Here is a 144179-nt window from a genome sequence, read left to right as displayed (position 1 = left end):
CAGGGACGGCTTGCCTGCTGAAATTAAAGCGGCTGGGCACGTTGTATTGTGGGACTACCAATGCCAATGAAGTTACGGAAGGTGTCAGTCTCCACCAGCCTGAAAGAGAGCATTTCAAGGGACAGTAGTTTTGCAATGCCAGCATTCAGAGCCTGTGCTCGGGGGTGGTTTGCCGAGTATGAGCTCCTTTTCTCCCATGCCTGTGCTACTGATGGCTGTATGCTGGCCTGGGAGTGTGAGGATGACAGGGAACGTGGTGCTGTGGGTGGAATGACACTGTGTCTCTGTACAACAGTGCTAGAGGTTCTTCCATGGCGATCCTGTGAGGAAGCCGAACCAGCTGTGTGTGAGCTGGAGGAAGAGGCTACAACACGAGCTGAAGAGGTGGTAGGTGGCGCTGTAGGTTGGCCTAGGTCTTCAGTGTGTCTTTGTAACTCCACCATGTGCTTGGTCCGCACATGTTTCCACATATTTGAGGTATTGAGGTTGCTGATACTTTTCCCTCTTTTCACTTTCTGATTACACAGCTTGCATTTGACAAAGCAAATGTCATCTGCAACTGTGTCAAAAAAGGACCAGGCACTGCAAGTCTTGGGAGCACCCAGTTTGGGTTTTGGAAGAGGCATGCTCCTAATGGGTGCCGAAGAGGAGGCTACAGGCAACCGAGTCTGCCCCCTCCCTCTCCCTCCTTTTTTGGCCGTTCGGGTAATCTCTTCCTCAGAGCTGCTCCCACCACAGTCCTGTACCTCACGCCATGATGGGTCAAGGGCCTCATCATCTACACTACCATCTTCAAATGACTGCTTCTCCTGGGTAGTCTCGACAGCACAGTACGCCCCAGAAAGTGGCACCTGAGTCTCATCATCAGATGCGTACTGAGGTGTACTGACCATAGGCACTGGTCCACCCGCCTCTTCAGATTCAGAGAGACAAAGCTGTTGCGCATCACTGCATACTACCTGTTCTTCAAATTCTCGAATGCTGCTTGGCTGGCCCCCTCTTTCCAAGCCAATAGATTCAGAGAACAGAAGTAGAGATGGCTCCTGTCCAGGGCTCTCTGACTGCCTGGGTAATTTGGCAGGTGGCGAAGACACAGATGGGTGCTCTTCAGTGCTCTGGACCTGAGAGGATCTGGAACTAATTGAAGTCGATGCGTTAGCTGCCATCCATCTGACAACAGCTTCAATTTGTTCGTCCCGCTGTAGTGGGGTACGGCGAGCTCCTACAAAGCTGCGCATAAAGGACTGTTCCCTGGGAAAACTAGGGGATGATGAGTCACTGGTGCCCGCAGCAGGCACAGAATCCCCACATCCTCTCCCTGCAGAAACTCCTCGCCCACGACCACGTGCCTTACTCCCAGCCTTCTTCATCTTGGTAGAATGATAAAGATAGGCAGAAAAGTACTAAGGGCTTAGTGTGCTTATTCCTGAACAGCTGCTAACAGGTATAAGAAACACTAATTTTATAAAGTGTGGACTAGACTTTAATATGAGCTAATGTGGCCTACACAACTGTAAAGTAGAGTGTTTGGTGAACTTTATTAACTTTTTTTTTCTTTCACAAAAAGACACTGAATGTGCCCAAAGATGTAAAACTGATAGTATCACAAACTTTTTGTAGCTATTACAATGCAGGAAGGTAACCTACAATGCAATAGATGAGGCTCCAAAAAATAGGCTAATACTAATCTGGCTGGGGCTGCAGGGCACAAGCCAGCAGAAAGGCTCCTCTATCTACTCCTATATAGTGTTTGCAAATATTCTAGCTGGATATGGATGGAACCACACTAATAGGAGAAATCTGGAAAAATGAGCAGCACTAATGCAAAAAAGGACAATGTATGAGGCAGTGACGCACGCTGAGTGGACTACAACCAGAGGTGGCTGGCTGCAGAACACACTGCAGCGTGAGCTGCACTCACACACAGAGACCTCGCAGACAGCCGTGAACAGCGCTGCAAGGCAAAAGAAAGCTACAGTGGTTGATAAAGTAGCCTGGGTAAAGCACAATACAGCAAATCGCTATCTCTAACTGTCCCTTAGAACAGCAGCGTCCTATCCCTAACTGAATTCACAGCAGAGTGAACCCAAAATGGCGGCGGCGGCTTTTATAGTGCATCATGACATCATTTCAGCAGCCAATCACAGCCAAGCCAGTAGTTACATGCCTAACATGCTCTAACAGGATGTGCCCACACTTCTTAGGATCCTCATTGGCTGAATCAAATCAAACTGTCTCATTGCATTATGGGAACTTCCGATTCCGGTATTCGATATACTAAAAGTATCGGAACTCCGTATCGGAATTCCGATACCGCGAATATCGGCCGATACCCGATATTGCAGTATCGGAATGCTCAACACTATTAGTGAATCTATTTTGAGACACAACAAGAAAACACAGAATGACAGATTTGCAAAAATACTCTGCAATAAAAAATGGCAGTAATCAGCAAGTGCTGGATAACAAATACAGGGTATTTAGCCGATAAGTTTTTTTGCGCAAAAAAATGTACACCAAGCTGCTCCACCACGTCAAGGTAACCCCTATTGAAGCAGTCCCTATCTAATGTATTAAAAACCTGAACATGTGAACAGTGTCTAATATGAACAAGATTCAGACAGGCCGCTCCCTAGTATGGGCTTGTGGTCTGAGACAGCTCTTATGTGCACATCACACAAGAGAGGGGTGGGGTCTCCCAAACCATGCTAAGCAAGGAAAAAAACAGATTAAAAACACACGTGACATGCACACATGTGGACACGTCGATCAGACAATGCTCACACCACCCACTAACTGAGAGACAACAAGAAAACACAGAATGACAGATTTGCAAAAATACTCTGCAATAAAAATGGCAGCAATCAGCAAGTGCTGGATAACAAATACAGGGTATTTAGTCGATACGTTTTTTTGCGCAAAAAAATGTACACCAAGCTGCTCCACCGCGTCAAGGTAACGTATCGACTAAATACCCTGTATTTGTTATCCAGCACTTGCTGATTACTGCCATTTTTTATTGCAAATCTGTTATTCTGTGCTTTCTTGTTGTGTCTCAGTTAGTGGGTGGTGTGAGCATTGACTGATCGACGTGTTTACATGTGTGCATGTCACATGTGTGTTTTTAATCCGTTTTTTTCCTTGCTTAGCATGGTTTGGGAGACCCCACCCCTCTCTTGTGTGACGTGCACATAAGAGCTGTCTCAGACCACAAGCCCATACTAGGGGGCGGCCTGTCTGAATCCTGTTCATATTAGACACTGTTCACATGTTCAGGTTTTTAATACATTAGATAGGGACTGCTTTGATAGTGGTTACCTTGATGTGGTGGAGCAGCTTGGTGTACATTTTTTTGCGCAAAAAAACCTATCGACTAAATACCCTGTATTTGTTATCCAGCACTTGCTGATTACTGTCATTTTTTATTGCAGAGTATTTTTGAAAATCTGTCATTCTCTGTTTTCTTGTTGTGTCTCAGTTAGTGGGTGGTGTGAGCATTGTCTGATCGACATGTTCACATGTGTGCATGTCACATGTGTGTTTTTAGTGAATCTATTTTATTGGCCCTGATTATGCAGTTGGAATATTCTTGTATTCTCCATGGAAAGACAAGTATAATTATAGTTGACAATTAGCGCTCAGATGCTTGAGCATTTGCTACTTCCATGTGTTTGTGCCTCATACAACAGAGACATGGAATGCCCCGTTGACAAGATATGTCTTAATACCATAAACACATAAACAATGACAGATTCTCTAGCTTCAATAAAATGCATGAATGTTATTGATAATGTCATGGAAACAATAAATACAAGTAGAAAAAATATCAAAAGATATTGAAGGCAATTTAGGTTTTGTAATTTTTGATATTGCCAGGGCTCTTCTGATGATTACTGAACTTCATAAGAAATTATATTAAGCAATACAATAAACAGATGAATGGTATGGAGTAATCCAAGTGTAGGAGCATCCATACAAAGATTTTTCTCCCAAGACAGTCAGTTTTTGCCGTGAAAATCATTATGTCAATTTGTGAATTTTTTTGCGTTGTTGTTTTGTGTTGCCTGGAGCCCCGATGCCGGGAGGAAATCAACTATTCTTCCTGGCAGCCTCAGACTTTCAGTCATAGGGGGTGTGACTGACGTGGCTTCAGTCATCTCTCAGTATGTAGTGAGCGGCGGCTGTAAACGCACCCGGCACTGACTGACAGCCAGCTCAGCATATGCTCTGAGAAGTAACTGAAGTCACACAGGCTGCACCCCTACAACTGAAATCTGGAGCCTGCCGGGAGGAATAATGTTAATTACCTCCCAGCAGCGGGGCTCACAGTGCATGCGCCGGGCAACTTCAAAAAGCTATAACCTGCAGATTAACTCATTATCTGCAGGTTCAAAACATATTTTTACATGACAGGTTCCCTTTAACTTCTTTATTCTGAGCTTTAAAGCTATTTTGTGAATAACTGCTGAGCTCCAATATATAGCGTATGTGGAATGTATGATTATTGATGGGTCAACAGTAATTTAGAAAGGATAAACAATCTCTGTTACTTTGAATGTTATCCTTATTTTCTGAGTTGTGTAAAGCAAGTCAAGTGATAAGACAGAATAGCTTCACCAGTAATGCCTGGCAGTTAAATGCATGTTATCGAGTAAACCTCCCACACCAACGCACACGTCTGTTCTCTTGCAAGAGGGAGTTATACAGGCAGTGTTTAGAGTGCCATCTGTTTCAATGACAGGGAAATAAACTACCCATATCTTATGCAATATGTTGTTTTTTGACCGAAAAGCAATTGTTTCTATTTTGCTGTTATGTTCTTTTTTAAGAGTAATTAAAACTGCTTTTTTGGCAAAACAAGTAATTTTTGTCAAGTGATATTAACCTCCAAACAAATGCGTTCCACAAGTCTGAGGAAATGCTCTCTGGTTTCTTAAAGGGTTTTTCCAAATGTAAACATTTATCAAAATCCAAAATGTCATATGTCAAGTTGGTGGTATTAAGTAGTAGCAGAGAACCTTATTGAAAACATCAGGGTCTTGATGGGAATTTTTACTGGTATATTGACATGCATGATTAAGTAGGAAACCACGAACCTGTCGTTCTTGAGATTGGTGGTCTTCGCTTAATTGCAGAAATTACAAAATGTCAACATACCCTAACACTCTGTCAATAATTGAGAGGAATCAGATTCATAAGCTCAGTAGGAAACTACTAAACAATATGAAATTATTTTAACCCCTTCCTGATATGGCCATTTTCAGTTTTTGCATTTTTTGTCTTTTCCTCGAGCCATGACGATTTTATTTTTCGGTCCACATAACCATATGAGGGCTTATTTTTTGCACTATGAGTCACACTTTTGAATGACTATTCATTATATCAAATTATCATGTGATATACAGGAAAGTGGGGAAAAAATTCCAAGTGCCACGAAATTGGGTTTTTGTTTTTTTTTTACTATGTTTAATATATAGTAAAAATGAGCTAGCAATATAATTCTCCAGGATAGTACAATTAATGAGATACCAAACTTGCATCAACTTTTCTGAAGTGGCAAATAAAAATACGTAAATTTGCAAAAATTAAAAATAAAGGTTGCTCTGTCAAGGGGCAATGTGAGGGCTTGGTGCTTTTACACACTGAGCTGATCTTTTTATTAAGACCTTTATGAAGTAAATCTGATGTATTGATTGCCTCTTATTTCAATCTTTTGCAGTGTTGTGGCGGCAAAAAAACCTTAATTCTGGTATTTAGATTTTTTTCTTCATTACACCAATTACTAATCGAGTTGGTTCATATTATATTTTGACTTTTACGGATGTAACGATACAACCTATGTGTATTTATTATTTTTTTAAATGGTAGGAAAAGGTAGGAGAGGTGATGTGAACTTTAGATTTTTTTATATTTTTTAAAACATTTTTTCCACTTTTCACTGTACTTGTTCACTGGACTAATGTATTGTTGTATATAGCAAAAATCACAGTGTCTTATGAACAACAGCCAGAAGCTGGCATTCACAGGGGAATCGTCATGTTAGGCACTTCAGCAGAGATTGACAGCAATATTTAACAGGTGAATTGCCAAGGGTGGAGCTCTGCTCCACTTTAAGCTGTTAGAGGCAGATGATGGCTGAATATCACAGTCATCATCTGCTGGGAAAAATTTTGGCTTATTTCCTGAGTATGCATCAAAGTCAGGGAGCCGGCATATTATGTAAATATACCTCATATGTTTGTAAGGGGTTAAGGTGACAATAGGGCTTCTCAGATATTAGTGTAATCCCAAAAAATACCTATAATTGTATTACACATGACATTAGCTAAACATAATGAAAAAATGATAGCTATCTAGGAGAAGGCAGAATAAATTTCTTGCAAAATAATTTCAACCTACTGTATATCTGCAGTTTGGGCATGGCGATATGTAATGATCTCTTTATTTTTGAAAAACGACATAATGGGTCATTTATCTTGTCTGATACTTGTTACAGTGTAAATATGTATACGAATAGAAGGAGTGAATGGAGAAAAAAGTTGTGCTCCAGAAATAGTTTTTAGTGAGGGACCAGAGGAGCTCCTGTGGCCCAGGTTGGTGTGCTTTTCACGGCAGTGTAATGTGGCGCTGGGCGGTAGCCAAGGTACTCATCTCTTACACCCTGGCACATTACATGAAGGTGGAGGTCTTAGCTGGACTTGTGTTATGTGGGCTCTACGCCCTTGTAGGCTGCAGGTAACCAATGACTTTGCATAGCCAGGACCAGGCATTTGACAGTTCAGTGAGGGAGACTACCAGTCAAAAATAAACTTTTTACTTAATGATAACTTGGGGGATGGGAATTATATACAATAGATAGCAGGCAGACAAATTGATGAACGTTTCCTTCACCATACAGATCATTTTGCCCCACATTTTCAATTCCTTCCTCTTTACTCAGTTGCCCTCTACCTTCCACCATACTTTCATACTTCACCACAGCCCAGCCTGGTACGACATTCCAGTTAGCAAAAGTCCTATTCTCAACCTGCGGTTCCGCAGGTTCTTTCCCCTCTGGGGAACTGTATGGCCAGTACTTATTTTTTTTGCCTCTGATGCTCTGGAATTCCAGCCCATGCACTCTCTTCGTCTTTCGTACTCTGTCCCGTCTAGGCCCGTTACCTCTATGAGTTTTAAACTTTAGGCATCCTGTCCCAGGACCCATCTCTGATTGATCACTTTATTCCTTTGGTCGCTTCTCATTCTCTTTCCTCTAGGATCTCGCTATCTCTTTCTTTTGGTCTCCTCTCACAATAGGGACACCCATGTCATGTGGCACGTCTTACTCATCAGACCTTAGTCTGCTTTCTGTGCAAACCGGGCGCTTTTTGTAATGTTCTGACAGGAAACTGTCTCTATCTCTTCAGCTTAGCCCCTCCCACTCTGGGCTAGTCACAAATGTAACTCTAACTGTCCCTGTTAATTACCTGTTGCTGGCCAGATTACAACACCAACACCATAATGCACAGTTTACATTACACATCATGATAACATACCTGTTCTTCAAGGGTGAAACATGGGCAATATGCCATCTCCTTACACCAATGTGGAAGAGGTTTCCTTTCTAAAACTGTCTGACTTATTCTCCAAGGATGTAAAGGGTCCCCAGCTCCACCATGACACTTCAGAGTCCCCTTTGAGAGTGGCATTCGAGGTTAAGAACGTTAGTGCACCTGGACCCACTTGGTGTTTAGGGCTTCCGGAGTAATCCTTGGCAATGGAAGTTCCATACAAGGGTAGTTGTGTGGCACCACTGAGGGTCCAGTCGCCACAGAGGTTCTCCACTTTATCCAGAGGAGTGGTATCCCACTCTCAGGTAAGGAGGGAGCTCTACCCAGGACTCTAACATTCGCACCCAACAAACACCAGTTCAGTCAGGGCATCTGGGTGTACCCTTAGGGAGGATGGCCTCATCTCAGGCTGGCTAGGAAAGGGTTTTGGGGAGTGAGTGGGGAAGGTAGAGAAGGGGAGGGGCTTAAGGGAGTGACAGTTGGTGGGAGAAGATAGTGTTGAGGTAAGAAGATTGTTCTGGAAAGAGTCAGTCAGTCAGTCAGTCAGAGAGGAGTGAGAGAAGGAGTGAGGGCTGACCGAGTCTGAGGAGAATTAGAGAGAACGTGAGGAGACAGAGAAGGAGAAGGAGTGCAGTAGGAAGAGCTGGAGAGAGAGTTGTGAGCGGAGCCTGAAGGAAGCTCCCGGGAGGATAGAAGGGGTCCTTGGGGCACGGGAAGTGATGAGGCCGCCCGTGGGGCCCATATCCAGAAGTGGAAGGACCAGGTCGCAGTGGGGGAGCTCGCCCTTAAGACTAGTGGAGGACTACAAGACTCAGCTAGCAAGCTAGCCATGTTCTCTTTCCATTCAGGACCCGGATTCGGGGGATTTGCCCTTTTACATGTTGCTGATTTGGTAATCTAACCTCCCGCTTCCTTGGGCTTCCATGGGTTACTTACCTCATTGTGTGTGGGTGCCTGTTGGGTTTCTCTATAATCACCAGTTATTGGGCTGGTATACTTCGGGCTTTGTTTATCATGTGGGGACGCATCAAGGTTTATGTGGGGCAGCCTTTTTCCTACTCATGACCCCTTGCTTAGGGTCTTGATACCATAATTGGGCATATTGTTGTAAATATATGTTTTTTGCCTCATGAGCCAGAAGGTTTGGGATAAGGATGCTTTATAAATTTTTTTTTTTCTCTGTACTGGGCATTATGTCATCTATTCTGAGTGGATATGGTTCTATTTTTGGTTTTAATTCTGTTTTAATATGCTTTTTGCATGCTAGTAAAACCTGTTCATTATTGTTTAGTATATTTCTTGTGGTGTGCATATTTTGCAGTGGTGTCTTTTTTCTCAGTATCATATAGGAGCACAGAGGACGTCGCCCGACAAGGTCTGCGGCTGCAGGCTTGGTAAACTGTTTGTGAAGATGCTGGGCTTGAGGGCGGAAACCAGCACAATGAGATGGCCAGGAGGGAAACACACATAAGGGAGTCCTGGAAAGGTGTATCCCAATCTATCTGGGAGTTTGCTGTACACAATTGGTACACACAAGGACACTGGACTGAGGTTGAGTCAACTTTAATCCATATCAACTGGCTGCAAGTGTGATTTAGTTATTGCCAACACCTGTTAGGTGCCACAGGTAAGTTACAGGTGCTGTTAATTACACAAATTAGAGAAGCATCACATGATTTTTCGAACAGTGCCAATACTTTTGTCCACCCTCTTTTTTTTGTTTGGTGTGGAATTATATCCAATTTGGCTTTAGGACAATTCTTTTTGTGTTTTTACATTTAAGACAAATTAAATTAAGATAATAATACCAAAGAATTTGTTTGCAATCATTTTCAGGAAGAAACTGAGTATTATCTGACAGAACTGAAGGGGTGTCAAAACTTTTGGCCACAACTGTATCACATCTAATTTTTTTTCCAAGAAATCCATTTGTATTGAAGTTTGGAAATCTTTCAGTAGTCCTGTTAAAATGGGCAAGGCAAGGGACAAGGAAGTGGACATGATGCTGATGGTGTATGCAGAGGACGAGGCCGTGGTCAAGCAGAAAGTGGGCCACAGCAAAGACCCACATCTTTGCGCTCGACCTTCCTGTCACAGTTTCTAGGTAACCGCACCACACCACTATTGAATCTAGAGCAGTGTGAAATGGTTATTGGTTGGATTGCGGATAATGCTTCCAGCCAGTTAGCCACCACCATGTCTTCCACACGGTCAAGTCTGAGTAGCCATGACTGTGGATGTGATATTACTCACCTTTATCCTCCTTGCTCCCATCATGCCCAGTGCCCTGAGACAACTGATACCACACTTGTACACTCCGAAGAGCTATTCAGGTATCCATTTGTAGATTTGTGCCTCTCGCCCGCTCCACTTGAAGCGGGGTAAGATGATATTCCATGTAGCAATGCACAAATCTTTGAGCAGCCACAGTCACCTGAGGTAGATGATGATGAGACACGATTGCCAGAAAGTCAGGAGGAGAAGCAGGGTGCAGATGTGGAAGATGAGGTGGTGGATGACATAGTGACTGACCCAACCTGGCAGGAGGACATGCAGAGCGAGGAAAGTAGCACATGTGGGAGGAACGGCCCCCGTCGAGTGTCCGGGCCAGAACCAGAGGAGCCGTCTTCTGGGTTCCGGGGGAAACTGTTCCCGGGGGACAGGATTCGAGGATGGACCGTTGTGACAGACAGGTGGGCTGGGGGAGGGACCAGTATAAAGGAGACGGGGAGTCCCCCAGACGATGAGTCAGCAGACCGAGACAGGGAGAGCAGGAGAGCGTGGGAGCATCTGCCAGCTAGAGCGACTGACCAGCGCCAGGGAGGACACCGACTGAAGACTCCAGGGGGATGGTATCCAGAGAGCCATCCGAGACTTCTTGCCCCTGTCCAGACCGTGGCCACTGCGGCCCCAGCACAGCTCGCGGCCGCTTTTGCCACCCCTCTGCCCGCGGCCTACCCCTGAGCCTGTGACCGCAGCCTGTTCCCTGTCACCCGAGGCCGCCCTGCTTTCACCAGTGGCCACGGCCAGCACCGCGGCCACCCTGTTTTCACCAGTGGCCGCGGCCAGCACCACACGACTGTCACGCTCCAGTCCGCAGCAGGAGAGGGGCCCCTCTTGATCGCGGACTCCCCGTCGCAGCCATTAGCTGCGCAGGTGGCCTGTCACACGCCACTATACACCGCTGCCGCCTGCCCAGGTCTGGGCGTGGCGGCCCATCCGTCCAAGGACTCCGCCGGGGTCTGTGGGGCTCCCGTGTCCTCAGCGCGCCGGAGAGCGCGAAGACTGCGTCACCACCTCAGCAACTGGGCGCAGCAACTATTTCGCCGAAAGACCACCAGCCCGAACGGCGAGGGACATCTGGACGGCTAAGTAGACTCTAGACTTAAGGACCCGTAGTCGGCCAAATCGCGGCCCTATAGTGACCGGCCATTGCCGGGAGTAGTCGTGCGCTGCGTTATTGTGTTTGCTTGTTTAGAGCCTCTGCGTGGGAAACCTGTGTTACCCCTGTTTCAGTGATCAGGCTGTGACTGTGGAAAGTCCCCTCAAGTCCCATAAACGTATTCTTAAAAAGGCACCGTAGTTGTCTCGTGACTCGACACTGCATCTTGCGCACCTGCTGGTACTACACACACATGGGGAAGGAGGCATATTACGTCAACAGGCAGGAAGAAGCAGTGTGGCGGCCAAAGACAGAGGGCGTGCATCCGTTCCCCGTAACACCAACAGGACAGAAATGGCATTCCTTCGGTTAGATCTTCCCGAGTCTGGTTATTTTTTAAAGACTCTGCTGTTAACCCCAAACAGGCCATTTGCAGCACTTGCCATGCCCGCATCAGCAGGGGTAGCAAAACTACCAGCCTGACCACCACCAGCATGATTAGACACATGGCAGCAATGCACCCGACTCTGTGGGCCAAACCCCCAGGCTCCAGGAACACTGTCTGCAGGTGACAACACTGCTTCTTCCACTGTTTTGCATCCAAGCCAATCCCCAGTTCACCATGCCTGTGAAAATGCCTCGGGCCCTGCACCTGTTGTTGCCCACAGTCAACCAGCACCATCATCAAACCTGTTCACGTCCTTGTCCCAGCCCAGCCTTCAGTTGTCTATACCCCAGTCATTGGAACGCAAGCGGAAATAAGCAACCAATGTGTCACGATACTAGTGGATACAACTGGGCACCAGTGGCTAGGTCAAAGAGACTGCAGACACAATGGGTAGCGCAAGCAATATTGTATTTGTCATCTGAATGCAATATAGCATATAAGTCCAGATAAATGTTCAGTCAATCTGATAAACGGTAATAGCAGAGCTGATACTCTGCGACACAGCATGCAAAGTCACTGAGCAATGAGGGCACAAGACACAGACTCTTGCAGGGCGGAGGAACACACTAGCTGGCTGGAGTTCTTACTTCACCGCAGGTGTAGTCAGGCAGAGGTTCCTGAACTCAAGTGTTCAGCAATCACTCGGTCAGCAGGCAGGGATCCAGACGTGCAGGTTGGCAGAGGACTCCGCCGTTAAGAGAGGACCAACAGGGATAGTAAGTCCAGGCTTGGGACTGCAGAGGCACAAAGTCCAATACATAATACACAAGCAATGAATCAGAGCAGGTGCAGGCTTTATATACAGCTTTGGCAGGAAGCAAGATGGCCGACGTGGAAACATCAAGATCCATGTTAACTAAGGGCAAGTCTAAGGGCAAGAGAAACAGATTCCAGGACTAGATACTGACATTACTCCCACCTCAAGAACGGCCTCCGGACGACCCTAGACCAGGCTTGCCAGGGTACCTTTGATGGAACTGCTCAATCAGTCGGGAGGCGTTAATATTATCCACGGGTTCCCAGGACTTCTCCTCTGAGGAATAGCCTTGCCATTTAATCAAATACTGCAGTCGATTTCTGTAGATTCTTGAATCCACAATCCTCTCAACGATGAACTGCTCTTGACCATCCACAAGAACGGGATCAGGAGGAGGAGATGAACGTCCTGGAAAAGGATTTGGTACTACAGTCTTTAGTAGAGAAGTATGAAAGACAGGATGTATCTTCAGTGTTCTTGGGAGTTTTAAGCGACATGCAACAGCACCTACCAGACCACTGATCCTATAAGGACCAATGTACTTCTGTCCCAACTTAGGGGAAGGGATCTTCATCTTTAAATTCTTCGTAGATAACCAGACTAAATCTCCTACCTTAAATGTTGGTGTTGGTTTGCGAAATCTGTCAGCTGCATTCTTGTACCTCTCTTGTGCGGAACCCAAAGTCTCTTTCAGAAGTTCAAGGTTCTGTTGAAGTGAAGAGATCCTGTCGGCAACTGCTGGTAAAGATGTATCTACCGGTAATCTGGGAAGAATGCTAGGGAGATATCCCACGTTAGCGTAGAATGGAGACTGTTTGGTGGAGGCACTCTGGGAGTTGTTATAAGAGAATTTGGCCAAGGGGAGTAGCCTTACCCAATCATCTTGCAAATGGCAAACGTAGCAGCGAAGGTATTGCTCTAGTGTTTGGTTGGTACGTTCTGTCTTCCCGTTGGTCTGTGGGTGGAAAGCAGAAGATAAGTTAACTTCTATGCCTAATGCTGAACAAAAGCTTCGCCAAAACTTTGAAGTAAATTGAACTCCACGGTCAGAAACAACTTCATCCGGAACCCCATGCAGGCGAAAGATGTTCTGGATAATTAGGTCAGCAGTGTCCTTCGCAGAGGGTAAACCGGAACAAGGGATAAAATGGGCCGCCTTGGTCAGGCGATCGACCACCACCAAAATCGTACTCTTTCCCTCAGAAAGGGGCAGTTCTACAATAAAGTCCATAGAAATGGATCCCCACGGGCGAGACGGCACCGGCAAAGGCTGTAACAGACCAGTAGGGGAGGCACGTGGAACCTTGAATTTGGCACATACCTCACAAGATGAAACGTACTTCTGGACATCCTTCTGAAAACCTGGCCACCAGAAGAAGCGAGATAAGAATTCTTGAGTCTTCTGAATTCCTCTGTGCCCTGCAACCTTGGAATCATGAACCAATCTCAACACTCTTAACCTCACGGCTTCAGGAATGTAGAGGCGCCGTTCCCGGGTCCAAACTCCATTCCTAAAAAGAAGGCTTACCTCATCAGATGGCTGAGACAGGAAAAGATCAGAGTTGTAAGCTTCTTTGATGACCTGCAGCAAATCTTGATTCTGAATGACTCCTACAAAATTGCAATCAGAAAGTATGGTCTTAGGTGGAGCATCTGGAACAGCGTCAGTGGAGAACATCCGGGATAGAGCATCTGCTTTTCCATTGCGAGAACCTGGTCTATAAGAGATTGTAAAATTGAATTGATTAAGGAAAAGACTCCAGCGGGCCTGCCGTGGGGTCAGGCATCTTGCTGACCTGATGAACTCAAGGTTGCGGTGATCCGTGAGGACCACGATCGGCTGTGAGGCTCCTTGCAGAAGATGTCTCCACTCCTTGAAGGCGGCGATGATAGCCAGTAATTCTTTATTTCCTACATCGTAGTTCTTTTCGGCAGGAGACAGTCGCTTGGAAAGAAAAGCACAAGGATGAAGTAAATTCTTCTCACCTGTTCTTTGGGACAGTATAGCCCCGGTGGCACAGTTTGAGGCATCCACTTCAATAATGAAGGCGAGTTCCGGGTCAGGGTGGATCAGTACTGGTGCTGACGTGAACTCGGTCTTGAGCCGAGAGAATGCTTCTTGGGCTTGAAGGGACCAAATAAATGCTGTCTTCTTCTGTGTCAACCGGGTGATGGGCGAGACGATGTCAGAGAAGTTCTTGATGAAACGTCTGTAGAAGTTAGCAAACCCGATGAAACGTTGGACCTCTTTGACGTTCTTGGGGATTGGCCACTCCTGAATCGCCTTGATCTTGCTGTTATCCATACTCAGACCCTGTGGAGAAATTACATAACCTAAGAATTGGATCTCCGACTTGTGAAATTCGCATTTCCCCAGCTTGATGTACAGCTGGTGTTCCCTCAACCGCTGCAAGACAGTCTTGACGTGTTGCTGATGTTCCTCCATGGAGCTAGAAAAAAATCAGAATGTCATCCAAATAGATTACGACAAAAATATCAAGAATGTCTCTGAAAATATCATTTACGAGATGTTGGAACGTTGCTGGGGCATTGCAAAGTCCAAATGGCATGACCAAATAGTCAAAGTGTCCATATCGAGACCTAAATGCTGTTTTCCATTCGTCTCCAGGTCGTATACGGACTAGATTGTATGCCCCGTGTAGGTCCAATTTTGAAAAGACCTTGGCCTGACGAACTCTCTCGAGAAGCTCCAGAATTAATGGCAGGGGGTAGCGGTTCTTGATGGTTACCTTGTTAATTTCCCGGTAATCAACACAGGGTCTGAGGGATCCATCCTTCTTTTTAACGAAAAAGATGGGTGCACCGGCTGGAGAGGATGAGGGGCATATAAACCCCTTGGACAGGTTCTCGTCGATATATTCTTTGAGAGTCTTGAACTCAGGACCGGACAATGGATAAATATTACCAAAAGGAATGGTAGCAGCAGGCAGAAGCTCGATTGGGCAGTCATAAGAGCGGTGTGGTGGTAATTTATCTGCATTCTTTTTATCGCACACGTCCGAAAATTCTTTATAAACTGCCGGTAACGCTAGGTCCGATGGTGGGTTGGCCGGAGATGAATCAGTCAATTTCTCAGAAGTTACCTCTTTAGCTGGGAAGCGCAATCTCTTAGTCTCCCAGTCAATGATGGGATTTTGAGCCTGCAACCAGGGTAAACCCAAGATAATAGGGAAATGTGGAGAGGAAATCAGAAGGAAGGGCAATTTCTCCTGGTGATCATCTCCCATGAGGACCTTCAGTGGTTCAGTCTGCTGGTCTACGGGCCCCGAGGTCAAAGGGGACCCATCCACAGTCTCCATCAGAATTGAAGACACTCTTCTCTGTGATCGGATTCCATATTCCTTAGCAAAAGAAGTGTCCATGAAGTTACCGCTAGCCCCAGAGTCTATCATGGCAGAACTGTTCACCCAACGGGAGTCAATCCAGATCTTGATAGGAAGGTAACAATGTGAATCTTTTTTCTTATTGCAAGGGTAAGAAACTGCAGAAGATAGAATAACAGCATTAATGGGTAGTATCATTTCGGATGTAACAGAGTTCATATCTGAAAAGTCATAATCAGGAGCGGTTGCTGCAATTTCGGGTGGCCCTGATTCGGAAGTCATGGAGTATGATTCAGAGAAGTCACGTTCTACCACGGCTGCGGTTGTTCTGCGAGAACGATTGGGGCAGTTGATAATAAAATGTCCTGACTTCCCACAGTAAAAACATAAATTCTCCTTGAAGCGAAATTCCTTCCGTTCGTCACTTACTCGACTTCGTAGGGAATTTACCTGCATCGGCTCAGGTGCGGACTCCTGAGGACTTGGGTCCGGAATCTCCTTAGGAAGGAAAGGAAGAAGCGATTTATTGCTGCGGTTCATCTCAGACCACCTTTCTAGTTTTCGTTCGGAGATGCGAGCGTCTAGGCGAATACAGTGATTGATGAAATCACCTAGAGCAGTGGGAGCCTCCGCACGTGCAAGCTCGTCCTTGATAGAACTGGACAACCCCTTCTTAAATATAGAGTACTTCGCTGCACTATTCCAGGTGGTGTCCTGAGCCCACCTTCTAAAATCCATAGCATACTCAGTCACTGGGCGTTTACCTCGACGCAAATTCAACAGGGCCGTCTCAGCTGTAAGGCCACGGTTCGGATCGTCAAACATCTGCCCCATGGCGGCGATAAACATATTGAAGTCATTCAGACATGCATCCTGTGATTCTATCAGAGGGTTTGCCCAGGCAAGGGCCTTATTAGTCAGCAACATGATGATAGTCAATACTTTGGATCGGTCTGTAGGAAACTGTGTGACATGTGCAGCAAAGTATAAGCGACACTGGTTCAGAAACCCACGGTACTTGTCTCGGTCGCCACCAAACCTAAATGGTGGTAGTTTCGGGATGGTAGGAACAGAAGCCTGAGATTGTGCCTCCAGAGCCGCAACTCGGCCACGCAATTCCTGAAGGGTCTGACTGAGCACTTGCATATCATATTTAGTCTGCCCCTCTAGGCCTTCTATTCTGCTCTTCCATGTCTGCACTTCAGCGTGTACAGTGGCAGTGATATTATTTAGCTTCTTAACACGCACTTCTAAAGTCTCTGACCCAGCGGCATCCATTTTTTAGGGCTTGTGTATCCTGTCACGCTACTAGTGGATACAACTGGACACCAGTGGCTAGGTCAAAGAGACTGCAGACACAATGGGTAGCGCAACCAATATTGTATTTGTGATCTGAATGCAATATAGCATATAAGTCCAGATAAATGTTCAGTCAATCTGATAAACGGTAATAGCAGAGCTGATACTCTGAGACACAGCATGCAAAGTCACTGAGCAATGAGGGCACAAGACACAGACTCTTGCAGGGCGGAGGAACACACTAGCTAGCTGGAGTTCTTACTTCACCGCAGGTGTAGTCAGGCAGAGGTTCCTGAACTCAAGTGTTCAGCAATCACTCGGTCAGCAGGCAGGGATCCAGACGTGCAGGTTGGCAGAGGACTCCGCCGTTAAGAGAGGACCAACAGGGATAGTAAGTCCAGGCTTGGGACTGCAGAGGCACAAAGTCCAATACATAATACACAAGCAATGAATCAGAGCAGGTGCTAGCTTTATATACAGCTTTGGCAGGAAGCAAGATGGCCGACGTGGAAACATCAAGATCCATGTTAACTAAGGGCAAGTCTAAGGGCAAGAGAAACAGATTCCAGGACTAGATACTGACACAATGCCCCACAACTTAATTCGCACATTTCTCATCTGCTTGCACTCGAAATGTTGCCTTTTAGGCTCATTGAGACAGAAGATTTTCGCAACCTAATGGCAGTGGCCGTCCCAAGGTACTCGGTCCCCAGTCACCAGTATTTCTCCCATTGTGCCGTACCTGCATTACACCAGCATGTGTCCCATAACATTACCCATGCCATCAACAATGCTGTTACTGGTAAAGTCCACCTAACCACGGACACATGGATAAGTGCCTGTGTCACGGTCCCGTGTGTCTGGACGCAGCGAGTACAGCAAGGTGAACCCATACGTCACATGTGACCCTGGATACACCGCCTCCAGTTGGGCGAATTTAAATAATACGACGTGCAGCTGGATACACCGCCTCCAACTGGCGAATTTAGGTATTACACGTATACATACAGTAGTCTGGAAACCCCGCCTCCAGCAAGACGATTTTAAATAATAAAGGGGGAATCTGGGTAACATTAACAATGGTGGGCCCTGCAATAGGGAATAGGGAAGTGGAGACCTCCTGAACTCCCCTGAGTCAGTGTCCCTGCACTCCTAACGTTCCCTATGCCGGTTCCGCACCGGGAGACGCACAGGAACCTAAAAACCCTAGCTCGCCCTGAACCTAAACCCTCACTAGGGAATTGGTCGGTGCGGAAACTAATCCTACCACTGCACTAAACACACATGAGGGAAAATGACAATACAGGGGAAACACCACTTAGCTTTGCTCTGTTGCATACGCTCCTAGCAACAGAGCCCACCACCTGTGTGCATCTTCTCCTCCACCCGGATCCATCACCATAACTGGATCCTTCACCATAGTGCAGCCTTGGAGCAGAGTCCACCACCAGTTGCAGCTGCCCAGTAAACAGAGTCCCAAAGATGAGTCCACCTTCTGCCAAAAAGTCCAGCATGTTTGAGTCCAGTTTTCAGCAACCAAGTCCAGCATGCTGAGTGCAACTCTCTCCATAGTCACCACTCCACCAAGCCATGCAAGCACTTCCTGCCGACACCATAAACTGTGACTCCACCACGCCATGCCAGCCCTTCTTGCAGACCACATAGCTGCCACTCGTCCCCTCTGGCTGGGCTGCGCAGGACTCATGTTCAGCTCCTACCTCACCCAGGCTTGCTTCCCAAATGACGAACACAATATCACCAACAGTGATTGAACACACCTAGCTCTCTTTTATAGAGCCTCACACCTGAATTATAATTACGTGCACTAAACCAAAGAAACTAAAGTGCACTACCACTCACCACCACCGGGGCAATTTAGAATGAACGACACCACGTGTAATAATTCTAATGGCCACCGGGGGCAATCACATCACTTTGGCACCTAGCCAAAGGGAAAAAAGTTCACTTATCCATTTAATCTGTCAGATCCACGCTGGATCATGACAGTACCCCCTCCTTAATGAGGGGCCTCTGGACCTTCAAGACCACTCCTCATTAGGGAAACACCTACAGCGGGGACGCCCAGATCCTGAGTTCACCCCACCACTACCTGACACTTCAGGTTAATGACAAACGCACCTCTGGTATTGGCAATACATGTTCGTTTTGGAGGCACCACTCATCTCCACAGTGCCGACCTGGGGAACGAGGTTATGTATGTGAATGTTTGGTATGCACTGGTAACACTTCGCAACACACTTCCACTGATGTTTTTTTTTTTTTTTGGTGGCCACCCATACACGCTCGTTCACACACAGGTACGGACCTGAACGTTTATTGCACACATTCGTTAGTCATAAATTTGGTGAACTCATTCTGGACTCGACAACAGAGGCGTACCTCCGCTGTCACCACACTCACACCCCCGCTATTCACCAAGGGACACCACCCTCCAACCCTTTCACCATGAGGTCTGCACCTCTCCGGGTTGGTTAATGGTGAGGGTTGAGATATGCCCCCACTCCCCCACAGCACACCTGCTGCTCACACTTGGAGGAGAAGGGGACAGGAATATGGAGGAAATATACACTCTCTGGTCGCCTTCCTCCAAGCGACCAGGAGGGGGCGGCCTCTTCGGTGGTATTGAAGATTTGGCGTGAGCCCCGCGGACTATCACCAGTCTGCTCACTACAGGGACATACCCCTTCACCTCGGGGAACCCCAGACAGCACCATGGGAATCACCAACTCCACCCACCTGTCTGGTTACGTCCGCCTGTATAAACAAGTCCCGCTACCCAGCAGCGACTCTAGGGGGCTTTTACCAAAGCCGCAGGGACATGGAGGAAAAATACACTCGCTGGTCGCCTTCCTCCACACGACCAGGAGGGGGCGGTTTCTTCGATGGTATAGAAGATTTTGCGTGATCTCCGTGGACTCTCACCAGTCTGCTCACTACAGGGACATACCCCTTTACCTCAGGGAACCCCAGACAGCACCATGGGAATCACCAACTCCACCCACCTGTCTGGTTACGTCCGCCTGTATAAACAAGTCCTGCTACCCAGCAGCGACTCTAGGGGGCTTTTACCAAAGCCGCAGGGACATGGAGGAAAAATACACTCGCTGGTCGCCTTCCTCCACACGACCAGGAGGGGGCGGCTTCTTCGATGGTATAGAAGATTTGGCGTGATCCCCGTGGACTATCACCAGTCTGCTCACTACAGGGACATACCCCTTCACCTCAGGGAACCCCAGACAGCACCATGGGAATCACCAACTCCACCCACCTGTCTGGTTACGTCCACCTGTATGAACAAGTCCCGCTCCCCAGCAGCGACTCAAGGGGGCTTTTGCCAGACCCGCAATTTCCCAAAGCCGCCATTTTGATTTCCTGGTTGCCTGAGTAGAGGCCCCAGACCCTGATAACTGCTGCTGCAGTGGCTCTAACACACCTTGCCGCTCCCCACTCACCTCAGTGAGGCCTGGCAGCAATTACTCACAGGTCTCCACATGGCCAAAGCTCACCAGAAAAAAAAAAATGTAGTGGTTGGTGATAATATCATGGTCACGTGTGTCTGGACGCAGCGAGTACTGCAAGGCGAACCCATATGACACACGTGACCCTGGATACACCGCCTCCAGTTGGGTGAATTTAAATAATACGACGTGCAGCTGGATACACCGTCTCCAACTGGCGAATTTAGGTATTACACGTATACATACAATAGTCTGGAAACCCCGCCTCCAGTAAGCCGAATTTAAATAATAAAGGGGGAACCTGGGTAACATTAACAATGGTGGGCCCTGCAATAGGGAATAGGGAAGTGGAGACCTCCTGAACTCCCCTGAGCCAGTGTCCCTGCACTCCTAACGTTCCCTATGCCGGTTCCACACCGGGAGACGCACAGGAACCTAAAAACCCTAGCTCGCCCTGAACCTAAACCCTCACTAGGGAATTGGTCGGTGCGGAAACTAATCCTACCACTGCACTAAACACACATGAGGGAAAATGACAATACAGGGGAAACACCACTTAGCTTTGCTCTGTTGCGTACGCTCCTAGCAACAGAGCCCACCACCTGTGTGCATCTTCTCCTCCACCCGGATCCATCACCATAACTGGATCCTTCACCATAGTGCAGCCTTGGAGCAGAGTCCACCACCAGTTGCAGCTGCCCAGTAAACAGAGTCCCAAAGATGAGTCCAGCTTCTGCCAAAAGTCCAGCATGCTTGAGTCCAGTTTTCAGCAACCAAGTCCAGCATGCTGAGTGCAACTCTCTCCATAGTCGCCACTCCACCAAGCCATGCAAGCACTTCCTGCCGACACCATAAACTGTGACTCCACCACGCCATGCCAGCCCTTCTTGCAGACCACATAGCTGCCACTCGTCCCCTCTGGCTGGGCTGCGCAGGACTCATGTTCAGTTCCTACCTCACCCAGGCTTGCTTCCCAAATAACGAACACAATATCACAACAGTGATTGAACACACCTGGCTCTCTTTTATAGCGCCTCACACCTGAATTATAATTATGTGCACTAAACAAAAGAAACTAAAGTGCACTACCACTCACCACCACCGGGGCAACTTAGAATGAACGACTCCACGTGTAATAATTGTAATGGCCACCGGGGGCAATCACATCACTTTGGCACCTAGCCAAAGGAAAAAAGTTCACTTATCCATTTAATCTGTCAGATCCACGCTGGATCATGACAGCCTGTGGGCAGGGACTGTACATCTCACTGACGGCACACTGGGTTAATATAGTGTAAGCTGGGACCCTGTCAGACCTTGGGATGGAACACATCCTCCCCACGCTGAGGATTGCGGGCCCTACGTCAATCAGGGTTACCCCCACAGTCTACAGCTTCTGCACCTCGTCCTCCTCTTCTTCAGCCTCCATGTCTGAAATGAACACATCAGTCAGAAGCTGCAAATTGCCTCTTCAGAAAGAAAGAGGACTTTTACTCTACAGCGCCACCTATTGGTAGTAGCGATCCTACAAGTCACAATCAACCCTTTAACGAGTCTTTTGATATGACTTAGGATAAAAGCCAAATCAGAATCTCAATTTGCAGACACGGTGTTTCGAGCTATTGGCTCTTGTCAGTGCAAAGTATGAGATCTGATTTGGCTAGGTGAGAGGCTCTGGACTGAGGTCTAAGGGGTAACGTTTCTCCTTGTGGAGAGTGACATGCCAGCACTGGCTTGTCAAGGTAAGGAGGCTTATTCGCCGTGCAATGCTCCTCTGGGAAAATAATATGCAAATTGCCTCTTCAGAAAGAAAGAGGACTTTTACTCTACAGCGCCACCTATTGGTAGTAGCGATCCTACAAGTCACAATATACCCTTTAACGAGTCTTTTAATATGACTTAGGATAAAAGCCAAATCAGAATCTCAATTTGCAGACACGGTGTTTCGAGCTATTGGCTCTCGTCAGTGCAAAGTATGAGATCTTTCTTTCTGAAGAGGCAATTTGCATATTATTTTCCCAGAGGAGCATTGCACGGCGAATAAGCCGCCTTACCTTGACAAGCCAGAGCTGGCATGTCACTCTCCACAAGGAGAAACGTTACCCCTTAGACCTCAGTCCAGAGCCTCTCACCTAGCCAAATCAGATCTCATACTTTGCACTGACAAGAGCCAATAGCTCGAAACACCGTGTCTGCAAATTGAGATTCTGATTTGGCTTTTATCCTAAGTCATATTAAAAGACTCGTTAAAGGGTTGATTGTGACTTGTAGGATCGCTACTACCAATAGGTGGCGCTGTAGAATAAAAGTCCTCTTTCTTTCTGAAGAGGCAATTTGCATATTATTTTCCCAGAGGAGCATTGCACGGCGAATAAGCCTCCTTACCTTGACAAGCCAGAGCTGGCATAGCAGCTGGATGCACTGCCTCAGCCAAGTGGCAACAGGCTGTGCTTAAGTTAATCTGCATAGTTGACAAACCGCACAATGCAGAAGAGTTGTGGACAGTGCTGAAAGAGCAGGCAGATATTTGGCTGACACAGCAGAACCTACAGCCAGGCATGGTCGTGTGTGACAATGGGCAGAACCTGGTGGTGGCTCTGAGGCAAGGTGAGCTCACACACGCACCTTGCCTGGCTCATGTGCTTAACCTCGTGGTTCAACGTTTTCTCAAAAGCTACCCGGAGCTGCCGTATCTGCTAGTGAAAGTTCGCCGTCTGTCTTCCCATTTTAGAAAGCCAGCTACAGCTTCAGCCACACTTGCTGGACTTCAGCAGCGTTTGCATCTTCCGGCTCACCGACTGGCATGTGATGTCCCCACGCGTTGGAACTCTACACTGCATATGTTGCAAAGGATTTGTTAGTAGAAGGGGGCAGTTGTTGACTTTCAGCATCAACAAGGCCGTCAATATTCAGTTGCGAGTCCACACATAAAACCTCAGGAGTGGACATGTGGACGGTTAGTCGTCCTGTTGGTGAGGACACGGAAGTATTGCCTGTTAGTAGTCTTGCATGCATGGCTGACTTTAGGTTGCGTTGCGTTTCCCGTAACACTTGCATTATAACAATTTTCAGGGACATTCATTACTGGTTGGTGACACTTCTAGACCCATGCTACAAGGAAAACATTCATTCTCTTCCAGAGGCAGAGAGGTGTATAAAAGTGATGATGTAACAGAGGGCCCTTGTAGTGGAATTACTGAAAAAAATCCCATGTGAAAACGCTGCCAGCAGACGTCAGAGTTTCTTGTACAGCCAAGGAGTCCTCCGGGATTCCTCTGTGGCTTTTAATGATTATGTTATCCAAGCTGGACATGTGGCATGAACTGGCTCTCTATGCCTTAGAGGTCCTGGCCTGCCCTGCTGCTAGCATTCTGTCAGAGCGGGTTTTTAATGCCGCTGGTGGAATTATGACAGATAAGCGCATCTGCCTGTCAACTAACAATGCTGACAGGCTGACTCTAATCAAAATGAACAAGGGCTGGATTAGCCAAGACTTCAAAACACCACTGAATGAAAACATCCAAACATAACCTCAAATAATTTTTTGGGGTGGTTGGGAGGTGTATTCTCATGCACCTCTTCCCAATTACACATGGTTATCGGCTTCCTGATTGGGTCTGTTTGGTGTTATCCTCCTCCTTATACTCATTCTCATCATCCACAACCATTAGAACACTAGGGTCAATGTATTCCATGATGCAAAAGTCACTATATTTTTATTTTTATCCCTGTCTCTGAGCTGTTGCTAGGGACAAACATATCTCGTTGAACACATTCTGGCTTCATATCTATGAATCTGTGTTCGCCCTACCCTTTTTTTAGCTTCTTTCATAGGTGGATTCACACTATTAATTTATTTGTTTGATTTCAGTATGATTTCTCATCATGTTTCCTCATAATTCACCACTAGATCACCAGGGTTAACGTGTTCTGACCTGCTACAGGCAGTTTAATTTTTTGCAAGGGTGTCTAAGATGCCCATAGCATACTTTTAAAAAATGTAACCCCCTATGGGGAAATGTTTTTCAGGCCATGCACTGCGTGTATGGGCGTTACAAGTCTAGGAGACCCTCTCCTTAACATTGGGCCAAGTTTTAATGAGGCCTTCATCAATGTTTCCTCCTTCTCTGCCACTAGATGACCAGGGTTAACGTGTTCTATGCTGCTACGGGCAGTCCAATTTTTGGCAAGGGTGTCTATGATGCCCATATTAGACTATAAAACAATGTACCCCGTGTATGGCCATTATGAGTCTAGGAGACCAGCTCCTTTGTAATGGGCCTTTATTTTTTGGAGGCCCTTATCCATGTTTCGTCCAAGGGGGGATTGTGGTGCATGGAAATTTGGGTCAAGGTGGCCCTTGCATTCAAGGCATAAGGAAACTGTATGGCAGGACCAACTCAAGACTGTGAAGTGGGTTACCATGTGGCCATCCAGTATGTGTGTTCAAAAGCTTATTGGAGTGCATATGACTTGGCAGCAGGGCAGGCCTGTCAATGCATAAGGAAAGAGTATGGGAGTACAAAACGAATAATGTGAAGTGGATTTTCCAGGGCCCATCCAGTATGTGGGTTCAAAGGTATATTGGGGCGAATATGACTTGGCAGCAGGGCAGGCCTTGCAGTCAATGCATAAGGAAAGAGTACAGGAGTACAAAATGCATAATGTGAGGTGGATTTTCCTGAGCCCATCCAGTATGTGAGTTCAAAGGCGTATTGGGGTGAATATGACTTGGCAGCAGGGCAGGCCTGTCAATGCATAAAGAAACAGTACGTGAGTACAAGATGAATCATGTGAAGTGGATTTTCCTTGGCCCATCCAGTATGTGGGATCAAAGGTGTATTGGAGTGCATATGACTTGGCAGCAGGGCAGGCCTGTCAATGCATAAAGAAAGGGTACGGGAGTACAAAATGCATAATGTGAAGTGGATTTTCCTGTCCCCATCCAGTATGTGGGTTCAAAGGCTTATTGGGGTGCATATGACTTGGTAGCAGGGCTGGCCTTACATTCAATGCAACATTTTTAATGAAGGCCCTTCTGGACATCTCGTGAAAGGAGTATTGGGGTGCATTGTAATTCTTGGCAGCCCATCCACTCATAGCATAGGCTACAACAGTTTAGGAGACCCACTGTTTATTAATGGCCCTTTAAGCAGATTAATGCTGCCTGATGCACCTGTAAAAATAGGCTCTGTGACTTCAAGAGTCCTTCCTTCATCACTGAAACTAGATGTGTCTGCTTATGTGTCACACATCACATGGCCAGCTAGGGTTGTTAAATGTTACAATTACATTTCCCAGTGAATGCATTTGTATTGGTTTAAAGCAAAGTTAAAGTTGAAAAACGCTTAAAAAATGCAGCATCTGACCTAAGCCCAAGTGGGGGAAGGAACATTTTGGTCTGGGGTTAATTATTTTGCCTTATATGCAAGTCATTAACCTGGAAAGGATGTACCTTAACCCCTTTCTGACTGCTGACTGGATAGTACGTCAGCATTCAGACTCCCCTGCCTTGAGGTGGGCTCCGGCGGTGAGCCCACCTCAAAGCTGCAACAGGCGCGAGCGGAATCGCCATCCGCCCGCGCCTATTAACTAGCTAAATCCCGCTGTCAAGAGCTGACAGCGGTCATTTAACTAGCGCTTCCAGCCGTCGGGCCGGAAGTGAGCTCATCGTCGACCCCCGTCACATGATCCGGGGTCGGCGTCCCATTGCCTTGACAACCAGAGGTCTCATAGGGACCTTTATGGTTGTTGCAGGCACATTGCTTTGAGCGCCGCCCGATGGCCGGCGCTCAAAGCAGTGCAGTAAATCTGCTACATATGCGCGACCTGCTCATTGCCCATATGTAGCAGAGCCGATAGAGTTGTGCTTGCTTCTAGCCTCCCATGGAGGCTATTGAAGCATGCCAAAAGTTAAAAAAAATGTTTAAAAATTAAAAAAATAATAAAAACCTAACAGTTCAAATCACCACCTTTCACCCCAATCAAAATAAAACAATTTAAAAAAAAATCACACATACATACACTCACTGGCCACTTTATTAGGTACACCATGCTAGTAAGGGGTTGGAGCCCCTTTTGCCTTCAGAACTGCCTCAATTCTTCGTGGCAGAGATTCAACAAGGTGCTGGAAGCATTCCTCAGAGATTTTGGACCATATTGACATGATGGCATCACACAGTTGGCGCAGATTTGTCGGCTGCACATCCCTGATGCGAATCTCCCGTTCCACCACATCCCAAAGATGCTCTATTGGATTGAGATCTGGTGACTGAGGAGGCCATTTGAGTACAGTAAACTCATTGTCATGTTCAAGAAACCAATCTGAGATGATTCGAGCTTTATGACATGGCGCATTATCCTGCTGAAAGTAGCAATCAGATGTTGGGTACATTGTGGTCATAAAGGGATGGACATGGTCAGCAACAATACTCAGGTAGGCTGTGGCGTTGCAACGATGCTCAATTGGTACCAAGGGGCCCAAAGAGTGCCCAGAAAAAATTCCCCACACCATGACACCACCACCACCAGCCTGAACCGTTGATACAAGGCAGGATGGATCCATGCTTTCATGTTGTTTACGCCAAATTCTGACCCTACCATCCGAATGTCGCAGCAGAAATCGAGACTCATCAGACCAGGCAACGTTTTTCCAATCTTCTACTGTCCAATTTCGATGAGCTTGTGCAAATTGTAGCCTCAGTTTCCTGTTCTTAGCTGAGAGGAGTGGTACCCAGTGTGGTCTTCTGCTGCTGTAGCCCATCTGCCTCAAAGTTCGACGCACTGTGCGTTCAGAGATGCTCTTCTGCCTACCTTGGTTGTAACGGGTGGCAATTTGAGTCACTGTTGCCTTTCTATCAGCTCGAACCAGTCTGCCCATTCTCCTCTGACCTCTGGCATCAACATGGCATTTCCGGCCACAGAACTGCCGCTCACTGGATTTTTTTTCTTTTTCGGACCATTCTCTGTAAACCCTAGAGATGGTTGTGCGTGAAAATCCCAGTAGATCAGCAGTTTCTGAAATTCTCAGACCAGCCCTTCTGGCACCAACAATCATGCCACGTTCAAAGGCACTCAAATCACCTTTCTTCCCCATACTGATGCTCGGTTTGAACTGCAGGAGATTGTCTTGACCATGTCTACATGCCTAAATGCACTGAGTTGCCGCCATGTGATTGGCTGATTAGAAATTAAGTCTTAACACACAGTTGGACAGGTGTACCTAATAAAGTGGCCAGTGAGTGTATATTAGGTATTGCTGCGTTCAGAATCACCCGATCTATCAATAAAAAAAAAACATTAACCCGATCGCTAAACAGCGATCCCACAACCACATACAAGACTTCTCCTGTGCTTCCCCCATACTCTGGAACTCTCTGCCGCAACACATCAGACTCTCACCATCAACGGAAACCTTCAAGAAGAAACTGAAGACCCACCTGTTCCAACAAGCCTACAGCCTGCAATGATCCTCGGTCTACTGAACCACCGCACGACCTGCTCTACCCTCTCCTACTGTATCCTCACCCATCCCTGTAGACTACATTCATATGTTAAAGTTTGGGCACCCCTATTAATGTTAACCTTTTTTCTTTATAACAATTTTGGTTTTTGCAATAGCTATTTCAGTTTCATATATCTAATAACTGATGGACTCAGTTATATTTCTGGATTCAAATGAGGTTTATTGTACTAACAGAAAATGTGCAATCTGCATTTAAACAAAATTTGACCGGTGCAAAAGTATGGGAACCTCAACATAAAAGTGACATTAATATTTTGTAGATCCTCCTTTTGCAAAAATAACAGCCTCTAGTCGCTTCCTGTAGCTATTAATGAGTTCCTGGATCCTGGATGAAGGTATTTGTGACCATTCCTGTTTACAAAACAATTCCAGTTCAGTTAAGTTTGATGGTCGCCGAGCATGGACAGCCCGCTTCAAATCATCCCACAGATGTTCAATGATATTCAGGTCTGGGGACTGGGATGGCCATTCCAGAACATTGTAATTGTTCCTCTGCATGAATGCCTGAGTAGATTTGTAGTGGTGTTTTGGATCATTGTCTTGCTGAAATATCCATCCCCTGCATAACTTCAACTTCGTCACTGATTCTTGCACATTGTTGTCAAGAATCTGCTGATACTGAGTTGAATCCATGAGACCCTCAACTTTAACAAGATTCCCAGTGCCGGCATTGGCCACACAGCCCCAAAGCATGATGGAACCTCCACCAAATTTTATTGTGGGTAGCAAGTGTTTTCCTTGGAATGCGGTGTTTTTTAGCCTCCATGCATAATGCCTTTTTGTATGACCAAACAACTCAATCTTTGTTTCATCAGTCCACAGGACCTTCTTCCAAAATGTAACTGGCTTGTCCAAATGTGCTTTTGCATACCTCAGGCGACTCTGTTTGTGGCGTGCTTGCAGAAACGGCTTCTTTCGCATCACTCTCCCATACAGCTTCTCCTTGTGCAAAGTGCGCTGTATTGTTGACCGATGCACGGAGACACCATCTGCAGCAAGATGATGCTGCAGGTCTTTGGAGGTGGTCTGTGGATTGTCCTTGACTGTTCTCACCATTCTTCTTCTCTGCCTTTCTGATATTTTTCTTGGCCTGCCACTTCTGGGCTTAACAAGAACTGTACCTGTGTTCTTCCATTTCCTTACTATGTTCCCCACAGTGGAAACTGACAGGTTAAATCTCTGAGACAACTTTTTGTATCCTTCCCCTGAAAAGCTATGTTGAATAATCTTTGTTTTCAGATCATTTGAGAGTTGTTTTGAGGAGCCCATGATGCCACTCTTCATAGGAGAATCAAATAGGAGAATTACTTGCAAGTGGCCACCTTAAATACCTTTTCTCATGATTTGATACACCTGGCTATGAAGTTCAAAGCTCAATGAGGTTACAAAACCAATTTAGTGCTTCAGGAAGTCAGTAAAAAGTAGTTAGGAGTGTTCAAATCAAGAAAATGATAAGGGTGCCCATACTTTTGCACCGGTCAAATTTTGTTTAAATGCAGATTGCACATTTTCTGTTAGTACAATAAACCTCATTTGAATCCAGAAATATAACTGAGTCCATCAGTTATTAGATATATGAAACTGAAATAGCTGTTGCAAAAACCAATATTGTTATAAAGAAAAAAGGTTAACATTAATAGGGGTGCCCAAACTTTAACATATGACTGTATGAGCCCTCGCGGGCAGGGTCCCCTCTCCTTATGTACTTGTGTGTCCCTTGTCTTACACATGTTTATTATACTTGTCTATATTTCCCCTTTTCACATGTAAAGCACCATGGAATAAATGGCGCTATATAAATGCATAATAATAATAATAATAACAGCGTAGCGAGAAAAAAATTCAAAACGCCAGAATTACTTTTTTTGGTCGCTGTGACATTGCATTAAAATGCAATAAAGGGCGATCAAAAGAACATATCTGCACATAAGTGGTATCATTAAAAATGTCAAAAAATAAGCCCTTACCCGACCCCAGATCACGAAAAATGAAGATGCTATGGGTCTCGGAAAATTGCGCATTTTTTCTTTAAGCAAACTTTGGAAATTTTTTTCATCACTTAGATAAAAGAGAACCTAGACATTTTTGGTGTCTATGAACTTGTAATGACCTGGAGAATCATAATGGCAGGTCAGTTTTAGCATTTAGTAAACCTAGCAAAAAGCCAAGCAAAAAACAAGTGTGGGATTGCACTTTTTTTGCAATTTCACCGCACTTGGAATTTTTTTCCCGTTTTTGAATACACAACATGCTAAAGCCAATGATGTTGTTCAAAAGTACAACTTGTCCTGCAAAAAATAAGCCCTCACATGGCCATATTGACAGAAAAATAAAAAAGTTATGGCTCTGGAAAGAAGGGGAGCGAAAAACGAAAATGAAAATTCAAAAAAAGCTCCAGTCATGAAGGGATTAACATATTTCCCAGCAAAATCTGTTTTGGTTTTGTCTTGGTGTGTTTTTTGGTGCACCAGTAAAAAATGGCAAGAAACTATGAAACAATTGGTTAAAGATGTGAACTAGGAGTCAGGAATGCTTCCAGGGGCGATCCCCATGATGTCTCCGTGTCATTTCAGCAGTGTTTCCATCATTTTCAGACGTTTTTAGACCTTAAAAGGACCCCCGGGGGATCGCAGTAAAAATGCTCGGGTCTCCCATAGACTTACATTGGGCTCATTGTTCTGTCCGAGTATTCCAATTTGCTCGACCCGAACAATGAGCACGCAAGCATTTTAGTGCTTGCCCATCACTAATTAAGATTGCATCGAAAGACTGTATATAGATAAAGTTACTTGGTTAGGTTTTGTCCATTATTAAAGTTTAAAAAGGACAATGTGGTTATGAACGGTGAATAACCCAAAACTTTTAGTGTAAATAGTTAGCACTTCTTAATGTGTTCCCTATTGGTTTTACATAAGACCTTTGGAGTGTGGAAAAAGTCACACTATCCCTTGCACCAGACCATAGAATAAAAACCGTCTGGCGTGGCAGAAAAGTGGTCCAACGAGGTGACCAGCTATGCCTTGTAGCCACGCCCAAGGCCTACGTTGGGGGTTTGAGACGTGTCTCCCATATTGCACTAAAGCGGAAGAATACCCTGGTTTGGGATGCCACTGAACTTTGTTGCATTTGATGGAAAATGTTTTATTGATAGTGTAGCTATATTGTATTGCAAATGATTTATATGTATATTTATATGTAATACTAATATTTATATTTAAAATTTAATGTTGATATTTATATTGAATATTTGATATTTTGCTGTTTTTCTATGTTTATAATCCATGTCTTGATAGTTTATAGTGCTATTGACCCCTTAAGCCCCAAGAGTGGTTTGCACGTTCATGACCGGGCCAATTTTCACAATTCTGACCACTGTCCCTTTATGAGGTTATAACTCTGAAATGCTTCCATGGATCCCGGTGATTCTGACATTGTTTTCTCGTGACATATTGTTCTTCATGTTAGTGGTAAAATTTAATTCATATAACTTGCGTTTATTTGTGAAAAAAATGGAAATTTGGCAAAAATTGTTAAAATTTTGCAATTTTCCAAATTTGAATTTTTATGCCCTTAAATCACAGAGATAAAGCACACACAAAACTTAATAAATAACGTTTCCCATATGTTTACTTTACATCAGCACAATTTTGGGACCAAAATTTTTTTTTGTTAGGAAGTTATAAGGGTTAAAAATTGACCAGCGATTTCTCATTTTTGCAACGCCATTTTATTTTTACGGACCACATCACATTTGAAGCCACTTTGAGGGGTCTATATGATAGAAAATACCCAAAAGTGACACCATTCTAAAAACTGCACCCCTTAAGGTGCTCAAAACCACATTCAAGAAGTTGATTAACCCTTTAGGTGCATCACAGGAATTTTTTGAGTATTTAAAAAAAATGAACATTTAACTTTTTTTCACAAAAAAAATACTTCAGGTTCAAATTTTTTTTATTTTACCAAGGGTAACAGGAAAAATTGGACTGCAAAAGTTATTGTGCAATTTGTCCTGAGTACGCTGATACCTGATATGTGGGGGGGAACCACTGTTTCGGCGCATGGCAGACCTCAGAAGGGAAGGAGCGCCGTTTGACTTTTTCAATGCAAAATTGGCTGGAATTCAGTTCGGACGCCATGTCGTGTTTGGAGAGCCCCTGATGTACCTAAACAGTGGAAACCCCCCACAATTGACCCCATTTTGGAAACTAGACCCCCCAAGGAACTTATCTAGATATGTGGTCAGAACTTTGAACCCACAAGGGCTTCACAGAAGTTTATAACGTACAGCGGTACAATTAAAAAATCATATTTTTTCCACAAAAATGATCTTTTCACCCGCAATTTTTATTTTTCCAAGGGTAACAGGACCCTAAAAGTTATTGTGCAATTTGTCCTGAGTACGCTGATACCCCATATGTGGGTGTAAATGACTATTTGGGCGCATGGCAGAGCTTGGATGGGAAGCAGCGCCATTTGACGTTTTTGGCTGGAATTGAGATCGGACACCATGTCGCGTTTGGAAAGCCAAGATGTACCAAAACAGTAGAAGCCCCCCACAATTGGCACCATTTTGGAAACTAGACCCCCCAAGAAACTTATCTAGATGTGTGGTGAGCACTTTGAACCCCCCAGTGCTTCACAGAAGTTTATAACGCCCGGGCGTGAAAATAAAAATGTGACGGACTCAGCTCCTGCTGAGCCCATTTTTTGAGTGGACCCTCTGGGTCATGGCACCCACCCACCGAGGGCGAGCTTACCTTGTGAGAATCCACCCCCTATACAGGGAGTGTCAGGGGCAAGACCAAGGGGGTGAGCCACCACGACTGCTGGGACCAGACGGCCGGCTCAGGGGACACTAGACGAGTGTCTGATGACAAGGACGGGCAGGAAGCAAGACGAGACAAGACGTAGGTGCAAGGTAACTTCATTAAAATAACTCAGGATCACATACAGTGTAAACAAGCAAAACGTGCAAGGTGCGCGCGTGGGCACGCCAAGGTCCATAACATGGTACGTGCCAGGTGGCACGCCTAGGTACAGGTAAAGGCATGATGGCATCGGACTCCGGACTGCTGGCAACGATCGACATCATCAAGGCATCAGGCTGCGGACATCAGCTCCGGACGTCATGCCGCAGTCATCCAGCTCATGATCTCTGGCAGCGATCGTCAGGTTCCGGGCATCCGGCAGGCAAACCAGGTTCCAGGCAAGGAAGCACGACAGATGTCCAAGCAGGGTGCGTGTTAGGGAACACGCCAAGGTCCAAGGCTAGGTGCGTGGCAAGGTGCGTGTGTAGGGGACACGCCAGGGTTCAAGACTAGGTGCGTGTGTAGGGGACACGCCAGGGTTCAAGGTACGAGACAGAGTGCGTGTGTAGAGACACGCCAAGGCACAAGGTACGAGACAGAGTGCGTGTGTAGAGACACGCCAAGGCACAAGGTACGAGACAGAGTCCTGAGCGTGCAAAGGGCACGCCAGGGTCAGGCGAGGCAGAGTCCTGGGCGTGCAGAGAGGCACGCCAGGAACAGGGTTCAAGGACCAGGCAAGACAGGGATCAGAGCAGAGCAAAGTTAACAAAGAGTTGTGCAAGAGTAGCACGAAAAGGCACAGCGTGAGAACCAGCGTGAGTGCAAGGGAGCACGGAGACCATGGCTGGGAGCGCCGGCAGGTGGTACTGACGATGGCAGTTGCAGGCAGGCACGACTAGAGGCGGCACCGCCACGGGGCCACGCAGCCAGACCACTATAGCACTGGACGGGGCACGGCTGAGGCACACAGGCGAGCACGGCTAGAGGCGGCACGGCTGAGGCACACCAGGCAGGCACAGACGACCAGGCACGTGCATGGAGGCACGGAGCCACAAGGCAGGGCTAGGCAAAGACACAGGACAGAGACACGTACAGACAGTACGGCAAAGCCTAGTGCGAAAAGTGCAAGGGCGCACGAAACATCAGGGACAATACAAAGAACAAGGCAGAGACCTGCGCATGCAAAGAGCATGCCAGGGACAGGGACAGTCTAGCAGCGGAGCGTAGGCCAAAGCCCAGAGCCGGGCCAAGGAAGGACCTTGGGACTAGACAGAGCAAGGCCTGCACGTGTAGAGACACGCCAGGGACAGAGTACACAGGCGAGGCAGAGTCCTGCGCGTGCAGAGAGGCACGCCAGGGTCAGGCGAGGCAGAGTCCTGGGCGTGCAGAGAGGCACGCCAGGAACAGGGTTCAAGGACCAGGCAAGACAGGGATCAGAGCAGAGCAAAGTTAACAAAGAGTTGTGCAAGAGTAGCACGAAAAGGCACAGCGTGAGAACCAGCGTGAGTGCAAGGGAGCACGGAGACCATGGCTGGGAGCGCCGGCAGGTGGTACTGACGATGGCAGTTGCAGGCAGGCACGACTAGAGGCGGCACCGCCACGGGGCCACGCAGCCAGACCACTATAGCACTGGACGGGGCACGGCTGAGGCACACAGGCGAGCACGGCTAGAGGCGGCACGGCTGAGGCACACCAGGCAGGCACAGACGACCAGGCACGTGCATGGAGGCACGGAGCCACAAGGCAGGGCTAGGCAAAGACACAGGACAGAGACACGTACAGACAGTACGGCAAAGCCTAGTGCGAAAAGTGCAAGGGCGCACGAAACATCAGGGACAATACAAAGAACAAGGCAGAGACCTGCGCATGCAAAGAGCATGCCAGGGACAGGGACAGTCTAGCAGCGGAGCGTAGGCCAAAGCCCAGAGCCGGGCCAAGGAAGGACCTTGGGACTAGACAGAGCAAGGCCTGCACGTGTAGAGACACGCCAGGGACAGAGTACACAGGCGAGGCAGAGTCCTGCGCGTGCAGAGAGGCACGCCAGGGACAGGCGAGGCAGAGTCCTGCGCGTGCAGAGAGGCACGCCAGAGACAGGCGAGGCAGAGTCCTGCGCGTGCAGAGAGGCACGCCAGGGACAGGGGAGGCAGAGTCCTGCGCATGCAGAGAGGCACGCCAGGGACAGAGACAGAGGCAGGGTACCTGAAGCCACAAAGCAGAGCAAGACATGACACGAGGACAGAAACAGAGCAAACAAGGACTACAAGGCAAAGCAGAGCAGGGACAGAACATGGCACGAAGGACAACACAAGACATGGCACAAGACAAGAGACGGAATACAAGCACGGAGCGTGTGCAGAGACGCACGACAGAGCAGAGTGCAAGGGCACAGAATAGAGGGAGCGCTCCACAGACCAAGCAGCCATGCAGAGACACAACACAATACTCAGGCCCTGAGCATAGGAAGGGGCGGCCTGATATAGGACATAGCACCTCCTCTTCCAGGTCAGGACCAGGGGAGCACTTCTGGGTTCAGATCCACAGGATAACAGAGCACAGTCACATGATCAGAGTTCCAGACATGACGAGACGACTGCAGATCCAGTGCTGAAACCTAGACAGGTCACATGATCAGAGTTCTAGACATGACGAGATGATTGCCGAACCAGACAGTGCAGGATCCTAGGAAAGGTCACATGATCAGCGTTTCAGACATGACGAGATGATTTTAACACCAAATTTCATACCTATAAATGATCATAACACTAAGTGCAAAAAGACATATGTGTAATCAGGCAACTCTATATTGCAATAACACCTACCAAAAACCTCCTGAGTTCAAAATGCCTGGAAAATGTAAACTCTAACGAGAAAACACACAAAGCAATTGTTTATGTGCAAAAATACAAACAATTTTATTAGATAAAATACATGTAATCACAAATCCAATGAGCATATATAAGGTGGAAACAACAAACCGCTCGACACAATGTGCACAGGGTGTAAACTGTTAAACAACATCTAGAGCTGGGTATAGCTTAGAGTAAATTATTGGTAATAATAAAGTGCTTGTGCATAGACTTGCTCATACCTCAAATAGAGATCAAATTAAGCATCCTTAAGTATGCGAGCAAACGGGATAATATTATAATATTCCCTTTACTATGCTACCAGCAACTCACAAGTAAAAAAACCTATAAAGCACCTCTATACCCCACAGTCTGCATCATACCCAAAGGAATGCACAGAAAAGGCTCTTGAGGATCAAATCTCTTACCCATGTGGACAGGTCGAGCGGTACTGGCAAACCCCGACGCGTTTTTCCCAGAGGCTTCCTCGGGGGGCTGTGTGGCCACTGTTGTTGGCCAAGGCCCTCTTATACTGGCAATCATTAACATAATCCATATCCGGTATATGCGGTCATTAGAATGCGACATGCGCGGTCAGTGCAGGACCGCCACGTCACTTCCGGTAATAGGCGCGCGTCATAGTGCCCGTGTTGCTATGGCCACATCGACGCGCGCGGCCATCATGACGACGCATGCGCGGGCAACGCAGAATCCCCGCCGCGTCACTTCCGGTCATCCCGGAACCCGGCATCCGTCACCGCGCCCATGTAACCATGGACGCACAGACGCACGCCGACCCCTTCAGGATACCTTCCACGGCGCGGCAGGTGCGTGCACAGCGCATGCCCCTCTCAAGACGACCTCACGTGAAGTTTGTTGCAAATGCGTCCATATGTACCACATATACCAGAGCCACCTCACTAAGGGGGATAGTGTAGACACAAGGGGAATTTTTTACGCAATATAATGCCAAAAAAACATCCTAAGCACAAATATAGGTCACAACAAATAATAATAGGTAATAATAATGATAATAATAAAACAAAAAAATATATAAAAAAATATATATACCAAAATTAATATGTTTAACCAGAAAAAGAAAAAAATAACAAAAAAGTAAGAAGAAAGAAAATAACAAAAAATAATTAAACAAAAAATATATATAAACATAAATAATAATAGAAATAATAAACACATATATAAATATGCTGTGACTCCATACACATGCATCTTGCATTGATTTGATCGTGGACGATGTATAGGTCCTTTCAATTCTAGGATGATTATTAAGGCAATTCCTCCTCCTCAAAATCCAGATAATGCCAAAAGAAGGGTCTTCAAAGAAACCAGAATGATGATATTACGAATATATACCAACTGTTGAAAATTTAAAAACAAAAATGATATTAAAACCCACAAAAATTGAAATTAAAATTAAAAGAAAACAAGAGAAAAGAGGAAAACACAAATAGTTAAAGAAATGGTGAGAATGACAGTTTCTCATTGAGACCTTTAGGAGTCATTGTGCCTAGGGTCACAATCCAACAGCACTCCAACTGTGCCAGGGTACGCTTAAGATTACCCCCTCTGATACCACAATGGACACGGTCAATCCCCCGAACACACAATCCGGATGGATCGGAGTTGTGGTACAACCGAAAATGTCTGGGGATTGTCTTCAAGCCAGGGACATCAGTAACCTCCCGTGCTGCCCGGATGTCCCTGACATGTTCACGAGTCCTTACCCGCAGCTCACGGGATGTCAAACCCACATAAATCAAATTGCAGGGGCAGGTTGCATAATACACGACATACCGTGAGCTGCAGGAAATATATGTAAGAATACGATATTCCCTGCCACCATCGGAAGCCATGAAAGAGGACGTCCTTATGATATTACTACAGGCCCGACACGAGCCACAAGGATAACATCCCCAACGCTGTTGTTGCACCCCAAATAAATTAGGGGTAGTCGCCACGTAGTGACTTTTAACTAGTAAATCTTTAAGGTTTTTCCCCCTTCTAGCAGTCATCAGGGGGTATTCAGGTAATATCTTACCTAAAACAGGGTCCGTTTTAAGGACTGACCAGTGTTTCTGAAGAATCTGGCGCATATTGGTCCACTGATTATTAAAAGTTGTAATAAATCTCAGTGGTTGATCTTTACCCATATTGCGCACAGAACCGCAAAGAAGTTCACTACGTGGAGTACCCCGGGCACGACACAAATCCCTCTTGATACACCTATTACTGTATCCACGCTCACTGAACCTGGAAGTTAGGTCACGAGACTGACCCTCAAAGGCTGCATCCGTCGAACACACACGTTTCATACGTAAAAACTGCCCAGTAGGTATTGCTCGTATGGTCGAGGGGGTATGGGCAGAAGTCGCATGCAGCAAAGCATTTACTGCAGTATCTTTGCGAAAAACATCAGATTGAATCCTGCCCACCCCATCGACCATAATCTTGATATCCAAGAAGTCTATCATTTTGGCATCAATCTTATACGTCAATTTGATATTAATTGTGTTCTGATTGAGTTCCCGGATGAAGTCCAGAAGGCCAGCCTCCGATCCCTGCCAAATCATAAAAACATCGTCAATGAACCGGTACCAGCACTGCGCATGGGAAGCGGCCCGAGCGCCGTCACCAAAAACCTCCCTTTCCCAAAACCCCAAAAAGAGGTTTGCGTATGACGGCGCACAGGCCGCACCCATCGCGGTGCCCCGTTGTTGCAAATAGTACCGGTCCTTGAAAGTAAAATAATTATGTGTTAAAACAAATTCCAATAATTCCAGGATCAGTGAGCGCAGAGCAGGTTCATAATTGCTCATGCCCAGAAAAAAACTCCACTGCCAACAGGCCGTCTGAGTGTCGAATGCTGGTATAAAGTGATTCGACATCAATAGTGGCTAAAAGCATGTCTGAGTCCATACATAGGCCATCAATCTTCCTCAGGACGTCCGTAGTGTCTCTGACATGGGAGGGCAGCGCCTCAACCAAGGATTGCAGATAGTAATCTATAAATTTACAGATTGAGTCGCATAACCCTCCGATGCCAGAGACAATCGGACGTCCCGGGGGTACCAAAGGATCTTTATGTATCTTTGGCAACAGGTAGAACGTAGGTATAGTCGGATTTTCAACCATCAGACCATTGAATATCTTTTTAGGGATTACCCCCTGTGTTAAGGCTTCATCCAAAATTCTAAATAATTCTCCTTGGAATCTCTCAGTTGGATTACCCGACAACAGGATATAGGCATCCCGGTCTCTCAATTGCCGGAATGCCTCTCTTTCATACATTCCTGATGGCCAAAGGACCACGTTCCCCCCCTTATCTGCTGGCTTAATGATGATATCTTTTAAACCACTAAGTTCCTTTACTGCTTGCCGTTGTGCATATGTAAGATTCTGTCCACCTCTCTTTCTAGGCAGGTTAGAAAAGGAGGGAAACGTGGTCGACTTAGGGAAAATGGATGTAGGAAAAGTACCTGTTTCATGAGGGGGGACACCTGTCTCCAATTCCTCCAAGATAGTTAGGGCCTCCTGTTCTTGAATAGTGGGTAAATCAGCACCAACCTCCACTTTAGTATATATTTTACGTAAAACCACCTTCCTTAAGAAGAGTTGTAAATCCTTTATTGCTGAGAAGAAATCAAAAGAATTAGTGGGAACAAATGATAAACCCTTATTCAGAACCTCTACTTGAGGCTGTGACAGGGTATAATTAGATAAATTAATTACCTCCAATCTATTCTTTGATTTCTTCTCTAGTGATTGTGGTGGAGTGAGTTTTCTTTTATTTGGTCCTTTCCCCTTTCTCACACCGGATTTAACATATCCCAACCTTTCATTAAGGAGGGAGGGAAGAGAGGGTCCAGCAGGTGCCTCTTCATCCATAGAGGATGCTGATGAAAATGAATTACGATGGCTTCTATGGGTCCCCCTTATTGATACTTGTTTCCTCCTCCACTTATACACCCGATCATTGGAGAAATCCGCTACATCTCTTTGATATTTTTTGGTTTTGGAGGTGACAATGTCCTTTTCCCATCTCATAAAATCAATTTCTAAGTCCTCATTTAATTTAGTGAGAGCTTCGGTCGTCAGACTATTTTTTAAAGACGTCTGAAGAGAATTAATTTCCATCTCCAATTCTTTAAGTGTTGCATCATTAGATTTAATTAAAAGCCCCATAAAGCCTTTTGAGCAGTTAGCGGACACTTCCTCCCATTGCCTCCTAAAAGGTTCATCCTCAGTGGAGAAAGAGGGGAAAACTTGTACCCGAAGTCCCCTAGGTATCAGGCCTCTATCAATGTATCGCTCCAGAAACGACTTATTCCACCATAACCTTGTCTTTTTATTTAAAAGCTGTTTTAATTTCAAAATAGAATCCTCTATTTCTCTTGAATTAGCAGCCACACTCTGGTCTCCACCAAATACCTCATTAAGCTTTGTAAGCCACGCTTTTTCGCGGGTTTTATGATCCATATGATCAGGTAGAAGAGCTGTGAATATACACAGAAAGGTAATAATTTTAACACCAAATTTCATACCTATAAATGATCATAACACTAAGTGCAAAAAGACACATGTGTAATCAGGCAACTCTATATTGCAATAACACCTACCAAAAACCTCCTGAGTTCAAAATGCCTGGAAAATGTAAACTCTAACGAGAAAACACACAAAGCAATTGTTTATGTGCAAAAATACAAACAATTTTATTAGATAAAATACATGTAATCACAAATCCAATGAGCATATATAAGGTGGAAACAACAAACCGCTCGACACAATGTGCACAGGGTGTAAACCGTTAAACAACATCTAGAGCTGGGTATAGCTTAGAGTAAATTATTGGTAATAATAAAGTGCTTGTGCATAGACTTGCTCATACCTCAAATAGAGATCAAATTAAGCATCCTTAAGTATGCGAGCAAACGGGATAATATTCCCTTTACTATGCTACCAGCAGCTCACAAGTTTTTGGCATTATATTGCGTAAAAAATTCCCCTTGTGTCTACACTATCCCCCTTAGTGAGGTGGCTCTGGTATATGTGGTACATATGGACGCATTTGCAACAAACTTCACGTGAGGTCGTCTTGAGAGGGGCATGCGCTGTGCACACACCTGCTGCGCCGTGGAAGGTATCCTGACGGGGTCGGCGTGCGTCTGTGCGTCCATGGTTACATGGGCGCGGTGACGGATGCCGGGTTCCGGGATGACCGGAAGTGACGCGGCGGGGATTCTGCGTTGCCCGCGCATGCGTCGTCATGATGGCCGCGCGCGTCGATGTGGCCATAGCAACACGGGCACTATGACGCGCGCTTATTACCGGAAGTGACGTGGCGGTCCTGCACTGACCGCGCATGTCGCATTCTAATGACCGCATATACCGGATATGGATTATGTTAATGATTGCCAGTATAAGAGGGCCTTGGCCCACAACAGTGGCCACACAGCCCCCCGAGGAAGCCTCTGGGCGAAACGCGTCGGGTTTGCCAGTACCGCTCGACCTGTCCACATGGGTAAGAGATTTGTTCCTCAAGAGCCTTTTCTGTGCATTCCTTTGGGTATGATGCAGACTGTGGGGTATAGAGGTGCTTTATAGGTTTTTTACTTGTGAGTTGCTGGTAGCATAGTAAAGGGAATATTATCCCGTTTGCTCGCATACTTAAGGATGCTTAATTTGATCTCTATTTGAGGTATGAGCAAGTCTATGCACAAGCACTTTATTATTACCAATAATTTACTCTAAGCTATACCCAGCTCTAGATTTTGTTTTACGGTTTACACCCTGTGCACATTGTGTCGAGCGGTTTGTTGTTTCCACCTTATATATGCTCATTGGATTTGTGATTACATGTATTTTATCTAATAAAATTGTTTGTATTTTTGCACATAAACAATTGCTTTGTGTGTTTTCTCGTTAGAGTTTACATTTTCCAGGCATTTTGAACTCAGGAGGTTTTTGGTAGGTGTTATGACAAGATGATTGCAGAACCAGACAGTGCAGGATCCAGGCAGGAACACATGATCAGGAATCCTAGACATGACGAGAAGATCACAGAAGGCAGAGCAGAAACGCAGGCATCCTGCAGCTCAGACATGAGGTGAGTGTGCACACTGCTCTAGTGAACATGCAGGACAGCAGACAAGATATGCACATCGCTCCAGGAGTTCTTGAGACAAAACAGACATGGCAGACATGACAAACATGGCGGACATGACAAAAAAAATTGTATTTTTTCCACAAACATGATCTTTTAGTCACCAATTTTTTTTATTTTTCCAAGGGTACAAGGAGAAATTGGACACCAAAAGTCGTTGTCCAATTTGTCCTAAGTATGCTGGTACCCGATATGTGGTAGAAAACTGCTGTATGGGGACACGTCGGGGCTCGGAAGGGAAGTAGTGACGTTTTGGAATGCAGACTTTGATGGAATGGTCTGCGGGTGTCATGTTGCTTTTGGAGAGCCCCTGATATACCTAAACAGTGGAAACCCCCCACAAGTGACCCCATTTTGGAAACTAGACCCCCTAAGAAACTTATCTAGATGTGTGGTGAGCACTTTGAACCCCCAAGGGCTTCACAGAAGTTTATAATGCCCAGGCATGAAAATAAAAAAATCATATTTTTTCTTCAAACATGATCAATTAGTCTCCAATTTTTTTTATTTTCCCAAGGGTAACAGGAGAAATTGGACCCCAAAAGTTGTTGTCCAATTTGTCCTGAGTACCCTGATATCTCATATGTGGGAGAAAACTACTGTATGGGGACATGTTGTGAGTTCATTTTCCCCTTCGTCACTGAGGTCTGGTGAACTCCCTATTCTGGTAAAGGAAGGTAATGAGCCTGATTATCAGCCACCTGAGCCTAATGAGGATGACTGGCTGAGTGGAGTCACTGACTGGATATAAGGCTGCCGACACCCTTCTGCCCTGCGGGTGATTTCTCTGTGGACTTCTAGGACATCAGTCTGATTCCTGCTCCTCTAAAGCTAAGTTTTCTGCTTTGCCTGTTAGCTTTTGTGTTTTGTTTTTGTTTTCCTTGCTTTTCTGGATTCTGCCATTCCCTGCTGGGATGAGCTGGATCTCCTTTTGCCGGTTGCTCTGTCTTCAGAATATTCCTGAGTACTGACATAGCTTTTTGAAGCCTAGCGTCTTCAGGGCCTTTTTCACTGTCAGCCTGTTGGCTCTTATTTTCATAGGGTTTTTCACGGATTGCAGACAGCAGCCTTCCTGTCCTTTCCTATCTAGTTAGCTTGGGCCCCGTCTTTGCTCAGTCTATCTTTCTGTCTGTGTTAGTGTTGTCATCTTGCTTCACCGTCATTATATGTTGGGGGCTGCCTATTGCTTTGGGGTCTGCTCTGGGGCAGTTTAGATTTCCCCTTTCTTTCTTTAGGCCTATTTAATTCTCCGGCTGTGATCGAGGGGTCTAGGGCATCGTAGGAACCCCCCACGGCTACTGTTAGTTGTTGTGATAGGATCAGGGGTCTGCAATCCGATAGCTGCCAACCTCTCTGGTTTTCTGGACTTAGCTAGCATTTCTTTTTTTGCCTCCTACGGTGACTCAATCATAACAGGGACACGTCGGGGCTCGGAAGGGAAGTAGTGATGATTTGGAATGCAGACTTTGATGGATTGGTCTGCGGGTGTCATGTGCGTTTGGAGAGCCCCTGATGTACCTAAACTATTGAAACTCCCCACAAGTGACCGCATTTTGGAAACTAGACCCCCCACGGAACTTATCTAGATGTGTGGTGAGCACTTTGAACCCTCAAGTGCTTCACAGAAATTTATAACGCCTGGGCGTGAAAATAAAAAAATCATTTTTTTTAAAAAATTTTTGCCCCCAATTTTTATTTTCCTAAGGGTAACAGGAGAAATTGGACACCAAAAGATGTTTTGAAATTTGTCCTGAGTATGCTGATACCCTATATGTGGGGGTAAAGCACTGTTTGGGCGCATGGCAGAGCTTGGAAGGGAAGGAGCACCATTTGACTTTTTCAACGCAGAATTGGCTGGAATTGAGATCAGACGCCATGTTGCATTTGGAGAGCCCCTGATGTGCCCAAACAGTGGAAACCGACCATTATAACTCCAACCCTAACCCCAACACATCCCTAACCCTAATCTCAGCCCTAACCCTAGCCCTAACCCTAGCCCTAACCCTAGCCCTAATGGGAAAATGGAAATAAATACATTTTTTTTATCATTTTTCCCTAACTAAGGGGGTGATAACGGGGGGTTTGATTTACTATTTATGGCAGTTTTTATGTTTGACAGCTGTCACACGCTAAAAGACGCTTTTTATTGTAAAAATAGTTTTTGCATCACCACATATTGAGAGCTATAATTTTTCCGTATTTTGACCCACCGAGTCATATGAGGTCTTATTCTTTGCGGGACGAGTTGATGTTTTTATTGGTACCATTTTTGGGCATGTGGCTTTTTTGATCACTTTTTATTCCGATTTTTGGGACGCAGAATGAACAAAAACCAGCATTTCATGAATTTCTTTTGGGGGGGTGCGTTTACACCATTCTGCGTGCGGTAAAATTGATAAAGCGGTTTTATTCTTCGTGTCAGTACGGTTACAGCGATACCTCATTTAGGTCTTTTTTGTATGTTTTGGCGGTTTTATGCGATGAAAACTATTTTATATAAAAAATAATTATTTTTGCATCGCTTTATTCTGCGACCTATAACTTTTTTATTTTTTTGCGGATGATGCTGTATGGTGGCTCTTTTTTTGCGGGACAAGCTTACGTTTTCAGCGGTACCATGGATATTTATATGCGTCTTTTTGATCGTGCGTTATTGCACTTTTTGTTCGATGGTATGATAATAAATCATTATTTTTTGCTTGTTTTTTTATTTTTATTTTTTAAGGGGTTTGCTAAAGGTGTTAACTAATGGGACAGTTTTATAGGGCGGGCCGTTACGGATGTGGCGATACCAAATATGTGAACTTTTATTGTTTTTTTTTATTTTCAAAAAATGAATTTATTGGGGAATATTTTTTTTTTTTAACTAATTTATTTAGCGATTTTTTTAAAATTATTTTTACACTTTTTTTTTTTTTTAACTTTATTACATTGTCCCAGGTGGTACATCACTGTCCTGTGACAGATCAGCGATCTGTCACATCACAGATCACTGTGACAGATCAGCGATCTGTCACAGGCACTGCTGCAGACTTCCTCATGTCTGTGCTTTGCAGGCAGTGAGGAAGTCAGCTCCCAACAGGCCCCCGAAGGTCCCCGTCGCCATCTTGGATCCGGGGGCTTGTAGGGAAAGTGCCCCCCGCAGCAGCACTGCACATTGCGCTGCCGTGTGGGGCTCAGGGAAGCACAGAGGGAGTCCCTCCCTGCCGATGCTTCCCTTTAACCCCCGGTTAACCCCCGGTTAACACGATCGCGGTGTGCAAGGGGTTAACGTGTCGGGGCGGTACGTGACCGCCCCTGACACATTGTGCCGGGTGTCAGCTGTGATAATCAGCTGACACCTGGCCGCGATCAGCGGCGCTCACCATGTGAGCGCCGCTGATCGCTATGACGTACTATCCCGTCCCTGGGAATTAAGTCACAGGGCACATGGACGGGATAGTACGTCTCATGGCAGAAAGGGGTTAAACATATTTTTATAAAGATAGTAGTTATTTGTAACATATAAGCATAAAGTGCCTCCCATAAAGGGAAGATGAGTAAGTTGTTTTATCTATTGCAATGCATTGCAGAAAATTTTGCATATTTCTCTGTAACACCTATTTTACTTTGTTCCAGCCCGTGGACGTGCTGTGTTTAACGGGGGCAATGTGGCATCCCTGAGGGTCCAGTCACCACAGAGGTACTGCACCTCATCCAGAGGTCTGGTATCCCACTCTCAGGTAAGGAGGGAGCACTACCCAGGACTCTAACACTCGCACCCATCACACACCAGTTCAGTCAGGGCATCTGGGTGTACCCTTAGGGAGTATGGCCTCATCCCAGGCTGGCTAGGAAAGGGTGTTGGGGAGTGAGTGGGGAAGGTAGAGAAGGGGCGGGGCTTAAGGGAGTGACAGTTGGTGGGAGGAGATAGTGCTGAGGTAAGAGGATTTTTCTGGAAAGAGTCAGTCAGTCAGAGAGGAGTGAGATAAGGAGTGAGGGCTGACAGAGTCTGAGGAGAATTAGAGAGAATGTGAGAAGACAGAGAAGAAGAAGGAGTGCAGTAGGAAGAGCTGGAGAGAGTTGTGAGAGGAGTCTGAAGGAAGCTCCCGGGAGGACAGAAGGGGCCCCTTGGGGCATGGGAATTGCGGAGGCCACCTGTGGAACCTGTATCCAGAACTGGAGGGAACAGGTTGCAGTGGGGGAGCCAGCCCCTAAGACTAGTGGAGGACTACAAGTCTCAGCTAGAAAGCAGGAGGCTAAGGTAGCTGTACGTACCTCAGCCACAACAGCATTCATTTACCAAAAAGGCAGCTATATAGGAGCAAGGGGACTCAGAGGACGCCGCCCGACAAGGTCCGCAGCTGCTGGCTTGGGGATGCTGTTTGTGAAGGTGCTGGGCAGGAGAGCAGAAACCAGCACAGTAAGAAGGACAGGAGGGAAAGCACACAGAAGGGAGTCCTGGAAAGGTGTATCCCAATCTATCTGGGAGTTTGCTGGACCTCTCACCTTGAGGACACTGCACTAAGGGGGCATCTGTGCACAAGTGAACTGTGAGTAAAGCATTGGAAACTGCACCCTGCTATGTCATCAGAGTCACGTGCGTCTCACCTGCCCTGCACCACACTCACCACAACAGCCACTATAATCGCTTTTAACATTCTAACTGCCCTGGGACACGTTATGAACGGGTCACCGAGGAGGATAGCCGAACAGGCTAAGCCACCAGGACACCAGAGAAGTTGGTAACTCAGTGAATTGCAGACCCCTGATGCTAACAACACAACTAGCAGTAGCCGTGGAGCGTTCCTACGATGACCTAGAGACCTCGGCATGGCCGGACAACTAACTAAGCCTAAAGCCAGAAAGGTGAAATCTAAACTGCCCCGGAGCAGATCCCCAAAAGAATAGACAGTCCCCAAACATATATTGTCAGTGAGACCAGATGAGACACAAACATAGACAGAAAATAGACTGAGCAAATGATGGGGCCCAAGCTGTCTAGATAGGACAGGACAGAAAAGATACTGTCTGCAATCACGCAAAAACCCTAAAAATCCAACACATCTGATATACAAAAACCTGAGGCCACATGACCTCACCCCCGCTAGATCAGCACTCTGGTGTAAACTGGAAGCAAAGCAAAAGATACTAATATAACACGGGATTGAACAAACTGACACAAACTGTAACATATGGAGTGGGGCCCAGCGCTGCCCCCAGTAGGGAGTACGCTGAACCCTTGCAACAAGGCAGAAAGCAAAAAAAGGCACAATCAGATTAGATGCAAAGGATTAGTAAAAGAATCACTTAACTGAACCATGCAGATCAGGCAGGAGACAGAAGAACTCAAAATGCACAAGGAGGAAATCACCAGCAACCACCAAGGGAAACCTGCTCACTTATATGCTCCCAGCCAGTAATCCCAGATTCCCAATTATCGTCGTCAGGTGGCAAATTTCCATCCAACTGGCCAGCTCCACTACTCCCAGTAAGCACCAGAGGGAGCTCCAGCTCAGAAGTCCGAGCAAGGGAATTCACAACAGTAACCCCCCTTGAGGAGGGGTCACCGAACCCTCATCCACGCCACCAGGCCGATCAGGATGGGCCCGGTGAAAAGCATGAATCAATCTCTTGGCATGAATGTCAGAAGCAGAGACCAAAGAATTATCCTCCTGGCCATAACCTTTCCACTTGACCAAGTACTGAAGTCTCCGTCTAGCCAGATGAGAATCCAATATCTTCTCTACCTCATACTACAAATTACCCTTAACCAGTAAAGGGTCAGGGGGCGCCGCCATGGGAACTACTGGCTCCACAAACTTTTTCAACAAAGATTTATGAAAAACGTTATGAATCTTAAACGTAACTGAAAGAGCTAAATGGAAAGAAACGGGGTTAAAGATTTCCAAAATCTTATAAGGTCCAATAAACCTTGGCTTGAATTTTGGAGATGCAACCTTCATGGGAATATTTTTCAAGGACAACCAAACCATGTCACCCACTTTAAACCGGGGACCAATGGTCCTATGCCAGTTGGAAAACTGTTGGGCCTTTTCCTGAGAGTGGGACAACTTATCCAATACTTGGTCCCAAATCTGCTGCATTCTGTCACAGTCCAATGCTTGGATCTGTGTCAGATTCTGGATTTCCTCATTTAAACCCTTTTTTTTTCCTTTCAGGCCTGGAAGATTAATATGGGTTTTTGCCCCCCGGTGGCCATAGGTGTTATTGCATGTCTGTTGGTTTCCCTGCTGATGTGACCACTCCCTTGGCTATATAAGGTCACATGGTGTATAAGCAGGTGTTGGTGATAGCACATCCTTTTTGGATTCCAACCACGGTGAAGTGAGCAGCTGGCTCTGAGGTGTTGAGACACTGCTGAAACCTGGTGAAGTTAGCAGCTGGCTTTGAGGTGTCGAGCCACCGCTGAAACTAGTGCTGAACTCTGCCTGCCCGGTGTCTGAAGCAGAGAAAGATGGTGAAAGTAGCAGCTGGCTCTGAGGTGTCGAGCCACTGCTGAAAGCTGATCTGGTGCTGCACTCTGCTGCCTGGTGACTGCAGCAGAGAAAGTTAAGTGTTTTGGTGGGTGTTTTCCCCTTTTTCCTTCATGTGTATTAGTGCAGCGGTGGGACCAGTGTCCGCACTATCCAGTTCCCTAGCAAGGGATAGGTGCAGGGATAGTGAGGGATACAGGTATCCTGCTCGGCGACAGGTGAAGAGCCTGTTTAGGGAACGTTAGGAGTGTTCAGGGACACTGCCTCAGGGGAGTGCAGGAGGTCTCCACATCCCCGCTCCCTATTGCAGGGCCCACCATTGTAACTGTTTCACCGGTGTTCCCCTTTTGTCTTGTTGATTCAGTTACAGACCTGCGGGTCGTGTCTCACAGGACAGGTATACGTGACATTGTCTTGTTTTTCAGTTACCAACCTGCTGGTCGTGTCACAAAGGACAGGTATATGTGACAGTTTGTATCCAACCATACATTTTCTCTGGTGAGCCATGAGCCAAGTACAGACCTGTGATCAATTGCTTCTGGTCCTCACTGAGGAGAGTGAGAAGCTGCATGGTGTGTTGGAGCAGCAACAGTTATCAGGGTCTGGGGCCTCCCCTCTGGCTCAACCAGAACCCCAATTTGTGGCTTTGGCGAATATGCCCCCTGTAGTCCCTGCTGGTGAGCGGGACTTGCTCATATACGCGGATGCACCCAGGCAGGTGGGAGGAGTTGGTGTCCCCGTGGTGCTGCCTGATGTTCCCTGAGGTGAGGGGGTGCATCCCTGTAGTGAGCAGACTGATGATTTGGTCCGTGGGGCTCACGACGAAACTTCTATACCATCTAAGAAGCCGCCTCTCCTGGTCGTGTGGAGGAAGACAACCAGGGAGTGTATATTTCCTCCATATTCCCGTCCCCTTCTCCTCCAGTGGTGGCAGCAGGGGTGCTACCAGGAAGTAGCGGCAAGTCTCAACCCTCACCACAAGCTGCCTCTCAGAGTCAGAGTCCTCGTAGGAGGAGGGGGCAGAGAGGAGTGGTTACCTCTGAGTCTTGCAGGGGTGTGAGTGTTACGACACAGGGGGACGCCTCTGTTGTTGGTTCTGTTAGGAGTTCACCATCTAGTGGCAAGAGAGTGAATGACAATAAACGTGCAGGTCCGGACATGGGTGTGTATGTGTTTGCATGGGTGCCTGCCATTCTCGCGCCAGCGAGTTATCAACTGGAGTTACCCTTTGTTATACCCAGATCTAGCTCATTACACAGGTTGGCGCTCTGGAGATTTGTGGTACCTCCGGAGTATACTTCGTCACCTCCATCTGCCCTCTCTTGCCATGGAGTGTCAGATGATTGTTAAAGTGAACTCTGATGGAACAGGGCATCCTCACTGTAGGTGGTCTCCAGTGTGGTGCGGTGTTGAGGGTCCAGAGGCCCCTCATTGAGGGAGGGGTACTGTCACAGTCCAATGCTTGGATCTGTGTCAGATTCTGGATTTCCTAATTTAAACTTTTTTTTTCCTTTCAGGCCTGGGAGCTTAATATGGGTTTTTGCTCCAGGTGGCCATAGGTGTTATTGCATGTCTGTTGGTTTCCCTGCTGATGTGACCACTCCCTTGGCTATCTAAGGTAACATGGTGTATCAGCAGGTGTTGGTGATAGCAAGTCCTTTTTGGATTCCAACCACGGTGAAGTGAGCAGCTGGCTCTGAGGTGTTGAGACACTGCTGAAACCTGGTGAAGTTAGCAGCTGGGTCTGAGGTGTCGAGCCACTGCTGAAACTGGTGCTGAACTCTGCCTGCCCGTTGTCTGCAGCAGAGAAAGATGGTGAAAGTAGCAGCTGGCTCTGAGGTGTCGAGCCACTGCTGAAAGCAGATCTGGTGCTGCACTTGCTGCCTGGTGACTTCAGCAGAGAAAGATAATTGTTTTGGTGTTTTCCCCTTTTTCCTTCTTGTGTATTAGTGCAGCGGTGGGACCAGTGTCCACACGATCCAGTTCCCTAGCAAGGGATAGGTGCAGGGATAGTGAAGGATTCAGGTATCCTGCTCGGCGACAGGTGAAGAGCCTGTATAGGGAACATTAGGAGTGTTCAGGAACACTGCCTGAGGGGAGTGCAGGAGGTCTCCACGTCCCCATTCCCTATTGCAGGGCCCACCGTTGTAACTGTTTCCCCGGTGTTCCCCTTTAGTCTTGTTGATTCAGTCATAGATTGTAAGCTTGCGAGCAGGGCCCTCATTCCTCTTGGTATCTGTTATGATCTATGTGATTATTGTTATGCTGTAATGTCTATTGTCTGTACAAGTCCCCTCTGAAATGTAAAGTGCTGAGGAATATGTCGGCGCTATAGAATTAAAATGTATTATTATTATTAGTTACCGACCTGCGGGTCGTGTCTCACAGGACAGGTATACGTGACATTGTCTTGTTGTTTCAGTTACCGACCTGGTATACGTGGCACATTCTCTCTACCACAGAATTCACACTTGGGCAGGCCGAAGCTTCCACCTGCCCCAAAGAAAATCGAGGGTGAAACCCAAAGTTACAGAAGAAAGGAGACATCAAAGTGGCAGAACTAGCCCTATCGTTTAGCGCGTATTCGGTCAAGGGCAAAAATGAGACCCAATCATCTTGATCAGCAGATATGAAACATCTCAAATAGGACTCCAAAGTCTGGTATGTTCTTTCAGTCTGCCCATTGGTCTGAGATAAAATGCAGAGGAGAAAGACAACTGAATTCCCAGTTTGGAACAAAAAGCTCTCCAAAATCTGGAAACAAACTGGACTCCTCTATCCGATACAATGTTCTCAGGAATCCCGTGCAAACTAACCACTTGTTGAAAAAACAAGGTCACCAACTCAAAAGAAGATGGTAACTTTGGGAATGGTACAAGATGGACGATCAAAGAAAATCTATCGTAGATCACCCAAGTAACAGTCATTCTCTGAGAGACAGGGAGATCAGAAATAAAATCCATTGAGATATGGGTCCATGGCCTCCTGGACACCGGCAGGGGCATCAACAAACCACTAGCACGAGAACAGGGTTTGGACCGAGAACAAGTCCCACAGGACTGCACAAAATTCCTGACATCACGAGATAAGGCAGGCCACCAAAAAGACCGACTCACCAAATCTCTGGTACCAAAGATACCTGGATGACCAGCCAACGCGGAGCAATGAATTTCAGAGATTACTCTTCTCCTCCACTGGTCAGGGACATACAATTTTCCCATAGGTCATCGTTCAGGTTTATCCTCTGGAAATTCCTCCAGGGCACGTCTCAAATCGGGAGAGATGGCGGAAAGAACTACACCCTCATAATAATAAAGTGCGTTTGCTGCTCGGGACCACCGTGCAGTAGGTGATATAACCGCTGCTAAGTGGTGGCAGGAGCAATATGGCGGTAATGCGCAAAGGGTTAAACGTCACCCAGGTGCGCAGAGCAATCTCTGTTGAGTCACAGAGATGCCAAATAAACACAAATACACAGACTGAGCCTGTTGAAGTCACAGTACTCAGTAACAATACACACATGGTATCAGGTCACAGGAGTAGCCCAAGACGGCGGCACTACATCTGTCTAGACCTACCGTGTGTGCGGCGTCGCAGCTGCGGAAGCTAAGGAGAGCTGCTACTGTAGCGCGGCGTGGACACTGCCGCTAAACGACAAAGCTATGATGCAAGCGCAGTGCCGGACGCTAGCAGCTGTGGATGTTGCAGCAGAGGAGCGCTGGCGCTGATTCTAACTCAGTCCCTAACCACATACGTAATATCAGAGGGAAGGGGTTTTATAATGAGTCATTCACCAGAATCATACATCCGTCCTCATACACACAGCAGCAAGTAAGTCTATACTAGTGCATGGCGGAACATCCATGCGCGCCTTTAATAGCAGCCGGGACCTTCTGCAAGCCTCCAGATCTCTGAAATGGACCAATGAGATCTGGAGCAGGACCTGAGCACATGACTCCCGATCTCCAATGGGAGATCGTCCCATGAGCATGCTCAGTAGGAGGGCAGAAGGACTTAGCCTCAGGAGAGATTTCCTGCAAGGCAATCTCCTCTGCAATCTCCTCTGCAGTAGATAAACAGCAGGAGACTGCAGAATGTGAGGGTCTGGATCCCTGCAGAGTAAACACAGAAATCCGATGCCTAACACATTTAGAATGGTAGTAGGCTCGGTCACATCAAGAGAATCCACAAAGAAAATCCTAGAAAGGGCGTCCACCTTAACATTCTTAGTGCCCGGAAGAAAGGAGACCACAAAATTAAAACGCGTGAAAAACAAGGCCCACCTAGCCTGTCTAGGATTCAAGCGCTTGGCTGATTCAAGATAAATCAAATTCTTGTGATCGGTGAGGAACACAACTTGATGTCTAGCTCCCTCCAAACAATGTCTCCACTCTTCAAATGCCCACTTCATGGCCAACAATTCCCGATTCCCCACGTCATAATTACGTTCAGATGGAGAAAATTTTCAAGAAAAGAAGGCAAAGGGATTCATCTTAGAGGTTACCGGATCTCTTTGAGACAAAACGGCTCCTGCACCAATCTCAGAAGCATCTATCTCCACCTGAAATGGGAGTGAAACATCAGGTTGCCGTAGAACCGGAGCAGAAGTGAATCTCTGCTTAAGTCTGGTTTCACACTTGCGTTTTTTTGCGCTGCTTTTTAGCGCAAAAAAGCATGCGTTTTTTCCCCTATACTTTAACATGGGTGCGCATACATATGCACACTTACGCGTTTGTATGCGCATGAGTTTTTTTGCAGTGTGCGCTCGGGCGCACAAAATGCATCCTGTAGACGGCGACAACCCTGGCACACGGTGCAAACACGTTTCCTGCAGCGGTGCTCCAGGTGCGCCGAACGTCTGTGGAGAAAATCCAATCTACACGAAGATTTCATCCATTTTAAGTTTATACTTAGAACATAAAACACTGCCCTTCACCTCTCCAAACAAACCTATTTCAACACCCTCATCATCTCACTGTCCAATAACCCGAAACGTCTCTTTGACACTTTTCATTCTCTACTCAATCCAAGAGTACAGGCCCCAACCACGGAGCTCCGAGCTGACGATCTGGCCAATTACTTCAAAGAAAAAATTGACCAGATCCGACAGGAAATTATCTCCAAATCCCCTCATACCATGCACTGTCCTCCCTCCCCCACTGCATCTAACTCACTCTCTGATTTTGAACCAGTCACAGAAGAAGAAGTAAGCAGGCTCCTTGCATCTTCTCGCCCAACTACTTGCACCAGTGACCCATTTCCGTCACATCTCCTCCAGTCCCTTTCCCCTGCTGTCACCCCTCACCTAACTAAAATATTTAACCTCTCTCTCTCTTCTGGTATTTTTCCCTCCTCATTTAAGCATGCCATCATACATCCACTACTTAAAAAACCATCCCTCGACCAAAACTGTGCCGCTAACTATAGACCTGTCTCTAATCTTCCCTTCATCTCTAAACTCCTGGAACGCCTGGTCCACTCCCGTCTTATCCGCTATCTCTCAGAAAACTCTGTTCTCGACCCTCTCCAATCCGGTTTCCGCTCTTTACACTCCACTGAAACTGCCCTCACTAAAGTCTCTAATGATCTGCTAACAGCTAAATCAAATGGTCATTACTCCATGCTAATTCTCTTGGATCTCTCTGCAGCATTCGACACTGTGGATCATCAGCTCCTCCTCACTATGCTCCATTCCATTGGCCTCAAGGACACCGTTCTCTCCTGGTTCTCCTCCTATCTCTCCGACCGCTCCTTTACTGTTTCTTTTGCCGGTTCCTCCTCCTCTCACCTTCCCCTTACTGTTGGGGTTCCTCAAGGATCGGTTCTAGGCCCCCTCCTCTTCTCCTTGTACACTGCCCCTATTGGTCAAACAATCAGTAGATTTGGTTTCCAGTACCATCTCTATGCTGATGACACCCAATTATACGCTTCTTCTCCTGACATCACGCCAGCCTTTCTAGAAAACACTGGCGATTGTCTAAACGCTGTGTCTAACATCATGTCCTCACTATATCTGAAACTGAACCTGTCAAAGACTGAACTCCTTGTGTTTCCTCCCGCTACTAATGTACCTACACCCGACATTGCCATTTCCGTGTGTGGTTCCACTATTACTCCCCAGCAACATGCCCGCTGTCTTGGGGTCATACTTGATTCCGAGCTTTCCTTTGCCCCCCACATTCGATCACTGGCTCGCTCTTGTCATCTGCACCTCAAAAACATTTCTAGAATTCAACCTTTTCTTACTTTTGACTCTGCAAAAACTCTTACTGTTTCTCTTATTCTTTCTCGTCTCGACTATTGTAACTCTCTTCTAATCGGTCTCCCTCTTACCAAACTCCCCCCTCTCCAATCTGTCTTGAATGCTGCAGCCAGGATCATATTCCTCACCAATCGTTACACCGATGCCTCTACCTTGTGCCAGTCATTACACTGGCTACCCATCCACTCCAGAATTCAGTATAAACTTATTACCCTCACCCACAAAGCCCTCCATGGCTCAGCACCACCCTACATCTCCTCCCTTGTTTCAGTATACCACCCTACCCGCGCCCTGCGTTCTGCTGATGACCTGAGGTTAGTATCCTCAATAGTCAGAACCTCCCACTCCCGTCTCCAAGACTTTACACGTGCCGCGCCAATTCTTTGGAATGCACTTCCCAGGTCAATACGATTAGTCCCCAATCCCCACAATTTTAAGCGTGTCCTGAAAACGCATTTATTCAGACTGGCCTATCGCCTCAACACATTAACCTAACCTATCCCTGTGTGGCAGAGCCAAAAGTTTTACCATAACCAGGTTCCCAGCATCATGTTCCCACATGCTTTATGCATCCATTAGCCCTCTGTGTCTGTACTGTTACACACTTAACATTATGGCTGGTCCATACAATCAGGGCAACTGTTACCACCCACCTTTCGTGTCTACCTCTTTCCTCATAGACTGTAAGCTTGCGAGCAGGGCCCTCACTCCTCTTGGTATTTGTTATAATCTACTGTATGTGATTATTGTTATGCTGTAATGTCTATTGTCTGTACAAATCCCCTCTGAAATGTAAAGTGCTGCGGAATATGTCGGCGCTATAAAAATAAAATTTATTATTATTATTATTATTATTATCCTGTTGCATTTTTTGTGCGTCCGACTTGCCCCCAAAAAACGCATGCGCATGCAATGCGTTTTTTTTTACAGCAAAACACCCATTAAAGTCTATGGGTGCGCATACGTGCTGTCATGATACCAGTGCTGGGTGACCGGCACTTTTGGGGTTAATGTTCTGATCTCAGTGCAGACTCTCACCTGCACACCTGGGACCTATTATGGTGGCCTCTCATTGGTTCTGGGGAGGCTTCTTATAGCCAGGAAGCTCCCATCCCCTGTCAGTTATACTTTCGCCCTTGGCATTGTGTGGTGACCCCTGAGTGTGTTTGTGCTGTGTTCTGGTTGCATGATTCTCTGTATATGACTCGGTCTGTTCTCTGGATATTGCTTTGGATTCTGCTTGGTACCTTCTACGTCTGTTTGGTTTTGGTCTCTGCTTGGCCCTGACTATCCGTTCTGTCTCATCCCTGGTACTGTACTGATATCTTGTGTATGACCTTTGCCTTTGTCTGGCCTCCCGTCTGTTTATCCCTCCTGTACCTCGCTTGCCTGTATTGTGCTTGACCTCTGCTTTGCCTGACTCTGAGTTTTCTACCTTCTCTGAAAGCAGGACGCTAAGCCCCGCCCCTTTGCAGTCACATGAACGTTCACATGACCATAGGTCCTATGCCGGCTTGCTAAACTTCTACATTCACGTCCTGTGCATCTTTATTTTCCGGCTGTTCTTGTCCCCAGGGTTCCCTATGGTGCGGGTGAGTCTCTGCTTAGCGGAGGCTGTATGCCGGCGCTGTCAGGACCCTGACACGTGAGCATTGTAATGCGCACGTATGCGCAAAAAAAGCATGCATTTTTTTTAAAAATGCACCAAAACCCGCAAAAAAACGCACACAAACGCATGATGCGTTTTTTTCATGCGTTTGTGTGCGCAAAAAACGCGCAGCAAAAAACCGCAAGTGTGAAAGTAGCCTAAGCTCCTGAAATGTCAAGACTGCCTCTGGAGACCAATTCACCACATCAGCAGCCTCTTTGGTCAAATCCGTCAGAGGTTTAACAATACCAGAAAAATTACTTATAAATTTACGGTAGAAATTAGCAAAACCCCAAAACTTCTGAAGAGCCTTCAAAGAAGTAGGGTGTACCCAATCATAAATGGCCTGTACCTTGGCCGGGTCCATTTCAATAGCAGACGGGGACAAAATGAATCCCAAAAATGAAATCCTCTGTACACCAAAAAGACATTTCAATCCCTTAATATACAGAGTATTTTCCCTCAAAATCCGAACACAGTCCAGACATGTTCCACATGAGAATCCCAATCACTGGAAAAAATCAAAATATCATCCAAATAAATGATCAAAAACTTATCCACAAGGTCTCGGAAAATATCGTTCATAAAAGATTGGAAGACAGAAGGGGCATTAGTGAGCCCAAAAGGCATCACCAGGTACTCAAAATGTTCCTCTGGAGTATTAAATGCCATCTTCCATTCATCCCCGTGCTTGATGCAAATAAGATTATACGCCCCCCTGAGGTCAAGTTTGGTAAACCAACAAGCACTTTTAACTCTGGAAAATAAATCAGAAATAAGGGGTAACGGGTACTGATATTTAACAATGATTTTGTTAAGGGAACGATAGTCAATACATGGCCTTAATGAGCCATCTTTGTTGGCCACAAAAAAATAAACAGCACCCAAAGGTGAAGAGGATGGTCTGATATGACCCTTCTCCAAAAATTCCTTGATATAAGATCGCATAGCATCATGTTCAGGTACCGATAAGTTGAAAAGCCAACCCTTGGGAAGTTTACAACCAGGCATTAATTCAATTGCGCAGTCATAACTTCTATGAGGAGGTAAAGACGCGGACTTACTCTCACTAAATACATCAGAAAAATCAGCCAAATAGTCAGGAACATCTTGAGACTGGGGAGAGGTGGAGAAAACAGGAGTGTCGCTAAGAACACATTGACAACCCCAACTCACCACAGACCCAGATTTCAAATCCAAAACAGGATTGTGGGTTTGCAAGCAAGGAAAACCCAGCACAATAATATCATGTAAATTGTGCAACACCAAAAATTTACAGTTCTCTTGATGGTCCGGGGTGACCCGCATTATCACTTGGGTCCAAAACTAGGGTTTATTCTCTGCCAAAGTGGTAGCATCAATCCCCCTCAAGGGATTAGGGGTCCGCAGGGGCACCATGGGGAAGCCACAACCTTTGGCAAAGTCAAGATCCATCAGATTCAAAGCTGCTCCTGAATCAGCAAAGGCCTTAGCAGAAAATGTAGTCAAGGAGCAGATCAAGGTAACTGCCAACAGGAACTTAGGCTGTACACTGCCCACGGAAAATGAGTAAGCAAAACATTTTTCTCATTTAGGGCAGACAGAAATAACATGAGAGGCTTCCCCACAAAAGAAGCATAATTTATTACGCCTTTTAAACTCTTGATGTTGCGCCCTAGACAAAACCCTATCACATTGCATGGGTTCAGAAGTTTGTTCAAAAGGCAGCACCGCCTCTCGTTCACATAAACGTCGATCAATTTGAAGGGGGACAGGAAATCCCACCATAACATCTTTTATGGTTTCTGCCAGACCTTTCCGAAAGAGAGCTGCTAGGGCATCATCATTCCATTTAGTAAGGACCGCCCACTTTCAGAACTTCTTGCAATATAACTCTGCAGCATCCTGACCCTGGTTCAATGCCAATAAGGTTTTCTCAGCTTGATCAATAGCATTAGGTTCATCATACAACAACCCCAGGGCCTGAAAAAACGCATCTACTTTACTACTTTAGCCAGAATAGGATCTCCAGATGTCAGAGAAAAAGCCCAATCCTGGGGAACGCCGCGCAGCAGGGAGATGACAATTTTTACCTGCTGCACCGAGCTCCCCGATGAATTAGGTTTCAAAGCAAGAAATAGTTTACAGTTATTCTTAAAATTCAAAAATTTTGACCGATCTTTGATTCTACAGCAGATGACTGAGCGAGATAGGCAGAAATTCCCTGCACTTCAGCAGCGAGCTGCTCAATACGATCGGACAATTGCTTAGTCTTCATTAAGAAAAAAATCCTCCTACGGCCCCAGAGAAAAAGAAGAAAAAATATATTAAAAAAATTCTGACACTTTTTTTTTAACAATTCTTTCCTTATTTTGAGTACTCTAGAGTCTACAGTTTAGGCTGGTGATTCTGTTATGAACGGGTCACCGAGGAGGATAGCTGAACAGGCTAAGCCACCAGGACACCAGAGAAGTTGGTAACTCAGCGAATTGCAGACCCCTGATCCTAACAACACAACTAGCAGTAGCCGTGGAGCGTTCCTGTGATGCCCTAGATGCCTCGGGATGGCTGGAGAACTAACTAAGCCTAAAGCCAGAAAGGTGAAATCTAAACTGCCCCGGAGCAGATCCCCAAAAGAATAGACAGCCCCCAAACATATATTGTTGGTGAGACCAGATGAGACACAAACATAGACAGAAAATAGACTGAGCAAATGATGGGGCCCAAGCTGTCTAGATAGGACAGGGCAGAAAAGATACTGTCTGCAATCACGCAAAAACCCTAAAAATCCAACACATCTGATATACAAAAAACCTGAGGCTACACAACCTCACCCCCGCTAGATCAGCACTCTGGTGTAAACTGTAAGCAAAGCAAAAGATACTATTATAACAGAGGACTGAACAAACTGACACAAGCTGTAACAAAAGGAGCGGGGCCCAGCACAGCCCCCAGCAGGGAGTATGCTGAACCCTCGCAACAAAGCAGAAAGCAAAAAAAATGCACAATCAGATTAGATGCAAAGGATTAGCAAAAGAATCACTTATCTGAATCATGCAGATCAGGCAGGAGACAGAAGAACTCAAAATGCACAAGGAGTAAATCACCAGCAACCACCAAGGGAAACCTGCTCATTTATATGCTCCCAGCCAATAATCTCAGATTCCCAATTATCATCATCAGGTGGCAAACTTCCATCCAACTGGCCAGCTCCACTACTCCGAGTAAGCACCAGAGGGAGCTCTGGCTCAGAAGTCCGAGCAAGGGAATTCATAGAATCATAGAATCATAGAATCATAGAATCATAGAATCGTAGAGTTGGAAGGAACCTCCTGGGCCATCTGGTCCAACCCCCTGCTCAAAGCAGGATTCGCTAAATCATCCCAGTCAGATGTCTGTCCAGCCTCTGTTTGAAGACTTCCATTGAAGGAGAACTCACCACTTCTCGTGGCAGCCTGTTCCACTCATTGATCACTCTAACTGTCAAAAAGTTTTTTCTAATATCTAATCTGTGTCTCCTCCCATTCAGTTTCATCCCATTGCTTCTAGTCTTTCCTTGTGCAAATGAGAATAAAGTTGATCCTTCTACAATGTGGCAGCCCTTTAGATATTTGTAGACAGCTATTAAGTCTCCTCTCAGTCTTCTCTTTTGCAAACTAAACATTCCCAAATCCTGCAACCTTTCCTCATAAGACAGGGTTTGCAGACCGGTCACCATTCTGGTCGCTCTTTTCTGAACTTGCTCCAGTTTGTTGATGTCTTTTTTAAAATGTGGTGCCCAAAACTGGACACAATATTCCAGATGAGGTCTGACCAAAGAGGAGTAGAGGGAAATAATGACTTCACGTGATCTAGACTGTATGCTTCTGTTAATACATCCTAGAATTGCATTTGCCTTTTTTGCTGCTGCATCACACTGTTGACTCATATTCAGTCTGTGATCTATTAGTATACCCAAGTCTTTTTCACATGTGCTGTCACTTAGCCCTATTCCTCCCATTCTATATATGCTTTTTTCATTTTTATTGCCCAGATGTAGTACTTTGCATTTCTCCCTGTTAAAAACCATTCTGTTAGTTGCTGCCCACTTCTCCAGTTTTTTTAAATCTTTTTGAATCCTCTCTCTCTCTTCTCTAGTATTAGCTATCCCTCCTAGCTTTGTGTCATCAGCAAATTTAATCAGTTTACCCTCAATTCCTTCATCTAAATCGTTGATAAAGATGTTGAACAATACAGGGCCCAGGACAGAGCCAACAACAGACACAGTTCACAATTCACAACAGACACAGCTCTACCCGTGGAGAGCTTAACCATCTTTGCTGCCCTAACACCATCCCAGAGGATCTACATTGCAGCGTCGGCTACCCTTGCCGAATACCACAGGTGGCATCACAAACAGTTTCCTCTAAAAACTACCCTATCATCATCATTATTTATTAACATACAAACTCGTTGCAGATGTTATCCTTGGTGTGATCAGAACCCAAGCATTGCAAGACTACAGAGCTAACCACTGAGCCAATGTACGTGAATATTAATACCCGCCAGTTGTGAGTTATTCAAAATCTTAGTTCCCATTATTCACCAATTCTTAATTGTCTGTATGACCTACAAATTCAATTTACGTAGAACACCAGTTAAGAAAACCTATCTGAGCCTGCATTTACACTGGTCCTCACATTATTTACTATTATTTATTATGATTTGCGTGTATAGCACTATCATATTCCGCAGCACTATACAGACATTGTTTTAAACAGCTGTCATGTGCCTCTAACAGCCGCAGGTAGAATCGCGATCCATCCGGAGCTGTTAACCCATTAAATGCCACTCTCAAACTCTGATAGGGGTATTTAACTCGCGCTTCCAGCAATTGTGATGGAAATCTGGCCCATCGGTGACCCTGTCACGTGATCACGGGTCACTGATGGATTGGCATGACAACCAGAGGTCTCCAGCAGACCTCTATGGTTGTCAAAGCTGGATTGCCCGGTGGTCGGCGCTCATAGCAAATGAGCATTTCTGCTACATGCAGGAGATCTGATCATCACCTGTATGTAGCAGAGCCAATTGGACAACTGCAGCTTCTAGTCTCCCATGGAGACATGCAAAAAGTTTAAAAAAGTTTCAAAAAATATTATAAAAATAAAAAAAATAAAAAAGTTCAATTTGTCCCCCTTTCGCCCCATTCAAAATAAAACAATAAAAACAAACAAACATACACAATTTTGGCACCAGGATACTACCGCTGCACAGGATAGATCCCAAGCCTTGTCTGCTGCAGCAGTCTCCCATGCAGGCTCAACCACTGGTATGACTGCTTAGCACAGTCCCAGCACGTTGCCCAAGCTTGTGCTGCATGTATAGTTGCTGCTGAAGCTCCACCTAAGCCTAAGGTGACCACTAATTTACATGTGCAGCGTTGTACTCTGGAGCCTAAGTCCAGATTTCACCCTTCTGAGCATGTCTGTGGTGCCCCTGAGGCTTCAGTCGCCACAGAGGTACTGCACCTTCTCCTAAGGTGTGGTGCCCCACCATCCAGGTAGGGTGGGAACTCCCTTTCACATTCCAACACCTGCACCCCACACACAGGATAGTTCAGCAGGGACCCATCCATGCTTTATGCTGGAAAGGTCATAGGGTGCCTTTTGTGGTCCCTGGCTTCGTAACACGAGAGGTGCTGGGGAGGCGGGTGGAATTAGCTATAAAAGAGAGGGAAGGTATAGGATTTCAGGTCAGTCTGACAGAAGGTCAGTGGAGAGAGGAAGCCACTCGGTGAGGAGTGGGGATCCCTGGAAGAAGGGATGAAGGAAGGAGTGCTGCAGCTGCCTCAGTGAGCTAAGCCAGCTGGCATGGGAAGGAAGAGAAGGAAGGAGACGTAGACTGGAGACTGCAGATTCCATAAGAGAGATAGAACAGATCGGAACGAAGGAGAATAGAAGGACGGTGGGAAGCAGGTTGAGAAAGAGAGAGAACCCTTCCAGTCCAGAGCGCAAAGGCCGGGGCCCAGTTCCCGAGGTTGATTGGATCTTTATGTCCGGCCACAGACACCGGAGGAGTAGTGAGCCACTAAAGCCTTACTCCCATCATAGACTTGGGACACAACAGCAACTGAATAGAGAGCCGGGATGCAGAGAGGAGTCCCCGAAGCCGGCTACAGCTGTCTGTCATACAAGTAGAGACTAGGAACACCTAGAGAGAGGCATTCCAGGGTAACTAAGTACTGGAGTGCTTCGCACCTGAAGGCGCATTGGAGAAGTCGTTCAGTAAGGTACATATTGGTGGAGTGAGAAGGTGAGAATCCTATCCTGCCTGGAGGTTGACTGGGGCCCTGACCTGAAGAACACAGTGCAGAGGCAGGCATTGGTGTGAATTGCAAACAGTGAGTAAAGCTTTGGAACCGCATACTCTGGTGTCCTCCAGTTATTCCAGCACTGCTACACCTGGGTACCAGCCTCTATACCATTCTGCGCCTCTCCTCATCCATTGCACCTACACTGCCCTGGGACTACAACTCCACCTGTGGGGAGCTACACTATCTTTGCTGCACCACACCATCAGTCCCAGTGGATCTGCATGCAGCGTTGGCGCAACATCTTACTTGCCAAACACCACGGGTGGCGTCACGAACTATCCAAATAAACTATTACACCATTAACATCACCGCCATTGATATTGGGCGCCCAGGGCCACGGACCGGGTCACCGCTGCTGTGACACACATTCCCCTGACACCGGCCCGGTACCGAGTACCCCGCTGCCTTGGGTGTGAGGGGCGACCCATGTCCATGATGTGCGCCTTCTCATTGGTGCTCGGATGTCAGCTGCTCTGGTGATGTGGCAACTTCAGAATGGTCCACAGGCAAGGTCCTGTCTGTCTGGACTTGAGATTAAGGTATAAAAGGCTCTCAATGGTGCACGCCTGTGTGCTAGTGTCATGTGTGTTTGGTGTGTTGGTGGCTACTTTACCACCCTGTGTGCACGTGTGCTGCTAATAACACTGCAAGTGTTTTTCTAGACAGGCAGTGTAGGGTGGGAGCTCTCGCTTGAACTTAGCATCTGCACCGGATGTGGTCAGGCGCACATCCTAAAGCACACCATGTGTCAGAGCAGGTTCGACCACCAGCTTAATCTTCCCTGGGGTGGTAAGTTATAGAGACCCCAATTAGTATTTTTCTATATACCTGTGCAGTCTAATAGGGTACAGTCCTTTTTGCTTTGCTTCGTAGCACCGCTCTGTGATGTAACAGAGCTTGGTACTTTGCGCTCTGTGCACACTGTGTGACATTTAACTCAGTGTGCTTTAAGTGTTTTCTCGCAGCCTTGCCGCTAGCTGCGATTTCTCCATCACCGCATGGTGGACCACGGGTTGCGAACGCACCTTATTATAATTTCTTATTTGGTGTGTTTCGCCAATCCTAACACACGTATTTGATATCGCCACATTCAGATTAGCCCAATCTATCAAGCTATAAAAAGAATTAATGAAACATACACGGCATAGAGAAAAAAAGTCACAACCCCAGAATTACGTTTTTTTGGTCACCGCAACCTTGCATTAAAATGCAATAACGGGGGATAAAAAGATTGTATCTTCACCAAAATGCAATTCTTAAAAATATTAGCTGGACGCGCAAAAAATAAACCCTCACCCAGCCCCAGGTCCTGAAAAATGGAGATGCTACGTGTCTCGGAAAATGACGTTATAATATCCAGTGAGGTTCTACATTCCAAACAGGCCACTCATTACCTACTTTATTAAGTGATACTTTAAGTGTGAATCTAACTTTGTAATATACTGTATATCAAGTGTCCATGCTGACTTCTCTATGTGGGCGAAACAACGCAGCATGTTAGAGATCGTATAGCCAGCCATAAATCTACTATTTGCTTCGGTAAGCCTTGATTACCTCTCCCCTTCCACTTTTTTAGAGCCAGACACACTGTCCCTCAGCTACTGTCATGCTCGTCATGTCTGTCATGTCCGCCATGTCTGTTTTGCCTCATGACCCCTGGAGCGGTGTGCACGCGCATCTCATGTCTGCTATCCTGCATGTTCCCTAGAGCAGTGTGCACACTCACCTCATGACTATTGAGCTGCGGGATGCCTGCGTTTCTGCTCTGCCTTCTGTGATCGTCTCGTCATGTCTAGAACCCCTGATCATGTGTCCTTCCTATGTTCCAGCAGAGGCTGGTTCTGCATTCATTTCTGCATGTCTGGAACTCTGATCATGCGACCTGCCTAGGTTTCAGCACTGGTTCTGCTATCATCTCTGCATGTCTGGAATTCTGATCATGTGACCTGCCTAGGTTTCAGCACTGGTTCTGCAATCATCCCTGCATGTCTGGAATCCTGATCATGTGACTGCTCCCTGTGATCCAGGACTGAACTGGAAGTTCTTTCCTGGTCCTGACCCAGAAGTGGAGGTGCTATGCCCTATATCAGACCGCCCCTTCCTATGCTCAGGGCCTGAGTATTGTGTTGCTTCCCTGCATGGCTGCTTGGTCTGCTGGGTTGCTCCCTCTATTCTGTGCCCTTACACCTTGCTCTGTCGTGCATCTCTGCACATGCTCTGTGCTCGTATTCTGTCTCTTGTCTCGTGCTTTGTCTCGTGTTGTCCTTCGTGCTTTGTTTGTCCTCGCTATGCTTCCTTGTTATGCTAGACTCTGACCCTGTCCCTGACGTGCCTCTCTACACGTGCAGGCCTCCGTTCTGTACCCTGTCCCTGACGTGTCTCTCTATACGTGCAGGCCTCCGCTCTGTACCTTGTCCCTGACGTGTCTCTCTACACGTGCAGGCCTCCATTCTGTACTCTGTCCCTGGCGTGCCTCTCTACACGTGCAGGCCTCTGCTCTGTACTCTGTCTAGTCCCAAGGCTCTCCCTTGGCCCAGCTCTGGGCTTCGGCCTACGCTCCGCTGCTAGACTCTGTCCCTGTCCCTGGCATGTCTCTCCACATGCGCAGGCCTCGTCTTGTACTTTGCCCCTGGCATGCCCTCTGCATGCGCAGGACTCTGCCTCTTACCCTATGCCTTGTCTCTGATGTTTCGTGCGCCCTTGCACTTTTCGTACTAGGCTTTGCCGTGCTGTTTCGCACGTGTCTCTGTCCTGTACCTTTGCCTAGCCCTGCCTTGTGTCTCCTTGCCCTCGTGCATGCGCCTGATCGCCCTGTGCCTGCCTGTTGTGCCTCAGCCATGCCGCCTCTAGTCATGCTCGCCTGTGTGCCTCAGCCGTGCCCGCCGTCCAGTGCTATAGTGGTTACAGGCTGTGTGAGCCGCAGCTGTGCCACCTCTAAGTCATGCCCACCTGCTTATGCCACCGTCAGTACCGCCTGCCGGTGCCCCAGCCGTGGTTTCCGTGCTCCCTTGCATGCACACTGGTTTTCACACTGTGCCTTTTCGTGCTACTCTTGCACAAAGTCTTTTGCTTACTTTGCTCTGCTCTGAACCCTGTCTTGCCTGCCGACCGCTGCCAGAGGTCCGGACCTAGATGACAGCGGCCTGATGTCCGGAGCTGATTTCCGCAGTCTGATTCCTGGACCCTGTCGGTCGATGCCAGCACCCCAGATTCCTTAATGAAGTTTCCTTGAACTAACGTCTTGTCTTGCCTTGTCTTGTTTCCCTGAGCTGGCCGTCTGGTCCAGCTGCTGTGGTGGCTCACCCCCTTGGTCTTGCCCCTGACACTCCCTGTATAGGTGGTGCACTCTCACTAGGTCAGCTTGCCCTTTGTGGGTGCCACAGCCCAGAGGGTCCACTCATTCAAAAGGAAAACGACTCAGCATAAGCTGACGCTCGTCACAGCTACGCGTTCAGGTATTTGAACAAGTCCCCAGACCACGATGAGAGGTAACCAAATTAAACTACTAAAACAAAGGGAATCATTCTGGATTCACAAACTCCAGACTCTGATCCCTCTGGGCCTCAACAGAGAACTGGATCTATTTATTTGAATTTACTAACCACCCTGTTTATGTCTCCTGTTTAGATCTGCTAGATTCCCTGACATTAGAACAAGTTTCCTCTTCACCCCCCTACTCCCCCTCTGTTATCATGTGCTGGATAAGTCCTTTGCCTCCTACCACTTTGCCCCCCTTCCTGACTTCCCTTCCTGTTTTCCCATCTTTCCCACCTCTCCCCCACCCTCCCATCCTTTCTTTTCCCATCCCTTCTTCTCCATTCCAGTCTCCTTCCTCTCCACTCCTGCAACTTCACACAGTCACATCGCATATCCCTTTAATACAAGGCACCCTTGTTCAGTCCACAGTTGTAAATGTACTGCCGACATATGTACCGTGGCACATTAATTATGTGCAATCCCATAGTAACTGGTCATGTGATGCACAACACAGCATCAAATGATGCGGACGTCTATCTATCTATCCATCATGGAGTGTGGGTTGGACATATGTAAAAGAGGAGGTTGGACAGAAATGACATCACAAATCTTTTTTTTTTGTTAAATAACATATCTTTATTTAGCTTACAAAAATGCATACAAATCCACAGGCGAAACCGCACTGGAAAACTGCACCAAAAACGCATTAAAAATGCACCTGCGTTTCCTGCCAAGAGCTGCGGTTTTTGTGCAGAAAAATCTGCGGGAGAATCCGCACTATGTGCACATGCTCTAAAAGTATAATGTTTTTGCAACTGTGTAGACCCCCTCATTCTCGTGGTCCTGTAGCAAGTATATTGATGCCCACAGAGCAGACTGAAAAAACCTAAGCATTTTTGCATCAACTTCATATGAAAACTTATTTTATTTTTTATTTAAAATAGTCTGGAAATCCTGAAAATAAACAATATAGAATTTTTTTGGTTGCAGGATAGGAATTTGTAGGGTTTTGTCGTGTTTTCATTGTAACTTTTAGACCACATGCACCATGCTTAATACAGTATTTGGTCAGTATTTTACCTCAGTATCTGTAAGCCAAAACCAGGAGAGGAACAATCAGGGGAAAAATATAAAAGAAACACATCACCTCTACTGGATTATCACACGGTCCTGGTGTTGGTTTATAGACACTGAGGTAAAAATCTCACCAAATACTCAACGTGTGCACGTGGCCTCAAGATGTTTTTATGTTCAACATTAAAAATACTGTTGCGGATAATTTTTCTATACTGAAACATTGTCGGCATTCCAAATATTTGAAGTTTTGGCATTTCTGGACTGTTTTGGGGGTCAGTAGTTTTTTCTTTTTAATGCAGCAAGTTTTTGATATGCTTTTTTTCTCGCATTGTTCCCATAGTCTTCCCTATAGGACATGAAAATACAAACACATTAAATATTTCAAAACTTAACCCCTTAACGACCAGGGGTATTTTTGGTTTTGCATTTTCATTTTTCCCTCCCCTTCTTTCCAGAGCCATAACTTTTTTATTTTTCCGTCTATATGGCCATGTGAGGGCTTATTTTTTGCGGAACGAGTTGTACTTTTAAATGACACCATTGGTTTTACCATATCATGTACTCGAAAACGGGAAAAAAATTCCAAGTGCGGTGAAATTGCCAAAAAAGTGCAATCCCACACTGTTTTTTTGCTTGGCTTTTCTGCTAGGTTCACTAAATGCTAAATCTGACCTGCCATTACGATTCTCCAGGTCATTACGAGTTCATAGACACCAAACATGTCTATGTCCTCTTTTATCTAAGTGGTGAAAAAAATTCCAAACTTTGCTAAAAAAAAAAAAAAATTTTCCGAGAACTGTAGCGTCTCCATTTTTCATGATCTGGGGTCGGGTGAGGGCTTATTTTTTCTGTGCCAGGCTGACGTTTTTAATGATACCATATTTGTGCAGATACGTTCATTTGATCGCCCGTTATTGCATTGTAATTCTGGCGTTTTTAATTTTTTTCTCGCTACGCCGTTTAGCGATCGGGTTAATGCTTTTTTTTATTGATAGATCGGGCGATTCTGAACGCGGCGATACTTAATATGTGTATGTGGGATTTTTTCTTTACTGTTTTATTTTGATTGGGGTGAAAGGGGGGTGATTTGAACTTTTAGGTTTTTTAAATTTTTTTTATTTTTAAACATTTTTTTACTTTTGGCATGCTTCAATAGCCTCCATAGGAGGCTAGAAGCATGCGCAACCCGATCGGCTCTGCTACATATGGGTGATGAGTAGAGTTGAGCGACTTTGGTCGGATCGGGTTTCGTGAAACCCGAATGAAACAAAATAAGTTTCAGATGAAACTCGTCCGACTAGAGCAAAACAAAGTCGGAGTTTCGTCCGAAACCCGACCCCAATGCAAGTCAATGGGAAATAAAAGTCGGACGAAACTCCGACTTTTTTTGCTCTAGTCGGACGAGTTTCATCTGAAACTTATTTTGTTTCATTCGGGTTTCACGAAACCCGATCCGACCAAAGTCGCTCAACTCTAGCGATGAGCAGATCGCCCATATGTAACAGATTTACTGCTGTGCTCTCAGCGCCGACCACCAGGTGGCGCTGAAAGGCATATGCCTGGAACAATCATAGAGGTGAGACCTCTGGTTGTCCAGGCAACATGACGCCGACCCCCGATCACGTGACGGGGGTCGGCGATGACGTCATTTCCGGCCCAGCGACCGGAAATGCTATTTAAATGCCCGCTGTCAGGTTTGACAGCGGGATTTAACTAGTTAATAGGCGCGGGCCGTGATTCCGCTCGCGCCTATTGCGGGCACATGTCAGCTGTTCATAACAGCTGACATGTCCTGGCTTTGATGCGGGCTCAGCGCTGGAGCCTTCATCAAAGCAAGGGAGATGTCTGATGATGGACTGTGTCCGTCATTGGACATTAAGGGGTTAAAAACAATGTTAATTAAAACCAATCAAAATTAATTGTTTCATTTACAAACATTTAAACCACTAAGAAAATAAGATGGAGTATAATTTTGCAAGTGCTTACAAGTGGTGGGACAATTATTATTGTAGAAGATGTTAAATGTGCCACCGAAACAAAGCGTAAATGTGTATTAAACAATATGTATGTCAGTCTGGCTTGCAAAACATTTACAGCTTCCAGGTCTGTGGAGGTAGTCATCAGATGTTGTTTGTCTTGATGCTTTCATGCTAGGAATGTTGATGTTCTAGACCCAGTATTAAAAATGTCTACCACATTTCTGAAGTTGTTCATCAACATCAAGCATTAACTCCCATGGATTGCTTGACTTGTGATAATGGCCTCAGTCTGATCTGGCATAGTCAGTTATCTTGTATATCCAGTTGTTTGAGATTCTCTTCTAGATGCTGATCCATTTTCCCAAAGCCTGAGCAACATATTAAGGCTATGCTTTTATTTCATATGCAGAATGCAAAAATATTTACCTGTGATCCAAAAAATACAAAAGTAAACATTTTGTTAATTAGGAAATTTAACAGATTTATAACAAACAGTTGCTTGTACATATTAGATTCCATAATACATATTCCTGGAAATGTTAATTGATCAGCTAATGTATATGTGGGATGACACATATACACACTTAGATGCTTGCTATTGGGAAACAGTGTTTGATTTTCATTCTCCTTGTTTCCTAAGCTAAAGGTCCTCAAACAAATAAGACAAAACTCGCCTAAACATGCAGATTATATTGGGATTAGTGGACAATTGAATGTATTTGGGCCCACCCAAGTCTCCCTTTAATAACCTCTTTCCAACGTTGGATGTAATAGTACGCTGACGACGGACTCCCTCCCATTGATGTGGGCTCCGGCACTGAACCCATATCTTTTCCGATACATGTAAGCTGACATGTGCCTCTAACAGCTGTGGGTAGAATCACAATCCACCCACGGCTGTTAACCCGTTAAATGCCGCTGTTAAACTCTGACAGCGGCATTTAACTCATGCTTTCGGCAAGCATGCCGGAAATCCCGCCCATCGGTGACCCCTGTCACGTGTCAGAACGCTATGGTTATCACTGCCGGGTTGCTATGCACGCCGCTTGATTGTTGGCACTCATAGCAAGTGAGTAATTCTGCTACATACCGGCGATCTGATCATCGCCTGTATGTAGCAGAGCCGATCAGACAAGTGCAGCTACTAATCTCCCATGGAGACTATTGAAGCATGCAAAAAGTAAAAAAAAAAAGCTGTAAAAAATATTTGAAAAATTAAAGTTCAAATCACACCCTTTCACCCCATTCAAAATAAAACAATAAAAAAAACCCATACACATATTTGGTATCGCCGCATTCAGAATCGCCCTATCTATCAATATAAAAAAAAATAACCCCATTGCTAAACGGCATTATGATAAAAAAAATTGAAAACACCAGAATTACTTTTTTTCTGCACCAAAATGGCATTATTAAAAATGTCAGCTCAGCTTGCAAAAGGTAAGCCATCAACCAACCCAAAAACATGAAAAATAGAGACGCTACGGGTATCGGGAAATGGCACAATTTTTTTTTTTTTTTTTTTTTTTTTACAAATTTTGGAATTTTTTTCCCCATTTATATAAAAAGAACCAAGTCATGTTTGGTGTCTATGAACTTGTAATAATCTGGAGAATCATAATGGCAGGTCAGTTTTAGCATTTAGTCAACATGGTGAATAAACATCCAAAAAGCAACTGTGGGATTGCACTTTTTTTTGCAATTTCACCGCACTTGGAATTTTTTTCTGTTTTCGAGTAAACGACATGGTAAAACCAATGGTGTCGTTCAAAATTACAACTCGTCTCTCAAAAGACAAGCCCTCACGTGGCCAAATTGATGGAAAAAGAAAAAAGTTATGGCTCCGGGAAGAAGGGGAGCAAAACATGAAAATGCAAAACCAAAAATACCTCTTTTCGTTAAGGGGTTAAAGGGGATCTGTCACCCTTTTTATCCCCTATTAGCTGCCGGCATAGACATCGGGGGCTTATCTACAGCATTCTGTAATGCTGTAGATAAGCCCCCGATGTAACCTGAAAGAGAAGAAAAACACGTTATATTATACTCACCGAGGTGGGCGGTCCGGTCTGATGGGTGTTGCGGTCCAGTCCGGCGCCTCCCTTCTTCATGCGATGACGTCCTCTTCTCCCATCCAGAAATGGCTCCGGCGCAGGCGCATTGCTCTGCCCTGTTGAGGGCAGAGCAGAATTCTGCAGTGCGCAGGTGCCAGACCTCTCCAGATGCCTGCGCACTGCAGGACTCTGCTCTGCCCTCAACAGGGCAGAGCAGTGCGCCTGCGCCGGAGCCATTACAGGATGGGAGAAGAGGACGTCATTGCCTGAAGAAGGGAGGCGCCGGACGGAACGGCGACACCCATCGGACTGGACCGCCCACCTCAGTGAGTATAATATAACGTGTTTTTCTTCTTTTTCAGGTTGCATCGGAGGCTTATCTACAGCATTACATAATGCAGTAGATAAGCCCCCGATGTCTATGCCAGCAGCTGCAAAGCCAAAAAAAAGGGTGACAGATTCCCTTTAAAGGATTTTCACATGCTAGACCATTTGTTAACTAAGGAACAGTATGTTCACAAGTTGCTTTTTCGCTGCTTTTTTTCTGCAGCCAAAACCTGATCTATTGACAGTAAAAAGCTGGAAACAAAACGCAAGTTTTGCTGGCTTTTTTCCTGCGTTTTGGCTGCGTTTTTTTTCTTTTTTGCTGCGTTCATCAGGATCCCAAAGTTCAGTTTTGCTTCCATCATGCAAGCATGATCAATACAAGAAATTAAGCCACCAAAGCAAGATGCATGTGAAACCATAAGGCCATGTGCATAGCTTGAGTATTTGGTCAGTATTTTACCTCAGTATCTGTAAGCCATAATCAGGAGTGGAGCGGTCAGAGGAAAAGTATAATAGAAACATGTCACCACTTCTGTATTAATCACCCACTCCTGGTTTTGGCTTACACATACTGAGGTAAAGTACAGACCAAATACTGAATGTGTGAACGTGGCCTAAAATATTTTTGAAAAAAAAGGGCAATTTCATGAAAATATTCCGAGTGAAAAGGTTTTTTTATGTCTGAAAAAATAGTGAATATTCTGTCCTTACTAAATGAAGCAGAATTCATGTAGCTATACAGGCAGCTAAACCGCTATACTGGGACCCAATAAGGAGACTGTAGTTGAATCTGTGCTTTATTGAACGTGATGGTATATTGATTCGGTGAAACTACAAACAAAACATATATGCATACAATCAATACTGGGTTCATCAGGGATTCATATATACATAATACATCATCTACACTAATAGCTAACCAGGGGAGAACTAACTAAGCAGGCTAGTATGAGACAGGAATTGGATACAGGAAACAAATACATACCAGTGATGCTGTCACAAGGGGAGAAGAGAAAAGAGATCCTTCCTGAATGCAGGCAGAAGGAAAATGGTGAACTGGAGGAAAAATGGGGCTGAACTAACCACAATCCTTAGCAAAATGCTACCAGGATGCATTGCAACATTACTAGAATGCACTGCAAATGGAGAGAAATAGCAAAGTGAAAGTGAAACACACAATAGCACTGCGGTTATGACTCTGGTCACTAGAGCCAGAAAATACTGTAAACATTAACAAGCAGAATAATCGGGGATTATGAATTAAATGTTGAAGACAGAACAGTGAATATTTTGAAAAAAAAAGTTCCCATGAGTTCATGATAAAATACAATTTCAAATGTAAAAACAGCAAGGGAAGTTGAGTTGGTCGGTCGGGCATTGTTCAATTTCACACATTGGTAGGGCATTGAGTTGGTACTTTACACATATGACTAATTTATTTAAGTTGTACTAATACTAACTGCCATGCTCCAGTGAGGACACCAAGACATTATAGTTTATACTTGGAAAAAAATCACAAAAATAAATGGGCTTCACATCCTGCTGCTCCTGCACTGTTTTCAAGAAAAAGGCTGTAAAACCTGATGACAAAGTTTTTCCTGCGTTTTTGCTTTTTTCTGCACTTAATCATCACTTTCTATGGGTGAAAAAATGCTGCAATAACATTGCAAAAACAAAAAAAGAAGTGACATGCTGTAATTTAAAAAAAATGCATCGGTTTTCAAATTCAAACAGGAAAAAAACAATTGTGTGCACGACATTTCTAAAATCTCATAGCTTTTCCTGGTACTGTAAGGGTACTGGAAGTAAGGTTCATTGGATGCAGTGAAGAACCAGAGGCAGAGAAGGGGTTGACAGGATTTACTAAAACAGGTTATTGACGTACAAGGAATACTCCGCACAGGGAGATGAAATCAACAGCAAAATAACACAGGAACATGATTGGAACAAAAACACAATATTTGGGAAAAGGGTGTGCTAAAAAGGTAACTTATCACTGACAGTTCTTGTTGGGGAGAGGCTGTAATTTCTCCCGCCGGTGTCATAAATCATGGACAAAGTCTCTGGATTCTGCTACGGAGGAATGAAAGGCACCGTCTCCCAACCGTGCCGATGTATCCGGGCTCGCTTGGTTTGAGTACGTTGGAATGTAGAAACAGTCCCTTTTGTTGATTCCTCTGGAATGGTGTAGAACACGAACAGCATGCACGCTTGCAGCGTGCGATCCTCTGAAGTAGTAGCTAGTAACAGAGCGAGTAAAATTAACTTTCACTGAGAGCGTGAAGGAGCTGTCCAGTAAGGGATCCTCAGAGGACAGCTCAGTAAGGACAAAGTCAGTTGGTAAGTCAATCCGCTGGGAGATAGACGATGAGGCATTAGAAGTCGGAGCAGTGGGGAGGGAGTCAACCTTCTCCTTTTTCTCATGTCATCTTCCCGCCAAATCTCTCCCATTCCCGTGCTCAGCCCCTTTTATTTCCCTCACGCTCCCTCCTGTCCAATGCAAAGGTCCTCCCCACTCAGAAAAATCATCTCCCGGCAACAGTTTTGACAGTCCCGATAGTTCTAGCCCGAAAGTGTACAGGGACTGACTCTGTCCTGCTCATCTTTTTACAGTACTGTAAAAGGCAGCTTTTACATTGCATAACAAAATAGAGCAAAATGCAACGTGTGACATAGCCTAAGAAAACCTGTTGTCAAGATGGATAATTAGGTGGTTATATATTATGCACTTACAGAGAACCAATTGGTACGATATTGTAATATAATGTAAAGACATGGCTGTAATGACGCTGTAATACAGATTAGTTTGAAACCTTTGGTGAAGAAATCTGCTTTATGATCCTTCTTTAATCACCATTTGAAGTTTTCAGGTAACAAAATTTCCTCCTGTCCAGGCCCCTCTTCCTTCCTCCAGTTTTGAGTCAGCGCCATTATTGCCACAAACAAATCTCAGCTCAATGGCATCTCTAAAAGTACATCATTGACCCAACATCTCAATGTGAGCATGCACCAGTTCAGGGCCATTTTGTTGAAGACCAGCCTGTAAATCAATCTGTGCACAAGTGGCCTGAGGCAATAACAGTGCTGACACGAAATTTCAACTAGGCAGCAAGTCACTGAAAAAGCAGTTACCTGTCATTCAAACACCGGAGTCAGGAGGAGGGGCTGGGGCAGGAGCAGGAGACCCAGTACACCAAAAACTCATTACTAGAAAACTTCAAATGGTGCATAAAGAAGATCAAAAGAGCAGATTTGTTCACCTGAGGTATCAATGTAATCACTATTACAGCCATGTATTTACGTTAACTTGAAAAATCTTTCTCACAGGTTCTCTTTAACTGCAGTATTTGTTGCTTTGTTGAAACTAGGTATTATGAGTTAGGGTCACTATAACACCGGTGTGTTTGTACGGCTTCCCCGGCATTACTCTGCATGCCTCTGCATTAACCCTTTGCTCCTTTCCCCCTAATTAGCTGGGATACTGTTGTCTGTTACCTATCCAGATGCTGCTCAGTTCCCGGCTGCGCTGCGTAGCCGTACATGCGTGTGTGGTTTCGCTGCGCTGCATGACCACCCGCTTGTGCGGTCCCTGGCTGCCGCTGTGGAATGCTATCTGTGGGTTTCTAGGTCCTCTGCATTGTGCATGGCTTACCATGTGTGATCATTCTTGCAGCTCCGGCGAGGTGTCCTTTGCAATGCTGATTTGTGTCTGGCTGTGCTTAGGGTGCGCACGGCTACACCTCCCCTACTTTTATGAGGAATGGGTGTGTGCTAGAATTGCTGCTCCAGCTTATTGCTGTGAGGCAGCTCCTATGTAAAGTTTCCCTGCCCTGTGGGGCACTGCCAGAGCTTTGCCTTATGTCTCTGTGTCCTGCCATGTCTGTGTGGTGTTCAGCACCTGTCCTGCTTGCCAGCAGTTCTAGGTGAGCTGATGCCTGTCATGCTGCCCTCCAGGAGGCAGAATATCCTGGTCCCTGTGCTATTGTTTGGAACCTTGCCTTGTACCCGTTCCTGTTGTGTCTTGTTTCCTTACTCCTGGATCCTGGATCTGCTCCTGTACCTGACCCTGTCTGAACTGTGTCCTTTGTCTTATGTTCCTGAGGTCCTTCTGTGTCTTGAACCCTGTGCCCAGTGACTATGACTCTTTGCTAACTGACTTTCCGTGATCTAACCTGGGTTCATCTTGGAAGTAGGAGTCCGGTGTGTCCGCTGAGTTTCTGCTACTCTGTGCTCAGCTGGTTATTCGGTGCAATCCCTGGCAGGTTCCAGTCCAACCCGGCCGGGCTTGCTCCAGATCACTTGGGTTCCTTTTTAGGTCGCTGCCAGATGTCCAGAGCCTGATGACTGTGGAATCTCGTCGGGAGCCTGATGACTGCGGTCCGATGTCTGATGACCACTTCCAGATGTGCTGTGCCTGATGTCCTCTGCCAGATGTCCAGATCCTATGCTTCTCTGCCCGATGTCCGGAGCCTGCCGATTGCTGCCAGAGGTCCGGAGCCTGATGACTGCAGCCTGATGTCCGGAGCTGATGTCTGCCTGGGACCTGATGTCCTGCCTGAGACCTAATGTCCGCCTGATGTCCTGTCTGAAACCTAATATCTGCCTGATGCCCTGATGTCCTCATGTCCAGATGTCCTGCCTGGGACCTGGTGTCCAGTCTGTGTTCCTGATGTCCAGTCCATGTTCCTGATGTGTCTTGATGTCCGGTCCGTGGTCCAGGTTTTCCAGCCTGACTCCAGATGTCTGGTCCTTGGTCCTGGTGGTCCAGTCTGTGTTCCAGAGTCGGTCCAACTTGTGTTCCTGGGGAGTCTCCAGCCTTGTTTCCAGGTGATGGTTCTGCGTGGATCTAACCAGCCGATGACCTGTGTTGCCATGCCGGAGTTCCTGTTCCTGTCCTGCCTGTGTCCCGAAGTTCCACCGGTTCCCTACGGTCCACCCTGTGATGACGTCTGTCCTGGATCGGTGTCTGATGTTCTCCTGCTGCTGAGAGAGGCCGTCCTAGTAAGCCCGTGCAAGATGACCCTGGACTGCATCAACCCGTGATGACCCTTGCCATCATCAGATGTCTGTCCTGGGTTTGTGTCTGATGTTCTCCTGCTTAGCCAGTGCTATGCCTGAGGCCTTAGAGAGAGGTCATCCTGATATGCCCGTGCCAAATGACCCTGGACTGCATCAAAACATGATGACCCCTGCCATCCTCTGAAGTCTGTCTGAGGTCGGTGTCTGATGTTCTCCTGCTGAGCCTGTGCTACGCCTGAGGCCTGAGAGAGAGGCCGTCCTAGTATGCCCGTGCCAGATAACCCTGGACTGCATCAACCCGTGATGTCCTCCTGCCTTCGTCTGTTATCCTGAGACTTGTACCCTTCCCTGATATGCGGAATCGGGAGCTTGGCATTATGTTCTGTTTATGAACTGTGTTTGTCTTCAAGTAAACTTTGCTTCTTCATACCTGAAGTTGTGCGGTGTCAGGTAGTTCTGCCACCTCATCCACATGCTCAGCTGCCACAGACCCTGCTCGCTGCCCTTCCCTAGTCTGGGTAGGTCCAGGTAGCTCTATGTGGTCTAGAGGGTCCACATTCCATCCCCACCTGGGACGCTCGCCCCACGTCGTCATGGTCGGTCGATGTTGAGGCGGCAGCTGGGCCGCGTCCGTGGTTGCAGTCGTGACAGTCACATTAGAGTTTTTGCAGTGCATTTTGTGCCTACAAGTTCCTGAGGTCCTTTTACTCTGCACAATGAGCATTAACATGTTTGCTGGTCAATTGTCTTTTAATAGCAAACAGGCAGACCACGCTGCAAATGTGTACTGATCCTGGTTTGCACAGGAAGATGCACTGCAAACCATAAGATCACTTCACCCGATGAACAAGTGTCTTTCTCATTCTTCGGCAAATTGGCAGCCTGTTTAGACTAGATATACTAGTTTGCATATTTATTTAATTTACTTATATAGCTCCATTAATTCCACAACACTTTACAGACAATGTCATCATTGTCCCCATTAGGGTTCATAATCTAAATTCCCTATCAGTATTTAAAAAAGGGGACAAAAACTGAACTTGGAAATTATAGGCCAGTAAGCTTAACCTCTACTGTGGGTAAAATCCTAGAGGGTTTTCTAATAGACACTATACTGGAGTATCTGAAGAAGAATAACCTCATGACCCAATATCAACATGGGTTTACGAGGGATCGTTCCTGTCAAACTAATTTTTTAAGCTTCTATGAAAAAGTAAGTTCTGGACTGGACCAAGGAAATGCAGTGGACGGGGTGTATATGGACATTTCAAAAGCTTTTGATACGGTGCCACACAAAAGGTTGATACATAAAATGAGAACAATGGGGATAGGGGAAAATATGTGTAAGTTGGTTAAGAACTGGCTCAGGGAAAGGAAGCAAAGGTTATAAATGAAACTCACTCGGACTGGGTCACAGTTAGCAGTGGGATAACACAGGGGTAAGTATTGCTCCAGCTTCTTTTTAACATATGTACACTGCTCAAAAAAATAAAGGGAACACTAAAATACCACATCCTAGATATGTCTGAATGAAATATTCCAGTTGCAAATTTTTATTCATTGCATAGTGGAATGTGTTCAGAACAATAAAACATAACAATTAGCAAAGTAAATCAAAATGAATATCCCATGGAGGTCTGGATTTGGAATGATACTCAAAATCAAAGAGGAAAATCAAATTACAGGCTGATCCAATTTCAGTGGAAATGCCTCATGATAAGGAAAAGATGCTCAGTACTGTGTGTGGCCTCTATGTACCTGTATGACCTCCCTACTGTACAATGCCTGGGCATGCTCCTGATGAGGCGGCAGATGGTCTCCTGAGGGATCTCCTCCCAGACCTGGACTAAGGCATCCGCCAACTCCTGGACAGTCTGTCATGCAACGTGACATAGGTGGATGGAGCGAGACATGATGTCCCAGATGTGCTCAATCGACTTCAAGTCTGGGTAACGGGCGGGCCAGTCCATAGCTTCAATGCCTTCATCCTGCAGGAACTGCTGACACACTCCAGCCACATGAGGTCTGGCATTGTCCTGCATTAGGAGGAACCCAGGGCCAGCCGCACCAGCATATGGTCTCATAAAGGGTCTGAGAATCTCATCTCGGTACCTAATGGCAGCCAGGCTACCTCTGGTGAGCACATGGAGGGCTGTGCTGCCTTCCAAAGAAATGCCACACCACACCAATACTGACCCAATGCCAAAACGGCCCTGCTAAAGATGTTGCAGGCAGCAGATCGCTCTCCATAGCTTCTCCAGACTCTGTCACGTCTGTGACATGTGCTCAGTGTGAACCTGCTTTCATCTGTGAAGAGTACAGGGTGCCAGTGGTGAATTTGCCAATCCAAGTGTTCTGTGGCAAATGCCAAGCATCCTGCACGGTGTTGGGCTGTGAGCACAACCCCCATCTGTGGACGTCGGGCCCCAGACCATCCTCATGGAGTCAGTTTCTAACCATTTGTGCAGACACATGCACATTTGTGGCCTGCTGGAGGTCATTTTGCAGGGCTCTGGGAGTGCTCCTCCAGTTCCTCCTTGCACAAAGGCGGAGGTAGCGGTCATGCTGCTGGGTTGCTCCCCTCCTACGGCCCCCTCCACATTTCCTGGTGTACTGGCCTGTCTGCAGGTAGTGCCTCCAGCCTCTGGACACTACGCTGAAAGAAACAGCAAACCTTCTTGAAACAGCTCACATTGATGTGGCATCCTGGATGAGCTGCACTACCTGAGCCACTTGTGTGGGTTGTACTGTACAGTGGAGTCCGTCTCATGCTACCACGAATCTGAAAGCACAACCAACATTCAAAAGTGACCAAAACACCAGCCAGAAAGCATTGGTACTGAGATGTGGTCTGTAGTCCCCACCTGCAGAACCACTCCTTTATTGAGGGTGTCTTGATAATTGCCAATAATTTCCATTTATTGTCTATTCCATTTGCACAACAGCATGTGAAATTGATTGTCAATCAGTGTTGCTTCCTAAATGGACAGGTTGATTTCACAGAAGTTTGATTTACTTGGAGTTATATTCTGTTGTTTAAGTGTTCCCTTTATTTTTTTGAGCAGTGTATTAATGACCTTGTAGAAGAGTAGAATTTCAATATTTTCAGATGACACTAAACTCTGCAGGGTAATCAATACAGAGGAGGACAATTTTATATTACAGGAGGATTTATGTAAACTAGAAGCTTGGGCTGATAAATGGCAAATGAGCTTTAATGGGGATAAATGTAAGGTCATGCACTTGGGTAGAACGAACAAGATGTATAATTATGTGCTTAATTGTAAAACACTGGGCAAAACTGTCACTGAAAAAGACCTGGGTGTATGGGTGGACGACAAACTCACATTTAGTGGCCAGTGTCAGGCAGCTGCTGCCAAGGCATATAAAATAATGGATGCATTAAAAGAGGCATAGATGCTCATGAGGAGAACATAATTTTACCTCTATATAAGTCACTAGTGCGCCCACACTTAGAATACTGTGTACAGTTCTGGTCTCCGGAGTATAAGGCTAGTTTCACACTAGCGTTTTTGAGCGCAGCGACGGCCTGCGCACGGCCGCCGCTAAGCCCCGCCCCTGCCACGCCTCCGCCGGTAGCTCCGCCTACCGGCGCAGGACGCTGCATGCGCCCTGCTTCCCCTATCTTTATCACTGGGGGCGCAGGCCATGCGCAGTATGTGTTTGGCGGCGCATGCGTCCTTTTGACGGTGCGCCGACCTGCGCCAAACGCAACCTGCTGCAGTTTGGTTGCGCCGGCGCACCGTCAAAAAGGCGCATGCGCCGCCAAACGCATACTGCTCACGGCCTGCGCCCCCAGTGATAAAGATAGGGGACGCAGGGCGCATGCAGCGTCATGCGCCGGTAGGCGGAGCTACCGGCGGAGGCGCGGCAGGGGGCGAGGCTTAGCGGCGGCCGTGCGCAGGCCATCGCTGCGCTCAAAAACGCTAGTGTGAAACTACCCTAAGAAAGACATAGCTGAACTGGAGCGGGTGCAGAGAAGAGTGACCAATGTTATTAGGGAACTGGGGGGTCTACAATACCAAGACAGGTTATTACACTTGGGATTATTTAGTTTGCTAAAATGAAGGCTTAGGGGTGATTTTATTTTAATGTATAAATATATGCGGGGACAATACAAAGACCTTTCTAATGATCTTTTTACTCTTAGACCTGTGACGGGGACGAGGGGGCATCCTCTACGTCTGGAGGAAAGAAGGTTTAAAGGGAATCTGTCACCCTTTTTTTCCCCTATTAGCTGCCAGCATAGACATCGGGGGCTTATCTACAGCATTCTGTAATGCTGTAGATAAGCCTCCGATGTAACCTGAAAGAGAAGAAAAACACGTTATATTATACTCACGGAGGTGGGCGGTCCAGTCCGATGGGTGTAGCGGTCCGGTCCGGCGCCTCCCTTCTTCATGCGATGACGTCCTCTTCTCCCGTCCTGAAATGGCTCCGGCGCAGGCGCATTGCTCTGCCTCTCCCGATGCCTGCGCACTGCAGGACTCTGCTCTGCCCTCAACAGGGCAGAGCAGTGCGCCTGCGCCGGAGCCATTATAGGACGGGAGAAGAGAACGTCATCGCATGAAGAAGGGAGGCGCCGGACGGGACGGCGACACCCATCGGACTGGACCGCCCACCTCCGTGAGTATAATATAATGTGTTTTTCTTCTCTTTCAGGTTACATCGGAGGCTTATCTACAGCATTACAGAATGCTGTAGATAAGCCCCCGATGTCTGTGCCGGCAGGTGAAAGGCCAAAAAAAGGGTGACAGATTCCCTTTAAGCATACTCACAGATGCAGATTCTTTACTGTAAGAGCAGTGAGACTATGGAACTCTCTGCCATATGATGTTGTAATGAGTGATTCCCTACTAAAATTTAAGAAGGGACTGGAAGCCTTTCTTGAAAAGTATAATATTACAGGTTATATACACTAGTTTCCTTATTATTGCGTTGATCCAGGGAGCTAGTCTTTGCCATATGTGGAGTCGGGAAGGAATTTTTTTCTCCAATGTGAAGCTTACTGTTTGCCACATGGGTTATTTTTGCCTTCCTCTGGATCAACATGTTAGGGCTAGGTAGGATAGGATATGGGTTGAACTAGATGGGCTTAAAGTCTTCCTTCAACCTTAATAACAGTGTAGTATGTCTTTGGAATGTGGGGGAAACCAGAGAACTCTGAGGAACCCCACCCAAAAACAGGAAGAATATACAAGTGCCTTGCAGATGTCGTCATTTCTTGGATTTGAACAAAGTGTTGCAAAGTAACAGTGCTGACCACTGAGCCTCTGTACTGCAGTGTAAGTTCACTAGTAGAGAATCTGTCATTGGTTTTTGCTATGTAATCTTAGAGCCATATGATGTACAATGTCTTGCAAAAGTATTCACACACCCTTGGCATTTTTTTGTGTTTTGCTACCTCACAACCTGGAATTTCACTGTTTTTTTTGAAGGTTTGCGTCAGTTCATGTAAATAACATGCCTACAACTGTGAACATTTGGTTTTATCTTTATTGTGAAGTAAAACAGCAAATAAGACAAAATAACTGATAATTTACGTGTGCATAACTATTCAACCCCCTAAAGTCAGCACTTTGTAGAGCCTCCCTTTGCAGCAATTACAGCTGCAACTCACTTCGGATAAGTCTCTATGAGCTTTCCATATCTTGCCAGTGGGATTTTTGCTCATTCCTCAAGGCAAAACTACTAAAGCTCATTCAAGTGGGATACAGGAAAGATGTATATCTTTGTACCGCGTTAGCCAGTAGATAGAAAAATATTCAGAATTGAGAGTCCTCAGTGGTTGATACCTTTTAATGGCTAACTGAAAAGATGGTAACAAATTCCAAGCTTTCCAGACTACTCAGGTCTCTTCATCAGGCATTGACTAAGGCTGAGTTCACACGTGGTGTTTTTTTTGCGTTTCCGCGGCGGTTTTAACCGTGCGATTTTGCCACGAAAACGCGAAAAATAAGAATCCCATGCATTCCTATCGGATTCAGCAATGCTGTGCTAATGCTGCGGTTTTTACCGCGGCGGAATCGCTTCGCGGTAAAAACCGCAGCATGCTCATTAATTTTACGGAATTGCGGCGATCCCGCACCCATAGGAATGCATTGTTCCGCTTACTTCCCGCATGTGGCTGTGCACACCATGCGGAAAGTAAGCAGAACATTTGCGGATGGTACCCATGGTCCGGAGGAGAGGAGACTGTTCTCCGGGCTTTGGGTACCATATCCCTGTAAAAAATAGAATTTAAAATAAATTTTAAAAGCTAAATACGCTTGCAAAATGCTAGTTTTTCCGCGGGAAAATCGCGGGAATTTAAAATGCGATTTTCCCGCGGAATGGAATTCCGGAATTCTCGCGGTAATTTCCGCGAGAGTTCCGGTACGTGTGCACTTAGCCTAACACAAAATCTGAAGAATCACATATTTATGCACAACACAGCACATAAAAAATGCAATGGATAAAACAAGTGGCATGAAGCAGAACTATCATTATGGGGAAGTGATAGACAGTATGGCCATAAATATTGGCCCAGTTCATAGATAAGGAGTGAAAGTTTTATTGTCCTCTGACTGGGGTCTGGGGAGCAAATTCCTTAATTGTTGTTAAAAGACATAAATCCATGCCACACATTCATTCCTGCATTGAGTGTGTCAAAGGTCGTCATGAGTTTGTACTCACAGACTCTTCTGTCTCTCTGAGATGTGAAGTTACCTTTCAATACCAGTAATTTCATGTCCATGGTGCTGTGATCAAGCATACAAAAATGTTTTGCCACAGGTAGATCCATTCTTTTTTCTCTTATTGTGTGGCAATGAGAATTCATCCTTGTTCTAAGCTTTTGCCCTGTCTCCCCCACATACAGACCCCCAGTTGGACATTTAGTACAAATAATTAAGTACACCACATTAGATGTGATGCAGCTGAAGGTACCTGGGATCTTGTAGTCCTGATGTGAATTGGGGATCTTTATCTTGTCCGTGGTCATTACGAATTGTTAGGAACGGCAGAACGCACTAAATAAAAATGAATAATAAAGTGCGTTCGCCGCTCGGGGTCCACCGTGCAGTAGGTGATATAACCGCTGCTGAGTGATGGCCGGAGCAATATGGCGGTATGATGCACACGAGTTCAACTTCACCCGGAGTGTGCAGAGCGGGCTCTGTTCACACACAGAGGCGCCGCAACAAAAACACACAAAACACTGAACCTGTTAGTGACACAGGCTTCAGGTAGCATACAAAACGCTGAACCTGTTAGTGACACAGTCTTCAGGTAAATGCACACACGGTATCTGGTCACAGGAGCAGGACCCAAGACAGAGGAGCTGCGTCCCTCTAGACCTACTGTGTGTGCGGCGTCACTGCTGCGAACGCCAAGAAGGGCTGCAACTGCAGCGCGGCGTAGAACACTGCCGCTCGATGACAAATCCAGATAGCAAGCGCGATGTCGGACACTAGCGTAGCTGTGCGGTGAGCACAGTGGCTTAAGGCTTGCCACTGACTGGCGCTGACTGCTAAACTAATTCCCTATCACCATGTGTAATATCAGAGGGAAGGGGTTTCAAATGAGTCAGTCACCAGAATCATACATCCGTCACCATTCACACATAGCAAGTATAGTCTATACTAGCGCATGGCGGAACGGCCATGCGCACTTTTTATAGCCGTGCGGGACCTTCCAGATCTCCGAGATGGACCAATGAGATCTGGAACAGGACCTGGACACATGACTCCCGATCTCCAATAGGAGATCGTCTCGTGAGCATGCCCAGTAGGAGCACAGAGGGACTTAGTCTCTGGAGCGGTCTGCTGCAAAGTAATCTCCTCTGCAGTAGAAAGACAGCAGGAGACCACAGAATGTGAGGCTCTGGATTCCTGCAGAGCAGACGCAGAAACCTGACGCCTAACAATGAATTTTACATTTTTTCTGGTTGTAAGGGAAGGTTCCTGCAGCTGTTGGAGAGGACAGGGAGCTTCTGACAATGATGCTTCTTAGATTTGGGGGCTGCCTAAAACACAGTAGTGGGGAGTCTGGAAAAATGGATTGTAATCGGGCATCTTTTTGTAGTAAAGGTTGTAATTTCTGTGCAGCTCCCCTTAGCACTTCCAGATTTGGATTGTAGGTGACAACTAGAGGCACCCAGTTATTTTCTTCTTTAGCTTTGTAATGTAGCAGGTGATTCCTTGACATTCTGGTGGCACTTGTAATTTGGTTTTTAATTGTTCTTGAATGGTAGCCCTGATACAAAAAGGTAAGAGAAAAAGACATGCTGCAGTCTAGAAAGACACGCCTCAAGTCCGGTTATGTAGGTCTGACGCCTACATGCTTGTACACATAGTGGAGATGGAATTTCATAAAATCCCCTCCACTATGCTGTAACATCTGGACGTTGTGGAATGAATGCTGCGGTTGTGCGCAGCGTCCAATCCACAGCAAATACTGAAGGAATACGCCCTGTGGAAACATACCCTAACTCTTCAGCTCCTTCAAGTTTACCTTTGGTCTCTGTGCTGCCTGTCTTATTAATGCTGTTCTTGCCCTGGCTGAGAGTTTTGGTAGGTTTGCTGTAGTACCATGTTCTTTCCATTTTATGATCATGGATTTCATAGTTCTCCGTGGGATCATCAGAGATTGCAATATTTATATATAACCCATGCCTCATTTGCACTTCTCAACAACTTTCTCCCTGAATTGTTTGGAGATCTCCCTGGTATTCATGGTGTTGTTTGGTTAGTGGTGCTTTTTGCTTAATGCTGTTGCAGCCTTTGAAGCCTATAAGAAAAGGTTTATATATACTGAAAATGTGACACTTAGATTGCAGACAGGTAGACTTCCTTTCACTAAGTGTCATGACACAGCTGTCGGCTGACCAGGGACTAGAGGCTCCTTCTTGTCCCTAACACTAGGGGTTGCTCTAGCTTGCCCTGCTCCCTGGGATACTTCAGATGGTGAAGATACCAGGGTGTTATGAACGAGTCACCGTAGGAGGCAAAAACAGAAATGCTAGCTACGTCCAGAAAACCAGAGAAGTTGGCAGCTATCGGATTGCAGAACCCTGAACCTATCAACAACAACTAGCAGTAGCCGTGGGGGGTTCCTATGGTGCCCTAGACCCCTTGATCACAGCCGGAGAACTACATAGCCTAAAGACAGAAAGGGAAATCTAAACTGCCCCAGAGCAGACCCCAAAGCAATAGGCAGCCCCCAACATATAATGACGGTGAAGCAAGAAGAAAAAACACTAACACAGATAGAAAGATAGACTGAGCAAATGATGGGGCCCAAGCTAACTAGATAGGACAGGATAGAAAAGCTGCTGTCTGCAATCCGCACAAAACCCTATCAAAACAAGAGCCAACAGACTGCCAGGGAAAAAGGCCCTGAAGACGCTAGGCTTCAAAAAGACTATGTCAGTACTCAGGTATTTTCTGAAGACAGAGCAAAACGACACAAAGGAATACAGCTCACCCCAGCAGGGAATGGCAGAAAACAGAAAAGCAAGGCAAAATAAAACCAAAACACAAATGCAAAAAGCAAGGCAGAAAACTTAGCTTTTGAGGAGCAGGAATCAGACTGGTCTCCTAGAATCCCTCAGAGAAATCACCAGCGAGGCAGAAGGGCGTCAGCTGCCTTATATCCAGTCAGCAATTCCTGTCACCCAGTCATCCTCTACCAGCTCAGGTGTTTGGTAATCAGCCCCACTACCTTCCTTCACCAGAAGAGGGAGTTCATCAGACCTCAATGGTGAAGGGGAAAATGAACTCATAACTAGAGTTGAGCGAAACGGGTCAAAAAATTTCAAAAGTCGCCGACTTTTGGCAAAGTCGGGTTTCATGAAACGAAACCCGACCCTAGGATAAGGTCGGCCACGAGGTCGGCGACTTACGCGCCAAAGTCGCGTTTCAAAAGTTTGTTTTGCGCTCTTTTTCAGCCAATCAGGATCCACGGACACTGTGGGCAACGTGATGACATAGGCACGGGTCACCACCATCTTTCAGAAGGGCATGCAAGTGATTGGCTTGCTTTGGTGGGCGTCACAGGGGGTATAAAAGGGCGTGCACGCCGACCGCCATCTTACTTCTGCCGATCTTAGCATAGGGAGAGGTTGCTGCTGATTCTGTAGGGAGAGTGTTAGGCAGGGAAGAAGAAAAAAAAACTGCTTCTGCTGCTAGCGATTGTGCCTGTACAACACACCAGTCACTGTGTGTGCAGTGCAAGGGGAGGCTATATTGTGGTGTATCAGTGGTGTTGGTTGTTGGGCTGCCTTCTAAGGCTTCCTGACAGCTGCATTGCTGCCCACTGCTCTGCAAACTGCTTTTTTAAAAGCAATCCCAATTTTTTTTTTTGTCCTGCTGAGGTACTGAGCGTGCATTTTTTCACACCATACAGCGGTGTACGCTCCTCACACAGTACCGTGTAACGGCTGTTATCACAGCCACAGTGAAGCTATCTGTGTCACTCTGTGAGTATAAGTCGAGGACATATTCCGTTCTTACAGACCTCCACTCTAGGGAGATTCCTACTCTGCCCAATTCTACATACACCTTGTAGTTTGTGATACACTAGCCAATTTCTGCCTGTGACATAGCGCTGTGATATTCAGTGGGCCTCACACAATCCAAAAGTGTCCATTGTCCACAAGTGTCTGCAGAAATTCAAAATCTCACTTATCCTCTAGTCACTTTGGTCACAGCTGTGCCATTGAGCCTGTGACATAGCGCTCAGATATTCAGTGGGCCTCACACAATCCAAAAGTGTCCAGTGTCCACAAGTGTCTGCAAAAATTCAAAATCTCACTTATCCTCTAGTCACTTTGGTCACAGCTGTGCCATCGAGCCTGTGACATAGCGCTCAGATATTCAGTGGGCCTCACACAATCCAAAAGTGTCCAGTGTCCACAAGTGTCTACAGAAATTCAAAATCTCACTTATCCTCTAGTCACTTTGGTCACAGCTGTGCCATCGAGCCTGTGACATAGCGCTCAGATATTCAGTGGGCCTCACACAATCCAAAAGTGTCCAGTGTCTGCAGAAATTCAAAATCTCACTTATCCTCTAGTCACTTTGGTCACAGCTGTGCCATCGAGCCTGTGACATAGCGCTGAGATATTCAGTGGGCCTCACACAATCCAAAAGTGTCCAGTGTCTGCAGAAATTCAAAATCTCACTTATCCTCTAGTCACTTTGGTCACAGCTGTGCCATTGAGCCTGTGACATAGCGCTCAGATATTCAGTGGGCCTCACACAATCCAAAAGTGTCCAGTGTCCACAAGTGTCTGCAAAAATTCAAAATCTCACTTATCCTCTAGTCACTTTGGTCACAGCTGTGCCATCGAGCCTGTGACATAGCGCTCAGATATTCAGTGGGCCTCACACAATCCAAAAGTGTCCAGTGTCCACAAGTGTCTACAGAAATTCAAAATCTCACTTATCCTCTAGTCACTTTGGTCACAGCTGTGCCATCGAGCCTGTGACATAGCGCTCAGATATTCAGTGGGCCTCACACAATCCAAAAGTGTCCAGTGTCTGCAGAAATTCAAAATCTCACTTATCCTCTAGTCACTTTGGTCACAGCTGTGCCATCGAGCCTGTGACATAGCGCTGAGATATTCAGTGGGCCTCACACAATCCAAAAGTGTCCAGTGTCTGCAGAAATTCAAAATCTCACTTATCCTCTAGTCACTTTGGTCACAGCTGTGCCATCGAGCCTGTGACATAGCGCTCAGATATTCAGTGGGCCTCACACAATCCAAAAGTGTCCAGTGTCTGCAGAAATTCAAAATCTCACTTATCCTCTAGTCACTTTGGTCACAGCTGTGCCATCGAGCCTGTGACATAGCGCTCAGATATTCAGTGGGCCTCACACAATCCAAAAGTGTCCAGTGTCCACAAGTGTCTGCAGAAATTCAAAATCTCACTTATCCTCTAGTCACTTTGGTCACAGCTGTGCCATCGAGCCTGTGACATAGCGCTCAGATATTCAGTGGGCCTCACACAATCTAAAAGTGTCCAGTGTCCACTAGTGTGAGCAGAAATTCAAAATCTCACTTATCCTCTAGTCACTTTGGTCACAGCTGTGCCATCGAGCCTGTGACATAGCGCTCAGATATTCAGTGGGCCTCACACAATCCAAAAGTGTCCAGTGTCTGCAGAATTTCAAAATCTCACTTATCCTCTAGTCACTTTGGTCACAGCTGTGCCATCGAGCCTGTGACATAGCGCTCAGATATTCAGTGGGCCTCACACAATCCAAAAGTGTCCAGTGTCTGCAGCAATTCAAAATCTCACTTATCCTCTAGTCACTTTGGTCACAGCTGTGCCATCGAGCCTGTGACATAGCGCTCAGATATTCAGTGGGCCTCACACAATCCAAAAGTGTCCAGTGTCTGCAGAAATTCAAAATCTCACTTATCCTCTAGTCACTTTGGTCACAGCTGTGCCATCGAGCCTGTGACATAGCGCTCAGATATTCAGTGGGCCTCAAACAATCCAAAAGTGTCCAGTGTCCACAAGTGTCTGCAGAAATTCAAAATCTCACTTATCCTCTAGTCACTTTGGTCACAGCTGTGCCATTGAGCCTGTGACATAGCGCTGAGATATTCAGTGGGCCTCACACAATCCAAAAGTGTCCAGTGTCTGCAGAAATTCAAAATCTCACTTATCCTCTAGTCACTTTGGTCACAACTGTGCCATCAAGCCTGTGACATAGCGCTCAGATATTCAGTGGGCCTCACACAATCCAAAAGTGTCCAGTGTCTGCAGAAATTCAAAATCTCACTTATCCTCTAGTCACTTTGGTCACAGCTGTGCCATCGAGCCTGTGACATAGCGCTCAGATATTCAGTGGGCCTCACACAATCCAAAAGTGTCCAGTGTCCACAAGTGTCTGCAGAAATTCAAAATCTCACTTATCCTCTAGTCACTTTGGTCACAGCTGTGCCATCGAGCCTGTGACATAGCGCTCAGATATTCAGTGGGCCTCACACAATCCAAAAGTGTCCAGTGTCCACAAGTGTCTGCAGAAATTCAAAATCTCACTTATCCTCTAGTCACTTTGGTCACAGCTGTGCCATCGAGCCTGTGACATAGCGCTCAGATATTCAGTGGGCCTCACACAATCCAAAAGTGTCCAGTGTCCACAAGTGTCTGCAGAAATTCAAAATCTCACTTATCCTCTAGTCACTTTGGTCACAGCTGTGCCATCGAGCCTGTGACATAGCGCTCAGATATCCAGTGGGCCTCACACAATCCAAAAGTGTCCAGTGTCCACTAGTGTGAGCAGAAATTCAAAATCTCACTTATCCTCTAGTCACTTTGGTCACAGCTGTGCCATCGAGCCTGTGACATAGCGCTCAGATATTCAGTGGGCCTCACACAATCCAAAAGTGTCCAGTGTCTGCAGAAATTCAAAATCTCACTTATCCTCTAGTCACTTTGGTCACAGTTGTGCCATCGAGCCTGTGACATAGCGCTCAGATATTCAGTGGGCCTCACACAATCCAAAAGTGTCCAGTGTCTGCAGAAATTCAAAATCTCACTTATCCTCTAGTCCCTTTGGTCACAGCTGTGCCATCGAGCCTGTGACATAGCGCTCAGATATTCAGTGGGCCTCACACAATCCAAAAGTGTCCAGTGTCTGCAGAAATTCAAAATCTCACTTATCCTCTAGTCACTTTGGTCACAGCTGTGCCATCGAGCCTGTGACATAACGCTCAGATATTCAGTGGGCCTCACACAATCCAAAAGTGTCCAGTGTCCACAAGTGTCTGCAGAAATTCAAAATCTCACTTATCCTCTAGTCACTTTGGTCACAGCTGTGCCATCGTGCCTGTGACATAGCGCTCAGATATTCAGTGGGCCTCACACAATCCAAAAGTGTCCAGTGTCTGCAGAAATTCAAAATCTCACTTATCCTCTAGTCACTTTGGTCACAGCTGTGCCATCGAGCCTGTGACATAGCGCTCAGATATTCAGTGGGCCTCACACAATCCAAAAGTGTCCAGTGTCCACAAGTGTCTGCAGAAATTCAAAATCTCCCCTGTCCTATAGACACCTTGTACCTTGTTTTACATTACTATATAGTTTGTTGGATTTTGTCTACATTTCTACCAAAAATGAGGAAGGCTGGTGGAAGAGGCCGTGGAATTGGGCGGGGGTTGGCAGCTGGTAATGATGGTGTTGGTGGTGGATCTGATGGTAGTGGCAAGAGCAAAATAGGACTGAATGCGTCATCGTCTGGCTCCATAAGGCTTCGAAGGCTTAGTTTTCTAGGAGTTGGCAAACCGCTTTTAAAGCCAGAGCATCAGGAAAAAGTTTTGTCTTACATTGCTGACTCAGCCTCCAGCTCTATTGCCTCCTCTTCTTCAGTTGTAAAAAGTAAAAGCACTGAGTCGTCATTGGAGGCTCATGTTCATGAACCACACCTTTCCTTGTGTCCTTCACCCCAACCAAGATTGAAGGATGACGCAGGCCATACTACTGATTACTCCATGGAGCTGTTTTCACATACCATGCCTGGATTATCAAGTCAAATGGTGAATTACCCAGGCCAAGATGAATCTGACATGGAGTGCACTGATGCACAGCCGCTGATGGATGATTCTGCTGGTACATTCACTCAGAGCACTACATTGTCCTCGCAGTGTACAGAGCCAGATTCTGACCCTGATGAGACTCAGGTGCCCCTTCCCGCACATTATACCACCATACACGGTGACACAGAGGAAGGTGCACATGACATAGAAGAGGAGGTGATGGATGACCCAGTTGTTGACCCAGATTGACATCCATTGGGGGAAGAGGGTGCTGCTTCCAATAGCTCAGATGAGGAGCATCCACAGCAGACATTGACATCGCAACAGCTGTTATCTGGCAGGCCCGGAGCACTCCAAAGACAGGTTCCAAACATCAAAAGAGTTGCTGAACAGCTTGTCCAGAGGGTCAAAAGATCACAGCGTGCTAGGCCGCAAAATGTCTGCCAAAGTAGGAAGAGTGCAGTGTGGCACTTTTTTGAACAAAATCCTCATGATCAGGCCAAGGTTATCTGTAAGAAGTGCGCAAAGACCTTTAGCCGAGGGAAAAATCTGAAAAATTTGAATACCAGTTGCATGCTTAGACATTTAACCACCATGCACTTGCAAGCGTGGACACAACACCAAACCTCAAGTGCCACATGTGCAACTGATCACAACGAAGGTAGTCAGCAACGCTACATTGTTTCCCCCACTGTAAGCCCACTGGTTAGCACAGCAGCAAATGTTGAGGTGTCATTGCAAGGCCACAGCAGTCAGGGAATCCCACTGTTATATCAACGAAAGACTGATTCTAGGCCATCAGAAAGAACACCAACTCCATCACCATCATCAACCCTCTCTCAGTCTGCCCTGTCCACCGCTACTTCCACCATATGCAGCTCTCAAGTCCAGCTCACCCTCCCAGACACTATGAGTAGGTCAAGAAAGTACTCAGTCTCTCATCCGCGTACACTGGGTTTGAACGCCCACATTGCCAAACTAATCTCGTTTGAGATGATGCCCTTTCGGTTGGTGGAAAGCGTAGCTTTCCACGAACTCATGGCCTATGCAGTACCACGCTATGACCTACCCAGGCGCCACTTCTTCTCTCGCAAAGCTATCCCAGCCCTCCACCATCATGTGAAAGACCGCATTGTCCATGCACTCAAGCAGTCAGTGAGTGGAAAGGTGCACCTCACAACTGATGCATGGTCCAGTCGGCATGGCCAGGGCCGTTACGTGTCCATCACTGCGCACTGGGTTAATGTGGTGGATGCAGGGTCCACAGGGGACAGCGGTGGTGGGACATTGCTGCCTAGCCCACGGTATAGGAAACAGTTGGCTGTAGGTGTTCGACCCTCCTCCTCCTCCAGAAGCGAAAGCTCGTCCACAGAGCGCAGTCGTACGAGCACTCCATCTGCAGCTGCCACTGTTGCACACGAGGTGTCCCCCTATCGAGCAGCTGGTGGAAAGCGTCAGCAGGCTGTGTTGCAGATGATGTGTTTGGGCGACAGACACACCGCCGAGGTGCTGGCCGAGTACTTGAAGCGACAAACTGAGTCATGGCTGGGCAGTGTACATCTTGAGGCAGGCAAGGTAGTTAGTGATAACAGCCGTAATTTTGTGGCAGCCATAGCCCTTTCAAAACTCAGCCACATACCTTGCTTGGCTCACACCTTGAACCTGGTGGTGCAGTGCTTCCTCAAAAATTATCCGGAGTTAACAGCCCTGCTCCAGAAGGTGCGAAGACTGTGCGCGCACATCCGCCGGTCGCCTGTACACTCCGTTCGTATGCAGAAGCTGCAGCGATTGCTCCACCTTCCCAACCACCGCCTCATTATCGACATTGCAACAAGGTGGAACTCCACCCTGCACATGGTGGAGCGGCTGTGCGAGCAGAGGCAGGCCATAATGCATTTGTGGGAGGATACACAGCCAGGCACTTTGAGAGCAGACATGGAGTTGACAGGTGTGCAGTGGTCGAAGCTGAAAGACCTCTGTAAAGTCCTTCAGTGTTTTGAGGAATGCACACGGCTGGTAAGCGCAGACGACGCCATCCTAAGCATGAGCATCCCACTTATGCGTCTGCTCATGCAAACTTTGACGTACCTTAAGGAGCAGGCTTCTGCAGCCAATGTTGATGAGGAGGAAGAGGAGGAGGGAATCCTTGATGACATTCAGCCATTGTCTGCTCAGGGACCTCTCCTGGACGAGGTGGAGGAAGAAGAGGAGGAGGAGGAGGATGATGGGGATGATTACTTAGGGGAGGAGGATGCATCTCGTGGGGCAAGTGAAAATGTTGGCGTGGCAAGGTCTGGTACAGGGTTTGTGCGTGACTGGAGGGATGTGGATTTGCCAGAAAGTGCTCCTCCAACCAGCACTCGCAGTGCATCATTGACACCGGGAACATTGGCCCACATGTCAGATTATGCCTTGCAGATCCTAAAAAGGGACCCCCGCATTGCCAAAATGATGAACGATGACGACTACTGGTTGACCAGCATCCTGGATCCACGCTATAAAGGCAAATTACAAAACATCATGCCACAGGAGAACCTTGACCTAATATTGGCTAATAAACAAGCAACTCTGGTAAATCGGTTTCTTGAGGCATTCCCAGCACACAGCAGCGGTGATGGTTCTCACACGAGCCGTACGGGCCGGGGTCAGCTTGGCAGAGGTGTTCGTGGTGCACACAGCAGAAGTGGCGTTGGAGACAGGGGTTTCATGACAATGTTGTGGACTGATTTTTCAAGTACCGCTCACACAACTGGTAATACTGCATCGATGGAAAGTGACAGGAGACAGCAGTTGTCAACTATGGTTACAAACTACTTTTCCTCCCATATCGATGTTCTCCCACACAGGTCATTCCCCTTTGACTATTGGGCCGCTAAACTGGACACCTGGCCTGAATTGGCACAATATGCCTTACAGGAGCTCGCTTGCCCAGCTGCAAGTGTGCTATCGGAAAGAGTCTTCAGTGCAGCTGGATCAATCCTGACAGAAAAAAGGACCCGTCTGTCAACCCAAAATGTGGATGATCTAACCTTCATTAAAATGAACCACGCATGGGTTTCCAAGGATTTTGTCCCACCTTCCCCTGATGACACATAGGGTGACAGAAAAATGGCTTGCTTTGGTCCACCTCTTCCTGGGACTTGACCTAGTTCACCTTTTGCATCAGCTGAATGTCCAACATCAACATATGCCACTTTCTAAAACTCCCTAACTGTGCTGCCTCCCCCCCCATGGCCGGGGTCACCACCTAGCGCACGACACCGTGCGAGTGCCGTTGCCCTGGACAGGTGGGTAGGCCGACTCTTGGGCGCGGGCACTGGCACAGGGTCCCTCATAGTTCAATCAAGTGTCTCTGACGGTGGTGGTGCACACCCACCGTTAGACACACCGCCGTACTATGAGGGGCCCAGTGCCAGTACCGACGCCCACGAGTGGGCCCCCCTTGCTTGGGCAGGGCCCCAGCATTTGCAATCTTTACCTCTCCCTGCTCCTCCGCTGTGTAGTCTGGGCCGTCAAATCCATACTGTGCCTGACACCATTTGAGCCTGCCTCCTGATGTATAGACATATATTTTGAATGTGTACGCTATTCATACATGTTATCTGGGGATACGGTACTCTTTCTAACCTTTGTGCAATCACGTGCAATCCATACTGGGCCTAACACCGTCTGAGCCTGCCTCCTGATGTATAGACATATATTTTGAATGTGTACCCTATCCATACATGTTATCTGGGGATACGGTACCCTTTCTCACCTGTGAGCAATCACTTGTAATCCATACTGGGCGTGAGAACGGCTGGCGAGCTGTTAAGCAAGCTACAGCACCTGTGGTTTGCACACGTAAGTTTCTCATTTTTTCAGGAATGACAGTTAGGCCTAATTCCGGAACTGCGGTTGACCTGCACTTACTGGGAAATCATCGTTCGCGGGTAATAATTGTAATCAGTGATCCCCATCACTAACGTTGTTCAGCGGGTTATCTGCACCAGTAAGCGACAAACGCTGGCCTTTTCAGTGTAGCGCACATGCAGCCACGGACATGTAAGGGCATGACACACCAGTTATTGGCCAATCACATGTGCCAGAGCCTCACGTGTCCCTCTATTAAGCCGGACTCGGACCGCGGGGCATGACGGAGTCTCGTTCGTTAACGGAATTAAGCTTGCAATGTGTGCATCTGTTCTGTAGCTGGCATGGTTGAGGTTCCCCAGGTGGAGTCGAATTTAACTGTAGGCTCCACTCCTGGTGGTGCTCTTCTGGACATTCCTTTAAGGTTCAGCTTTGCAACCATACTGCCCACGTAAAACAAACACTTTGCCTTCATGAACGCTGATTGGAGGGTCATGACTCGTGGGAATAACGCCGCCCAATCAGTTAACCTGCTAGAGAGATCGTTCGTTGCTCCCAAGCATGACATCACACTCCCTAGGAAGAAGGTAATGCCACTGTGGCGACCGTACTCCTGGGGCGACACAAGTGCACTGATGCCCAGCCACTGCTCGATGAATCTGCTGGTACATTGACCCAGACCACTACATTCCCCTCGCACGCTACCCGGCCTGAATCTGACCCTGATGAAACTCAGGTTACCCTTCCCATATACAGTTCCATCTTACACGGTGACAAAGAGGAAGCTGCAGATGAAAGTGCAGGTTCGGCCCACCCGCCATCAGACACACCACCGTACTATCAGGGGCCCTGTGCCAGTGCCGTCGCCAACGAGTGGGCCCCCCCTGCTTGCTCAGGATCACAGCACTTGCAAGGTTGAAATACTGTGCAGTGAGATGGAAGATGGGGACGACGAGGAGTCCAGACTAGTACAGGGATTCCCTAGCGAGGAGACTTATTTGATTGTTTTCAATGTTGGGACAGCAATTTTTGGGGAGCACTATACTCTGGAGAATGATAGATGGGGCCCACCATACACTGGAACATTCCAAAGGTGGACATCAGACACTGGAGCAGCATTTACAGGGCCCATTATACACTAGAGCATTAGAAATGGGGCCCATTATGTTTGGAGCATTATTTGGGCCCATAAGACAGTGGAGCTTCATCCATGGGGACCAACATATACTGTAGCATTATGTGGAGCTCATCATATGGAGAAATAGATGGGCCTCGTCATGAGATGTAAAAAGTGAAGTATTTTTCATTGTACTATACCGCTATTTCTCTGCCGTATCGGAGCATGATGAGTTGTGGTATGTGTTAAAGGGGTGCTCTTTCGCCCAGGGCACATGAAAACCTGGAGCCAGCCCTCCCCCCCCACAACTGTAGCCAAATAACCCCCATTTTTCAGTGCGTAACTTGTATTATGAAGTTAATTAAGGTTGACAAGCTTAAGTAAGAAGAATTGATGCTTTTGGCATTCAAATGGGCACTGTTGGTGTGTTTCCTGTCCTCCTCTCACTGCCGACTTTTATTCCCCATTGATTTACATTGGGTTTCGTGTTTCGGGACGACCCCGACTTTTCCCTATAATCGGACGATCTTGCTCGACCCGACTTTTGGAAAAGTCGGGTTTCACGAAACGAAACGCGACCCTAAAAAACCAAAAGTCGCTCAACTCTACTCATAACAGTACCTCCCCCTTGAGGAGGGGTCACCGAACCCTCATCCACGCCACCAGGGCGATCAGGGTGAGCCCGATGAAAGGCACGCACCAATCTTTTGGTATGAATATCAGAGGCAGAGACCCAGGAATTATCCTCCTGACCATAACCCTTCCACTTAACCAAATACTGGAGTCTCTATCTAGCCAGATGGGAATCCAGTATCTTCTCTACCTCATATTTCATGTTACCTTCAACCAATACAGGGTCTGGAGGTGCCACCCCAGGAAGTACTGGTTCAACAAACCTCTTCAACAAGGACTTATGAAACACATTATGGATTTTAAATGTGACAGGAAGAGCCAACCGAAAAGAGACCGGATTAATGATCTCCAAAATCTTGTAAGGTCCAATAAATCTAGGCTTAAACTTAGGAGAAGCTACCTTCATAGCGATATGTTTTGATGGTAACCAAACCATATCACCCACCTTAAACCGGGGACCAATGGTCCTATGTCGGTTGGAAAACCGCTGGGCCTTTTCCTGGGAGAGAGATAACTTATCCACCACTTGGTCCCAGATCTGGTGCATTCTCTCCACCACAGTGTCAACACCTGGGCAGGAAGAAGGCTCCACCTGCCCTGAAGAAAATCGAGGATGAAACCCAAAGTTACAAAAAAAGGTGACATCAAAGTGGCAGAACTAGCTCTATTATTTAAAGCAAATTCAGCCAAGGGCAAAAATGAAACCCAATCATCCTGATCAGCGGAAATAAAACATCTCAAATAGGTCTGGTTTGTTCTCTCCGTCTGCCCATTGGTCTGAGGGTGAAACGCAGAGGAGAAGGACAACTGAATTCCCAGCTTGGAACAGAAAGTCCTCCAAAATCAAGACACAAACTGGACTCCTCTGTCAGATACAATGTTCTCAGGAATCCCGTGCAAGCGAACCACCTGTTGCAAAAACAGGGGCACCAACTCAGAAGAAGATGGCAACTTAGGGAGTGGTACAAGATGAACCATCTTAGAGAACCTATCACAAATCACCCAAATAACAGTCATTCTCTGAGAGACAGGCACATCAGAGATGAAATCCATTGAAATATGGGTCCATGGCCTCCTGGGGACCGGCAAAGGCATCAACAACCCACTAGAGCGAGAACAAGGTTTAGACGGGGAGCAAGTCCCACAGGACTGCACAAAATTCCTGACATCACGAGACAAGGCTGGCCACCAAAAAGACCGACTCACCAGATCTCTAGTACCAAAAATACCTGGATGACCAGCCAATGCAGAGCAATGAACTTCAGACATCACTCTCTTCTTCCACTGGTCAGGAACATACAACTTTCCACTGGGACAATGCTCAGGTTTGTCGTCCTGGAACTCTTCCAGAGCACGTCTCAAATCGGGCGAGATGGCAGAAAGAACTACCCCTTCGCCTAAGATGGTAGCAGGCTTGGTCACCACTGGAGAATCAGCCAAGAAGCTCCTAGAAAGAGCGTCAGCCTTGACATTCTTAGTGCCAGGAAGAAAAGAGACCACAAAATCAAAACATGTAAAAAACAAGGCCCATCTAGCCTGTCTAAAGTTCAAGCGTTTGGCCGACTCCAGGTAAATCAAATTCTTGTGGTCAGTGAGGACCACGACTTGATGTTTAGCTCCCTCCAACCAATATCTCCACTCCTCAAATGCCCATTTCATGGCTAACAGTTCCCGATTCCCCACATCATAGTTACTTTCAGATGGGGAGAACTTTTGGGAAAAGAAAGCACAGGAATTCATTTTAGATGTTACAGGATCCTTTTGGGACAAAACAGCTCCTGCACCAATCTCAGAAGCGTCCACCTCTACCTGGAACGGGAGAGAGACATCAGGTTGCCGCAAAACAGGGGCTGAAGTGAATCTTCGCTTCAGCCCCTGAAAGGAAGAAACAGCCTCCGGAGACCAATTCAACACATCAGCACCCTTCTTAGTCAGTTCAGTCAATGGCTTGGCAATACTAGAAAATTTTGCTATAAATTTCCGATAAAAATTAGCAAAACCCAAAAACTTCTGAAGGGCTTTCAAAGAAGTGGGCTGAACCCAGTCATAAATGGCCTGTACCTTGGCCGGGTCCATTTCAATAGTTGACGGAGACAAAATAAATCCCAAAAATGAAATCCTCTGTACCCCAAAAAGGCATTTCGATCCCTTGACATACAGGGAATTCTCCCTCAAGATCCGGAACACAGTCCGAACATGTTCCACATGAGAATCCCAATCCTTGGAGAAGATCAAAATATCATCCAGGTAGATAATCAAAAATTTATCCACAAAGTGTCGGAAAATGTCGTTCATGAAGCACTGGAAGACAGAAGGGGCATTAGTGAGCCCAAAAGGCACCACCAGGTACTCAAAATGTCCCTCTGGAGTATTAAACGCCGTCTTCCATTCATCCCCATGCTTAATGCGGATAAGATTATACGCCCCCCTGAGGTCAAGCTTGGTAAACCAGCAAGCACCTTTAACTCTGGAGAATAGATCCAAAATCAGGGGTAACAGATACTGATATTTAATTTTGTTGAGGGCACGATAATCAATCAAGGCCTTAATGAACCATCCTTTTTGGCCACGAAAAAAAAACCCGGCACCTAATGGTGAAGAGGATGGTCTAATATGACCCTTCTCCAACGCCTCCTTAATATAGGATTGCATAGTCTCGTGCTCGGGTACAGATAAATTGAAGAGCCGACCCTTGGGAAATTTACACCCCGGGCTCAGTTCAATTGCACAGTCATAACTCCTATGAGGAGGCAAAGACGCAGACTCATTCTCACTAAATACATCATAAAAGTCCACCAAATAGTCAGGAACATCATGCGAAAAAGGAGAGGTGGAAAAAACCGGAGCCTCACTAAGGGCACACCGACAACCCCAACTCACCACAGGCACAGATTTCCAATCCAAAACTGGATTATGAATTTGCAACCAGGGAAACCCCAGAACAATGGTATCATGCAAATTATGCAACACCTAAAATCTGCAATTTTCTTGATGGTATGGGGCGACCTGCATTACCACCTGGGTCCAAAACTGAGGTTTATTTTTCGCCAAAGGAGAGCATCAATCCCCCTCAAAGGAATAGGCGTCCGCAGAGGTGTCATAGGAAATCCACAACGTTTAGCAAAATCCAAGTCCATTAGGTTCAGGGCTGCTCCCGAATTTACAAAAGCCTTGGCTGAAAATGTGGACAGGGAGCAGATCAGAGTAATTGCCAGAAAAAACTTAGGTTGAACACCACCCACAGAAAACGTGTGTACAAAACGTTTCTCTCGTTTAGGACAGACAGAAATAATATGCGAGGCATCTCCACAAAAAAACACAGCTTATTACGCCTTCTGAACTCCTGACGTTGCTCCCTGGACAAAACTCTATCACATTGCATAGGTTCAGACACTTGTTCAACAGGTGGCAACACCTCTCGTGCAGTCCTGCGTTCACGTAAACGCCGATCAACCTGAATGGCTAATGACATAGAATCGTCAAGACCAGAGGGAACAGGAAATCCCACCATAGTATCTTTTACGGCTTCTGACAAACCCTTCCGAAAGAGAGCTGCCAAGGCATTATCATTCCAGGTAGTAAGGACCGCCCACTTTCGGAATTTTTGACAGTACAATTCTGCAGAATCTCGACCCTGGCTCAATGCCAACAGGGTCTTTTCAGCCTGATCAATAGCATTAGGTTTGTCATACAACAACCCCAAGGCTTGAAAAAATGCGTTCACATTAGTCAGAATAGGATCATCTGAAAGAAAACGCCCAATCCTGGGGATCGCCACGCAGCAAAGAGATGACAATTTAACCTGCTGCGCGGAGCTCCCTGACGAGTTAGGCTTCAAGGCAAAAAATAATTTACAATTATTTTTGAAATTCAAAAATTTAGACCGATCCCCAAAAAACACATCAGGAGTAGGGATCTTTGGTTCAGCAGCATGTGAATGAGCAAGGTAGGCGGAAATTCCCCGCACTTCTGCAGCGAGCTGTTCCACCCGATCAGACAATTGCTTTATCTCCATTGAGAGAGGAAAAAATTCCCCCTACGGCCTCAGAGATATAGAGGAAAAAATATACACACCTTTTTTTTTTTTTTTACAATTCTTTCCTGCTATTGAGTACTCTAGGATCTGCGGTATGGCTGGTGATTCTGTTATGAACGAGTCACCGTAGGAGGCAAAAACAGAAATGCTAGCTAAGTCCAGAAAACCAGAGAAGTTGGCAGCTATCGGATTGCAGACCCCTGAACCTATCAACAACAACTAGCAGTAGCCGTGGAGGGTTCCTACGGTGCCCTAGACCCCTCAATCACAGCCGGAGAACTACATAGCCTAAAGACAGAAAGGGAAATCTAAACTGCCCCAGAGCAGACCCCAAAGCAATAGGCAGCCCCCAACATATAATGACAGTGAAGCAAGAAGAAAAAACACTAACACAGATAGAAAGATAGACTGAGCAAATGATGGGGCCCAAGCTAACTAGATAGGACAGGATAGAAAAGCTGCTGTCTGCAATCCGCCCAAAACCCTATCAAAACAAGAGCCAACAGACTGACAGGGAAAAAGGCCCTGAAGACACTAGGCTTCAAAAAGACTATGTCAGTACTCAGGTATTTTCTGAAGACAGAGCAAAAAGACACAAAGGAATACAGCTCACCCCAGCAGGGAATGGCAGAATCCAGAAAAGCAAGGCAAAATAAAACCAAAACACAAATGCAAAAAGCAAGGCAGAAAACTTAGCTTTTGAGGAGCAGGAATCAGACTGGTCTCCTAGAATCCCTCAGAGAAATCACCAGCGAGGCAGAAGGGCGTTGGCTGCCTTATATCCAGTCAGCAATTCCCGTCACCCAGTCATCCTCTACCAGCTCAGGTGTTTGGTAATCAGCCTCACTACCTTCCTTCACCAGAAGAGGGAGTTCATCAGACCTCAATGGTGAAGGGGAAAATGAACTCATAACACCAGGGCCTCCTCTCTTGCCTTATCTTCAGTGTTAACCCTCCATCTGTTCTCTTCCTCCACCTAGTGAAAATGGGGTGCTACTGTGCACAGTAGTACATCAACCAGACAAACAAGGCAACACAGACAAGGATTAACCGAAAACTCCAGGCATATAAAATATTCACTTACGTTATAACAGAGGAATGCAGCGGGGTATGAAGGTAGGGGAATAAACCAAAATAGAGAAGGATAGGGAGTTACCACACATACAAACCAAGCAACAGTCACAGATAACTCCTCCAACTCTCCATCTCATATGAACTCCTCTCCCACGGTTAGCCATGCAGCAAATACTTGCTCTGACAAAGATTTGTAACAGAGCCCAAATTATAAAGGGGAAAGGAGTGGCTAACTGAGCTCAGCTGTGAACACAGGGATTTCCAACATGGCTGATTAACCCCTGTTCTGTCAGAAGAAATAAACACATTTAAAATGAAGTGCTTCTTCTCAGCGCTGGAGTACAAGCAATCAGATGATGTGGTCTTCTGGCTCCACACTGTCGCGGTACCCCTGTAACACTAAGCATACGACCTATGAAGGTAATTGCTTGCACCAGAATTTTTTAGGAACTTCACCGCAACAGGGGAGAATATATATGCACATGAGAATTTTTAGCTATTTGATCCCATAAATTTAATTTATGCCTATATTTTTCTCACTTCACTGACACATCACACTCAAATCGGATTACAAAAATATCTAAACACAGGTTGTAATGTAACAAATTAATGCTGCAGAGCTACCAGTTCTCTGAACACCACTGATTGGCAACTTTCTATATTCTTTGTAAATTGTGTCTGTCAGATAAGCTTTTTTTCCCCAAGCGATGTGCATGGAATCGTAGATTAATATTAGCTGCATATTACAGGCAAGAAAAAGGGATAGAATATTGATTAATAATGTGCTCATGTGAAATCTCCCTTTTTTAAAGAGTATCCTCAAGTTTGGCAGTTATCCCCTATCCAAACTTCCCAATCTCTGGGGATCCAACTGTTGTGACCCCCACCAATCCAGGTAGCTGGGCTCTGAAGAGCACTTTATGAATGTAACAGAGGTGGATCATGAGCACTGTCACTCCGTTCATTCTTAATGGGACACCAGGATAGCAAAACAGCAGGATACACGCTAGGTGATAACTTCCACACTTCAGACTATCCCTTTTAGTGTTAGGCCTACACACTGACCTTAATATAGTCAATGGTCCCAATCAAATTAATCATTTTGAAATCCCTTAAATGTAAAAAAAAAAATATTATTGGGTTTGTGGATGAAAATTGCCAAAAGACATAGTAAACAAAACAACAAAACATAACAAAAACCTGTTTTTATAAAGCAGATCACAAAAAGCATATTCATTTTTAGCCATCTAAAGATCAGTGGGTTGGAAAAATACAAAAGAGAATTTTCTTATTAATAAAAAGGTACGATATGCATGTAATATGGATAAAAAATGAGCCTGATGCAGAAATATGGACCCAATATGGTTGCGCATGTGGATGAAAAACCCAGTCAAAATGGATATCCAAGTGCACTATTTATCTTAATGAAAATTCAAAAATTTCAAAACAACGATCTTTCTTTTTTAGTAAAAAAAATATTGTTTATGATTCCACTTTTGTTCTGTTTTTGATGTTATATTATATGTAAAGTAAGCAAACAAATTAATCTGAAATGATTAGACACAGGTCACTGATAAATGAAATGCCGTGTCAGATTTGTGGCATTCAGAAACACTTATAGTACTACAAATTACTTTATGGTTACTATCTTGAGGTACTCATAGGTAAGAATTAATCCATAGTAATACAAGTTCTAATGCAATGTAATATTTCTGTTACATGTTCTCTCAATCCTTGTGCTTTCTAAACCAAAATACTTTTCATTTACATGATCATCAATGAGTAGTAATTTGTAAATGCCTACCTTGACTTTTTATTAACAAGTAATATAACAGCTCCACTTTTGATGTTTAGGTCTCTAATTGTTTCATACTCTCCCAATTCTCGTCCATTGTAGGAAAAATGCTTCTTCCATGAGGTGATTCCCTGTTTTACAAGGTTGACTCTAAGGTCCTTTATAGTGTCCGTTGGCCTGACAGCCACTGGAAACATCCGGCAGTCCTCGGGGACATGAACTAAGATCTCGAACTTTACCCAATGCAAACTTAATCTTCGCAGCTTTTCCATATCAACATGCTTTAGACATTTTAGACAGGGAAGAGGCCTAACCTCGGAGAATGTGAATAAATGAATACCTGGTGTTCTTGTTTGACTGGTATTGACTGCATTCTTTATGCAATCTCATGTGCTTGCAAGACATGCATAGTCTTGTTGAGATTTAGGTTCACAGACTGATATAATTACATAGTCAGAAGCTCTCATCTGCCCTAACGCATTGCCTTTTCAAGTAGAGTTATCCTTTAAAGTTCACTTCCATTACAGTAAAGTTGGCATAAATAAGTAAAAATAGAGTTAACATAGCTAAAATTAATTAGTTTATGTTCTGCTGCTATGTGATTGAAGATACGGCTTGGTTTGAATCACTTGATAAATTATGCTAAAATAATTTATGTAATTTATGATTAGTAAGTTTTGATCCTTAAGCCATTGGAGACGTAGCCATTTTAGTTTTTTTTATTACTTTTATATTTTTTCTCCTTGCCTTACACGAATTTCAGGGTTTTCTTGTGGGACAAGTTGTAGTTTTGAATGGCACCATTTAATTTACCCTTTAATATACCAACAAATGGGTAAAATATCCTATTTTCAATTTCTGCCATTGTATGTGTTTTTTTTCATGACTTTCACTTTGTGATAATAATGACAGAATAACTTTCCTCTACAAGACATGGTGATAAAAATGTATACCGTTGTTCTAATTGAATTTTTCATTTTAATGTAGTTTCTGTCTCCATATTATGAGAGCTTTAACTGTTTTTTAATTGATGGAGTTGTCAGAGGGTGTTTTGTGCAGGACAAATTCTAGTTTTTAGTAATATTTTGGGATCTACGCAACATTCTTTTAATTATGTCTTCGGGAGATGGAGTATTTTATTTATTTGGACAATTAGTTTGGACAGTTATTCAAACAGCTATTGCTATTAATCTATGCTTCAGGAAAAGTGGAGTGATTTTAACTTTAAAGAAAAGAAAAAAACTTCCCTCTTCCCCCCAATGGGGATGGTCTTTTTTTGTCCCTTCTCATTCTCTGGTCCTCTACCAGAGGTCTGGGAGTTTGAGGGTTCTGCGCAGGATCTTAATTGTTCCCAGCATTGCACTTTTCTGGACAGAGAGCTCAGATGTTGCTCCTGGGATCTGTTGTAGCCATTCTTCCAACTTAGGGGGTCACTGCTCCAAGTACTCCTATCACCACTGGAATCACTGTTGCCTTCACCTTCCACATCTTCTCCAGTTCTCCTTTTCTGGTCCTAGTATTTCTCCAGCTTCTTATATTCCTTCTTTCTGATGTTGCTGTCACTTGGCACTGCTACATCTATCATCATTGCTGTCTTTTGATCCTTGTCTACTATCACAATGTCTGGTTGGTTAGTCAACACCTGCTTATCTGTCTGGATCTTGGGGGTTTTGAGAGGTGCTGGCCTATTATCTGTGGCACTGGTTACCTTTGCTGGGGGGCAGCTACTGGGATGGAACTTTCTTGACCCCCCACACACCCCCTCCTCCCCAAGAGGACACATATAAAGGCACCTGATCCCTTATTTATTATTTCATCCAACATATCAGTTAAGTTGTAGCTCTGCTGCCATCTACTGCTCTAAACTAAAATAATGCACTGATACGGGCTGCAATATACTACTACTCTGGATACCACTGCTGAGTAGCACTCAGTGCTCTCTTTTATGCACAGATGCCTCTCTTAAGGGCTCGTCTTCTACACTGCTGTGGATACCGGCCCAACTGGGACCCTTTTCAGCCTGTTTACCTTTATGATCTTCTGAGTGGTCCGTATCCCTTAAACCATTTTGGATCTCCTCAAGACCAATTCTCCGTGATGTCCTACCTAAATAACTTAGTTATGTAGGTTATTGCACTTAAATCTTGAATGAGTCGTCTCGCCTCTCCTTACAAGTGCATTTCTATTCATTTTCTATTTCTCTCCATCGACATGGACAAATTTGTAAATCCCAGTAGCTCCAAGGCTTCTAAAACCAGGGCACAGGCCACCAAATCTTCTCCTGAATCACCAGATTCTAACTCTGTCATGTCTAAAGAATCCCTACAAACAATTGCTGACTTTATCACAAAGCAACTTATGCCAAAAATAGATGCAAGACTTCTTTCCTTTCAATCCTCATTGGACTCAATCACATCCCAGTTGTCCGACCATGCCACCAAAATTTTGGCAGCAGAACAGCAAATCAGTGATTTGGAGGACACTGTACAGTCCTATGCTGCTCAGCTTAAAGATAAGGACCATGTGATAAAGCAGCTCCAATACAAATTGGATGATCTGGAAAACCAGAGCTACCGAAACAGTATCCGTGTCATCGGTGTTCCCGAGTCGGTAAAGGATCTCCACCACTTTACTTCCTCCTGGCTCCCATGAGCAATTAATTTGCCTGACCAACCTGGCTCCATGATAGTCGAACGAGCCCACAGACTTGAAGCTCCAACTCCAGAATCCAATGCCCGCCCTCACCATGTTATTTTTAAGTTACTTAATTTTCAGTACAAAATGCTAATGTTTCTGGCATTTCGGGCTATGTCTACTGTGAAATATGAGGGACACTCTCTTCTTATGTTTCAAGATTATTTAGTGGTGGCGGCCAAGCACCGTGCCTTTGCCCCAGTCTGTAAACTTCTGCATGACAGAGGCTCCCATTTTGCCCTACTCTACCTGGCACGTGGAGGGTGGAACTCCGAGGAAAGACGATGTTTTTTGCTGACCCTAATGAAGCCATGGAGGAGGTGAAGCGCTCCTCCCGAGCCTCTTCTCTGGCCACTTGATTTCAATTTCATGGTTTTTGTAATTTTTTCTAGTTGATAGCCATGTTACATCTCTGTTTATACTGTATATAAGTGTATGAATAATCTTTTGGTTTCTACTTACTGCATGTTGTTTGTTATTTTTTACTGCATTCTGATTATGGGAGGTCTTAGTAGAGATACTGTTATATGTTTATTGTAGTTTCTCTGTTGCTTGTGGGTTTGTTGAAGGGGTGGGGGGATGGTCTCTTCCTCCCTAGGCACAATTTTTTTTTGTTTTTCCGGGTGTTAGGGATTGCTTGCCGGCACAGACCTTTACCAAGTTGTTTCTTCTCTGAAATTATTCTTTCATGGCCTCTATGTGGCATAGGCTAATATGGCTGACTCTAATACTGTAGCTCCTCACATTAATATAGACTCTCTCAAATTGTTATCTTGGAACGTGGCTAGGCTCAATACTCCGGTGAAACGCAGGAATGTTTTAGACCATGTTACCTGTATACGCCCACTCATTGTGTTTTTGCAGGAAACTCACTGGATTCATGGAAAACATCCTCCACTCCGTAACAAGCATTACCCAGACTGCACAGAGGCTTCTTTTTCAAGGCAGAAACGTGGGGTTGCCGTCCTGTTCCATAGAGACCTTGAATACTCCATTCAAGATGTTGTAAGAGACAAGGCAGGACGATATTTGTTGATTAGGATCCTTGCTGAGCAGAGGGAATACTGCCTTATTATTGGTTACTCACCTAATGCGGCTAGCCCTTCCTTTTTTTCTAAGCTTGTAGACGTCATCCATAGCTGGCATCCCACTAATATTTTATTAGGTGGGGATTTAAATGCTCTTCATGACATCTTTTTAAAAAGGTCTACCTCACCGCCTGCATGCCTGCATCCCTCTCCTCAGTTGGAATGATTCCCATCTTATTAGATAGGCTTGACTTATTGGATTCCTGGAGATGTTGCCATCATATGGAAAAAGAATATACGTTTTACTCTAGGGTTCACGACGTACACACTCGCATTAATTACTTGTTAACATCTACCCTTCTTTTTTCATCTTTAAAATCGGTTGAGATTCTTCCAATGGTTATTTCAGATCACTCTCCTGTCCTATTTACCCTAGACCTTTCCACAAGGAAAACTCTGTCCTTTCATTGGCGTTTTCCCTGGCTGGTGGGTGACATACATGGAGGATAGCTTGGAACACTTAGAAGACATCAGTTTATTCTGGGTTACAGCTAAAACAGTGCTAAAAGGACATATTATCTCTTATGTGTCTCAGAAAATGAAGAAATTGTCCTCCTTGCGGCCTCTTCTTGACCAGCTTACTCAAACCTATAGAGATTTCCGGCTGTACAATACCTCCTCATCAAAGGAGGCTTACCTCACTGCTAAACATAATCTAGGCACCTTACTGCATGAACAAGTGCATAACCAACTTGCCTACCAACGTAACCGCTTCTTTCTTTGGGGCAATAAACCTGGGTGCCTTTTGGCATCACTAACGAAACCCTTCAAAATGGCTACCAAAATCACCAACATCAAACATCCTAAAGGTTCCATTATCCTTGACCCAGTTCAAATATGCGCGGTATTCAGAGATTTTTTATGCAAATCTCTATGGTCCACCCAATGATTCTCAGGAAGAAGGCTATAATTTCCTTCACAAGGTTGATCAATCAAAACTTTCCATCTCTCAAAGAGAACTTTTAAATAAACCTATCTCTCCTGGGGAAGTTGGATTGGTCATCCAGTCTCTTAAATTGCTTAAAGCCCCTTGCCCGGACGTTTACTCAGCAGAATTCTATAAAATATTGCGACCATTACTTATACCCCACCTTACCTCTCTTTTTAATCATATTATAGATTCAAGTTCCCTCCCTGACCGCTGCAGTGACGCGAGCCTTTCATTACTACCAAAGCCGGGTAAAGACCCCCTTCTCCCTGCCTCGTACTACCCAGTCTCCCTTTTAAACGTAGATTTCAAATTGCTCAACAAAATTATGGCCAACAGATTACAATCTATACTTCCTAATATCCTCACCATGTCCCAAACGGGTTTTGTCCATGGCCGTCCATCACCTACAATATTAGAACGGCATTAGCTGCTGTTATTCATAGTTATCAAACCAAAGCTAAACAAAACATCTTAGTTATCCTTGACGCCGATAAGGCTTTTGACCGGGTATCTTGGTCCCACATCATCCGAACTCTTAAATACAGAATGTTTGGCTTTTCCTTTTTCAATTTTTTCCGGACGATTTACACCACCTCTCAGTCCTCAATTTGGCTCCATGGTATTCAGTCATCCCTTTTCTCAGTTTTCAGAGGTATGAGGCAGGGATGTCCTTTATCCCTCTTATTATTTAATATTGCCCTAGACCCTCTACTTAGATGTCTGAAGATAATTCCTTCCTTTGAGGGAATTGGAATAAGCCACCATACACGCTAGTCCTTGGCATTCGCCGCCGACATACTACTCATGATAGCCAATCCTAAGGAGTCCATTCCTTTCATAATGGAGGCTTTCCATGAGTTTGGAGAAATCTCGGGATTCCGCATAAATTTTACAAATCCAAGGATTTAGCGATCTTCAGGGATGCTAGACAAAGGTGGCCCTTCCCTTTTCCATTTCAGTGGGGGCATGGTTCTTTACGATATCATGGTATTCTGCTACCCTCCGACCCACATACTATTTATCAACTTAATATCCGACGCTTAATATCCGCCATTACTCGGGAAATACAATCTTGGACATCTTTTAAATTATCTTTCGCTGGTAAAGCTCACCTTGTTAAAATGGTTTCCTTTCCTAAAATACTCTTCCCTCTACAAATGCTACCTATTCTATTATCTAAAGCTGACGATCAACTCATAACTAAGATTTTTTGACAATTTAGATGGGGCTCGAGGGGGAGATCTAGGATCAGTATTTTTAAATTGCAACAGGCTAAATCTTTGAGGGACCTCAATTTTCCAAATTTAAGATTGTATAGCGTTGCAGCCATTTTCAGACATTCTCTTGATTGGATTTGGGCCCATACTAAATTTACCAACATCCCGTTAGATGAAGCAATGTCTGGACCAGTCAGTCTTCCTGCCTTACTCCATTTACAACAAAATAGAGTTCCCACTGCAATCAGGGATAATCCTCTGCTATGGTCCGTGGTATTGGCATGGCGTCATGCTAGAAGGATAAGTGGACTAGACTCTTATACCTCAGTTTTCCTTCCCTTTCAAGGTAACCCTTTCTTTTTACAAGGGAGACCACCCCCAATTTACCGAGTGCTGGGGGAGAGAGGGTGCAGACTGGTCTGCGATCTTCTGACAACTGCTCAATGTCCTCTTTCTCTGGAGGGTATTTTCTCCAATATTCAATCTTAGTGGGTAATATTTTTATTACTACTCAGATTAAGCATTACGTTGACTTGGTCTTCCAAGGCATACCAGACAGTGTCAGAACCTGTTCTCTCTATCTGATCTCCCTTGACGCTCGTGCAGGAGTTTATTCGCTAAGTCTTTGTCATGGTTAGGACATGGTTAATGTCCTGTTCTCACAGGGTTAACTTTTGCTGGCCTCTCTTTGGATCTGTGAGGGGTATTTATACTCACTCCAGACTAGCATTCTCTGTCAGCTATACTGTTATTCTGGCTGTGTGTCTGACCGACCCCCCTGGTGTGCGTGCACTGCATTGCTTGTTTGATTCCCGTGTATGACCCGGCCTGTCCCTTCACTCTGAACTCTGTCTCACGTTTTAGGTACTATCTTCTCTGGTTCTGACCTCCTGGCTTGGCTATTGTTACTCTGCTACCGTTTGCCCCTATTGTAACGTCTATTGCCCGTTCTGGTTTTCTGATCTATTGCTACATCCTGACTATCCACTCTGTCTAACCCTTTGGTACTGTCCTGCTATCTCGTGCATTGACCCTGGCTTGATCTGGTTTCCGCCCCTGTCTATGCCCCTTGGTAACCTGTCCCGTAGTTACCTTTCTCTGTGGAGCTTAGGCCACGCCCCCAGCAGTCATGTGCTTCAGGTCCTGATAGTTTAAAGCATGCGTTGTCACCGCTGCTGCCCAGCTCCACAGGTATCTTTGAGCACGGTTTTTGTACTCAGGACATGCGCACTGGCTCAGTGAGCAAGTGTAGTGCGGTGTTCCTGACAGTCTTATCTGTAAATTAATCAAACCTTCTATTTCATGGTCAGATTCTTCAAAAGGTCCAGGCAGATGGGTATCATAACTATCTAATTATAGACTGACTTATCTTTTGAAAGCAACTCTACGTTTAAACTCTTTATTGCCATATGACAGCTATTCAACTATGGCCCTCATGATTTTCCATAGAGCTTACATTTCCCCAAATCTAGAGGTCAAATCTAGAATGTCTCTTCCGGCTAATCCCTCTTGTTCCAAATGTTTACACTCTCCAGCTGATATCTTTCATTGTCTCTGGGATTGTCCAAAGATACAGGAGGTTTGGGATATGCTTCTTCGCCATCTCACCAACACCTTCAATATTCGCTTTACATTATCTCTGGAATGGGCATTGTTTAATATTCTCCCACGGGATCAACTACTCGGAGTCTCTGCTCAGCAACGACGTGTTTTAACTATTTGGGCGGCGGCTACCCGCAAGAGTATTCTGCCTTTGTGGGCACAGGACGCAACCCCTTCACTAAATATAATTTCTTCAAAAGTAACATATTTATTTAAAATGGATTGGATTGATTCCATACTTCATAAAGAAAGTCATATGGAACGTTTTTTACTCACATGGTCATCCTTTATTGATCTGCAGCCACTATCGGTGTGTCAAGCATTACATGGTTGCTTTCAATTCACTGATTGGTATATCAGAGAGCTTATATTTGGTAACACACCTATTTGGTTTACCTGATTAAACCTGCAGGGTTTCAGACGTGACTGGGGGAGAGGGGGAGAGTTGGGGTCGGGACTGACGGTTATTCTGAATAACCCCGTCTTCTTTTGAATCTTTCAAGCTACACTTTCTGGATATTGTTATGTCCTTCTTTGTCTTTATATGCTATACATGTTACTGATTATTATCTTGTTTGCAGACGGTTATAAATAAATATTAAAAAAAATAGATCATTAATAAAAGCTCTGTTTTTTTATAAACACTTTGCACAAACTTAGATGCATACACACAATACATACATATCCTTTGCCAAAAATGGCATCTATAATTAGTTTCATGTGCAGCTCAGAAAGTGCAGAGTAGTTGTCACTAAGTGTCTCACATACAAGCAAAGCTACTGTATATCAGAGAACCAAAACGACAAAGAAATCCTAATATTACTTGAGTGCAACAGCATATATCAGTAGTTATGGTTCTATACTGACAACAGAATACACAAAATTTCTACCTGGATCCTGGCAGCATACAAAATCGTAGGTGAGTTCTGTCCCTCTTCCCCGACGAGCACGTTTCACCCAGCTTCTTCATTTTATATTGTTGTATTTTTCATACAAAATTACTGTTAATGTTTTTGTTCTCACTTGGTGAGGTGGATCCTCACTCCTTAAGCAGCACGGCCAGGTGGTATTGATGCAGTAGGATAGACAAGTCAGCAAACAATGATGTTAAAGATTTAGTGAGCAGCAGATTAGAATTAGAGTTGAGCAGCAGAACTGGAATAGTAAAGACTTGATGTAACAGTGGAACTGTGGAGATGTTGCAGTAGAAACTTGATGTAGTAATGCTGAAATAGTGGAGATGTACTAGTAGAATCCAGATGTAGCAGAGCTGTAACAGAGGAGTTGTAGTGGGGGCCTGAAATAGCAGATTTGAAACAGACCTGATGTAACAGACCTGAGACTTGGTGAATAGAAGAATTAGTGGGAGGTATGCAAACTACCTGAATACTCAGACAGCATCCTTCGTCCTGAGCTGGATTTAAATTACTTGGTGGCATGAAATCATTGGAAGAGATAGAAGTGGCTAAAGGAAAGAAGCAATGAGGTGCTCAGGATTCGAATACCGAGTAACATTTACTCAACAGAATTGCAGAGGTTGATGAGTGTATATCACTTCATTCCATCAAAAAATCTTGGTAGATCATCATCTACTAATATAAAAGAAATACAATATCCAAGATATTCAGCAATTCATACTTGCTTGGATGAAAAAAGTTGATGTTACTCTTAAAAGTAAAATGGTAAAAAAAATTGGATTTGGTCAAAAGGGTGCGTTTAAATATTTTTTTATGATTATAAAGTCAAAAGTGAATAATATGTTTTCAAAAACTCAAATGTGCTTTTGTGCTGGGCTTGGTTTAGAAATCAAAATACTTCAATGTAATTATGTAAATCAAAATAATATCCCAGAGATTGCCAGTGCATTAGAATGACTCATTGACTGGGGGAAGTAAACAAATGTGAGCATTTGGCATTGGTGGGACACTTTATTAGAGTAGCGTCTTTTAAAAAAACATAATTTCACATAAAATAAGAACTTTTAAAGTCGAAATAATGAAGCTGACGAAAAGGTTGAGCACTGAGATTATCATTGAATTGTACAAAACATATTTGGGAAGGTAAAATGTGAAAACTGCTTCACTTCTTGCTACCCAGAAAGACGCTATAACAGCCAGAACAATATTTATACTCATATTATTTTTATATTTTTTGAAGACATTGTCCCATTTTAACGTCATTTTTACGTTTTGGGTTTTATTTTTATTTCCTAAAGTTTAGTGTGATATTGACTACTTAATGGAGTCCTACTTAGGGATTAATGCTTTTGCTGTAAAATATCTTAAACAGTCAAGAGGCTATAAAACATCTAAATTATAATAGCAAAAGTGTATTTGAAAGCATAAAATAAATTGAAAAAGTTATATACAGTGGGTATGGAAAGTATTCGGACTCCTTTAAATTTTTCACTCTTTGTTTCATTGCAGCCATTTGTTAAATTCAAAACAGTTCATTTTTTTCTCATTAATGTACACTCCCCATCTTGACTGAAAAACACCAGAAATGTAGAAATTTTTGAAAAATTAATTAAAAAAGAAAAACTTTAATATCACATGATCATAAGAATTCAGACCCTTTGCTCAGACACTCATATTTAAGTTACGCACATGCTGTCCATTTCCTTGTGAGTCTCCTAGAGATGGTTCTACTCCTTCATAGCTAGCTATGTTTAATTAAACTGATAGGACTTGATTTTTAAAGGCACACATCTGTCTATATGAGACCTCACAGCTCGCAGTGCATGTCAGACCAAATGAGAATCATGAGGTCAAAGGAACTGGCCAAGCAGCTCAGGGACAGAATTGTGGCAAGGCACAGATCTGGCCAAGGTTACAAAAGAATTTCTGCAGTACTCAAGGTTCCTAAGAGTACAGTGGCCTCCATAATCATTAAACGTAAGAAGTTTGGGACCACCAGAAGCCTTCTGAGACCTGGCCATCCAGCCAAACTGAGCAATTGTGGGAGAAGAGCCTTGGTGAGAGAGGTAAAGAAGAACCCCAAGATCACTGTGGCTGAGCTCCAGAGATGCAGTAGGGAGATGGGAGAAGGTTCCATAAAGTCAACTATCACTGCAGCCCTCCACCAGTCAGGCCTTTATGGCAGAGTGGCCCAACGGAAGCCTCTCCTCAGTACAAGACATATGAAAGCTCGCATAGAGTTTGCTAAAAAACACATGAAAGACTCCCAGACTATGAGAAATAAGATTATCTGGTCTGATGAGACAAAGATAGAACTTTTTGGTGATAAATCTAAGTGCTATTTGTGGAGAAAACCAGGCACTGCTCATCACCTGCCCAATACAATCCCAACAGTGAAATATGGCCGTGGCAGCATCATGCTATGGTGGTGTTTTTCAGCTGCAGGGACAGGATGACTGGTTGCAATTGAAGGAAACATGAATGCGGCCAAGTACAGAGATATGCTGGATGAAAACCTCTTCCAGAGTTTTCTGGACCTCAGACTTAGCCGAAGTTTCATCTTCCAACAAGAGAATGACCCTAAGCACACAGTTAAATTAATAAAGGCGTGGCTTCAGAACAACTCTGCGACCATTCTTGACTGGCCCAGCCAGAGCCCTGACCTAAACCCAATTGAGCATCACTGGAGAGACCTGAAAATGGCTGTCCACCAACGTTTACCATCCAACCTGACGGAACTGGAGAGGATCTGCAAGGGCATAGGATCCCCAAATCCAGGTGTGAAAAACTTTGCATCATTCCCAAGAAGACTCATGGCTGTACTAGCTTAAAAGGGTGCTTCTCCTCAATACTGAGCAAAGGGTCTGAATACTTATGACCATGTGATATTTCAGTTTTTCTTTTTTAGTAAATTTGCAAAAATGTATACATTTTTGTTTTTTTTCAGTCAAGATGAGGTGCAGAGTGTATATGTCAGGCATCGGATTCCTGCAGCTGCACAGCAGGAATCCAAAGTCATACATCCAGCGGTCTCCCATTCCTTTCCGACCACTGAGGGACCTGCACAGCAATCTCAGCGATCCAGGCGCCCTGCTCAGACCAGCTCTCTGGGTCTGGATGTTGCTGCTACCTCTGGACCAGCAATGGTAGCGCAACCTGCTTTGCAGGAAACCACTCTAGAGGCTAAGTCCTCTCGCCGCGCTACTGGGCATGCCCACGAGACAATCTCCCAGTGGAGATCGGGGGTCACATGCTCAGGTCCTTGTCCTGATCTGATTGGTTCATCTCAGAGGTCTGGAAGGTCCCTGAAGCGCATGGCTATGAAAGGCCCGCAAGGCTGCTCGCCCATGCGCTAGTATAGGCTATACTTGCTAGATGTGTGAATGGTGACGGATGTATGATTCTGGTGACTGACTCATTTGAAACCCCTTCCCTCTGATATTACGCATGTGGATAGGGAACTTGAGTTATAGTCAGCGCCAAGTCAGTGGCAAGCTATACGCCACAGTGCATACCGCACCGCTACACTAGCATCCGATAGTGTGACGCCTCAAGGCACTGTCGTACAGCGGCAGTGTTACCGCCGCGCTGCAGTTAGCAGCACTTACTGGCATCCACGGTAGCGACGCCGCACGCACGGTAGGTCAGGACGGACACCGACCTCGGCCTTGGGCCGTGTCCTTTGACCATATACCATGTGTGCACGCTAGCTGAGACCTGTGAAGCTAACAGGCTCGGCGTTTATGCTTTAGGGCCTCTGTGAGTTTAACAGAGTCCGCTCTGCGCACCCTGGGTGGCGTTTAACCTGAGCGCAGTATACCGCCATATAAGCGAGTCCGCCATTACTCATCAGCGGTTGTTACACCTGCTGCACGGTGGACCCCGAGCGGTGAACGCACTTCCTATTATTTATATTTAGTGCGTTCCGCTGTCCCTAACATTATACTAGCGCCAGGGTCTGGCTAGTAATGGCGGACCTGAACCAGCTGCCGCGGTACATTCGGCAGCTGGAGAGCAGGTTGACGGCTATCGAGAGCTCCACCTCAGCTGCGAATGCTACGGTAGCCGCAGCTCAGGCAGTCGCAGAGGCTGTCTCACGTGTGTCCACATTCACGCCTATACCAACAATATCTCGCCTCCTGCTCCCCGACAAGTTTTCGGGTGATAGCGCCACCTGTAGGGGATTCGTGAGTCAGTGCTCTATCCAGCTTGCGTTACTGGCTGCACGGTTCCCTACAGAGCGGGCTAAGGTGGGGTTTATTGTTTCTCTTTAATCTGGTAGGGCATTAGAGTGGGCTACGCCATTGTGGGAGCGTGATGATCCCGTGTTTCAGGGGGCTGCTCAGTTCCTCGCAGCTTTGAAGCAGGTATTTTTGGGACCACGGATCATGCATGACACCTCTCTCCAATTATTGGCCCTAACACAGGGGTCTCTCTCGGTCAGCCATTATGCCGTCTGATTCCGGACATTGACTTCCGAACTAGAGTGGCCCGATAAAGCACTCATCCCTGTGTTTTGGAGAGGGTTAGCAAAGCATGTCAAAGATGCTCTAGCAACCAGAGAGGTCCCCACAAGTCTGGAGGACGTGATTGCCATCTCCACCCGCATTGATCTCCGGTTTACGGAGCGCGGGCTGGAATGTGCGCAATCCAGACAAAGGGTTTACTTGGCTCCCACCTTCACCGAGCCACTAAGATCTTCTGCTCAGGAGCTTACATCCTCCAAACCTACAGAGGTGTCTCGCACCGGCTCTAAGCCACGTCTGGTGCGAAGCTCCGCACGTTGTTACCATCATTTTGCCAGATGGCATCGACCAGGTGCTTCTCTGAGTTCCCTGGCTCCGTTGTCACTCCCCTCATATTGATTGGGCTTCAGGGAATATACTGGGTTGGAGCTAGGACTGTGAGGGAAGGTGCCTGAAGGGCAGTGTTCAGGTAGCTTCCACTGAAGTGCCCGCCGATCTCTCCACGCTTCCTAAACCTTACCATTAGTACGCAGACGTCTTCTCTAAAAAATCTGCGGAGACGCTCCCGCCGCACCGTCCTTACGATTGCGCGATAGATCTGCCAGGCACAGAACCTCCTAGAGGCTGTGTGTATCCGCTGTCACTCCCTGAGACAGAGGCTATGTCTCAATATATCCGGGAGAACCTGGCCAGAGGTTTTTTCAGAAAGTCGGTGTCGCCGGCTGGTGCAGGGTTCTTCTTTGTGCAGAAGAAGAGCGGAGAGTTATGTCCTTGCATTGACTACAGAGGTCTCAATACCATTACAGTTAAAAACAAATACCCTCTCCCGTTGATCTCTGAGCTATTTGACAGGTTGCAAGGGGCCCGGATCTTTACAAAATTAGATCTACGGGGGGCGTACAACCTGATCCGCATTCGCGAAGGAGACGAGTGGAAGACATCCTTTAATACCAGGGATGGCCACTATGAATATCTGGTCATGCCCTTCGGCCTTTGTAATGTGCCAGCTGTCTTCCAGGATTTCGTCAACGACGTCTTCAACGATATGCTCTCCACCTCGGTGGTGGTGTATCTGGATGCCATCCTCATCTTCTCGCCAGATTTGACCTCCCACCGGAGAGACGTCTGCAGGGTCTTTGACCGACTGCGGGCGAACGCTCTTTTGGCAAGCTGGAGAAGTGGCAGTTTGAGCAGGAGTCCTTGCCGTTCCTGGGCTACATCATCTTGGCCCAGGGGTTGGCTATGGATCCAGCCAAACTGCAAGCGGTAATGGACTGGCAGGAACCACACTCACTCAAAGCATTGCAGCGCTTCCTAGGGTTCGTCAACTATTACCGCCAGTTCATACATCATTTCTCCACACTGGTAGCTCCTTTGGTTGCTCTCACAAAGAAAGGAGCTAATCCTAACGCTTGGTCTGAACAGGTCTCCAAGGCCTTCTCGTCTCTAAAATCCCATTTTGCTGGCGCTCCCATCTTACACCGTCCCGATGTGGATAAACCGTTTATCCTGGAGGTGGATGCCTCTTCCGTCGATGCAGGAGCAGTCCTTTTCCAGAAGGATGCTCAAGGTCGGAAGCATCCTTGCTTCTTCTTCTCTAAGACCTTCTCACCAGTGGAGAAGAATTACTCCATCGGGGACAGGGAGCTGCTAGCAAAGAAGTTGGCCTTTTCCGAGTGGAGACATATCCTGGAGGGAGCCTGGTTTCCCTTCCAGGTGTATACTGACCATAAAAATCTGGTCTATTTACAAACGGCCCAGCGCTTGAACTCTCGTCAAGCTAGGTGGTCGCTCTTCTTCTCCCGCTTCCGCTTCACCTTGCACTATCTCTCTGGAGAGAAGAACGTCCATGCGGATGCTCTCTTACGCTTGGTGGTCTCAGCGGAGGAAGGGGAGGCTGAGCCACGGTTAATTCTCCCTCCGGAGAGCTTTACGACCGTGGCTCCAGTTGCTCTCGTCAGTGCCACCGGGCAAGACCTTTGTGCCTCCTCAGCTACAGACGGAGGTTCTCGCCCTGGGCGCACGCATCCAGGGTGTGTGGTCACTTTGGCAATAAGCGAACCACAGAACTCCTGGCAAGGTCATACTGGTGACCGCACATGGCTCGAGACACTAAGGAATACATACAAGCATGCGTCTCATGTGCACGGAACAGGTCCTCTAGACAGAGGCCGGCTGGGTTATTTTACCCTTTGCCGGTGGCGGATAGACCTTGGGAGATGGTTGGCATGGATTTTGTGGTTGGCCTGCCCAAGTCTGGTGGCAGTATGGTCATTTGAGTGGTCACTGACCATTTTTCTAAAATGGTGCATCTGGTGCCACTCGCACGGTTGCCTTCCACTCGTGGTCTTGCAACACTGTTCATAAAACATGTATTCCGTATGCATGGCATGCCGGACAAAATTGTCAGTGATCGAGGTCCCCAGTTCGCGTTTCTGCAGCCTACTCAGCATTGAGCTAAACCTGTCCTCCGCTTACCATCCCGAGACGAACGGCTTGGTTGAGAGAGCCAACCAAACCTTGGTCACGTACCTGCGGCATTTCGTCTCTGCCAGGCAGGATCACTGGGCACCCTTGCTACCATGGGCTGAATGTGCCCTGAATAATGCAGTGGCTGATTCCACTGGTCAGACGCTGTTCCTTTTAAATTATGTCCAGCTTCCGCGCGTCCCTGTCCCGATGCCAGTGTCCTCCGCTGACTCCAGGGTGGCTGACTGGGCAGTGGAGGCTCGCGACATTTGGGTTCGCACTCAGGATGCTGTTCGCGCCTCTAAAGAAAGAATGAGGGCATCCGCCGACATACATTTGCGACCCGCTCCAACCTTTTCCCCCAGCGACTTGGTGTGGCTCTCTGCTCGAAACATCAAGCTGCGGGCTGAGTCCTCCAAGTTCGCGCCGCGATACATTGGACCTTTTAAGGTTCTCGAGTGAATCAGCTCGGTGGTCTACCGCCTGGCTCTTCCTCCACATTTAGCCATTTCTGACGTTTTCCATGTGTCCCTTCTCAAACCTGTTCACATGGCCCGGTTCTCTGAGTCATCTGTCGGGTCATCAGACTTGTCTTCGGACGAGTTTGAAGTTAACGCCATTGTGGGACGCAGGATTGTGCGTGGCAAAAAGTTTTATTTGGTGGACTGGAAGGGTCATGGTCCAGACCTGGAAGCCGGTGGAGAACATCCACACTCCTCTCCTGTTCATGGCCTTTAAGCATAGCAAGGCTCAGAGGGGGGGGGCAATGTTAGGCATTGGATTCCTGCAGCTGCACAGCAGAAATCCAGAGCCATACATCCAGTGGTCTCCCATTCCTTTCCAACCGCTCAGGGACCTGCACAGCAATCTCAGCGATCCAGTTGCCCTGCTCAGACCAGCTCTCTGGGTATGGATGTTGCTGCCAGCTCTGGACCAGCAATGGTAGCGCAACCTGCTTTGCAGGAAACCACTCCAGAGGCTAAGTCCTCTCGCCGCGCTACTGGGCATGCTCACGAGACGATCTCCCAGTGGAGATCGGGGGTCACATGCTCAAGTCCTTGTCCTGATCTGATTGGCCCTTCTCAGAGGTCTGGAAGGTCCCGGAAGCGCATGGCTATAAAAGGCCCACATGGCCGCTCGCCCATGCGCTAGTATAGGCTATACTTGCTAGATGTGTGAATGGTGACGAATGTATGATTCTGGTGACTGACTCATTTGAAACCCCTTCCCTCTGATATTACGCATGTGGATAGGGAACTTGAGTTATAGTCAGCGCCAGTCAGTGGCAAGCCATACGCCACAGTGCATACCGCACCGCTACACCAGCGTCCGATAGTGTGACACCTCACTGCACTGTTGTACAGCGGCATTAGTTACAGCCACGCTGCAGTTAGCAGCACTTACTGGCGTCCGCAGTAGCGACGCCGCACGCACGGTAGGTCAGGACGGACACCGACCTCGGCCATGGGCCGTGTCCTTTGGCCGTATACCGTGTGTGCACCCCAGCTGAGACCTGTGACGCTAACAGGCTCGGCGTTTATGCTTTAGGGCCTCTGTGAGTTTAACAGAGTCCGCTCTGCGCACCCCGTTTAACCCGAGCGCAGTATACCGCCATATAAGCGAGTCCGCCATTACTCAGCAGCGGTTGTTACACCTACTGCACGGTGGACCCCGGGCGGCGAACGCACTTCCTATTATTTATATTTAGTGCGTTCCGCCATCCCTAACAGTATATTAATGAGAAAAAATGAAATTGTTTGAATTTACCAAATGGCTGCAATGAAACAAAGAGCGAAAAATGTATCTTATAGACACCTCTCCATTACTAACCTGTGGGCGTGATATCACCTCACAAGACAAAGGTGACATGAACCCCACAAATATGAACCCCATCACCGCTACAAGGCAAGTGGGAAGAGCGAGACTAAGCACCACATTGGCTCATGTTATAGATGCGCCTTTCCTGGGGCGGCTTAGAGCTGATGCTTTTAGTCTGAATATCCATGGTTCCTTCCTAGGCTATCGATATCAGCCCGCAGCTGTCTGGCAAGCGTTTGCTGGTTAGATTTTATAGGGGAACCCTATGTCAATTTTTTTCTGGGGTCACCTTGTAAAGTAGCCAGTAAAGGCTAAGCAAACAGCTGTGAGCTGATATTAATAGCCTGGGAACCTTTATGGCTATTGGCTCCTTCCCAGAATATTAACAACAGCCCCCAGCCATCAGTTTTCCCTCTGCTGGATATTCAAATTATGTGGGAGTACTCGCCTTTTTTTTCTTTAAAATTAACAGTTGCTGTCTGGTTACAGCCTATGTAAGTTTGTTATGTTAACGCTCTTACATAGGCTGGTGACAATGTGTGTGTGTTTGTATTTTTGTGTTTACTTATCAGTTAATTAATGAGGGTGTTGGGCTGACACATTTTCTTTACTAATCTGTTAAATCTTCTGCCTGAGCGAGTGTGAACTGAGCGTAAGTACGAACTGTGGTAAGTGTGTGACTTGTGATTCGGTGAAGAGGTATTTGGAAAACCTTTAACAAATACCTGTGTGAATTGGTATGAGTTGCTGAATTGTGGGATGCTGAGTGCTTTTCTACCTGTTCAAGTTTTGGGGGGCTTGTTTAACCTATTTTTTCTCTCTACAGGGTTAATCTCTTATTTTACTGTGTTTTTAAGGGTTAACTATATTGCATTTAAATCTTGAGGTGTAGCTATATCCACAAGGGGTTAATTAAGGGTGAGGGTTCATAATTAAGGGTTTATAAGGGACAGCTGGTTGGGGCTCAACTCCTTTTGGAAGTGCATTGAGCAGCAGGGTGATTTACTGGTAAAAAGGAAAAAAAAAAATCTTCTGCCTGAGTGAGTGTGACCTGAGCGTAAGTGCGAACTGTGGTAAGTGTGTGACTTGTGATTCAGTGACTTTGGAATCAGGGAGTTTCCAAGGGAGGTATTACTGAATTACTGTTATATTTTATTAATATTTTTTATTTATTTTTTCTTATCTTTTCTGTCTGGTGCAATCCTCATTAGGATGTGCTCCACTATTGCCAATGCCATCCAGTGCATGTCTTGCTGCATGTATGAAATCCTTGAACAGCCGGTCAAGGGTGCATACTGCTGTGCGAGATGTGAGCACATTGTGCATTTGGAAGCCCAGATATTGGATCTAAATGCGCAGCTGGCAACTCTGAGATTCATAGAAAATATGGAAAGGAGTCCTCTGCTCACTGAGCAGACGCTCAATGGGATAGATGAGGGGGGGGATGCTAGGTCGGAGCTGCAGGACAGTGAAGTAGCCAGCTGGGTGACAGTTAGAAGGTGGGGTAGAGAGAAAAGTGCCAGGAAGGCTATTCCTGATCTGGCACACCCCAATAAGTTTACTAATTTGGCAGATGAGGGGAATGTCAGTGCAAAAGTAGCACTGCTGCAGCAAGGCATGAGCTCTGAAAGTCGGAGGAGTGTTTGCTCCAGTAAGGGGGGAAATAGGAAAGCAGGGCAGGCCAGAGAGATGCTGGTAGTGGGGACTCAATTATTAGGGGAACAGATAGGGCAATCTGTCACAAAGACAAGGATCGTCGAATGGTGTGCTGCCTACCTGGCACTCGAGTCCGGCACATTGCTGATCGGGTTGATAGATTACTGGGAGGGGCTGGTGAGGATGCAGCGGTCATGGTGCACATTGGCACAAATGACAAAGTTAGAGGTAGGTGGAAGGTCCTTAAAGATGATATCAGGGAATTAGGCTGCAAGCTTAAAGCAAGGACCTCCAAGGTGGTATTATCGGAAATACTTCCTGTACCACGTGCCACGACAGAGAGGCAACGGGAGATTAGGGAGGTTAATAAGTGGCTCAGGAATTGGTGAAGGAAGGAGAATGTCACGGTCACGTGTGTCTGGACGCAGAGAGTACCGCAAGGTGAACCCATGTGACGCACGTGATCCTGGATAAACCGCCTCCAGTGGGGCGAATTTAAATAATAAACACGTGCAGCTGGATACACCGCCTCCAACTGGCGAATTTAGACATTACACGTATATACAATTCTGGAAACCCCGCCTCCAGTAAGGCGAATTTAAACAATAAGGGAAACCTGGGAAACATTAACAATGGTGAGCCCTGCGATAGGGAATAGGGAAATGGAGACCTCCTGAGCTCCCCTGAGCCAGTGTCCCTGCACTCCTAACGTTCCCTATGCCGGTTCCGCACCGGGCGCGCAACAGGAACCTAAAAACCCTAGCTCGCCCTGACCTAAACCCTCACTAGGGAATTGGTCGGTGTGGAAACTAATCACACCACTGCACTAAAACCCACATGAGGAAAGATGACAAAACAGGGAAAACACCACTTAACTTTGCTCTGTTGCGTATGCTCCTAGCAACAGAGCCCACCACCTGTGTGCATCTTCTCCTCCACCCGGATCCATCACCATAACTGGACCCTTCACCATAGAGCATCTGTCATGTCGGACGCTGTTCACACCACAGCATCCGGCAGGCAGAGGTAGTTCCACCTCCAGCCACTATAGCCTCAGTGGCGCCGGTTTGATCTTCAGGCTCTCGGGGGTTAATCCTGCTGGAGACCAGGTTGGAAGGTTAGTCACGCCCACGGTCTTTAAATAGTCATACTGGCATATGGGCGTCGCCGATTATAGCTTGTGTTTCATACCAAGTGGTTCCGGTCTGGAGTGGAGGTGTTCAAGAGAGAGAGATTCATATCTGGTGTCGTATGATCCGTCGTTATCCTTTCTCCTTCCCATATTTGTGTTTAGTTGTGCCCTGTTCACATTACTGTTTATTCCTGTGTGTGTGCGGCGCAGTGCAGTTTAAGTTCTCCCTGTCTGTCATTATTTGTGTGGGAGCTTTGGTGGTGTGACTCCTCACTGGGTGGAGGGTGGAGGGTTAAGTGCAGGGCTGAGCAGGAGATAAGGAAAGGTCGGAGGCTCAGGCATTTGCACCTTCAGCAAAAACCCTGGGTTGAGGGTCAGACAGGGTTTCCCCTAGTAAAAGGGACACCACAGGGGCCCCGGGTATTTCAGCCTTAGTTGAACTAAGCCCCCGTGACATTATAATCGGTCCACATTTTTTCAGGAGTCCATGGATCCATTAGATTCCATAACCCGCCAGTTGGCGGCGCTGTCCATACAGGTCTCCGAGTTGAAAGGGGCAGTTCAGCAGCAGGGCCTGGTAGTAGCAAAGGTGCAAACGGCATCTGCAGGTATCGGTGCAGAGCCGAAGTTTCCGCTGCCAGAACGATTTTCAGGCGATCGCAGCAAATTTGTCGTATTTCGGGAGGCCTGCAAATTATACTTCCGCATGCGGCCAATATCCTCAGGTAATGAGGCCCAGCGAGTAGGGCTGGTGTTGTCATTACTGAGTGGTGACCCCCAAGCATGGGCATTTTCCTTACCAGCTGACTCTGCTACATTTCATTCGGTCGATAATGTTTTTTCTGCCCTCGGGCTCATTTACGATGACCCTGACCGACTGGCTCTAGCGGAATCTAAAATCCGCGCCCTCCGCCAGGGGGAGCGCTTGGCAGAAGACTATTGTTCGGAATTTCGCCGCTGGGCTGTAGACACACAGTGGAACGACCCAGCACTGCGGAGCCAGTTTATTCATGGGGTATCAGGGAGGGTGAAACAAGCCCTCCTGATGTATGAGACTCCGGCATCATTGGAGTCTGCCATGAGTTTGGTGATACGTATTGATCGCCGTTTTCGTCAGGGGGCACAGGAGACGCTACCTCTGGGGGAAAACAGAGGTGCAGGTGTGGTTGAAGTAGATGAGTCCCCTGAACCTATGCAGATTGCTGGCGTGGCACAGGTTCAGCCTCGCGCTCCGGGATTCCGGAAGCCCGGAGCATGTTTCTACTGTGGTAAAGGAGGTCATTATGTTAACGTTTGCCTGGTACTACCTAAGAGGGTCACACCGGCGGAAAACTGTTAAGCTCAGAGGGTATGGAGGAGACCCAACTGAGCGTATGCATATCCTCCATGATGGTATCTCAATGTATGCTCCCTGCCAAGGTTATTATCGCCGGCAGAGAGCTACCTATATCAGTGTTTGTGGATAGCAGTGCCGCTACCAATCTCATAGATGAGGAGTTTGCACACACCGCCGGGTTTAAGATCGAAAAACTTCCTCACCCCATACAGGTGGTGACCATTAATGCTGTTCCCCTCCCTCAAGGGGAGATTACTGAGTTTGTGGCAGAGGTGAAACTCCACATTGGGGTCCTACATTCTGAGTCGGTTACATGTAGGGTCCTCCGTAATCTCCCAGCTCAAATGGTCCTGGGTTTTCCATGGCTGTCCAGGCACAACCCGGTAATTGATTGGAAAACTCAGGACATAGTACAATGGAGTGGTTTCTGCCAAGACAATTGCTTGGCCACATGTGTGTCCGCCGTGACGCCCAGCCTGCCGGAGGCTTTGCAGGATTTCGCGGATGTTTTCTCTGAGAAGGGTTGCTCAGAACTGCCTCCACATAGAGCCTATGACTGTGCTATTAGGTTAAAACCCGGGGCCAAATTACCTAAGGCCAGGATGTTTAATATTTCTGGTCCTGAGAGACAAGCTCTGAAAGACTACATCGCGGAGAGTCTGAGCAAAGGTCACATCCGGCCTTCGTCCTCGCCTGTAGCCGCGGGGTTTTTCTTCATTAAAAAGAAAGATGGGGGGTTACGCCCATGTCTGGATTTCCGAGAGTTAAACCAGATTACTATCCGTGATCCCTACCCAATGCCGTTGATCCCGGATTTGTTCAACCAGGTAGCGGGGGCGAAATGGTTTTCCAAGCTGGACCTCAGGGGGGCGTATAACCTCATAAGGGTCCGTCAGGGGGATGAGTGGAAGACGGCGTTTAACACTCCTGAGGGTCATTTTGAGAGTCTGGTTATGCCGTTTGGGTTGACCACCGCGCCTGCCGTTTTCCAACATTTTATTAATGATGTATTTGCTCATGTCCTGGGGAGATTTGTGATTGTATACCTGGATGATATCCTCATTTATTCTAGCGATCGGGACACTCATTTGGAGCATGTTAGGCAGGTGTTACAGTTGCTCCGGGAGAACCAGCTCTATGCTAAGCTGGAAAAATGTTTATTTTTTGTCCAGGAGTTGCCCTTTTTGGGATATATTGTGTCCGCAGCCGGTTTTAAAATGGACACCGCTAAGGTGCAAGCGGTGTTGCAATGGGAGAGGCCGGAGAGTCTGAAAGCACTCCAGCGGTTCCTTGGGTTTGCGAATTATTATAGGAAATTTATAAAACACTTTTCGACTGTCGCCAAACCGCTCACGGACATGACAAAGAAGGGTGCCGATCTGGCGAACTGGCCTGAGGTGGCTATACGTGCATTTGAGCGTCTGAAGAATAGTTTTGCTTCAGCCCCCATTCTGGTGCAACCAGACGTGTCTAAACCTTTTGTGGTAGAGGTTGATGCGTCGGAGGTGGGAGTGGGGGCAGTACTGTCTCAAGGCTCGTCCTTGAGCGAGATGCATCCATGCGCCTACTTCTCCAAGAAGCTGTCGCCGGCCGAACGGAATTATGATATCGGCAACAGGGAGTTGTTGGCCATCAAACTGGCTTTTGAGGAATGGCGACACTTCTTGGAGGGGGCGGCTCACCAGGTCACAGTTATCACCGACCATAAGAATCTGCTCTACCTGGAGTCGGCCAAGCGTCTGTCTCCTAGGCAGGCTCGCTGGGCATTGTTTTTTACTCGTTTCAATTTTCTTGTGACGTACCGTCCCGGGGCTAAAAACACCAAGGCGGATGCTTTGTCTAGGTGTTTTCCGGGGGGAGAACCTCGGGAAGAGCCGGTACCCATCCTCCAGAAAGGGGTAGTGGTCTCGGCTCTCACGACTGAGGTAGAGGCGGAGATTGCCGAGGCCCAAGAGGAGGTACCACCAGGACTTCCCGCCAACAAATCATTTGTACCCCTGCATCTTCGGCCTAAGGTGTTGAAGGAACACCACGATTCGGTACTGGCTGGTCACCCAGGGGTGAAGGGCACCTTAGAGCTGGTATCGCGTCGTTTCTGGTGGCCCAAAATCCGGCAGGACGTGGTCTCGTACGTGGCAGCTTGCATCACGTGCGCTAGGGCTAAGTCACCCCGAACCCGTCCTGCTGGCACGCTACAGCCTCTGGGGGTACCCAATAGGCCATGGACAGAAATCTCCATGGATTTTATCACTGACTTGCCAGCCTCGGCAGGGAACACGGTCATCCTGGTGGTGGTTGACCGTTTTTCAAAGATGGCGCATTTTGTGGCGTTGTCCTCTTTGCCCAATGCTAAGACGTTGGCTCAGGTATTTGTGAAGGAGGTGGTCAGACTCCACGGAGTACCGTCTGACATAGTATCTGATAGGGGTACGCAATTTGTGGCGAGGTTTTGGAAAGCTTTTTGCTCTAGGTTGGGGATCAAGTTGTCACATTCATCGGCGTTTCATCCACAGTCTAATGGACAAACTGAGCGCATGAACCAAAATCTAGAACAGTATTTACGATGCTTTGTGTCCGACAACCAGGAGGAGTGGTCTACTTTCCTTCCTCTGGCCGAATTCGCATTAAATAATCACCGCCAAGAGTCATCAGGAGAGTCTCCATTCTTTTGTGTGTACGGTCAACATCCTCAGTTTTGTACCTTACGTCAGGGTGACTCCGGGGGTGTCCCGGAGGAGGATCAGCTAGGAGCCCAATTGTCATCAGTCTGGAGGCGGGTGAAACAGCGTTTGTTGAGCATGAGTGCCAGGTACAAACGGGTGGCTGACAGTAGACGCGTGCCAGGTCCGGACCTGTGTGTGGGTGAATGGGTGTGGTTAGCTACGAAGAACATAAAACTCAAAATCCCATCTTTAAAACTGGGTCCAAGGTTTATTGGGCCTTTTAGGATTTCTGCCATCATTAACCCAGTGGCTTATCGGTTGGAACTTCCTGCGGTGTACAGAATACATAACGTTTTTCACAGGGCTTTATTGAAAAAGGTGGTAGGCTTGGTGGACACGACGCCGATGCCACCTCCAGTCATGGTGGATGGCGACTTAGAGTTCGAGGTCGCCAAGGTGGTGGACTCTCGAGTAGTACGCCATACTCTTCAGTATTTGGTGCACTGGCGGGGGTATGGTCCAGAGGAGAGGTCTTGGGTTCCAGCCTCAGACATACATGCGGATCGGCTGGTCAGTTCTTTTCACCGTCGTCATCCGGACAAGCCGGGTCCTATGAGTCTTGAGGGCCCTGGGGTCCCTCGTAGAAGACGGGGTACTGTCATGTCGGACGCTGTTCACACCACAGCATCCGGCAGGCAGAGGTAGTTCCACCTCCAGCCACTATAGCCTCAGTGGCGCCGGTTTGATCTTCAGGCTCTCGGGGGTTAATCCTGCTGGAGACCAGGTTGGAAGGTTAGTCACGCCCACGGTCTTTAAATAGTCATACTGGCATATGGGCGTCGCCGATTATAGCTTGTGTTTCATACCAAGTGGTTCCGGTCTGGAGTGGAGGTGTTCAAGAGAGAGAGATTCATAACTGGTGTCATATGATCCGTCGTTATCCTTTCTCCTTCCCATATTTGTGTTTAGTTGTGCCCTGTTCACATTACTGTTTATTCCTGTGTGTGTGCGGCGCAGTGCAGTTTAAGTTCTCCCTGTCTGTCATTATTTGTGTGGGAGCTTTGGTGGTGTGACTCCTCACTGGGTGGAGGGTGGAGGGTTAAGTGCAGGGCTGAGCAGGAGATAAGGAAAGGTCGGAGGCTCAGGCATTTGCACCTTCAGCAAAAACCCTGGGTTGAGGGTCAGACAGGGTTTCCCCTAGTAAAAGGGACACCACAGGGGCCCCGGGTATTTCAGCCTTAGTTGAACTAAGCCCCCGTGACAGCATCCTTGGAGTAGAGTCCACCACCAGTTGCAGAAGTCCAGTAACAGCGTCCCAAAGATGAGTTCAGCTCCTGCCCAAAAAGTCAAGCATGCTTGAATCCAGCTCCCAGCAACCAAGTCCCGTATGCTGAGTGCAACTCTCTCCATAGTCGTCACTCCACCAAGCCATGCAAGCACTTCCTGCTGACACCATAAACTGTGACTCCACCATGCCATGCCAGCCTTTCTTGCAGACCACCTAGCTGCCACTCGTCCCCTCAGGCTGGGCTGTGCAGGACTCATGTTCAGCTCCTTCATTCACTCAGGCTTCCTCGTGAATGACTAACACACAATATCACCAACAGTGATTGAACCCACCTGGCTCCCTTTTATAGAGCCTAACACCTGATTTGCAATTGCGTGCACATTAACCCTAAAACTAAGGTGCGATACCACTCACCACCACCGGGCAACTTAGAATGAAACACCACGTGTAATAATTCTAATGGCCACCGGGGGGCAATCACATCACTTTGGCACCAAGCCAAAGGAAAAAAAGTTCAACTTTGTCCATTTAAACTGTCAGATCCAGTCTGGATCATGACAGAGGGGTTTTGGTTCCTGGATAAATGGGCCGACTTCTCTGTTGGCTACAGGTTCTACACTAGGGACGGGCTGCACCTCAATGGGGTGGGTGCAGCTGTGCTGAGGGAGAAAATGGCTAGAAGGTTGGAGGAGTGTTTAAACTAGGGACAGGGGGGAGGGTATTCCTTTTATAGGAGGGGAAGACAGTGCAGATAGAGACCTGGGCACAAATAATAAAATTGGGGGTGGGATTAGAGCAGTTAATAATTTAAGAGAGAATAGAGGTAGAGGTACATAAAGTGCATGTATACTACTGCTAGAAGCCTCGCCAACAAAATGGAGGAATTGTAGTTAATGTTGTTGGAACATAATTATGACATGGTGGGGATATCTGAGACATGGCTGGACGAGAGCCATGACTGGGCGGTTAATTTACAGGGCTATAGTCTGTTCAGAAATGACTGTACAAATAAGCGAGGGGGAGGTGTGTGCTTATATGTAAAATCATCCTTAAAATCCATCTTGTGTGATAATATATGTGAATCTAATGAAAATGTACAGTCCCTGTGGGTGGAGATAAGGGAAGGGGGGAAAAATAATAAATTACTGGTAGGGGTTTGTTATGTCTCCAAAAATAATGGAAGCAACAGAGAATATCCTCATAAAGCAAATAGATGAAGCAGCGACTCAAGGAGGAGTCATTATTATGGGGGACTTCAACTACCCTGAAATACATTGGGGAACCGAAATCTGCAGTTCCAGCAAAGGTAATAGGTTTTTCACAACTATGAGAGACAATTATCTTTCACAACTGGTTCAGGACCCAACAAGAGGGGGGGCACTGCTAGACCTAATATTAACCAACAGGCCAGACCGCATATCAAATAAAAGGGTTGGGGGTCACTTGGGTAATAGTGATCACACAATAATAAGTTTTCATGTATCCTTTAATAAGATGTGTAGTAGAGGGGTTACAAGGACACTAAACTTCAGGAAGGGAAATTTCCAACGGATGAGAGATAATCTTGGCGCAATTAACTGGGACGATATCCTGAGACATAAAAATACGCAAGGAAAATGGGAGATGTTTATTAGCATCCTGAATAGGACCTGTGCACAATATATACCATATGGGAATAAACATGCGAGAAATAGGAAGAAACCACTATGGCTAAATAGAGCTGTAAGGGGCGCAATAAGGGACAAAGAGAAAGCATTTAGAGAATTAAAGCAAGTAGGTAGTGATGAGGCATTAAATAAATACAGAAAATTAAATAAATTCTGTAAAAAGCAAATCAAGGTAGCAAAGATTGAGACAGAGAGACTCATTGCCAGAGAAAGTAAAAGTAATCCCAAAATATTCTTTAACTACATAAATAGTAAGAAACTAAAAAATGATAGTGTTGGCCCCCTTAAAAATAGTCTGGGTGAAATGGTGGATGAGGATGTGGAAAAAGCCAATATGCTAAATGACTTTTTTTCAGCAGTATTTACACAAGAAAATCCCATGACGGATAACATGATCAGGGATAAAAAATTCTCCATTAAATGTCACCTGCTTAACCCAGCAGGAAGTACGGCGGCATCTAAAAATCACTAAAATTGACAAATCCCCGGGCCTGGATGGGATACACCCCTGAGTACTGCAGGAATTATGTACAGTCATAGATAGACCATTATTTTTAATCTTTAAAGATTCCATAATAACAGGGTCTGTACCACAGGACTGGCGTATAGCAAATGTGGTGCCAATATTCAAAAAGGGGACAAAAACTGAACTTGGAAATTATAGGCCAGTAAGTTAAACCTCAACTGTGGGTAAAATCCTGAAGGGTTTTCTAAGAGATACTATACTGGAGTATCTGGAGAAGAATAACCTCATGACCCAATATCACCATGGGTTTACAAGTGACCGTTCCTGTCAGACTAACCTGATAAGCTTTTATGAAGAGGTAAGTTACGGACTGGACCAAGGGAATGCAGTGGATGTGGTGTACATGGACTTTTCAAAAGCTTTTGATACGGTGCCACACAAAAGGTTGATACATAAAATGAGAGCATTGGGGATTGGGGAAAATATGTGTAAGTGGGTTAAGAGCTGGCTCAGGGATAAGAAACAAAGGGTGGTTATTAATGGAGCACACTCGGACTGGGTCACGGTTAGCAGTGGGGTACCACAGGGGTCAGTATTGGGCCCGCTTCTTTTTAGCATATTTATTAATGATCTTGCAGGGGGCATAGAGAGTAGAATTTCCATATTTGCAGATGACACTAAACTCTGCAGGGTAATCAATACAGAGGAGGACAACAATTTTATATTGCAGGAAGAATTATGTAAACTAGAAGCTTGGGCTGATAAATGGCAAATGAGCTTTAATGGGGATAAATGTAAGGTCATGCACTTGGGTAGAACAAATAAGATGTATTATTATGTGCTCAATTGTAAAGCACTGGGCAAAACTGTCACTGAAAAAGACCTGGGTGTATGTGTGGACGACAAACTCACATTTAGTGGCCAGTGTCAGACAGCTGCTGCAAAGGCAAATAAAATAATGGGATGCATTAAAAGAGGCATAGATGCTCAAGAGGAGAACATAATTTTACCTCTATATAAGTCACTAGTGCGACCACACTTAGAATACAGTGTACAGTTCTGGTCTCCGGTCTATAAGAAAGACATAGCTGAACTGGAGCGGGTGCAGAGAAGAGCGACCAAGGTTATTAGGGAATTAGGGGGTCTGCAATACCAAGACAGGTTATTACACTTGGGGTTATTTAGTTTGGAGAATCGAAGGCTTAGGGGAGATCTTATTACAATGTTTAAATATATGCGGGGACAATACAAAGATCTTTCTAATGATCTTTTTTACTCTTAGACCTGTGACGGGGACAAGGGGGCATCCTCTACGTCTGGAGGAAAGAAGGTTTAAGCATACTCACAGACGCGGATTCTTTACTGTAAGAGCAGTGAGACTATGGAACTCTCTGCCATATGATGTTGTAATGAGTGATTCCCTACTAAAATTTAAGAAGGGACTGGATGCCTTTCTTGACAAGTATAATATTACAGGGTATATACACTAGTCAACCTTAATTTACTTTATAATAATAGTTAGGCATTGAAAACTGGGGGTTATTTGGCTAAAGTTGTGGGGGGGGTAGGGCTGGCTCCAGATTTCCGTGGGTCCAGGGCCAAAGAGTGTCAATGGGCTCCTTTAACACATGCCACAATTCATGATCCTCTGATACGGCAGAGAAATAGCGGTATAGTACAATGAAAAATACTTCACTTCTTACATCTCATGACTGATATCCATTTTAAATTCTCAAATAGCTCAAAAAATGGACAGTATATTACTCCATACAGTATTATGGCCACCGCATAGTGCGCTATACAGAGTAATGAGGCCCATATATTTCTCCATACAGAATCATTGGTCCCATATAATGTTCCATACAGTATATGATGAGCTCCACATAATGCTACAGTATATGTTGGTCCCCATGGATGAAGCTCCACTGTCTTAAAGGCCCAGATAATGCTCCATATATAATTGACCCCATTTCTAATGCTCCAGTGTATAATGGGCCCTGTAAATGCTGCTTCAGTGTCTGATGTCCACCTTTGGAATGCTCCAGTGTATAGTGGGCCCCATATATCATTCTCCAGAGTATAGTGCTCCCCAAAAATTGCTCCCAACCTTTAAAACAATTAAATAAGTCTCCTCGCTAGGGAATCCCTGTACTATTCTGGACTCCTCGTCGTCCCCATCTTCCATCTCTCTGCACGTGGACTGTTTAGGCAGAGGGCGTACAGACATGATATCATCGCGCTCTCTGACCAGAATGTCACTGTTAGGAAACGCAGAAGACGTCACGGTGGTGGAGCATGGAGAGGTAAGTATTTCAACTTTGCAAGTGCTGTGATCCTGAGCAAGCAGGGGGGGCTCACTCATTGGCGACGGCACTAGCACAGGGCTCCTCATAGTACGGCGGTGTGTCTGACGGTGGGTGGTCCCTGGGCCCTCCCACCGGCAGACACTTTTGCGTACTATGAGGGGCCCTGTGCCAGTGCTGTCGCCCATGAGTATGCCCCCCACCTGCTCAAGGAACCTGCACTTTCATCTGCACCTTCCACTTTGTCACCATGTAAGGTGGTATAGTATGCGGGAAGGGGAACCTGAGTTTCATCAGGGTCAGATTCTGGCTATGTAGAGTGCGAGGGGAATGTAGTGGTCTGGGTCAATGTACCAGCAGAATCATCTAGCAGTGGCTGGGCATCAGTGCACTTGTGGCACCGCCAGGAGTACGGTTGCCACCGTGGCATTACCTTCCTCCTAGGGAGTATGATGTCATGCTTGGGAGCAACGAAGGATCTCTCTAGCAGTTAAACCAACACACAACACAGTTCCCACTCCAGGCCAGCAGGGAGACCTCTGAACCTGACTGCTGAGGAGCTGCTCTCTGTGGTCGGGAGGAGGTAAGTTAGGGCAGTCTGTGAAGAGAAGGGGAAGTGTGTGGACGTGAGAAGGGGAGCTGGAGGATTATTATTATTATTTATTGTTATAGCGCCATTTATTCCATGGCGCTTTACATGTAAGGAGGGGTATACATAAAAACAAGTACAATAATGTTAAACAATACAAGTCAGAACTGGTACAGGAGGAGAGAGGACCCTGCCCGCGAAGGCTCACAATCTACAAGGGATGGGTGAAAATACAGTAGGCGAGGGTAGAGCTGGTCATGCATCAGTTTGGTCGATCGGTGGTTACTGCAAGTTATAGGCTTGTCGGAAGAGGTGGGTCTTCAGGCTCTTTTTGAAGGTTTCGATGGTAGGTGAGAGTCTGATATGTTGTGGTAGAGAGTTCCAGAGTAGGGGTGATGCGTGAGAGAAATCTTGTATGCGATTGTGGGAAGAGGAGATCAGAGGGGAGTAGAGAAGGAGATCTTGTGAGGATCGGAGGTTGCGTGCAGGAAAGTATCGGGAGACGAGGTCACAGATGTATGGAGGAGACAGGGTGTGGATGGCTTTGTATGTCATGGTTAGGGTTTTGTACTGGAATCTCTGGGTAATGGGGAGCCAGTGAAGGGATTGACAGAGGGGAGAAGCTGGGGAATAGCGGGGGGACAGGTGGATTAGTTGGGCAGCAGAGTTTAGAATAGATTGGAGGGGTGCGAGAGTGTTCGAGGGGAGGCCACAGAGCAGGAGGTTGTAGTAGTCAAGGCGAGAGATTATGAGGGCATGGACTAGGGTTTTTGCAGATTTTTGGTTGAGGAATGAACGGATTCGTGAAATATTTTTGAGTTGAAGTCGGCAGGAAGTGGAAAGGGCTTGGATATGTGGTTTGAAGGAGAGATCAGCGTCAAGGATTACCCCGAGGCAGCGAGCCTTTGGGACTGGGGAGAGTGGGCAGCCATTTACTGTAATGGATAGGTTTGTTGGGGGGGGTCGCGTGAGATGGGGGAAAGATATAAGGCTCACTCCTAGCTGGAGCGCATGGTCGGGATTCCGGTCTCCGAGTTTGTAGGGACAATGACGTTCCTGCAGCAGAAACCGGAGGAAGTAGCAGCTGTAAATGCTCTGCTCCCAACTAAGGCTCGGAGGCCCCAGCAGCAACATGTGTGAGCCAGAAGGAAAAGGCTATGGCTGCCTGCCATACAAGAAAGTTCCAAAAGAGAGTCTACAGGGGGAACTTCAGTGAACTCAGTACTGCGAGTACCTCAGATAAGCGCTAGAACGGAGGCCACACTATCTATCTGCAGAGAGAGAATTCCAAATTTGCTTCCAGGCTGACCAACTCCTTCTCCATCTGTACTCTGGGTCCTGGACGGCATTTACCAAGTACAGGTAAAGGAACTGCACGACTGTGTCTGTCATCTTTCTCCTGCACGCATGGCTCTGCTACATCCTGCACTGCACACCATCTAACAACTCTTTCATCTGCCCTGCGACTATGGCCCTACCTGTGAAGGGCTTCCTCATCTTAGCTGCACCACAACATCTGTCCTAGAGAAGCAACACTGCAGCGCGGGTCAATCTGATCAGAAACCACAGGTGGAATCACGTATCATTCACCTATAAACGTTATTCACCCCTTTGCATGGACGCCCAGGGCCACGGAACGGGTCATCACCACCAACGTGACACATCCCTCTGAGACACCGGCCCGGTACCGATTAACCCCACTGCCCTGGCTGGCCACCCACACTCCATGTCAGATAAATCTTGGACTGGGGAATTCACGATTTGACTTGATATCCCAGGCATGGTATGATGGAAAGAGCTACATGGACTAATGTGAAGTGTGGCCTGCTGCATCATTCACTTTTGGTGGGGGTGAAGGACACAAGGAAATGGGTTCTTCCTGACCAGGAGCCAGCACTTGATGACTCAGTGCTTGCATTTTTTTAAACTTCAGAAGAGGAGGACATATTTGCTGGAGTCTGTTTCGGCAATGTAAGCCAAAACCAGCTCCTGATGCTCCAGCTTTAAAAGCGGTTAACCTACTCCCAGAAAAGGTAGCCTTCCAGGCCTTCTGGAGCCAGACCATGACGCAGGTTCAACACTTCCTGCCTTAGCTGCTATTGTGCTTTTGCCACTACCAGCAGATGCACCACCACCATCAGCACCAGCTGACCCCCCCACGCCCACGTCCGCGGCCTCTTCCACCAAACTTCAAAATGTTGCAGAAAATGAACCCAAAATAACATCAGATATATGGTACTGTATCAGAAGCGTACAGCTCTATACAGTCAAAGGATGATTGTCAATCTCCCTATATATACCATCAGTCACACAGACGCTCACAGGCTCAGTATGGATTAGACAAGAATATAAAAAGTAGAAAAAGTGTACAGTATCATCAGATAGCAGGTATATATAGTATAGTTTAAACATTCTAAATCTCCGTAGATATTTCAGGAGGCAGACACAGATGCTCTCAGGCTCAGTATGGATTACAACACAATATAAAAAGCCGTAAAACGGTAATGAATCTGAAGAGTACAGCTGTACACAGTGTAGGGGTCATTGTTGTCAATCTCAGTATTTATTTCCACAGTCAGAAAATAACTCTCACTTGGTCAGTTTGGATTAGACCAGAATATAAAAAGCAGTAAATGGGTAATGTATCACAAGCGTAGAGCTGTATACACTAGTGTTGGGTTAATTTTTAAATGTACATCTAAATTGCAGGAGTAACCCACAGACTGTCACACGCTCAGGATGGATCACACCACAATATAACAAGAAGATCCTCAAGAAATAATCACACATGTGGGACAATGTTCCAGGTGTCAATGATACACTTAGAGTGGTGGGTGGAGGAGGACTTCCTGGCAGAAAGGGTACATTATCACCAGATACCAGGTATATATAGCATAGTTTAAACATTAAAAATGTACGTCTGTATATTCAGGAGTAGTGTTGAGCCACCCCGCTAGTGTTCCAGTTCGTTTTGGTTCGTCGAACACGAGGCAAGTTCGTCGAATGTTTGTCGAATGTTCAACGAACAATGTCGAACGTTCGACGAACAACGTTGAACACCATTGAAAACAATGGCAGGCAAACACAAACACATACAACACATAGAAAACAATTACAAAACACCTTAAAAGGTGTTCCAAAGCAGACAAAAATCTCAGAATACAAAAATAACATATGGAAAACGGCAACTACATATAGAAAAGAGGTGGAGGAGTAAAAGGAGGAGGAGGAGGAGACACAGATATAGGCATGTCACGCCCTTATGAAGTCAAGAAAGGCAGGAATAAAAATGTAAAATACCAAAAAACAGTAAAAATCTGAAATCGAAGACGATCGTATACCGTCGGACTTCCCACCGTAAATTAGGCCAACTGCAGATTGGGCGGCGTTATTCCCACGAACCTCCGAACAGCGTCCATGAGGGCAAAGTGTTTGGTTTCCGGGGGGCAGTATGGTTGCAAAGCTGAACCTTAAAGGAATGTCCAGAAGGGCACCACCAGGAGTGGAGCCTGCGGCTTAATTCAACTCCACCCGGGAAACCTCAACCATGCCAACTACAGAAAAGATTGACAGATTGCAAGCTTTGTTGATTCTGTGGGAGGTGGTGGATGTCCGTTTTTAGTTGTGCTAGCGATTTGTCAGCTTAATTCCGTTAACGAACGAGACTCCGGCATGCCCCCGCGGTACGCATCAAGCTTACTAGAGGGACACGCGAGGCTCTGGCACGCGAGATCGATCAATAACAGGTCTGTCATGCCCTTACATGTCCGGGGCTGCATGCGCGCTACACTGAAAGGTCCAGCGTGTGTCGCTTACAGGTGCAGATAACACGCTGAACCCCATTAGTGATGGGGATCTGGGATTCCAATTCTTCCCCGCGAACGAGGATTTCCCAGTAAATGTAGGTCAACCGGAATTTCGGAATAAGGCTACTTTCACACATCAGGTTTTCGGCGTCAGGCGCGATCCGGCGTCGTGCCGGAACGCCGGATCCGGCAAATGTTTAGTAAAACCGGATGTGACGGATCCGGTTTTTTGCCGGATCCGTCTTTTTCTTGACAGACAAAACCGGATCCGTCTCATCCGGTTCATTCGTTTTTCTATCCGTTTTTCGACGGATTATGCCGGATCCGGTTTTTAAAATTGACCCTTGTGGCCTTCCGAACGGGATTGGCTACTGGAAAACTATATATAGCATGTTCCTACAGCCCTTCTTTGACAGGTTGTAGAGGAGAAAGTGCAGGTTGGAGAGAAGAGCAAGTTACTGGCGAAGATGGATGTTGTCATTGGAAATATTTTGAAGAATTTGGCGGATTTTACAGCGGAGGCAAATCGTTTGAGAGTGATTGTTCTGGAGAAGGAGAGAGCGAGACAGCAGCGCATCAGGCATCGTAGACAACGTTTGTGGATCCACCCCATCACAGCCAAGAGAATGACGCGTGGGGTCTATTCTACACTCTGCATGGACCTTCGACGAAACCCGGATAAATTTTTTGGATATGTTAGGATAAAAATGGAGAATTTTGATTACTTGGTGGAGCGCATTGCACACCTCATAAGAAAAGCGGACACCTATTGCCGCTTCTCCGTTTCACCCGCAGAGCGTCTGATGGTGACTTTAAGGTAAGCCACATTTATTGGATATGATCGCATCAGAGCACACTTTCACTGCAATCTTGTTGGTGGTAATTTGTATCTCCAAGTGTTATAGGTCAGTTTTGGTATGTAATGCTGTGATTTAAAACTAATTTATTGTTTGTTAATTCCCCACAGATTTCTTGCAACTGGAGAATCCCTTTCGTCACTGCATTTCCAGTACAGACTCGGGATTTCCACCATATCTGGAATTGTGAAGTACACATGCCGTGCACTGTGGGACTCCTTAGCTGAAGAGTTTTTACCAGAGCCCACAACAGAGAGGTGGATTGAAATTGCTGACAAGTTTCAACAGATATGTCAGTTTCCAAACTGCTTGGGCGCTGTGGACGGGAAACATATCCGCATTGTAAAGCCAGCTGGATCTGGATCGGAATATTTCAATTACAAGAAATATTTTTCAATTGTCCTCATGGCCATCGCTGACGCGGAATACAAATTTATTGCGGTTGATATTGGGGCCTATGGCCGCTCCAATGACTCTCAAGTTTTCAAACTGTCTGCCATGGGGCGTAAACTGTATGGAAACACCTTCCAGTTCCCACCACCTAGACCGCTGCCGCAAACATCTGGTCCACCTATGCCATTTGTCTGTGTAGGGGATGAAGCCTTCCAGCTGTCAGAACACCTTTTGAAACCGTACTCTAGCAGAGGATTGACAAGACCAAAACGCATTTTTAATTACCGCCTCACAAGAGCAAGAAGAATGGTTGAATGTACCTTTGGTATTCTGACAGCCAAATGGCGGGTCCTATTGACTGCGATCAACCTCAAGACAGAAACTGTGGATGAGGTGATCAAAGCGTGCGTGGTACTCCACAATTTTGTTATATGCAAGGAACCCATTTCCATTGGGGACACCTCTGAAGAAACCACCTTGCAAGATTACCATGACATTACCACTAGAAGTTCTGTGACGGTTTCAGTAATGAGGGACAATTTTGCACTATACTTTATGTCACCTCAAGGCAGAGTACACTGTCAGGATGACAGAGTGTGAAAGATTTGTGCCCTAACCAAACTTGTGTACCTTCTGTACCAACAGTATATACCTTTGCCAACCAAAGTTGGCTATCTTGTCATGGTCTCTATTTTTACCTTTAGGCCACAGGTGTGTACCTGGTTGTGTTTTATGCAAAGTATTTCACCTTTTAACAAAAGTTGTGTACATTGTTAGGAAATCACCAACAATAAACACAACTTTTTAGGTGAAATACTTTGCTTCAAACACAACCAGGAACACAACTGTGGCAAAAAGCTAAAATTTACCCACAGTTATATACCTAGTTTTGAATACCATTTCACCTTTTAAATACCCTGTATTTAACCTTTTTCGCCGCAGAAAGAAATGACAGACAACCAGTGTAAAATAATTTAACTTTTATTGAAAAATGTTTTTTTTAGTAAACTTTTTTAAAATTTTAATAAACATGTTTAATAAAAATTTGAAACTATAAAACTGAAACCATAAAACTGGTCATTTTTATTTAAATACACACATTATAATTCTGTGTAGTGTGTGGTGGAAATACTGCTGTAGGGGCTGCGGGACACTTCGACACTGGGAGTGTGGAGAGAGGACTGGGATCGTGGTGGGGAAGGAACAGTTAGAGGTGAAGGTGTGGAAAAAACTACAGAATGGGTGGACATGTGGGAAGCAGAAGAGGTGGTGGGTGGTGGAATGGAGGGTTGGGCAGGGACTGTAGGAGCAGATGATGTTGATGGCAAGTTGTATAGGGAAGGAGTTTGGTACGGGGCAGGTTGCTGGAAGTGGGGAGATGTCTGGTACGGGGCAGGTTGCTGGAAGTGGGGAGATGTCTGGTACGGGGCAGGTTGCTGGAAGTGGGGAGATGTCTGGTACGGGGCAGGTTGCTGGAAGTGGGGAGATGTCTGGTACTGGGGAGGTTGCTGGTACTGGGGAGTTTGCAGGTACTGTGGAGGTTGCTGGTACTGGTGAGGTTGCTGGTGCTGGGGAGGTTGCTGGTGCTGGGGAGGTGGCTGGTGCTGGGGAGGTGGATGGTGCTGGGGAGGTGGATGGTGCTGGGGAGGTGGATGGTGCTGGGGAGGTGGATGGTGCTGGGGAGGTGGATGGTATGTAATAGGAGGGGGAGGATGGAAAGTGGCTGGAGGTGGATGGTATGTAATAGGAGGGGGAGGATGGAAAGTGGCTGGAGGGGGTGTAGATGTAATAGGAGGGGGAGGATGGAAAGTGGCTGGAGGGGGTGTAGATGTAATAGGAGGGGGAGGATGGAAAGTGGCTGGAGGGGGTGCAGGTGGAGGAACTACTGTGGTGGGAGGAGGAGGAGGTTGGGAGGTAACTTGCTGGAGAGCAGCGTGGCATGAATGCATTACATGCATCTGCTGGGCAGGAGAGAGCGTTTCCATGCGCTCCACAACAGACCTGAAAAAGGTGTGGTTTGGCGAAGATCTTGCTTCTGAATGCATGGTTTGCAGAAGTGTCTTCACCTCCAGAATGCTGGAGTTGATCTGCTGATAGCCTGCGGAGATTTGCTCTGACAAGACTTTTAGACAGTTCTGGAAAGATGCATTCAGATGCAAGAACTCTGGCGCATAAGTCTTTTCCTGACCCCTCTGCCGCTGCCGCCCAGTACCCGCAGGTGTACTAGAGGTGGCAGGGGCAGAAGGGTGGGGTAAAGGGAAAGCGATCTCCTCACCAGCAGCTTCATGTAATGTAGGCGGCCACGATGCTCCTGTGCTGGTGGATGGGACAGATGGGTCGAATGTGTTGGAAGGCTGGGAAGGTGCAGATGTACCGGGGCGGTCGAAGTGTCCCTCGGTGCCGGTCTCCTCAGGGATCACCTCAGAAGGGTCCAATCGTGCCGGCTCCCGAGTGCTGCTCACCGTGCTGTGGAATAAAGAGAAAAAAAAAACAATTAAAATACTGACATGGTATGGCCCTGGCTGAAAAAAAAATTTACATCTAACATTTTTTTTCACATGTGGTGTGTAATATTTACCTTCTGGTGACCATTGTTTCCCGGAGGAACGACAGGGCTTCTGCGTACTTGTACTTGCTCCTGCGTCCTCCAGATCCACTCGGGGCCCGCATCTCTTTATTGAACTCCTTCTTGAAACGATCTCTCACAGACCGCCACCGATTCACAATTCTGTTCCCTGAAACGAGAAAGGAGTGGTTAGTATACAACATCAGTGTTTCCCAAACTCCAGTCCTCATGGTCCCCAGGGGTCATGTTTTCAGGATTTCCATAGTAAATAGAAATCCTGAACACATGATCCGTGGGGACCACGAGGACTGGAGTTCGGGAAACACTGGTTTAAATCAAGCAACCGGTACTGTATATACTTACGCTCTGTAATCTGGGCCCGAACATCGAGGTCCTCCCAGCGGCCCACAAGGAGCGAACAGATTTCCTCCCAGAGTCGTCGGGTAACGATCAGGTCAGCGTGGCGGCGGTCAGCCATATTCCAGAGCGGCTCCCTTTCTCTGACGAGATCGATGAGGCGGTCCACATCAATCCCTCCATCCTCAACGTCAGAGTCGGGAGCACGCTGTGAAGGCTGTTAAAGAAAAAGACAAAAATAACATAATTAGCCTCCACAAAAGAAATGAAATAAGTGCAAAAAAACAAAGCAAAAATATTTATACTTATACGCTGGTGACCGCCGCGTTGCTGTCGCCGACGACCCTGGGAGGCACTGCAATTACCTCTTGGCCAAGCACCAGATTGGGAAGACTAGAGAAGAAAACAAAAAAAGTTATGTCTTTGGATGTAGGCATTTGTTTGCTGTGTGTGGTCTGCAGAACATTGTTTTCTATGTGTTGTGTGTAGTGTGATGTCGTGTTTCTGCATTTGATGCAAAAAACTTACCAATTGTGAGCCCACTCCAGGTGTCTGTCCACCCCTTCCTTCTTCTTCTGGGAGCTCCTCTTCATCTTGTGATTCCTGTTTTGAAATAAAAGGCCATGAATAGACATATATTACAGAGAAGATGGATTTTGGAAATAAAAACTTACCGTCAAACGCTGACGATGCGAGGGAGGGCTCCCAGAAGATGATGTGCTGTCTTTCTGGTGGCCACACTCCATGCCTGTGGGTGGTGTTCCAGCTGCTGCCATTGCTGCTGCTGCTGCTGCATCTATTGGGCGGCTGTTGAATAAAGAGAAACAAAGGGCCAATGAATATCTTGATATTCAATAGCCCTAGTTTGGAGGAATTGGTGATTTGATAATTACCGTCTCTCATCTGCTGCTGGACTCCCCTCCCGTTGTTCAGCATGCTGCTCCAATTGGGGTGGTGCTGATGGTGCTGCTGCAGATGTCTCCTGCCTTCTCCTGCGCCTGGTTGCTGTCTTGGGTGGCATGTTGGGTGTGGCTGTGGGTCCCACTGTCTTGCTTTTATATATGTCTTGTGGGCAGAGCTACTGAGCATGCTCAGACCAAAAAACCGGATCCGGCGCATTGCGGCGCTCATAGACTTTCATTGTGTGAAAAAGCCGGACGCGCCGGATCCGGCGTGTCCGGCTTTTTCGCCGGAGACAAAAAACGTTACAGTAGACGTTTTTTCCAGACGCCGGATCGCGACACATTGCGACACATTGCCGGATCCGGCAAAAACCGGATGAAAAGCATGGCCATCCGGCGCGATCAGGCGCGAATGCAAGTCAATGGGGGGGAAACCGGATCCGGCATTGCATTTCGCCGGATCCGGTTTCTGTCAAAAGCGCCGGATCGCGCCTGACGGCGAAAACCTGATGTGTGAAAGAGGCCTTAGTCGTAACCAGCATTCCAGAAAAAATTAAGAGTCCAAACCACAGGTGATGTAGCTTGCTTAACAGCTGGGCTCCTATGCTGAGTAGCACGCAGTACTTACACAAAACAGGCGGCATAGCTTGGTTCACTGGTGGGCTCCTCTGCTGAGTAGCAGACTGTCACGAGCCCCGTCCTGTGTGACACGGCCAGCGGGCGGCAGGGTGTAACTAATACAACAAGACACAGGGGATAGGGAAACATTTACAATGGTGGGCCCTGCGATAGGGAACGGGGGATGTGGAGACCTCCTGCACTCCCCTGAGTTAGTGTTCCTAACACTCCTAACGTTCCCTATACAGGCTCCTTACCTGTCGCCGATCAGGATACCTGTCACCCTAGCACACCCTACACCTATTCCTTACTAGGGAGCTGGGTGGTGCAGGCACTGGCCCCACCGCTGTACTATCACCAACATGAGGAAAAGTGACAAACAGGGAAACACTTAGCTTTGCTCTGATGCACTTGCTCCAGGCAACAGAGTCCAACACCTGAGTGCATCTTCCTCCCACCATGTCCAACACCTGGGTGCAGCTGTCCAGCAATGGAGTCCAGCACCTGAGTGCAGCTGTCCAGTAACGGAGTCCAGCACCTGAATGCAGCTGTCCAGCAATGGAGTCCAGCACCTGAGTGCAGCTGTCCAGCAACGGAGTCCAGCACCTGAGTGCAGCTTCCAGCAAAAGAGTCAAGCAACTGAGTGCAGCTCTACACCATAGCTGCCACTACACCAAGTTTTGCAAGAATTCTTCACTGGCACAATAGCTGCCACTCCACCATGGTTTACACGAACTCCTCGCTGACACCATAGCTGCCACTCCAGGACTCTGACTGAGCTGTCCTGGACTCTCCTCAGCTCCTTCCTTCACCCAGCATGGTTGGAAAAGCCCAACAATAACAACTACGTCAGTGAGCACAACTGACACACCTTTATTAAGTAAACACATGTTAGTGATTCCTGTGCAATTACACTAACCACCACCGGGGGCAAAACTATCTCTAAGCACACCAGTGCAATGACCATACTGGCCAGCAGGGCAAAACTATCTCTAAGCACAAAGCTTAGAGAGAGGAAAAAAAAAAGGTTACCAGTGCTCTTATCTGA

General features: G+C 46.3%; 1 protein-coding gene across 4 annotated transcripts; it reads right to left on the bottom strand.

The window, feature by feature from the left end:
- Positions 1 to 32695: 32695 nt before the first annotated feature.
- Positions 32696 to 103682, bottom strand: TINCR (TINCR ubiquitin domain containing). Of its 4 annotated transcripts, XM_073551355.1 has the most exons (3): positions 103340 to 103682; positions 72239 to 72389; positions 68572 to 69301 (listed from the first exon to the last, which is right to left on the bottom strand). In XM_073551355.1, exons 1-2 carry the CDS (start codon positions 103600 to 103602, stop codon positions 72380 to 72382), a joined length of 273 nt encoding a protein of 90 aa, XP_073407456.1. In that variant the 5' UTR covers positions 103603 to 103682; the 3' UTR covers positions 68572 to 69301; positions 72239 to 72379. The 4 variants fall into 4 exon arrangements, 3 of the variants coding, with proteins under 3 accessions (XP_073407455.1, XP_073407456.1, XP_073407457.1); XM_073551354.1 differs by lacking the exons at positions 68572 to 69301; positions 72239 to 72389 and adding an exon at positions 32696 to 36818; XR_012221369.1 differs by lacking the exons at positions 72239 to 72389; positions 103340 to 103682 and adding an exon at positions 69625 to 70832.
- Positions 103683 to 144179: the final 40497 nt, after the last annotated feature.

Source organism: Dendrobates tinctorius, unplaced genomic scaffold, assembly GCF_039654945.1.
Source record: "Dendrobates tinctorius isolate UK_male_01 unplaced genomic scaffold, ASM3965494v1 ptg000175l, whole genome shotgun sequence".
In the NCBI taxonomy this organism is placed as follows: domain Eukaryota; kingdom Metazoa; phylum Chordata; class Amphibia; order Anura; family Dendrobatidae; genus Dendrobates; species Dendrobates tinctorius.
This window is presented reverse-complemented; position numbering and strand designations above follow the sequence as displayed.

What these genes read in the sequence shown, in the direction of transcription:
- TINCR (XM_073551354.1), bottom strand. Translation starts at nt 103,602, where the DNA reads ATGGAAAAGCTGCGAAGATTAAGTTTGCATTGGGTAAAGTTCGAGATC. An exon ending in CTTGTTAATAAAAAGTCAAG is followed by an intron (nt 36,819 to 103,339) that starts GTAGGCATTTAC and finishes AATTTTCAACAG; the next exon opens with TTGGTATATATTCGTAATAT.